The sequence below is a fragment of the Delphinapterus leucas genome, chromosome 10 (assembly GCF_059928025.1).
Source record: "Delphinapterus leucas isolate spDelLeu-1000000601 "Yukka" chromosome 10, BTC_Dleu_Yukka2, whole genome shotgun sequence".
NCBI classification, from domain to species: Eukaryota; Metazoa; Chordata; class Mammalia; order Artiodactyla; family Monodontidae; genus Delphinapterus; species Delphinapterus leucas.
Genome location: NC_143138.1, coordinates 37,773,585 through 37,890,250, shown reverse-complemented (window position 1 = coordinate 37,890,250; position 116,666 = coordinate 37,773,585). Strand labels below are relative to the sequence as shown.

At 49.7% G+C, this 116,666-nt stretch overlaps 3 protein-coding genes and 1 pseudogene across 15 annotated transcripts; 3 read left to right on the top strand and 1 right to left on the bottom strand.

Annotated features, from left to right (window-relative positions):
• The first annotated feature begins 541 nt into the window (after positions 1 to 541).
• On the top strand, positions 542 to 15,844 carry PI16 (peptidase inhibitor 16). 2 transcript variants are annotated; one of them, XM_022581777.3, is made up of 6 exons: positions 542 to 807; positions 4,758 to 4,979; positions 6,790 to 6,899; positions 7,186 to 7,274; positions 7,908 to 8,585; positions 8,801 to 15,844. In XM_022581777.3, the coding sequence occupies exons 1-6, from the start codon at positions 637 to 639 to the stop codon at positions 8,920 to 8,922; spliced, it is 1,392 nt and encodes a 463-aa protein (XP_022437485.1). In that variant the 5' UTR covers positions 542 to 636; the 3' UTR covers positions 8,923 to 15,844. The 2 variants fall into 2 exon arrangements, with proteins under 2 accessions (XP_022437485.1, XP_089774933.1); XM_089918807.1 differs by lacking the exon at positions 7,186 to 7,274 and having other exon boundaries at positions 704 to 4,979.
• MTCH1 (mitochondrial carrier 1) lies at positions 15,088 to 33,735 on the bottom strand. 4 transcript variants are annotated; one of them, XR_016394626.1, is made up of 13 exons: positions 33,385 to 33,731; positions 29,153 to 29,237; positions 25,947 to 26,053; positions 25,462 to 25,539; positions 25,037 to 25,094; positions 24,659 to 24,710; positions 23,095 to 23,154; positions 20,422 to 20,566; positions 18,302 to 18,349; positions 18,064 to 18,131; positions 17,713 to 17,788; positions 17,228 to 17,405; positions 15,088 to 15,911 (listed from the first exon to the last, which is right to left on the bottom strand). XR_016394626.1 is itself a non-coding variant. In XM_022581785.3 (12 exons), exons 1-12 carry the CDS (start codon positions 33,703 to 33,705, stop codon positions 15,840 to 15,842), a joined length of 1,170 nt encoding a protein of 389 aa, XP_022437493.1. In that variant the 5' UTR covers positions 33,706 to 33,729; the 3' UTR covers positions 15,088 to 15,839. The 4 variants fall into 4 exon arrangements, 3 of the variants coding, with proteins under 3 accessions (XP_022437493.1, XP_022437494.1, XP_089774934.1); XM_022581785.3 differs by lacking the exon at positions 17,228 to 17,405 and having other exon boundaries at positions 33,385 to 33,729; XM_022581786.3 differs by lacking the exon at positions 17,228 to 17,405 and having other exon boundaries at positions 20,473 to 20,566; positions 33,385 to 33,729.
• Positions 33,736 to 33,813: 78 nt separating this feature from the next.
• FGD2 (FYVE, RhoGEF and PH domain containing 2) lies at positions 33,814 to 79,901 on the top strand. Of its 9 annotated transcripts, XM_022581781.3 has the most exons (18): positions 37,737 to 37,845; positions 48,490 to 48,582; positions 48,921 to 49,021; positions 52,000 to 52,231; positions 53,811 to 53,891; positions 54,597 to 54,745; positions 55,897 to 56,053; positions 56,239 to 56,377; positions 56,884 to 56,942; positions 57,186 to 57,332; positions 58,050 to 58,142; positions 63,558 to 63,637; positions 63,724 to 63,757; positions 64,215 to 64,307; positions 71,580 to 71,711; positions 74,455 to 74,697; positions 75,880 to 76,026; positions 76,311 to 79,898. In XM_022581781.3, the coding sequence occupies exons 3-18, from the start codon at positions 48,954 to 48,956 to the stop codon at positions 76,587 to 76,589; spliced, it is 2,133 nt and encodes a 710-aa protein (XP_022437489.1). In that variant the 5' UTR covers positions 37,737 to 37,845; positions 48,490 to 48,582; positions 48,921 to 48,953; the 3' UTR covers positions 76,590 to 79,898. The 9 variants fall into 9 exon arrangements, with proteins under 9 accessions (XP_022437490.1, XP_089774931.1, XP_022437489.1 ...); XM_022581782.2 differs by lacking the exons at positions 48,490 to 48,582; positions 48,921 to 49,021 and adding an exon at positions 33,814 to 33,838 and having other exon boundaries at positions 37,601 to 37,845; positions 76,311 to 79,899; XM_089918805.1 differs by lacking the exons at positions 48,490 to 48,582; positions 48,921 to 49,021; positions 52,000 to 52,231 and adding an exon at positions 33,814 to 33,838 and having other exon boundaries at positions 37,601 to 37,845; positions 76,311 to 79,900.
• A 23,536-nt stretch (positions 79,902 to 103,437) lies between these two features.
• On the top strand, positions 103,438 to 108,950 carry LOC149748203 (lupus La protein homolog pseudogene; annotated as a pseudogene).
• Positions 108,951 to 116,666: the final 7,716 nt, after the last annotated feature.

The window sequence follows — 116,666 nt, the reverse complement described above, 5'->3', positions numbered from 1 at the left end:
GTGCCAGTTACTGTACTGGGTGCTTTTTATACATTTGATCTCATTTAATCCTCCTTCCAGTTCCGTTAGGTAGGTACTATTACTGTCACTGGTTCAGTTGAGAAAACTGCCAAAAACACAGCTAGAAAAGGAACAGAACCAGGATTCAGACTTAGGTTGGCCCAACCTTTGCCAAATACATCTTGTCTTCCTCCATCCTGCCACATGCCGCCTGTTGCTTCCTCACCTCTGGGGGTAGGATCCATGTGACTCCCTTCTTGTTAGCTGTCCTCAGCACCCAGTGGGTGTGACCTGGGGTGCAAGCAGTCGTTGCAGAGGTTACTGTGATTTTGCCCCTGGAGACCTGTCCACAACTCAGGAGGGACTGCGGAACTCACGCAGCTCTTGCCTGAGCCCCTGTTAACAAGCGAAAGGAGGCTTTAGCCAAGGACTCTGAGGGGAGATAAATGCTGGGAGTGGACTCAACTCTGGTCGGGACCCAAGCACCCAGCCCTCCCCGAGACATTGTTTGAACTGGGCCAGGCCACCAGACACAGCCCCTCCCGCCCGCCCCAGCCAGGGTGGTGCTTGTGTGGGAAGGACTTTAACTCCAGCTGCCAGACCCCTGAACGGGAGAGGCAGAGAGGACTGGCCAACATGCACAACTTCCGCAGCCTCCTGGCCCGTCTGCTGCTGCCGCTGCTACTGCTGGGGGCTGCCATGGGCCCTGCCGGAGCCCTCAGTGATGATGAAAGACACGTGATGGTGGAGCTGCACAATCTCTACCGATCCCAGGTGTCCCCACCGGCCGCCAACATGCTGCAAATGGTAAGTGTGGCCAGGGCCCCCACCAACCCCTTTCACGGCGTGAGTGGAAGCTATCTCGGGGATTCATCTCTCCGGCAGGAACAGAGTCCCTGACATTGTAGAATTCACAGGCCCCCATAAGCAGCCTCATTATACAGATGAGGAAACTGAGGCTCAGAGGGACTTGCTGGTCCCTCAGGGGCTTGTATGTCCCATAGCTGGTAGAGCCAGGCCTGAAAGCCCTGCTCTCTGATCCAATGACCCCTTCCCAGCACTTCCTAAAATGCATGTGCCCCTGGGAGGGGGAACACAGGAAGTTCCTAACACCTTGATGAAACGATCTTTCAGATACCTTCCAAGGAGATGAGAAGAAAAAATAGGGCAGCAGGATGAGTCCCAGCACCCAGGGTAGGAGGGATGTACTAAGGAGGTGGGGTGAGAACAGGAACCAGAAGTAGACAGGGCTCTGAATCACACAGATCAAAATCTGTCTCGACCACTCACAAGGCCTGTGATTTGGGGTGAGTCCCTTAACCTAGTAAGGACCCTCAGTTTCCCATCTGTAAAATGATGTCATAATTAGAGCTACATAAATATCAACATGGACAGAATCTCACAGGTATAATATTGAATGGGGGAAAATGAAATCTAAAAGAAGTACACATACATATATTTTTAGTATAGTAGGGTATATTTACATGAAAGAGATAAAGTGAGAAATTCACCCCCTTCCTGCCCTCCCTGAGGCTAGCTACACTGGCCCTTATTCTCCAGTCACCCTTAGGTGAGGGGCAGTGTCCAGGGACCCCCTAGCTGTTGCCTGAGAGCAAGGTTGCACCAGGCATCCAAGACCAGAGTTCTAACAGCTCTGTCCAATCAGCTGAAGTGACTCTGGGTGGACCCTTTACCTTCAAAGGCGTCTGTTTCCTGATCACATGGTACGGGCAGTCCCTGCCCTGAGGGTCAGACAGGATGACCTATGAAAAAGATATAGGAAGGGCTCCACGGATGCACACAGCACCGCCCTTCACAGCCCTGTCGGCCTTGGCAAACAGGAATTGCACACAACAAACTAGGAGCTCCCGATTCTGTTACCAGCTCTGCCAAAAGTTCCCCAGTTGAGGCCTGGAACACATTGTTGGGCCTCAGTTTCCCCATCTGTAGGTCCCTGATGCCCTAGAGTCTTGCTGGCTGAGGCTGGGGGCTACACAGGCTGCAAGCTGCTTTGTAGACAGAGATGGACCTCAGGAGTGGGGCAACATTCTAGGAAGCAGTTCAGATATTGATGGGATATGCTGCTGCCTGGTAGGAAGTGATCTGAGGAGCGGGAGATAAGGCTGGACTGGGACACTAGGATAAATTTGGGACAAGGCGTAGGCTCAGCTTCAGCAGTGGTAAATACAGAGACTCTGGAGTCAGATGGCCTGGGTTCAAATCTTGACTTTGCCATTTACTAGCTATGTGACCTCAGCCAAGTTACTTAACCTCTCTGTGCCCCAACTGTAAATCAGGGATGATAACACTATAATAACTCCCTTGTAGAGTGGTTGAAAGGATGAAATGAGTGACTATGTGTAAAGCATTTAGAACAGGGCCTGGCACACAGTAAGTGCGCAATAAGTGTTTGATAACAAAAGAGGGAATGGATCCAGGGTGAAGCAGGTGGGGGTTATCACAGATTCTTCTCTCTCCCTCAGCCTCCAAGTCTAATCGTCACCACTTTTACCTCCCAGAAGGTTCCATTTTTCTTGAATCCTGTCTCCCCCCCACCCCTCCGCCACCTCTTTGACACAACCCTGGTTCAGTCTTCCATTTCTTTTCCCACGGAATTCTAGAACAGCCTCTACCTGCTTTCTCAGCCTCTGGCTTCTACTACCAGGATGAATGATCCAACACACTGGCCTGACCCTTTTCAAAACCCTTCCATGGCTCGCATTGGCTCCCTGCTGCCTTCAGATAAAGCCCCAGCTCCTGAGAAGCCCCACTCTATGTGTCTGGCCTTGTTTACCTCTCCAGCCTCCTCTCCTTCACACTTTCTCCTAGAGGAACCCGAGCAGCTTATCTTTCCCCCACCAAAACCTTTCCCATCTCCATGCCTTTATTCATGTTTGCCCTCTGTTCAGGATGCCTTTCCCCTCTCCACCTGGCCAATGCCTCATCTTTTAACACTTAGCTTAATGTCTCCTTCTCCATCCTCAGGTTGCACTAAATGACCCTCTTTTGGTGCCCCTATACTACCCATCGCATATCTGTCAGTTACCACATGGTGGCCCAGTTAACAGTTTATGACACTGGGAACTTGGGCTTCTTAGTCCTTGCTGTCACCCCAGGGCTGGCATAGTGCTCAGGACTGTTGAATGAATGAGTGAGTGGATGAATGAATGGACTTGCTTTCAGATGGTGACCAAGTGGCCAGGGAGGGTGGGTACCTTGACTCTTGAACCTCCACAGGGTTCTCTGGACAACTGAGAAGCCTTAAGACTCACAGGAATGACTCTCTAATGGTGGGACTCCAGACATCCAGTCAGGATGGAAATTACAGCCGAGCTCTGTAAGGAGAGACCGCTTTAAGCAGGGCTGTGTCTCAGTCATCAACAGCTGAGAAATGTCTGTTGAGCACCTGCTCTGGGCCAGCACTGTGCCAGACATGCTGAAGGAGCTTACAGTCTAGTCTGGAGCCCCGAAGGTCATCTCAGACACCCTGAGCCTGGTCCCCAGCACCCTGCCCCTTTCCCGCTCCCTATCCTCCACTACTACCAGTTTGAGAGAGCCTCAGGGACCAGTGACTTGGGACAAAAATGCCCACAGAGGGAAAGGGATTCACCTGAGTTTACAGCATTTTACTATCCCAGCCCAATGCTCCCTTCCGTACCCCAGGCAGCTGCTCCTGAGAACCCTGGGAGGGGTGGGTGGGTGTGGCCACACAGCCCCCTCCCCTCAGGGTCACCCAAGCTCTTGGTACTTTATGGGCTGTCTGGCTCCCACAGCTGGCAGGCCCCCAGAGGGTGGAGCAAGAGTTGCTGCCAGGCCATCCATTTCTAGGAGAGGCCAAGGACAGTTTAATGGGATCCAGGCCTCCTTCCTCAATCCCTTGGTCAGATGCCTTGTTAATCTGTCTTCCCACCCACACTGGGCCCATCCTTCCAGCCTGGGACACAGAACCTCAGAGGCCCTCTAACCTGAAATGCCCCCTCCCACCATCTCACCTGAGGTCCTCCCTGGAGAACACTGCCTTTGGGGCCTGACAGCTCTTTGGGCCACCAAGCCTCTGAAAATAGGCCTCTCAGCGAGGGTCACACACACACACTTAATTTTCTTGGGGAAAGGGGTTGTCCAGTTGACAAGACAGCAACTGGGAGGGAAGCCCAGAGCTGGTAAAGCTGGGCTATCCCAAGGGGAGAGTGGGAGGTTAAAGGGGATGCTGGCCCCTCAAGTAAGATTTCTGGTGGGTGGGTAAAGGGAGTGGAGTGGCTGAATAAACAACCCAGCCCCGGAACATCTCACTGGACATCGTGTGTGCTTCACAACAGTTCAGGCAGCCCTGGCAGGGGCATCACCACCCATCTTGCAAATAGAATGACATTAGTATTAATTAATAATTCCATTATCGAAAACATCATCTCATTTTTTCTTCCCAAAGTCCTATGAGAGTTCAGAAAGTTAGGCAATCTGTCTAAAACCACACAGCTGGTGAATGGTCCCAAGTTTGCCTAACTCCATGGCCTGGGATGGCACCCTCCCACCTCCCCACAGAAGCTCCCCATCAGCACAGCTGTGTTCCAGATCATGTCCACGAGTCACCCTGCAAGGAGGGGAGGGTCTTCGGCCTCCAGAGGCCCCCCAGAACACCTTCCACCTTCTTTTCTGATCCTCACCCAATTTGGACATCCTTACCTCCCTCTCCCACCCTCCTTTCCCGCCTCCACTGAGCCCGAGGCGTCCTCACCTCCCCCTCGCAACCTGACCCGCAGAGGTGGGACGAGGAGCTGGCCGCCTTCGCCAAGGCCTATGCGCAGCAGTGCGTGTGGGGCCACAACAAGGAGCGCGGGCGTCGCGGCGAGAACCTGTTCGCCATCACGGACGAGGGCCTGGACGTGCCGCTGGCCATGGAGGAGTGGCACCACGAGCGCGAGCACTACAACCTCAGCGCCGCCACCTGCGCCACAGGCCAGATGTGCGGCCACTACACGCAGGTGCGAAGCTGGACGGGGCGGGGCCACAGGGCAATGGGCGGGGCCGGGAAGGGCCGGGCGGGGCCACCTCTCCAGTCAGAGCCCGGGAGTCCGTAAGCCCCGTTTGCCTCCTTCATAAAAGTCATCTCTCCACAGGAATTCATGTGTTGTCCAGGCCCCCAACGAAGTCTGCTTCTCAGACTGTCTAAACCATTTTCAGTTGTCTCTTTAAAAACCACAATCTTCTGAAAACCTAGGCGGCCCCTCTCGGCCTCCTGGTCCTGAAGAGACCTGAATTAGGTGTCCCAGAGCCTTTTTCCTGGAGGGTAGTTACTGTGCCAGGCGATCCTGATCGAGCTCTAAGCAGTCTTGTCCTCTGGCCAAGGTTACACACGGCTGTTTGCCCCAGCAGTGAAGGGCTTCCCCCTGCCTTCGGTCTTCTCTCTCTCACTGTCCCTCTTGTCATTTCTCAGTGTCTAAGTTGCTGCTTCCAATCTGCCAGGGACTGATAAAGCAAATACACAATTTTTCTTCTGCCTTGAAAAACTACATGCGAAATAAGAGTAAGCTGTCACCAAGTGAACGTTTCAGAGAGCCTTCCGAGAGCATTTCCTGCCTCTTGCTATGTCAGGGTTTTACTGCATTTTGAAAGTTTGAGTTTGCAGACAAGGGGCATAGGGGTGTGTGTAGGGGAGTTAACATTAGTGTTATTGAATTCTTTTTTTTTCCTTCCCAATGCTTATTTGTTGTTCAAACAATAACATGACAAATTTTAAAAAAAGAAAAAGGAAATGAACCAACCATCTTCCCACCCATATCCACCAATTCCATTTTCCAGTGTTTCTTTGGGTGGTATTTTTAGTGCTGATCTTTAGAGAAGGAAATCCTAACATCACCCACCCAGATCAGGAAGTTGTGAGGCCCCAGCCCTCCCTGCCCCCTTCTCTCTCTTCCCTGCCACCTCTCACACTCCCCGTACATACATCCTCCTGCAGGAATTGCTGTCAGTGCCCAGCAGGAGTCGGGCTGCCCCATCTCCACCCCTGTGTTCTCTAAGGCTGAGTGCATGTGCATTCTGGGGTCATTTCTGCCTGGGAGATGCTCGACAGTGGTCCCTCGGGAACTCTCAGCTGATTCAAGCAGCAAGACCCCAATCCTGGGGAGTTGTGCAGAATTAACAGCAAGAGCCAGATCTCACAACAAAAAACGGGCCTCAGTTTGAGTGACTCCTGGGCAGACTGGGCCTAGAAATAGCAAAGGGAAGCTATATTGGCTTGTCTCAGCCAATGGCAGGGCACAAAGTTTGTTTTGACTTTTTAAAGTTTATACTTAAGACAGAACGCCTTCTACCAGTTAGGAGACCCACACTTAGAAATGGCAGGGCAGGTCCCTGCTTACTTGTGATTTGGGGGGAAGTTTTACTTCCAAAATGGCTCCTCCTGTTCCCTTCCTTGGCCTTTGCTTGTTGCTGATGTTTAAGATTCTCCCATTTGAGATTCACTCCTTTGTTATATCCCTTGTTTAAAATGCAAGGGCCTCTAGAAGGAGCCCACAGGAAGAATTCATGAGGGTCTATCAAAGGGGAAGGTTTTCAGAGGAAGAGAGTCCTAGTGAAATAGTGTGTGTGGTTGGTAGAGGAGAGTAGGCTGCTTGGGACAAATTTTCCCCCAAGCCCCCTGTTCAGAGTTTTGTCCTGAAGCTGTGTGTCCTCAGGGACTTGGATCTTACATATAGGGTTCCTCCTCTCCTCACTCATAGAAGGCTGCTGTAGAGAGACACTAGCTAGGAGCCATCTTGCGCAGGCTAAACTGTTGGGTTTTCCCTCCTTCAGGTGGTCTGGGCCAAGACAGAGAGGATTGGCTGTGGTGCCCACTTCTGTGAGAAGCTCCAGGGCGTTGAGGAGACCGATATCCACTTGCTGGTTTGCAACTATGAGCCCCCGTGAGTGGGGAGGGAGCCCTGGGGGAAGGGGGTGGGCAGAGCCAAGGGGAGGGGCTGAGCTGGACACAGTCTAAGGAGGAGGAAGGGGGCCAATCTGGGGTCCATACCCTATACCCTTGGAGGAGCTGCGAGGGCACCCATGGGAGTCTGCTCTTACTGGCCCAGCAAGTTAGTGTAGGGCAAGTAAGACCCAGGGAGCGCTTCCAGACTAGGTGTGTGTATGAGGGATAGGGACAGGGGTTGGCAGGGACCCCCCTCCCCCCAGCATCCTCCTCACCTCCTGCAGGGGGAACGTGAAGGGGCAGAGGCCCTACCAGGAGGGAACTCCATGCTCCCAATGTCCCTTGGGCTACCACTGTGAAAACTCCCTGTGTGGTGAGTCCGGGGTGGGGTGGGGTGGGGTGGGGTGGGGGGAGGCAGGTGAGGCAGGGGACGCCTGCTGGATGGTCTGGTGTCTTCCAAGGCTCCAGAGTGGTGCGTGGGCCAGGGGAGGAACCCTCAGCGGCCCCACCCCATCCGGGTTCCCAAGCCCGCTTTACCTGCTTTGCCCTCCTTGCGCACCACTTTGGCGCCCTGGCATTCCAAGTGAACAGCTTTCTACCCTCCAAGCAGAGGGTAGAGAAGAGTTGGGGGCTCCTGAGCACAGGGGGTGCGGGGGTGGAGGTGGGAGGCGTGGCCAGATGGGTGGTCAGAGGGACTCCAAAGGCCAGGCCTGCAATGCGATGGGTGTTTTAGGAACAGGAATCCAGCGGGAGAAATCCCCTGAAAAAGTGGAAATGCATGTGTAGAGAGGGGAAGACTTGGACAAGGAGGTGGATGGAGGGGCAACTGTCAGTCACAAGAAATAACATGTATTATCAATGAGGGACATATTCGCTGGAGAGGGTGTGTGCATGTGTGTTTGTGTGTCTTCGTAGGACATTTGATCACCTCACCTTGATTGCGGTGGGGTGAGGGATGCGGGGTCCTGCTTGCAGCACTAATGCCAGGCCTTGTCTCTCTTATCAGAACCCATCAGAGGCCCGGAAGAGGCTCAGGATTTGCCTTACCTAGTAACTGAGGCCCCATCTTCCCTGGCAACAGAAGCCTCAGGCTCTAGGAAAGAGGGTATCACTTCTTCCTTAGCAACGGAAACTCCATCCTTCTTGGTAACAGAGGTCTCAGGCTCCCTGGCAACAAACGCTCTACCTGCTGTAGAAACCAAGGCCCCATCTTCCTTAGTAACAGAAGACTCCCCTTCCATGGCAACAGAGGCTCCACCTTCCTTAGCAACTGAGGTCCCTTCCTTTTTGGCAACTCACAGCCTACTCTATTTGGATGAGAGACCGGCTACCCTCCCCAAATCAACCCATGATCCTACCCCCAAATCAGCAGATAAAGAGGCCAGCAGTACAAGAATGCCCTCCAGGAGCCCAGAGAGTTCTCTGCAGCCCAAGATGTCCTTGACGGGGACATGGGAGCCGCTACCCCACTCCCAGGAGGAGGGCGAGGCTGAGGCCGAGTCGCCTCATTCCAGTGAGATCTTGGCCTCAGTTTTTCCAGCGCAGGACAAGCCAGGTGAGCTGCAGGCCACACTGGAGCACAAGGGACACACCTCCTCCAAGTCCCTGTCCAACTCCCCCAGTGCCTCTGCCACCGCTAATGCCATGGGTGGGCGTACCCTGGCCCTGCAGTCCTCCTTGCCAGGTAAGGCCTGTAGCTCCCATCCTACCTTCCCTCCTGGCTCCAGAATGTCAGCACCCTGCCTCTAGTATAGATGATATAGGCACGGCGGGGCATGCACCCTCCGAGTAGGAGCTTCCTCCCTGGCTGCTGGGCCCCACGTGCATGCCTTGGTAGGGTGGGTGGGAGGTCAGGCAGAGCTGTCTCCAGGCTGAGGCAAAGCCTCTCCCTTCCTGCAGGTGCAGAGGGCCCTGAAAAGCATGGCATCAAGTCAGGGTTGAACTCGAGCCCTGGGCACGGCTGGGGCCTCCTCCTGGGACTGCTGCTACTGCCTCCCCTGGTGCTGGCTGGAATCTTCTGAAGGGGTCACCACTCAAAGGCAAGGCCTCATGGGGGGGACCCTAGCCTCATGCCCACTCTGGATTCTTTCTCCAATAAGAGACCACAGCTTCCTGGAAGGTCCTCTCTGTGGCCCAGCAGCCCCCTTCACCCCAGCCAGACTCCAGGCCAGAGGCCTTGTGCCCTCAGGAGGCCTCGACAGGGACGATGCCTCTGCCTTTGGGGAGGTCCACCCCTCAGCCAGCTGCAGGTTGTTCTGAGCAGTGTTCCTGTGGCCTATGCCCACTCTCCAGCTGTCCTGTGGCCACAGTCCTGCTCTTCCAGGGACAGAAGATCGCAGGGCTTCCCAGGAACCCCTCAGCCCCTTCCAGTCCCCTGGCCTCTTCCTTGAGCCATTGGAGTCTAAGGCTGTTCCCAGGAGTGCTTCCTGCCTTCCCAGGGTGAAGAGGTCAGCTGTCCTCCTGCCACCTCCCCCACCCTGTCCCCAGCCCGCCAAACAAGACGTTTCTTGGCTGAAGTCCCTCTGGAAGGGAAAGGCTGCAGGGCATGTGCCTCATCCACAGACATCTTTGGGGGCATGGGGCCTGGCCACTGCGAGCTCAGGTTGCTGCCCGCTGACTGCATGTGTCTGGACCCCTTCTGTTCCTCCCATCTCAGTCTGGGGGCGGCAGTGAGTGAGGACTCTGGGGAGGTCCCTGCCTGCCTGGCCTTGGGTTGTCTGCCTGGGCAAGGTAAAGGTTCTCCCTGAGTATCCGGTCCCCTAACTTTCCTGTTTAGAAGGCAGCGGGTGTCCTAAGGGGCAGATGAAGGACAAACCCCATCTGAGAGGGGTTCTATGGGTGGGGCAGGCAGGGACCAGGGAAGGGAGGCAGCCCCTGACTCCTGAATAAAAGCCTGTGTAAGAGGACCAGTCGCCGTGCTTGTGAGCAACAAACGGGGCAAGGGAGGGCTCTTGGGCGGGGGGCCCTGAGAGGCTCACCTCTTCCCCTACTGACTCATGGCAACTGTTCCTTCTTCACACGCCCTCTCCCCCAAACACTCCATTTAGTTCTTTGAGGCACTTTTCCTTTCCTTCCTAACCCCCGACCCCAAATCTTCAGGTAGCCGGTGGAAAGGGGCTAGGGCCAAGGGTTGGCGAAGGGTGCTGGGCTGACTCTCCCAGCTCTGGGAGTGACTAGTGGAGCCTAGCTGGGTTCGTGACCCAGGATCAAGGAGTGGCACACGACCTCTTCACAGGGGTCCTGCTGCCCACGCCCACCCAGGACACAAGGTCTGAAATGTACCTCAGCATGATTTTGCCAACCCTTGGTGCTTAGAGGAGTCCTGAGAAAGGGCTCTGGAGTCCCAGACACCCTCCAGGGAAGCACAGGATTGTCCCGAAGTGCTGTGGGGCAGGAAAGCACAAGTGTGTGAGTAGGGCTAGCAATGGTAGGTGATGAGGGCAGCCTGGGACCCAGCTGGGGCTGGTGGGGAGGGGCAGCTAAACAGGAAGCATACAAATCAGTCCAGGGCTGAAGGCTGTGTGTGTGTGTATGAGATGATAGAATGTATCTCCATTAAGGTATAACTCATATAACATAAGATTCACTCATTTAAAGTGTACCACTCAGTGGTTTTTAGTATATTCACAGGGTTGTGCAACCATCACCACAATTTGGGAACATTTTTATCACCCCAAACAGAAACCCCACACCCCTCAGCAGTCACTTCCCATTTTCCCTTCACGCCCCCCAGCCCCTGCCCTAAGCAATCACTAATCTATTGTCTCTATGGGTTTGTCTATTCTTTTTTTTTTTTTTTTTGCCGTACGTGGGCCTCTCACTGTCGTGGCCTCTCCCGTTGCGGAGCACAGGCTCCGGATGCGCAGGCTCAGTGGCCATGGCTCACGGGCCCAGCCGCTCCACGACATGTGGGATCTTCCCGGACCAGGGCACGAACCCCTGTCCCCTGCACTGGCAGGCAGACTCTCAACCACTGCGCCACCAGGGAAGCCCTATTCTGACATTTTATATAAATAGAATCATACAATATGTGGCCTTTTGTGTCTGGCTTCTTTCACTTAGCATATTTTCAGGTTCATCCATGTTGTAACATGAGATAGTACTTTATTCCTTTTTACTACCAAGTAATATTCCTTTGTATGGAATATATTTTATTTATCCATTCGTCAATTGTTGGGCACTTGGCTTGTTTCCACATTTTGGCTATTATAAATAATGCTGCTACAAACATTCATGTAAAAGTTTCTGTATGGCAATATGTCTTCATTTCTCTTGGGTACATACTAGGAGTGGTATCATATGGCTACTCTGATCATATAGTAACTCTATGTTTAACTTTTTCAGGAACTGCCAGACTACTTTCCAAAGTGGCTGCACTATTTTACATTCCCACCAGCAATGTACAAGGGTTTCAATTTCTCCACACTACCAACACTTGTTACTGTCTTTTTCAATTATAGTCATTCTAATGAGTGTGAAGTAGTATCTTGCTGTGGTTTTGACGTTCATTTCCCTGATGGCTAATGATGTTGAGCATCTCTCCACGTGCTTAGTGGCCATCTGTATATCTTCTTTGGAGAAATATCTACTCAAGTCTTTTGCCCATTTTTTAATTGGGGCATTTGTCTTTTTATTATTGAGTTGTAGGAATTCTTTACATATTCTAGATACAAGTCCCTTATCAGATATATGATTTGCAAACATTTTCTCTCATTCTGTGGGTTGTCTTTTCAATTTTTCTTGATATCCTTCAAACACAAAAGCAGTTAATTTTGAGGACTTCCGACTTATTTCTTTTGCTGCTTGTGCTTTTGGTGTTACATCTAAGAAACCATTGCCTAATCCAAGGTCACGAAGATTTATACCTGTGTTTTAAAATTTTTACGTTAATTGTGTGAATTAAAGTGTGAATGTTTCTTTCTGGACTCCCAATCATATTCCATTGATTTATGTATCTATCTTTGTGCTAATGCCACACCATCTTGATTACTGTAGCATTGTAGTTAAGTTTTGAAATTGGGAAGTGCAAGTCCTCCAACTTTGTTTTTTTTTCAAGACTGTGAATTTCCAGTCTTTTTTCAAGACCCTTGAATTTCCATACAAATTTTAGGATCAGCTTGTCAAATTTCTGCAAAGAAGTCAGCTGAGATTTTGATAGGGATTATGTAATCCACCATTTTAGCAATGTTAAGGCTTCCGATCCATGAACATGGGATGTCTTTCCACTTATTTAGGTCTTCTTTACTTTCTTTCAACAATGTGTTATAATTTTCAAAATATAAGTTTTGTAATTCTTTTATTAAATTTGTATTTTATTAATTTTTATGCTATTATAAATGAAATTGTTTCACTAATTTCATTTTCACTTTGCAAGTGTATAGAAATACAATTGATTTTTGTACATCAATTTTATATCCTGCAACCTTGGTGAATTCATTTATTAGTTATAACAGTATTTTTAGTGGATTCTTTAGGATTTTCAATATAAGATCATGTTATCTGCAGAGACAGTTTTGCTTCTGCCTTTCTAACACAGATAATATTTCATTTTCTTTCCCAGTTGCCTGGGCTAGACCCTCCAGTACAATGTTGACTAACGGCAAGAGCAGAGCCTTGTCTTGTTCCTGATCTCAGGGGGAAAAACATTAGGTGTTTCACCATTTGGTATAATATTAATTACGAGTTTTTCATAGATGCCATTTACTAGGTTGAGGAAGCTCCCTTCTCTTTTTAGGTTTTTGAATGTTTTCATCATGAAGGGATGTTGAATTTTGTTAAACACTTCTCCTGTGTCTATTGAGATGATTGTGTGGTTTTGTTCCTTCAGTGGACAGAAATGTATTACATTAATTGATTTTCAGATGCTGACCCTGCTTGCCTTCCTGAGGGGGGAAGGGCGTCCCTCCCTTTGTGGGCCTGTCTTTGCAAGCTAGTCCCAAGTTCTATGAGGTGGTCAGGTGAGGTAGCCTCTGGGCAGAGCCAGACTGTGGAGGCCCAAACCCATCTTTCTCAGTTTTGGGGTGGGATGTACCAGCCTCCTGCAAAGCAAGAACACCTGTTTCCAGCACTCAGGTTCCAGCCCAACCTGTCATATGAGAAAACCTACTAAGACCAGCAGCAGGAATCTCTTTGGAAATTTTTTGGGGTAAATAACACAAGCCAAGACATGGTATCCCATAGTAGTCAGGGAGGGGAGGAGAATGGGAGGGCATGTTCAAAAGGAGGGCAGGGGGCTGGCACTCTGAGGCCTCAAGGACCAGAGTAGGGCAGGTCTGCTCCCGCACTCTGCTGTGTGACTCCCAGGCATCTGGGCACTGGCGTAGCAACAAGGGCTACAGTAGGGCCCTGCAAAGACCACCACTGCCACCTCGGGCTTCATCACAGGGGGTCCCAAAAGGCCTGTCAGAGGACATTCCAGCTTTGTCCATTGCAATTAGGTTTTCCAGGAAGGGAGGGAGGTAACTGGGTCCCCACAGGGACATTCCCACTCCTGTCACCCCTCCTTTTGCTGGCAGCTCAGCTCCCCGCACCTACCCCCCAAACCCTCCACCCCCCACACCCCTCCCCCGCCAATTCAACCCAATCTCCTTTCTCAGTTAAGGACCCTGTCACTCTAGTTTCCAGGACTGAGAGGAAACATGCCAGGTGCTAGGGGGGGTTGGGGGAGGGGAGCAGGTGAGGCTTCAGCCCTCAAAGAATGAAAGGTTCAGGAGACAAAGGGAGCACTTACCATACACAACACACGCACCTTAATACTGAACTGAAAATGGTTAGGAATAAAAACCTGTACTTAGCTCAACTAAAAACCGAGACAGAGCATCAAAGGTGATTTTCTTGCTGTTTCTGGGTGGAAGATAACCTGGGAAATGTAGTCAAGACCCTGAAATTCAGAAATCCCAGGGTATTACCTGGGAACAGCACTGCCTCCCCTCAAAGTGACTCGAAAGGCCCACCCAGGCTGGCTCTTTACCTTGGTGGCTTCTCCAGACACCTAGGAGGAGGTGGCTGTCAGAGGGAGGGGCTCTTCAGGACCAGCTCAGCTCAGACCCCTGAATCTGGGGGACCACAGGAAGGAATTGCTGCAAAAACAGGACTTGAGGGTGGAGCAATGGGAAGAAAAGTTACCCCAGGGCAGTGGTCAGTGCCATGGGAAACCACACTGGGCTAGAGAAAGGTCATGTGCCGTGCGGGAGACACACCTCTAAAGGGCCTTCCTCCTCTACAGAACTGGTGCCAGCGAGGCCTGGCCTGCTCACCTTGCCATGTGCTTTCCCTCCCTGCCACTTCAGCTGTCTGAAGTGAGTGTGAGATCTTAGTAACCCCCACCAATGTACATTTACAGGATACCTGCACAGGCATGCTCCTGTGTTCCTGGGGAACAAGGATACGTAAGGTAAACTGGGGTAACTGTTACTAGGCCAATGGGGAAAACCAGTTCTGCAAAAGCATCCCAGGGCCTTCCCTGGGCATGACCCAGCCCATACCTGTGAGGAAGTATGACCAAAGTCCCAAAGTCCAGCTCTCCGAAGCCATCTCCCCTACAGCAAGGGCAGAGAAACATTTGGGGAACCAAGCTGGCCCTCAACTGGTATTAAAACCCCATCAGCTGGAAGCCCACGGTCTCTAGGGGCCAGCAGGTTCCATTTGTAAGTTCTGCCTGTTTATAGGCAAAAGCAAATGTTGGGCAGAAGCAAATGAAGGGAGCTTTGCCTTTTCCAGAGAAGGCCAAGCTCAGTGCTTCAGCTGGGCCTGTGTCCACTCCTTCTGCTGTAACCACAGGACTGCTACACCAACTGACTTGGTAAAACCCCACAATGTCATCTGCAAACAGTCTGAGAGGACAGCTGGGGGTTTGGGTGGAACATTTTCTGAAGCTGGGAGGACCTTTAGAGCTCCTGTCTCCCTGGGAAGAGGTCTAGGCACTAGCTGTTGCTCTGTGAACTGGAGTCTCGGCTTGTCTAATTCAGAAAACCACCCAATGACCTGAGCCTTCGCCCTGCCCCCCCCAACACCCCCCCGGCCTGCCTTCTGGCTGATCTACACCAAGCCCGGGCACTTCTCATGCCCAGGCCAGGCTGCCCCCAGTCCTGTCACTTTACACACAACCCTTCTCACACAACCACAAAGGACTAAGAAAGACCCTGCAGACAGTTAAGCTCATAAAAATAAGAGACTCCCCACAAAGCTCCAAACCACCACCAATGAATTTATTTGAGGGAGAAAGGGTCAAATCTTATTAGGAACTTTAAACTGGATAGGAAAAGACACTGATCTGCCTAACATCTGGGTGTTCACAAGTGCACAGGTAACCATATCCTGCACGTAAGGCATCACCATTAAACCAATGAACATCTGACGAGAAGGACACGTTTTGAGCAGTCACATGATTTCCCTTTCAGAAGGTGCTGTCTCATCAGAAAAGTAGTGTTGAGAAAAACGAAGACAGTCTCCTAGCAAAGGCCTGGGCATGACAGCGGCCTCGTGAAAGGGATCACACCTTATTTACAAAGCAAGAGAGTGACACTCACAGCTGAGCTGCAGGATGAGAGCTGGGGCTGACTCGAGGGGTGTGAATGGGGGTTGGGACCTGACTTCATGAGCCTTTGCCCATCCAACGTGGGCCTCCACAAGCCATTCTTTGGCCCCCTGCACAAGACAGACTCAGGAAATCTGCAAAGTAAGGGGATTCAGCCCCAATTTCCCAGCCCCACCCCACCTCCCCCAGGTCTAACAGTGACCAATCCACTGGACGCAGCCTCACCCCCACCCAACCCCTACTTCTGGACAGACACACGGCATATATGGAAACCGAAGCCCAGCTGTGCTGGAGCACATCTAGGTGCTGCTGGGTTGGCTGTCTTACAGGTGCCCCGAGATCATCAGGCCTCACCCACGGTGGCCAGGCTGAGAGAGCGTGTTTTTTTTTAGGTGATTCAGGTTACTCCAGGGCAAAGCACGATCCTGATGACACCCGGCGGAAAAGCAGGCTGGAGCCTCGAAAGAGCTGGCCCTGGATTGGAAGGAGCAGTAGGGTCAGTGAAAGGGAGGCCATGCTTCTCATCCCACCCCAGAGCCAGGCCAGCAAAAGACAAAGAAGGATCCAGTAGCTCAGAGACCCCAGAGTCGGAGATAGAGGGCCTAGGTTTGCATTCCTGAGGGCAAGGTCAGAATCTGCTCTGTGCTGAAGCACAAGGGAGCAGTTTACTTCATGCCACAGGGTGTCCAATATATATATTTTTTAATTTATTTATTTTTGGCTGTGTTGTGTCTTCGTTGCTGCGCACGGCCTTTTCTCTGGTTGTGGCGAGTGGGGGCTACTCTTCGTTGCGGTGCGCGGGCTTGTCACTGCGGTGGCTCCTCTTGTTGCGGAGCACAGGCTCTAGGCGCACGGGCTTCAGTAGTTGTGGCGCACGGGCTCAGTAGTTGTGGCGCACAGGCTTAGTTGCTCTGCGGCATGTGGGATCTTCCTGGACCAGGGCTCAAACCCGTGTCCCCTGCATTGGCAGGCAGATTCTCAACCACTGCGCCATCAGGGAAGTCCCGGGTGTCCAGTATTCACCGGGCTACTGAGTAGGAAACCCCCAGAGGAGACTCACTGCCCTCTGGCTTCAGAGCCCAAGTGGACTGGGGCTCCTCCAATATTAGAGGATGTGATGCATGTAGGACCAACTGGATTCGCTGGAAGGCCTGCGTCTGTCTCTGGCCTCCCTGCTTTCCTCCTATCTGTCCTTTTCTCAACCTTGAGGCCAGTCAGTGTGCTAGCTCCTCCTGCCCAGGCCACTGCCCCATTTTACTCTGAAGCCAACCAAGGTCAGGAAAAGTCAGGGATCTGTCCTGGGCCAGCCACCTGAATCCTTGACCCAGAGCTCCAGCCAGCAAGAGGGTGCCTGGGCATAGAACACAAAGACTTCAAGACGGGCAGACTCAGGAAATCTGCCAAGTAAGGGGATTCTGCCCCAATTCCCCAGCCCCACCCCACCTTCCCCAAGTCTAACAGTGACCAATCCACTGGACGCAGCCTCACCTCTCAGAAGGTGCTGCCTAGGCACTAGCTGTTGCTCTGTGAACTGGAGTCTCGGCTTGTCTAATTCAGAAAACCACCCAATGACCCAAGCCTTCGCCCTGCCCCGCCCCAACACCCCCCCGGCTTGCCGCCTGGCTGATCTACACCAAGCCCGGGCACTTCTCATGCCCAGGCCAGGCTGCCCCCAGTCCTGTCACTTTGCACACAACCCTTCTCACACAACCACAAAGGACTGAGAAAGACCCTGCAGACAGTTAAGCTCATAAAAATAAGAGACTCCCCAAAAAGCTCGCCAAGCTCACCACATGGCCCAGCTCCACCCTCAGGCTCTCCTGGGCACCTGGGGCATCCTGCGCGGGTGGAGGGAGGGGCCGGCCTCCAACATGCCAGGTGTGTTTTCATCCCAGGTTACTTGAGGTATAAGAAGTTCTTGGGCTTCACCACCTACCCTGTGGGCTCCTTCATACTTGTTCTAAGAGTCTTTGAGAGTTGAAGAAAAGAAGACCTTGTCTGATGTGTAATTCTTAAGTAAATGCAGATCTGACCACCTCAAACCCCTTCTACAGGTTACGGAAAAAAGCCGAATGAACTTTTTGGCCAATCCAATAAAATAAAGTGAAAATTTAATTTAAATGCCTCAAACCAAAAGTCTACATTCTCTTTAACCTCCTTACAACATCGGATTCCATGACAACCCCTTAACTTTCCATGTAATGAAGAGTCCACAAAACCTTTCCATCTGACTGATGTGGAAAGTGAGAAAAACCTCCCTGGAGAGCAGGCTTACCTGCACACTCAGGTACTTCCAGCAGTGGATCCAGGATTTGAACACTGGGGAATAAGGGGGTAGCCCGGCCTGCAGCCTGCGGGGAAGGAGAGCATGTTAGATCCAGAGAACAGTGGGAGACAGATCAGCTAAGGAAAAGGAGCCCTCATGAAGAAATGGCTTGGGGCTGCCACCACCCCCATACCAAACCAGATTCCTCCCAAAGGGGTGCAATGAATCCCAGAGGAAGCCAGGGGCCTAGTGGGCCAAGCCCACACATAGAGCAGGTGGGAGGGGGCAGGGCACTGGACAGGCTCAGCCAGGTCCCCCCAGCAGCCTTGGCAGGGTGCCTGCGGAGGGGCACACACCTACCCGCAGTTATTCACGGCCATGAGATCACCGACCAGCAGGAAGGGGTAGGTCAGCATGCTCACTGCGATCTGCAGGGAGACCTGAGGGTCAGTGAGCCCACCTACCACCAGCCCCCGACCCGGGCTCCAGGAGCAGGCACACCCTAGACCGAGGCCTGCCTCCAGCCATCTCCAGAGCTGGCCTCCGAAGCCCCGCCCAGGCCCCCAGCTCAGTGGGAAGAGCAGCTGGCCAGACTTACCCCCATCACAAATTTAGTGTAGCTCCGGATGGCCAGGGCCTGGCTGAACTGAAAAGACAAAAAGGGAGACTGGTTTGCCCCAGGTACCTCGGGATGCAGACTTCAAACATGCAGGCCCCCGCCCCGCCCGCGCTGCCTGGTCTGCAGCCCCTTCACCTCGCCCTCCGCACTGGCCTCACACCCCCTCTGCACTCAGCTCCTCACATGCCCGCGGCACACGCTGTGCTCCCTTTCAGGGCCTGCCAGCAGCTTCTGTGGCCTAGCAGTCAGAGCCAAGAGAAGATCTGGGAGGTAGAAGTGGGATGTCCAGACTAGAGGGCCTTCTGTGACCCAGCCAGGGATGGTGAGTGGAAGAGACGAGGTAGGTGGGATCATGGGCTGTGGCCTACGTAACCTCATCCCAGCTGTAAGCTGCGGGGGCTGGGCCTTTGTTTGCCTCGATCGGTGCCTGCCCAGGGCTCAGCGAACAGTAAGTGCTTACTGAATGGAAAGTCAGGCACCCATCTGAACTGCACACAGAATCCTGGGTCCTGTAGCATAAGGTGAAGGGCAATCCTGGGCTTACTGCCACCCTACCTCACCAAACTCTCGCCCCCTTCAGGCCCCAACTCCTGAATTCAACTTTGCCCATGAAACAGCCCCGAAGTACAAAGGGTGACTACCTATCCCTCAGCTTCCTGTGACATGGCCATCCCACCCGATGGATGCCCTGCAACCCTGGGCGGAGATTTGCTCAGCCCTCTGCCTGAGTGGCAGCCTCATCTTAGCCTTTAAGCCACACACAGAAAAGCACGTGAAAAATACTTTCAGTGAAGTGTCGACTGCTGTTCTCAGTGAGGTAAGTGCAGTAGCCCCTGGTCAAACACCTGCCCACCTGGACTGCAGGAACCAATCAGCTGTGGGACACCCCTCCCCCTCAAGGCACCCCAGCTGTCCCAGGCTTGTTCTGTATGTGAAGGCAGCAGCTGACCCACCCATAACGCCCTCGAGAAAGGGGCATTGTGCTACTGTAATTGCAGGTGGGAGCTGCTCTCTATGGAGCAACTGTTATCTGCTCACATTAAAAGGCCAGTAAGACTCACCTACCCAATTCAAATGGCCAGTTTCCCTCTGCCCCAGCTGCGAGCTCTCAGAGGCACCGCTCACCACAGACTCTTTCCCAGACCGCCCCCACCCCTGAACTGCCATTCTGGGGCCCAGACACAGACACACGGAGACTATGAACCCCACCCACCCCAACTAAGTGATTCTGGCAGACAGGTCCCCAATCCCTCACCCAGCCTCCAATGGTGGGTGATTCCTACTGTTAGAATGTCTGGCTCCCAGGAACCCCTGCCTATCACTGCTCCCCAACTCTTATCTTGGGTCAGGCCAAACCAGCTGACCTATCAGATCCCCAGAAACCTTTCCTCAACAAGTGCCTTTTAGAAGGACCAAGGCCTCCCCGTGCCTGACCCAATCTGCCGAGAGGTCTGTGCATACCAGGCTGTGTAGACCACTGCTAACAAGAGTGGGGTGCACCTGTATGGTACACTTCCTAGCTGACTGAAGCACCCTCAGCCTGGCCCAGGGAAAGACCTAGTCCCAGCCCTGTCAACTCGCAGGCAAGGGCCCCAGGAGAGCCCTTCAATCTCTGGGTCTCATCTGTCTGTAAAACAGGATGTTATACCTGCTCTGTTCCTTCACAACTGAGGTGCTGTCAGGATCAAATGTCATAATGTTCACTAAAGGGCTTGAAAAACCCTAAAACACTGAGCGGAAGTTCAAGGGTTATTATTAGCTGGTCTACATCCTGATTTACCAGGGATCCCTAGTTTGGTTTGGGTCACTGCCTCAGACTAGCCGTGGATAAGCTAGGGTCTGTTTGACCTAAAGCTGCCCAGGGACGGGCATTCCATAAACCCCTCTACGTCTTGTTAGCGATCTCCTCTCTTGAGGCCGTTCTCCTCGGAGGCAAAGCTGACCCAGGGACAACCAGAGTCTTCTCCTCAGACCCCTCCCCAGAGGCCCTCTCCAGCCCTAGGGGCCCAGTACTCAGAATCCCAGAGTCCTCAAGTCTGCCCCAGACCCTGGGCATCAGCAGTACATGGAAAGATGGACAAGTCCTTGTTCCAACCAACCTGGGAACCTGGATTCTGGTCGTTCCCCAGCCCCCCTGGGGTGTCACTCACGCTGTCATCCACCAGGTAGGCATTGATGAAGTGGGCCAGCAGGTTACAGCCCCACAAGAAAACCACATCTCCCAGGAGGTGAGGGATTAAGCCGCTAAAAGACAAGGTGAGCAAAGATGAGCAGGGGAGGGAAGAGAACATTTCCTGGGGGCTCCACACCCAGGAAGCAGACAAGGATGTTCCAAGCTCAAAACTTCAGCATATCCACCAGCACCACCTCGGGAAGGAAGCCCGCAGGGGCCACATGGGCCAGCAGCTATCCACAGCAGGAAAGCAGTGTTCCTTTCTCCACAGGGAGTGGGAGGTGGTATGTGTGTTATATGCTACATCTGACAGCACAAGTGAATGGTCTCACAAGCGGTGTTCAAACCACAGAAGCTGGGCCTTAAGATGTGAATTGTGCAAAATCCGGGATTTTCCAATGCAGATTATGAAAGAGTACCTACACGTTAGCTGTCTTCTCCTGGCCTTTTTACCCAATCCACTCTCACTAAACACTTTGCTCAGTGCACCTGTATTCACTCCTGGAATGTTCCACTAAAAACATTCCATACAAGCTTTTACACGGAGGTCTGACTTTTAAAGTGATGGCCTTTAGAATGTGCATCTCTACACACTAACGTGAAGCTTCCCTAAAACACAGTGCTGAGGGCAAAAAGCCAGATCGAGACCAGTGGGTCCTGTGTGATACTTGTGGGTTTGGGGTTTTTTTTCTTTTTATTTATTTATTTTTGGCTGCATTGGGTCTTTGTTGCTTTGTGCAAGCTTTTCTCTAGTTGCGGCGAGCAGGGGGGCTGCTCTTCGTTGCAGTGCGTGGGCTTCTCGTTGCGGTGGCTTCTCTTGTTGCGGAGCACGGGCTCTAGGCGCGCGGGCTTCAGTAGTTGTGGTGCACGGGTGTAGTTGCTCTGCGGCATGTGGGATCTTCCCGGAGCAGGGCTCGAACCAGTGTCCCCTGCATTGGCAGGCGGATTCTTAACCACTGTGCCACCAGGGAAGCCCTTGTGGGTTTTTTGTTTTTGAATGTGTTTACTTGCTTGTTTAGATATAGAAGGACGTGGAAAGATCTCCAGGAAAACAGCTATCTCTTGGAGAGAGGACACAGAATTATGATATTTGAACTTTCAAAAATCTTATTTCAAAATATTTGAAAGTTCAAAATACCTGTAACACATCTATGATATGAGAGATATAAATAAAGTGAACCTTCATGAATGCAATTTCCAATCCTGTTGCTTCCACCTGTGCTCAGACTGACTTTTCAGATACACTCAGTGCTTTCTGAGTACGTACATCACCTGTTCTACAAACACGTGAAGAAAAAAAAGAACCCAATGGGTAAGGTATCTGTTGTGTGGGAATCCTACTCACACACCAGAAAAGAATGTATACAATGTGTGAAAAACACCAGAGGTGGTGATATGTAGTGTTTTAGGGTCTGAAGCACCAGTCACACAAGCAAATATTTATTCACACACATATATATGCACACCCATACATATGTGTACATACACATAGACATGAATATACATATGAATATGTGTGTATATAAATCAAGGTTTATCAACCTTGACACTATTGACCTTCAGGTCTGGATGATACTTTGTCATGGGGGCTGACCTCTGCACTGCAGGATGTTTAGAAGCATCCCTGGTCTCCACCCACTAGATCCCAGTTGTGACCATCAAAAGATGTCTCCAGACATTACAGATGTCCCCTGGAGCAAAATCACCTCCTAGTGAGAACCACACACACACACACACACACACACACACGCCTACACACAGAACACCTGGCCAATGATGAACCCACAAGATGAGTTAACAGAGAGCCCCATGTCTAGTGTACTGTGTATTTAACAGCATGTATGTCTTTGCCTAGACCTTAAAAAAGCAAAACAAAAAATACTTGTCAGGCCTGGACTTTGGGTTCTGTTTGTAGTTTACAGTCTTTTCGGTGTGAGCTTTCTTTACAGGTGGAGTAAGATGGGTGTGAGACACCAAGGAGGGCAGGGGGTCCGGGGCCCTCAGGAGATTGTGTGCCCTGAAGACATCTGCTCTGCAGAAACACAGGCCCAGCACAGCCAGGTCTTGACTTTTTAAGAGAAGCCAGAAATAGGGATTGTTTTGTGAAACATCCTAAATGTTGAATATGAAGGACTAATTTCTCAGAAGTGCTATGTCAAACAGGATCCATCAGCTGGAGTCAGCCTGTGAGCTGCCAGGGCTTGACCTTCAGCCCATGTCACAGATTTTCAGTGACTTTTCAGCAGTGAAACCAAGGACGATGGAAGACCTGAAGACCAGCCTCGTGCCCACCCCCAGCCCTGGAGCACATGGACGAGGACAGTGGGGTCGGGGGTGCGGTTTTGGCCACCCCCACCCCCAGCGTGCTGGACAAACAGTACCATTTTTGTGTAAGCCGCAATGTGGACAGAGCTGGACAGCTTTGTTCCCGATGATCCGTAGCTCGCATAGGCCATGGAGCTCTACGGGCCAAGGAACAGCTGCTCAGGCAGGGACAGAGCCCTGTGGTTAGTCTGAGGCCAACAGCTGTGGCCTGAGAATGCGCCTGTTAGTAGAGCCATGCTCCGTGGCCAGTTATGGGGTGTATAAACTCACGTACACAAAGAATCCCAGCAGCCCCTCTTCTTTGAAAATCTTCCCAATGGAGCTCAACACGCCGCTGTGGAGAACACAGGGATACAACGTCACCTGGGCACCTTGGAGAAGCCCATGCCCTGGTGTGGAGCAGAGCCTGCCACCCTTGCTCAGAGCCATCCAGTCCTGGCCGGGATGGAGAGGGGGCATTCTCTGTCACCAGGCAGAACCCAAGTGTAGATGATACAGCTCTGTTGGGGAGTGAGAGGGCGTCTACGCAGTTTATGGAGACTGGGGAAACCCAACCACCCACAGGGGCAGAACCCCAGTTCTCTACTGCTTTTTTCTATGGATCTGGAATGTAGGAATGAACCTTCTAGCCTGGGCTGCTGCAGAGGCGACAGGACCTTCTCCTGCCTGGCTCTAGTGCTTACTTCTGGCTGAACAACCTTCTGGCAAAGAAGCCTGCATGTCCCACAGAGAGAGGAGAGGTGGCGAGTGGAGAGAAGCACCTTCCCAGAGGGCAGAGAAGGAATACAGGGCCCTGCAGCAGGAGGCCCTGTGATCAGACTGCACAGACGCAGCTTGGGAAAAGGCATCTGGCCCTCCCCAGCAGGGAACTCGGGGATGCGCACCCTGCCCACTGCAGCCTGTTAGAGATCACAGGACAGGCTGGGATGTCTTAGGTGTGAAATGCAAAGGAGGCTCAAGTGCAACCTCTGTGACCTGTGACAATGCCAAGTGACCTGTTCTGCACAGAGGCTCTGCGAAGCCAAGAGGGCCAGGGTAGCCTAGGAGAAAGACGGTGGGAGCCAGAGCCCTGCCAGGCCCTGCTACCCTTCCTCTCAGGACAGTAGCTCAGCCCACTGGGTTCTAAGCCCACTGGGGGAATGGGCCAATTTCCCATTAGTGAACTCAAAATGAGGCACCATGGCAGCCAAGCTTCCTGGGGCAGTGGCCCCAAGGACAGCAGCAGAAAACAACTGAACCCAGGAAATAAGAATCTGAGCGAGGAAGGATAACAGATGCATGTACTCCTGCCACGAGCCTCCAGGACCCACCTCCTGTCCTGCACTGAGCCTCAGAGGGGCAGGGAGGGCACAAGTGCCACAGGGAAGGACTGTGTCAACACACCTATGCCCCTACAGATCCAGCTCAGTGTCAGGCATGGCAGGTGCTGGGTAAATATTTGGTAAACAATGGAAGGGCCAAGCCCCAAGGCCATGGGGTGGATGGCTGCTTAGGAGAGGATGAAACAAACTCTAAGCTGGCTTCTGTGACAGCTGGAAAAAGGGCTAGGGCATAACCTAGGGGGTCTAGGAGGGAACCCCGCCAGGACACCTAATCCAACTGGACTCCTATCCCACTCACCCCTCTGCAGGGTATCTAGGCTCATCCAGGGCTGCCCCAGACAAGAGAGGGAGAAAATACCCCTGGACCCAGACTATGGAAGCCACTACCCCATTCCTCTGAAGCTGGCACACAAGAAATAGGGCAGAAAAGGGGCAGCAGCTGACCACAGTATGGCCTGTCCTGGCAGACTCTGAATAGTGACAGGGCCACTCCTGCCAACCCTAAGAATTACCCACCTGTACTTGGCCTCCCGTCCCACAAACTGGACCATGCAGCGCATTGAGATGACTGAGGAAAGAGAAAACACAAACAGGTGACATGGTGGCCAAAGCCCAAGACTCCCCAGCTATGGGTGGGGTGCCCGGCACAGTGGCCACTGCACAACACGGCCCGTGTCAGAGCGCGGGAGGGGAGGAGGGCCCCTGGGATTCCCCATCACACCCCATGACCACGGCATCCCATTTCTTCTGGCTGGGAAGAGCCCCAGCTCCCTTTGGACTGAACTCCCAGCCAATTCCAGTGATACTACTTCCCAGTAATTCTACCGCTGCCCGTCTACAGCCCATGAGGGGTCACCCCACAGCTGAGATGCAGTCTCCAATGGGGCGGCTCACCATGCAGGGGGTGGGCCAGCATGCGGGACACGCACTGCATCATCATCTCATAGGAGGTCTGCAAGAGAGCAGAGGGCGGGGACTTGGTCTGGCCTGTCTCTGGAAGTGGTGCTCACTGGGAGCTATAAGCACTTACATGGGAAAAACTGGGATCCTGCAGCACCCATATGGGGTCGGTCTACCTCAGATGGCCCCCCTTGTCACCCACACAAAATTCCCTCTACCCAGGACTGCTGCCAGGTCCCAGGCCAGGTCCCGTGGCGGCTGAGAGGCTTTCTGTGATTCCCTGCAGTGGCCCTGCTGGGGCTCCTTCCACATCCCACTCCACTGTGCACACAGCAGGCCCCAACTGTGACTCTTCAGTGACCTGCCCAACTGGGCAGTGAGAGATAATCAGGCTCTCCTCTCCAATTCCAGGTACCCACCTCCTTCACCACTTTCTTCAGAGAAGTCTTCATGTCATCTTTGTTGGCAACCTGCTCAATCTCATCTGGAGGGAAAACCTGAGATGCAAAGAACAAAGGTGGATCAAAAGCAAAATACAGGTGCGCCTCTTCGATGTAACTTTGAAGGGATGGAGAGGGCAGGAAACAGCTCCTACTATTTTCTTGGCCATGTCCATTAGCTGGGCCCACCTTGGGTAACCCCCTGGGCCTGGAGCTAGGGGGGAGAAAGTCCCTGCCTAGTGTCACATTTGTAAGAAAGCAGGCAGATGGTGAGGCAGGGGCCTTTCCAATTGAGGAGACTCGGCGTTGGACCACCAGGGCTTGGAGTCTGGCTTTGGTGCTGGGGTGGAGCCCTGACCAGTCTGGGAACCGAGAAGCAGGACCGTGCACATGGCTGCCTCCAGGGGCGGCAGGGGGCTCAAGGGAACCTCGGGCAACCGGTCCTGGCTTCAGCACGGGCTCACCTTCTTCATGCTGCCCCGGGTCACGGTGGAGAGGGCGTTGGACATCAGCCGGGGGCTCAGGCCTCGGAATAGCCCTATCTTCCCATCCACTTGCACAATGTACTTGGCTACAAGAAAGCAGAGGTGGCAGCGTCACGTTCAGCCCAGACGCACCCACTCCTGGGTCACATTCACACCCAGACCAGACGCAGCTTGTCCTTCTTCAGTACCTGCTGACTTCAGTCACGGAATGGAGCACTGTCCAGGACCCCGGAAGCAATCGGGCCTCACCCCCAAACACCTTTTCTAGCCCATTTCTTTTTGTAAAACCTTCAAAACATATTTTTCTGACAAACAAGTTCATACGTTTTTCTTTTTGTAGTTTGGAAAATCTACTTGGCAAACTTAGCTACAGTTTCTCAACTCAGCAACTTAAGTGCTGCAACCTAGGAACCAATTCTGTTGCTTATAAAAAATGTTTTTCTCTGGGAAAAGAAAAAATGGAAAAAGGCAACCACAAGCGATGATGAAGTTTGCAACCTAAGGTAGGGAAAAAGGAAAAGGAAGGGCTCCCAGGGGAAAGGCTCTAGAGTGTCCTTTGAGCGTGCCACGGAGAGGGCCATCCCCACCTTGTCACTGTGCTGCATCCAGGATCCCACCTGGCACCTACTGGCATTTATCAATTACAGGGGGGAAAGCCAGTGGAGAAGTAACTAAAACAGAGGCACCAATGAACTATTCTATAGAAAAAAACTTAAGTGGTCAGGGAAGCTGGACCCTGACCCTGTTTGAGTCAGTGTTTTTTTGTTTGGGTCTTTAAAAGGATACTTTCTTAATGTTTTGCTGTTTTATTCAATATCAACTTTTAAATGATGTTCAAAACATCATGTTATAAACCTGCATACCTGGAAGCTGGCAGAACATTCCCTCAGACAATGTGCTCCCCTTGAGCCAAGACTTTAGCTCTCCAGCACCGCACAGTGGCGGGAACCAGCAAGGGAGGGTGCCGTTCTCTCCTCTGCCACATGTCTGCCAACAGCAATTCCATGTGGCAGCTGTATGGGCTTCCCCTGGTCCCGAGAGCACCTGGTACCTGCATGTTTGGCTTCCTGAGATTGGGGTGGTGCTGGAAAGAGAGGAGTAGGAGGAGAGAGGACACTGGGCGACGTGGCCACGACGCCCTGCTTCATGGAGTGAACAGGCAGAAAGAAGGTTTATTTTGGGGGAGGGGAGTGCCAGTCAGCAGAAGGGAGAGCTGGTGGGATAAAGCCTGAGTGTGGTCTCCAGCAGGACACTTAACCTCTTTCCATCCAATTTCCTAGCCAGAAACAAAGGGAGTGAGGACCCCTATTTCTCCCCATCTCAGAGCTGAATTACGAACAAGTGAGAACAGACAAAGGTATGCAGAAGCGTCTACAGAGGGCTTTGTGGGCCCAAAGGGCCCCCTGGCTGGCAAGGGGCTCCATCATTCCATGGTTTCTCTGTAGTCCCTGAAAACTCTCCAGGAAGTTCCTTCTGGGAGAACACCAAAGAATGTCATGGCAGCTGTGGTGCTTTTCATAGCTGAGGGGGAGGAGTAGACCCCGTCCAGACAGTCGCTAGACAGCCCGACAGCTGAGCCCCTCCCCAACACCAGGAGTCTGCTTACACCATCTGCGCTGAAACAACATTTATATAAACGGCGGGGGGCGGGGGAGCACCTCAGAACTCTGCTCAACTTTGCAAGAGGCAGTAAGGTGATTGTCAAGACCCCTCTGCCCTGAGTCCTTTCGGGAATGACTGTGTGACATGAACAGAGATGATCTGGGTTCCAACCTCTCTATGGCTAGAGCCTGCATAGTGGTGTATGGAGGAATCACACGTAGGGGTTGGCAGCCTGCCATCCCGGCCTCCCGCAAATCCAGCGTCGCTCTGCATACCGGCTTCGTTGCACTACAGTGGGGGGTGCCTCCCTGATTCTGTGACGTCCTCCTTCCCCACGCTGACAACTTTTAAGTGAAACAAATACGAACAGATTTCCCCGCAAAATGACATGTTCCACCTGGCTCTATACTGTACTCAACAATGAGGTGGCAAAACTAGAAGAGAAACATGACATCAGATTCTGCCAGCAGGGTGTGAAGTGAAAAAAAGGTGACAGGAGGCGAGGCCCCAAGTTATTTGGCAGAAAGAAAGATTTTCAGAGAAGATGCTAGACTGACTAAACAGATAAGATGAGCAGAGGTGGAGGAGGCATGAGAGGGTCAGCCTGGCTGTGAACACAGAGAGCAAAGGCACATTTAAAGAAGTCTGGGGAGTTCCCTGGTGGCTAGTGGTTAGGATTCCAGGCTTTCACTGACGTGACCCGGGTTCAATCCCTGGTCGGGGAACTGAGATCCTGCAAGCCATGTGGTGTGACCAAAAAAATAAAAAAAATAAAGAAGTCTGGGAAGGGTGGGGACTGGGAGAGGGACAGGGATGGTGGATCTGAAACGGCCTTGGCCAGCTGGGGGTCAGGGAATGAGCAGCACAGGCAGCTGGTGGGCTTTGCTGGCATCAGGGAAGCTCCACCGTGGTGGGCTTCCTGATGGAGAGACCCTCTGGCAGGCAAGGCTGCAGGGGGCGGAGGGGGCGGGTGCTTGTATGGAGGGCCTGGGCATGAAGAAGCTGTAAGGAGTATGGGGCCAGAGCAGCTAGCAGCCTTCCTGAGCTCGAGCAGCTCAAGAGGGCACAACAGGGGTGAAGCCAAGACCCACCATGTACTGTTCTACACCCAGGGGATGGAGATGCCTGAGTGAGTAGGCACCACTGCCTGAGGAATGCAGGGGAACAGGACAAATGAAAAGAACCCAGGAGGCCCCAATGGGCCTCCTGCTGGAGGAGCAGGAAAGCAAAAGAACTGCTAAAAGGGCAGCCAGACTGCTCAGAAGGCAAAACAACAACAAAAAAAACAAACGGAAATCCGCCCCCTACCCCTGCTTCCAGGCACAGCCTGGATCTGTCTCCCTATCCTGCTGCCTGGGCTGACAGCTGGCAGCTCACACAGAGGAGCTGGACCAAAGCTGTGTTGGTCACCTGCTCCCATCCTGACACCCTGCTGCCTCTGACCCCTCTTCCATGCCAGCTCTGACTCTGGGTGCCCCATGCTGCCCGGTGTGCTCCCCAGGGCCACCTGGGCCTGTTCCCTGTTTGACGTTTCTTTTTTGTCTCTCTCGGTGTGGGCTTTCCTGCCTGGGAAGCACACTCACCGTAGGTGAAGAAGCTCGGCAGGTAGAGGACCTTCCTCCCCAGCACATTGGTCCCAATAGTGGGGGGCATCGGCTCATGACCTACCTTCAGAATCAACAAATACAAAGGGAAAGTCAGATTCTACTGTTGATTCAGTCTCACTACTTCTCACCTTTCCCAGGCCTCTAACTCTTCTCCCACAGAGTCTAATGCTATTTCTGTTGATGTTTTCCCCATCAAAACATACCCAAAATTTCATCAGTGTCTATTACTATCAACATCGTGTAATCTCCCAATGCACAGAAACGTCCAGTCCCAGATACCACCCTTACCATAATCCAAGTCACCCCATCCCTCAACATTCTTACCTTCCAATTCCAGATATTTCCAGTGCAGAACCACCCCCCCATGTTTATATACTTCAAACCCCATGCTCATCTCGGAAAAAACTCTCAGTTAATTCTCATCGCCAGGTTAAAACATCAGTCCAGTCTCAATCTCAAATGTGGCAACACCAAAACACATCACACCCAAATCTCAGCCCCAAACTTCAGATAGCTCATTCACCCCACACTCAAATTTCTTACCGTACCCACTGCAAATGTCGACAAATCTGTCCCTCTCACTCCCAGCCACCTCGAATCCCAGCTGCTCCTCAAACAATTCCTCAACTGTGATCTCATCTTGATCACCCCATATCCCTGTGACAGAATGACCCCCTCATTTCTGCAGGGTTATCATAGTTCTTGCTGTATAGATGCTGGTTATAATTAAGGTATGTGTTAAACTCATGGGTGGGTGAAGGACCAAGCCACCCAAGCCTCTGTGAGGAGGAGAGGTTTCTCCTGAGGGGTGAGGCCATTTGTTATGCTGCCGATTAATGAGAAGATTCTCTGCTGCCAGGCAAGGGCCAAGGTGTCCAGGAGACCAGCGCCTTAGTGGGGTGTGAGAAGGCCCTTCCCTGGCAGGGGACCAGGGCCGTAGCCCTGTCCCTCAGAGCAGGCCAGACAAATCTATGGACCAGAGGAGCTCCTCTTGGATGTGGAAGAGGGTAGAAACAGCAGGGTTGGGAAGCTCTGCCTTAAATAGAACTAGGTATGCTTCCAGCATTTTCTGGGCTCAATTTCCTTTCTTCCTCACCTTAGTCAAGTGTTTTGAAGTTCAGGCTGTCCCTTATGGATGGGATTCTGAGCTACATGACAGATTACTGATCATAAATTAAGAAACTCCCTCCATGATAGAGGACTTCTTAAAAGAAAAACATCTAGCCCAGGGGAGTTGAAGGAAAGGGATGGCCAGGTGAACCAAGCAGTTAGCCCTCCCCTTCCAGACCTTTCCCCTTCTGGGTTAAAATCTCGAAGGTTCTGAGGTTAGTTTTGCTTTGATTTTGTTCTCTCATACAGGCAGCATTCCATTTACACCCTCAACTCCAAGTCTGAGCCAATGTTCTTTTGCTGCCTTATCCATTCCAGTCACAACAACTGGGGAGGCCCATCGATTCCAATTTCACCTTTAAACCTGCTTGTTCCCTTCATCCTGTATCCCCATGGCTCCCAAATCTGTTGAGTCTATTTTCTTAACTTCCACCTGCGTTATCAAAGGCACGCTGACCCTATCTCACTCCTATTCCCTTCACTCTCAAGTTCTAATTATTTGTTCCCAAGTCTACTCACCCAATTTCATCCCCAAATCTGTTAACCCAGTCCTAACCACAGCCAAAGCTGTGGTTCTATACCATATACCAGCAGAGCCAGTCCCTCAAATCTCTAACACCCATGAGCCCTGATCTCAGGCACTGCATTCTTACTCACTTAAGCGGGACAGCCCCCAGATCTGCCAATCCAATCCTGCCATGCACCCCCAAACTGAGATCTTCCTTTTTGCAAGATGTTACCTCTGATTCCCAAGCTATACACATTAACATTTCACCATCAAGGACTTCCCTGGTGGCACAGTGGTTAAGAATCCGCCTGCCAATGCAGGGGACACGGGTTCAATCCCTGGTCCAGGAAGATCCCACATGCTGTGGAGCAACCAAGCCCATGCGCCACAGCTACTGAGCCCGCGCTCCGCAGCAAGAGAAGCCACCGCAGTGAGAAGCCCGCACACCTCAACGAAGAATAGCCCCCGCTCACCACAACTAGAGAAAGCCCGCGTGCAGCGATGAAGACCCAACACAGCCAAAAATAAATTAATTAAAAAAAAAAGACTTCACCCTCAAATATGTTACACTCAGCACCAGCTGCATTCACATGTCACCCCAACTGGGCTCACCCATCAGTATCCACCCCCCATACAGTTCTTCTCACCCTCTGGACTTCCTCATTCCCCAATTCCCTATCCTCCTTCATTCTCCATTCTCTCTCATTCCTCAACTGCCTTTCCAAGTGACCCTTATTTCAATTTTCTTCTCCTGTAAACCAAACCTACCAAGGTCCAAATGATGGAGCCACTTCCAGGTTCCTTCACATGGAGCACCCCCCCCATTCCTTGTACTCCAACATCCTCCATTCCACAGACACTCCTATCAGCCACCCTGAAGTCCCAGCCCTCACCCAATCTCACTCCATCATCCTTGCTTCTCATCTCAAGTACCACCAGTTCCAAAGCCTCAATTTCTCTCCCAAAGCTGGAATCTCTATTGCTGCAAATACAACCTGAATTTTTATAAGTAAAGGAGCCCTCACTCCCAAATCACAACCAAACGCCAGTCTCGACCCTCCCCCATCAGCCATTTCCAAATCTCAGTCACGATTAGATTCTAGTCAGGCACCGTAATGTCCCTGAAGGAATCTCCTCGTTCTTTGTCACGTTCCTTGTCACACTCCAAAATCCACTGCCCCCATTCCTCAGATTTCAATTACTCCTATTCTCAAGTCCCTCTCATTCCAACTGTATCTCCCATTCTCAGTCCATTATCAGGACAGTAAATCTGATACCCATTTGCCTCAACTCAAATCAAATCTCGTTTTGGTTAGGTCTCCATCTCAAACACACACACCCCCGCAACTTAACTGAAAATTCTAGGCTAAATCTTCAGATATTAGTCCAAGCCCAAACCATCCACACCTACATTGTGCTCATCTCAGTCATGCCCACCTAATTCTGCCAAATGCACTCCCTCCACCTCAGCTCGGGCGCCCCCTTCCAGTTCCATTGCTCCCTTTCTCAAGCAGCCCAATTCATCTGTAAGGCACTGCTGGTCCCACCAAATATGCCAAGTGCCCCTGCATGCCTCGATTCCAGAGACTTCCTACCTTGGCCTCATTTTCTGCCAGCCCCTACACATCCTGCTACCCTGTGTTCCAACTGGTCCTTCTGCCCAATTCCACTACGCCCATACCCCTCAGCCCATCCCCCCATACAGCTCCCACCCCCAACCGTGAATTCAATGTTCTCCTCCAAATGCGTCATCCCTTTCCCCCCTAAAAGCCTCCTGGCTCCCCATTCCAGACAAATCACCACTACCCGTCCCCCACTGCGTCGCCCTATCTGTTCCCCTCCCCCAAAGCACGTCATCCTGTCCCCTCCTCCCATCAAATCTGTCGTCGCCATCAAATCCAGAGCCCCATCTCCCGTAAACCGATTCGCCTCCGCCTCTCCCACCAAATTCCGTCACCGTTAAATCCAGTGCCCCGGTCCCCTCCTCCCCGGAGTCTGATGCCCCTTTTTCTTTCCTAAAATTTTGGCCATGACCCCCTGTCCTTTGTCCCCCCCACCCCAAACCGCTTTAAATCCATCTCTATCAAATCCAGAGCTCTTGCTCCCCTTCACCTTAAATATGTGCTCATCTTCTGAATATTCTGCCTTGGCCCCCAATCTTCCTACCCACCCAATCGCCCAAACTTCCCACCCCTCCCCCAATTCTGTTGTTTTTTCTTTCACCCCAAAATGCTGCCACTTCCCTCCCAGTCCAAGTCCATCGCCTCCATTCTTTCGTCTCCCAAACCTACCTCTCCGTTCCATCGCCCCCTCCCCTGCACCCCCAAATCCCTTGTTCCTTCCACCCTCTCCCAAATCTGTCGCTGACCCCTTTGCCCCCTTCTCCTGCATCCCCAAACCCATGCCCCCTGCATCCCCAAATCCCTCACCGTTTTCTTCCTCTCCCGCTCCTTCAGCGCACCAACCCGCCGTCCCCGCCCCTCTCCTCAAATCCGTCGCCATCGACTCCCCCACCCCCATCCTCCTCCAGATCCTGGCCTGTCACCTTCTTATCAGCCCCCACCTCCCTATGGCGCCCCTGGTCCCACACCTGGATGAGCAGCTTCACGTAGAGCAACGGGTGACTGAGCGCCGTCACTCCGGCGCCCAGCGCCACGAAAAGAGCCTCGGTGGTCGGGGCGTTGTCCCCGGAGCCCAGGCCCCCGGATGCGCCGTCCATCCTGCGGGCCGAGGGTTGCGCCGCAGGCCGAGGGTGGCGTGGATGTGCGCGGTGTGCAGGCGGCGGATCGCGAGCCCGGGCCTCGACCCCCGCCGCCGCTCCGCCGCGAGCTCCAGCTCCTGCTCCGGCTCCCGCCATCCCCGCGGCACCGCCGCGAGCCCAGGGCGCCACTTCCGGGTCGGAAGCCCCCATGGCAAGGGGCGGCGAGGTCACTCCCCCGTCACGTGACGGGACGGGCGCCTGCCCCTCGCTGGCGTCAGGGGGCGGGGCCGGGCCGCACCACTCGCGGCCGCGGGGGAGTGCAGGAGTGTAGGCGAGGCGGTCGGTAAGCGACGGATGTGGTCCCCGGGCGGGGTCGGGTCCTGGCTCAGCGCTGGTGTGTGAGCCGGGGGCCAGTGGTCGCGGGCGACCGGACCGTGGGTTCGGAGATTGTGAAGGCGGCCGCAGGCCCGGGCGCTCCCCCGGGATCCCCGGAGAGCGGCAGGGGCGGGGCTCGTAGGTTCTGGAAGCCAGATACCCCCAATATGGTCTGAGGCGCTTCCAATCCCCGACCCAGGCTTCGGGAGTTTTCTCCGCAGTTCTGGGCCCGCCTTTTTGCGGCCCTGTTCCCGGGCCCCGCTGCCTGCGAGGCTTCCCTCTGCAGGCCGAGTCCCTTCGCGTTCGCCAGCCTTGTCTCACCCCTTTGCCCTCCCCACCACACCAAATCCATTTGCACCTCGAAGGTTGTGGTCCTCCTCCTTTGCAGTTGACCATTCGCCAACCTGCCTTAGAGCTCATGGTTAGAAAATGTGTTTTGCCCTATTTACTTCACTGGGTCTGAAGGTTTTATTTAGTCCTTCAGTGTGAGCACACGCAAGCGTTCTGCTAGGCGCCGATAGTCTAGTCGTTAGGTAATAAAAATGAGTAATAACTGGCTCTTAAATCGCACTTATTTGTGCCACCTTTTGAAGTGCTTTGCAGCAAGATAACTAAAGTATGTTCCTCTCAGCAGCCCTGTGAGCAAGGTGTTTATTCCAGCACGTGCCCTGTTCATGTTTGTCACTGTGCCCATCCCCTGCAAGAACACCTAAAGCCTGCTAGTTGTGGAGGTGCTCAATAAAAGTTTCTGTTTCAACGGAAAGAAAGTATCCCAAGAGTCGGCAGGGACACAGCAATGGGTGACCTGATCCCTTTGTCTGTATTTATCCTGTGTTCGTTGTGAGAAAGTTCTTTAGAACAGACATCTGCCTTATGACCCCTTAATCCGGGTTTGAAGTCTGCCCTTCCTGCCTCCCTTCCTGCCTCGCCCCCTGAAAAACCACCTCCCGGCTGGCTACTCCTGACAACAAGTACTCTGTACACTTTCCACATCTCAATCCTGTCAGTCCGCCTTCCTCACTTGCTCTCTGCCCCACGCTGGCCTCTCTAACCCAGGTTTGTTCTGGTCTGAGTCACTGGAAAGCCTCCTAGACCTTTCATGTTACAGTGTTTGCCTCTTCAAACACAGCTTTCATCAAACCTACCTCCCACCCCCAGGAGCACTTTAATTGACTTCCTTTTGCCTGGATTCTGATTTAGCTTCCTTAACAGGGACCTTAAAGTCAGCTTCATCCACAGCCTCATCTAACGTTACAGCGCCTTACTAACTCCACCCGGAAGAGTGGGGTTACCTTCCTTCTGAAACTTCCTCACACAAACCTTCTCCTCCTCTGGGCTTTTCCTCCCCATGTTTCTGTGGCTCTGTTTTTCCTTCTGAACCCCATAGTGTGTCCACCATTAGGCGTCTTACTCTGCCTTACGTAGTCATCTTACTTTTCGTGTGTATTTGGTCCTTTCAAAATGGTTCCCTGTAAAGCAGCTACATTGTGTTGCATTGTTTTGTATCTTTGCACCAACTATGGTGATATACATATAGTAAATGTTCAGTGAATTGTTTTTAAGTAATTGAACAGTTTAGCCCAAGAAATTAAACTAAAACTAGGTCAATTAAAGCTGTTAGATCTCTAGGGAATGAAGTGGAAGCAAATGCAAAACTGCCCTGTAGCTATGTTTCCACAACTCAGGGCTCATAGGGACAAAAAGCGGAAGAAAAAAAAATCCTCACGATAAAAATATTACAAACCACTCAAAAACACATTCCATTACAAGAGTAAATGCGCAAAACAGGAGGATTAATACTCGTGGGAACTTGACGTAATAAGCAATCTGAAAAACTTTAAGGGGAAAACGGTAGTTTTCAAATGAAGGCAAAGATAAAGAATAGAAAGTGCTGAAAAAAAAGAAAAGGACATTGTGAAAAAAGAAGAGGTATATTTGAAAAGGAATCAAATAGCTCATCTAGAAATGAAAAGTATACTCACTGAAATGATTGAAAGAAAATCTTGCTCAGTATTCCCCCTACTGAGCAACCTGGCAGTATGTACTCAGAGCTATGAAGCAGTTAGCTCTGGGCTGGTTAGTGCCTCCCTGTGACTGCCTCCTCACAGGGCTTACCGTGCAGCACTGTGGCTGCCTGCTTTCCTGTCAGTCTCCTCATTAGACTGTAAGTTCTTGGAGTCCAGGGACTATCCTATTCATGGTTGGCACAGTGCCTGGCACGTGGTAGAAGCCCACTAAATATGTGCTAGAAAATGAATGAGCAAATATACTTTTAACAGTTGTACAAAGTTATTTATGGTAGCACCACTTAAAGAATGAAAACTTGGACTTCCCTGGTGGCAGAGTGGTTAAGAATCTGCCTGCCAATGCAGGGGACACGTGTTTGATCCCTGGTCCGGGAAGAACCCACATGCTGCAGAGCAACTGTGCCTGTGCGCCACAACTACTGAGCCTGCGCTCTAGAGCCTGCGAGCCGCAACTACTGAGCCCACTTGCTGCAACTACTGAAGCCCACGTGCCTAGAGCCCGTGCTCCGTAACAGGAGAAGCCACTGCAAGGAGAAGACCGCACACCGCAACGAAGAGTAGCCCCCGGTCACCACAACTAGAGAAAGCCTGCACGCAGCAATGAAGATCCAATGCAACCAAAAATAAATTAAAAAGAAAAAAGGAATGAAAACTTTAGGGGGCTTCCCTGGTGGCGCAGCAGTTAAGGATCCGCCTACCAATGCAGGGGACATGGGTTTGAGCCCCGGTCCGGGAAGATCCCAAATGCCGCGGAGCAACTAAGCCCACGCGCCACAGCTACTGAGCCTGTGCTCTAGAGCCCACGAGCCACAACTACTGAGCCCATGTACCGCAGTTACTGAAGCCCGTGCGCCTAGAGTCCATGCTCTGCAACAAGAGAAGCCACCGCAATGAGAAGCCCGTACACTGCAACGAAGAGTAGCCCCCACTCGCCACAACTAGATAAACCCCGCGCACAGCAACAAAGACCCAACGCAGCCAAAAAAATAAAGAAAGAAAATAAAGAAAAAAAAAAGAATGGGAACTTTAGGAAGACCCATATGCCCCAAAGTAGGATCAAACAAACAGTAGAGAATTAACAAGAAATATTACTCTTGGGAATTCCCTGGCGGTCCAGTGGTTAGGACTTGGTGCTTTCACTGTCGTGGCCCAGGTTCAGTCCCTGGTTGGGGAACTAAGATCCTGCAAGCCTCGCGGTGCAGCCAGGAAAAAAGAAAAAAAAAGAAAAAAACAATACTGTTGAGAATTGCCGGGTATATAGATCACCAGTCCCCGGGATCCTGTGGGGAACTACTGTTACAATGAAAAGAGAGAATACAAAATAGTAAGTACCCATTGTTGCAACTAAGTTGACATCACACAAACCAGGTCAGGAAGGAACTTGAGGTGATGCCAAGGCCAGCATGAGAGTTCAGGCCTCACCTGGGGAAGCGCAGGTGTCAGAATTTATCCTGGTATAAAGAAGATGGGTTTGTCTGGATGCAGGCTCCCTGTTGACTAGTTCTGAGCAAGAACGTTCTGGCTGCTGCCTCTGTTCACCTGCTTGCCTGGGGTAGGGGTGGGGAGCACTGGCCTTCCGTCTGTACTGAATTCCTGGGGTCCCATACTCAACCTTAACTCAGGAATCACCTCTTGTCCTAATTAGGCTAAAAGAAGGTACATTATAACTGTCATCATCTCAGGAATTCTGGCATATCGTGCAGGTCACCAGATGTATTGGCATGCGAGATCACTAAGCCTTCTGGGAGAAACATGGAAGACAGCTAAGGGACCAATAGGTCCCAAGGCCTTGGGATGAAGCCTACAAGAGTGAAGACGGGGAAACGGGGCCTCTACACTCTGGGGAGACATGGTGTGTCACAGTGAGCACAGTACTCACCCCAGTGTCAGAAAGGATGAAATGCCTGGTTGGTGTTCTGCTCTATCGTCCTCCTCTTGGTGGAGAAAGGTGAGTCCATTTAAATCTCTTGTGCCCAATGTCTGTTTATCCTGAGAGGTGGGAAGAAGTTTTCTTCTCCTGCAGTAAAAATCAAACATTAATGGGCCATTACCCCAAGTCTGGGTGACTTTGGGGATTAAGACGATATCAAGACTTTTCATTCAGTGGAAAAATATTTAGCATTGAAAAGACATGAGCTATTGATATGGGCAATGACATGGGTGAGTCTCAAAAACATTATTCTAAGTGAAATAGTCCAGGCAAAAAAGAGCACATGTTGTATGATTCCATTTATATGAAGTTGTAAAACAGGCAAAATTAATCTGTGGGGATAAAAATCAGAACAGTGGTTACCTATGGAAGAATGACTGGAAAGAGGCATGAGGAACTTTCTGGGGGGAATAAAAGCATTCTTCATCTTGACTAGGGTGGTAGTTATGTGAGTACGTACACTAGTAAAAGCTCACCAAACTGTACTCTTAAAATCTGGGCATTTTCTTGTAAGACCATTATTCCTTAATTAAGGAAGAAATATTTCAGGACTAAGATTCTTGTTTCCTTTTAGTGGGTATCTAAGGGTTTTAAAGGGTCAAAATGTCTATTGCACACATTCGTGTGAATTCTTACATAACTAGAAAAACAAAACTATTCCCTTCTCCACTGCTTCCCTATCAGCCTGTGGCAGAGTCTGTATCCTTATGTGCAGTGGTGTGCTGGTAAGTGTTTAATAACTGGCTTTCTAGGAAAAGAAAAGCCCTGATTCGTAGCACTTGCTGATTCACGTAATGTAAATATTCTCACCATGGCTGATTTCATGCTGCTAGTGAGATGTCACTGAGCACAGACTTGGGAAAAAATGGGTACAGTTGACTTTCGCAAGCCAGTAGGAGCCAGCTCCAGCACACCCCTGCGGCAAGCCTTTATTGCAAAGCTTCCGGGGAGTCTTGGCGGAGCTGAGGGAGCAGCTGTTAAGCGGTGTGAGGCTCTGAGGTGAGCAGCCATTTCCTATTAGCTTGAACGTGAAGGATGGCAGGAAGGAAGGGACACTGCTCTCAAGTGGTCGTGTAAATACAACCCCGTTGTGAGAGGGGTCAGCCTTGCAAGATATGGCAGCTCGGCAGCTGTATAACTGGGGTTAGCAATCTGCTGGCAGCATTTGGATTTTCAAGTGAAAATATGGGTTATTTCGTTTAAAATTCCTGAATTCTCTTGGGGAGAACAAAGAGCAAAATCCTGTACCAGGGAGACGCAAGAGGGAAGAGATATGGGAACATATGTATATGTATAACTGATTCACTTTGTTATAAAGCAGAAACTAACACACCATTGTAAAGCAATTATACCCCAATAAAGATGTTAAAAAAAAAAAAAAAATTCAGTACCAGAGGGCCTGCACTCCCTCCTGACAAGAACAGGTTGTAACAGGATAAAAGCTGCCCCCGTGAGAAGGGCATGGATTCTCCACCCATCTCTGCATCTCAACAACACACCTGCTGCAACCAGGGGTTTGCCTACATGGCTCTAGTTGGAATTTGAGTTTCTAAATCCTGGTTTAGATTGTGTAGTCTCTAAGAATTAGTTTGGTTTCTGGTAGAACAGTGTGTGTGTGTGTGTGTGTGTGTGTGTGTGTGTTTGTGTGTAGACTGTTACCTGCTGGGTGAGCTGAAGAATATCCATGCACAGCTACAATCCTCCCAGTTGGAGAAACCAGACTTGGCATCTTAGGGTACTCACGTTCACTCTGGGTGCTCTTGAGACACCAACGGACAACAGAACCTGGCCAGGGCATTTCTTGGACCCCTGATTCCCAATTCTCGCTGAACATTAGAATCACTAAAGGAGTTTAAAAAAAAAAAAAAAACTCAGCCTAGACAGTTGACTAAGAATCTCTGGGGATAGAGTCTGGAAATTAAAATGTTTTAGGGAAGCTCTACAGATGATCCCAATATGTTTTTTGGATTTTTTGTTTTTGTTTTTTTTAATGAAGGCACCAGTTAAAGGTGCTTTTTCCTTGGACCAAAGGAAGAGTCACATGTAGCATCCAGCTTAAGTTCTCTTTCCTCCTCAGGTTGTAGTTCCCAGTCCTTCCTATAAGAAAGGGGCAGGACAGTGAGAGAGGTGTGGCTTGCTCACCCCCACCGCTTCTGGGGACCAGGTAGAAGTTGCATCTCGTTCAGAAGACTAGGGCCAGGGTTCCAGCAGGGACTAGAGGCAGAATGAACTTTGGCTCGCAGTGAAGCTGGGTGCCCTGTGAGAGTTCAGAAGGGACAGAAAGTAAAAATGCCCCTTGAGTCCTTCAACCAATATTTATTGAGCACCTACTATGTGCCAAGCATTGTTGCAGTTACTGGGGATATAGCAGTAAGCAAAATAGACAAAAATGCCTGCTTCATGGAGCTGGCATTCTAATGGGGGAGACAATAAACATGATAAAGAAATCAGTATATGAGAAAGAGATAAGTAAGAAAAATAAAGCAGAGGAGGGGGACTGGAAATATGTAGTGGTATTACAATTCAGGAAGTATATGGGGGTGAGGAAAGCCCTTGGTGAGAAGCTAACACTTAAGCAAAGATTTAAAGGAGGCGAGAGGGTGAGCCAGGCGGGTATATGGCAGAAGAGAGCTCTAGATCGAAGGAATGGCACATGCAAAGACCCTGAGGTGAGAGTTTGTCTGGTAGGTTGGAGGGCAGAGAGGAGGTCAAGTCCCTAGAGCAGAGTGAGGGGGGGATAGTGGTGGAACTGAGGTCAGGGAGTTGGGCCTTGTAGGCCATTGTCTGTGGACTTGGTTATGACACCCAATGACACATAAATTGGAGAGATCCCTAATGTAGACCAGACAAAGGTGGCCCTTGAAAAGTGTGGGGAAACTGAGGCTAGAGTCACGGACATTCAGTCAGCTTTCTTTCTGATTTGCCCTATGGGGGACTGGGACTGTGATGGGGGGCGTCACTGAACCCTGAGATGGGTGGAAAACTGCAGGGTGTATGTATGTGTCACCCTGAGGGGCTGGGGCTTGGGGGAGGAGGCGGGACAGGGCTGGGGCTTGTTGGAACCTGGTCAAGGTGGAGGGCAGACGATGGAGGAAAGAGAACCCTACACTCTTCCACGACCCCTTCCTACATGCTCAGAGTGTCCTACTCCCTATTCAGGAAAGATTTGTGGAGGGCCTGCTATGTGGCAGGCACTGTGCTAACTTCTGGGACACAGAGACACATAAGCCAAGGTCCTGTCCCCTCAGGGTCTTGTAAAGTCTACAGCCTCTGGCAAGATTTTAAGAGTGTCATTTGTCACATTCCCTCACGTTCCTAGCACTGGGGCTGTTTGCTGAAAGGAAGGAATGAAGAGAGAATCCTGGTGGGAAGAAAGAAGGAATCATGCAGCTCTTTGATGGGAGAAATGGATTTTAGTGGTTCGTTATGTAACAGTTCTCCCAGAAGTATGCAAAAAAGGAGCTTTGTGACAGAGAAGATGCGCTGATGGTGGATCTCCGGCGAGTGGAGAATAACTCCTGCTGGCATGTGGGGAGATGGGCAGCAGTAGCTCAGGCGGGGAAGTGCTCATGGGAGAAAGGTCACCGGTGGGCAGGGCAGCTGGCTGTGCGGAAACAAACTGTTCTTTCTCCACTCAAAACCTGTCGATTCTCTCCAAGCTGCTCATGTTTCTCCAGCAGGCCTCAAGAAAGGCCCACAGCTGTTTGAAGATAAAAGGAGCCTGACCTAGGGTGTGAGGCCCCACCTGCTGGCCGTGTGCTCTGAGAAGCCGCCGCCTAGCACCATTCCTGGGCTTGGGCCTTCCCTTGCTGGCTCCCATCTGGCGCCTCCCTGCCCGGTCCCCGTTCCGGGGGTGTGGGCTTAGCTCGGCCTCCTGCGTGTTCCCTGTTAGGCCAGCCCTGCTGCTGCTTCACCCACCTGGCTGGCTCCTCATTCCAGCTTTCCCAGGACACCACCCTAGGTCCCACCTGAGGCCAGCCTCTGGTGACCTTGAGGCCTTCTTGAATAGCAGGACGGGGCCAGGGCCTGCCACAAGGCTGGCCCAACCCCTGAGAGTACCAAGTCTGAAACTAGATCATTCACACGCCGAAGAAGAAGAAAGAGTTGTTTATATTCCTCACTGACGTCCTCCTGGCCACCCACGTCAGGACTGATATGTTTGCTGTCTTGTCTTTCAGGCCTCTGCACCCCTAGAAGGGACCTTCCCCTGGCTCACGTGGAGGGAGGTTGATTTTGCCACCCTGTGTTCCTCAAGGCGCTAATGGGCTCTGAATAATCACACCCCACGGACTGACAGTACAAATTAGGAACACCCAGAGCACAAAGGGGCAGGGGGCACACAGAAGGGGAAATACGGGAAGCTTCCTGGGAAGGTGAACAGCAGGAAGCAGGGCTGCCTGAGCCTGGCACCCAGGCCTGCTGATGGGCAGCTGGCAGCACCAAGCTCTCCCAGAAAATAGGAAGATAAATGCCAGAGGGACTGAACGGGAAAATTCTGGCTGTTTGGAGGAGGGGACAGAGGAGACTAGTCTATGAGGGAGGCGAGCTTTTTTCATCTCTCGTCCTCCAAGCCAGAGACTGCTGAGGAAAGCCCACCCCTCAACTGGCACTGGTGGTGTGGCCTCTGCTCATCGCATGACTACCCAGACAGCCCACACCCCCAACCCCGTCAGGGCCTCCCCAAGCCTCGAGCCTCCTAGGGGCTAGAAGACTGAGGGGGAGGGGGAGGCTGCGAGGGGAGGAGCGGCAAGGGCTGCACCAGACACTGGAGCAGGTTTCAGCCAGCTGCCGGCATCTCCCCTGGATCCGCGTCATCCCTCACTCACAGGCCTGTCACAGGCCATTAAGTTCTTGGCAGGTGCTATGTTTGGCTGAGGCTGCAGGCCGGGTTGGGGGCAAGGGGGTCCTAGGGAACAAGCCAGCCTGTCCTCTCTGGGCCTTGGCTCACTGGGGATACATGCTCCTCTGGGGAGTCCTCACTCTCCCCTGAAAAAGCCACACCCTCACACACCCCTGGAGATCACACATATGTCTCTCTCTCTCTCACACACACACACACACACACAACATCCAGGTCCCAAATGTTGACATTTCCTCCCTGGCAGCCCCCAAATGCCCTCTGCTTCCCCAGGGCTGCCAGTGAGAGGCCCTTTGGGTGCCCCTAGTCTGCACACAAAGCCCCATTTGCATCCCAGGGCAGAGCTTTCTTGCCAGCCAGCCAGCTTGTCTGCCATGTGACTGCCCAGCCCCACAGTTCCTGCTTGGGCATCCCTCCCTCTTTCCCTCTGTCTGGGCTGCAGGAACTGAGCTCTTCCATCCTCCTTAAGGTTTGAAAGCAGAACTAAGAGAAGAGAAAGCATGAGGCTTATCTATGCCAAGGACCTCAAAAGCCCTGAAATGGACGCCCCCACTCAGAGAGAGATGTGTTCACGACCATTGAATCAGGGCCTACTCTGCATAAATAAAATTCAGTTCATGTGAAAGCACCTCAGCTCAGCAGACAAAGCCCGCCAGGGACAGGCTCCTGGGGCCCCCTCAGCCCATGTCCTGCCATTCCCCAGTCCCTAGACACTCCAATGTGCTGGACTCCCTGCCCTTATTCCTAGTCTCTCCCTGGTCTCTCAAGCCCACACCACTTCCTTCTGCTTTGAATGCCTTTTCCCACCTTCTCAACCTGGAGAGTTTACTCATCCTTCATCCTTCAGGCTGCCTCTGCTAGGAAGCCTTCCTTGATAGCACCCTCTGCTCTCTGCAGACTTCAGTGACCCTTCTTTGGGTGTTCACAGCTTCCCTGTTCAAAGCATTTCCCACATTGTATTTCAGTTGTTAACAGGCCCATCTTCCTCCTTAGACTATTAGCTAAGGGGCAGGGGACAGTGTTTAATCCATAACCTCTACCATAGGAGCTGACACATAGTAGATGCTCAAGAAATACTTGCCAACTGAATGCATGACTTAATGAATGGGGCAGAAGAGATCCAAGTAAACAGAGAAGAACACCAGGTCTCTGAGGAGGGAAAGGAATGCCAACGATAGATATCAAGGAAGGCTTCCTGGAGGAAGTAAATAAGCTGTTGACAGGGTGGAGACATTCCAGGCAAAAGGAACTGATTGGTCGGGGTGGGGGGGGTGCAGGAGAGCCATAGAAAAGGTCTTCTGTCAGGAATAACATTCACTGAGCACCTTCTCTGTACCAGGCCTTACTCTAAACCCTTACACATGGTATTATTTAATCTTCACAACAACCATAGGAGATTGGCACTGTAATTATCCCCATTTCACAGATGAAGAAAGTGAAGTTCAGTTACTGGCCCAAGGAGTTTAGGTCAGATTTGATGAGAGAAGCAGAACAACCAGAAGTGATACAGAATATGGGATTTGACCTTATGCAATGGGGCAGCTACTTAAAGAATTGATGCTTCTGAGTCTAAAATCCTCATGGCAGGCAGTGAGGAAGGGAAGATGGATGTGAAATTGGGGAGAACAAGAAGGAACTGAACCATTGAGGAAGGGCTGGGACTCTGGAGGATGAACAGGCAGCCACGCCGAGACAACTTCGGTGACACAAGTGACCTGCAGAAGAAGTTGGCACCCTTTGTCCTGGAGCTAAACACATACCCGGCCTAGGACTAGACAAGCTGAAGGAGGTCGGCAGAGAACCCACAGATCTGCATCAACACGCATGAACTGCAACACCACAGGAGCCCTGCACCAACCACAGGAGCAAGCACGGCTGCTGCGTCCGCCCCTGCCACCATGGTCAGCTTGCAGGAAAGGGAATTCTGGAACTGTGGTTCAGCTTAGCTCAGCTGACACAGCCCAGAGCTACCACTCAAGGTCCCAACCCAGACCTACATGTGTATAAGGAAGAAATGGCTGGGAAGTTGATCAGAGCCAACCAGGGGATCTTGGCAGCACTCCAAGGAATTTGGGATTCCTTCTGTGGGATAACAGTGCTGATTTTCGAGACTGTGTGTTGAGTTGGAAGCGAAGGTGGGACATGCCCCTGGTGATGTCCTGAAGGTGTTGGGCATATTCAGGTTGGGGTGGGAGACAGGAAGAGATGCCTGTGGAACCCTGAGATAGATTCTGAATTGAGTGGAAGAGGCTGTGTGTAAATGAGGGAACCAGAAGCTGAGCCTTGGGTGGTGCCTACAGGCGAGAAGCAAGTCAGGCAGAAAGGCTGGCAGAACTGTGAGGGCCGAGGTCAGGGAGGTGGGAGGACCAGGGAAGCAGAGCCCTGGAAGACATTTTTTGGGTGTGGGCATCTTGGCCCTCCTTCTTGGGCAGATGTAGCTCTGATGGTGCCTGTGCCATGTTTGGAGTTGGGCATTTAGTGTGGCCTCCTGCTGGTACCCCTACCCACTCTCCCCCACCTCTGTGAGGGGCAGGTCCAGATGCTGCTCTGGAAGCCCAAGGCGCTGGCTGCTGAGGGGTGAGATAAGCCTCTGGGCTCAGGGTGTGATGTTTGTCCATCCTGCATGCCTTCTGAGGCCCCACTGGATGCAGGACACTGGGCTTGGCTGGGGCCCAGCCAGGAAGCATGGGCACCTGGGCCCTGCAAGCCGGGAGCTAGCGTACAGTCTGGTGGGAGGCAGAGGAGGAAACTGGGCCCTGCAGTGGAGGAGAGAGGAGCACGAAGGAGGGTGGTCTCCCCAGACTTGGGAAGAATCCAGGAAGAAGTGGCATTTAAAGATGAATCCGATCAAGCCCCTAGATCTAATCACATTGACAGGAAATCCAGGGGCCAGCTCTGCAGTCAGCAGACTGTGGGACCTGTAGGGCCAGGAACCCAGTGTCCTCATAGCCATATTGTGTGGGAAAACAGAAAGAACAAGTTGAACCTGTGGATGAAAAGAGAGTTAATAGACAGAACAGCCCATTGTAACATGTGGACCTTATTTGGATCCTGATTTTTTTTAAAAATGGTGATCGGTTAGTCTGCTCAGGCTGCCATAACAAAATACCATAGACTGGGAAGCTTAAAAACAACAGAAATTTATTTCTCACAGTTCTGGAGGCTTGAAGTCCCTGATCAAGGTGTGGCAGGGTTCTGTTTCTGGTGAGGACTCTCTTCCTAGCTTGTAGACAGCCACTTAGTCTCAGGTGCCCTTCCCTTGGAGTGTGCAGGGCTGTGTGTTGGGGGGTGGTGTGGAGAGAGAGATCTCTTGCCCGTCTTATAAGGCCACCAACCCTATCAGATTAGGGCCTCACTCTTATGACCTCATTTAGCCTTAATTACCTCCTAAAGGCCCTCTTTCCAAATTCAGCCACAATGGAGATTAGGGCTTCAATATGTGAATTTGGAGGGACACAATTCAGTTCATAGCAGATGACATTTATGAAGCATTGGCACTTTGCTGACTGGGTATTTGATTATATTGAGGAATTACTGCTAAACATTTCTTGGGGTATGATAATGGTAAAGTGTTTCACATATATACACATACATGTATATAACATGTATTATATATGTATGCATGTATAGAATAATATTGACATTATATGTACTGTGATATGTACACAGTACATTATATGTACATTATGTGTACATTTTTGCACACAGGAGTATATATATTTCCTTATTTTTTATTTATTTATTTAATTTATTTATTTTTGGCTGCATTGGGTCTCCTTTCCATCCCAGCCTCCAGTTTACACTCAGGAGGGCAATCCTTTTTCCTAGCTCCTATCATATCTTTTTGGAGATATTCTACACACAACACACAAATGTATGTGCAAAACTACCTTCCTTTTTTTTTCTGTAAAATATAAATGGTAGCGTATAATGTTGTTCTGCATCTTATTTCTCTTTTTTCTACTTTATCTTTAAAATCATGTCAGATTAGTGCATAAAATTTCATACTGTGGGGCTTCCCTGGTGGCGCAGTAGTTGAGAGTCCGCCTGCTGATGCAGGGGACACGCGTTCGTGCCCTGGTCCGGGAAGATCCCACATGCCACAGAGCGGCTGAGCCCATGAGCCGTGGCCGCTGAGCCTGCGCGTCCGGAGCCTGTGCTCCGCAACGGGAGAGGCCACAACAGTGAGAGGCCCACGTACCTCCAAAAAAAAAAAAAAAAATTTCATACTGTGTAATGGCTCTACTGTATAAACATACCGTAAATTCATGTAACGTTTAAGTTGCTGCCAATTTATGTGCTATCATAACCAAGGCTACACTGAATACTTTGTAGACCTAACATTTTTGCACAGAGGAAGAAATATATTTGTATAGGCAACAGGAAGAAATGAGAACGCTGGATCAAAGTGCGTGTGCATTTAAAATTTTTTTTAATTAATTAATTTTATTTTTGGCTGCGTTGGGTCTTTGTTGCTGTGCGCGGGCTTTCTTTAGTCGCGGTAAGCGGGAGCTACTCTTCGTTGTGGTGTGCGGGCTTGTCATTGCGGTGGCTTCTCTTGTTGCAGAGCACAGGCTCTAGGCACGCGGGCTTCAGAAGTTGTGGCTCGTGAGCTCTAGAGCACAGGCTCAGTAGTTGTGGCGCACGGACTTAGTTGCTCCGCAGCATGTGGGATCTTCCTGGACCAGGACTTGAACCCATGTCCCCTGCATTGGCAGGCGGATTCTTAACCACTGTGCCACAAGGGAAGCCTCCTTATTTTTTAGATATGCACCAAAATATTTGTGGGTGAAATCATCTGATTTGCTTCAGAATGGTCTGGGAAGGGGAAGTGAATGTGACTATAGATGGAGCCGGGCTGACCATGGTCGATGGTTGTTTGTTGGGTCTGGGTTATGAGTTCATGGGGCTGCATCGTATTATTCTACTTTTGCATATGTTCTAAATTCTCCATAACAAAAAGTATAAACAAAAAGTGAGGAGGATTATTGTGATTTAGGGTTGGGGGGAGAAGCCAGGCATCTGCTAGAAGAAATTGCTCAGGCAGAGCTCTGAGGGAGTGAGGCTTTTGGGTGTGTGAGGCCCCAGTATTTCACAGGCACTGGAGCGTGAAGCTGTGCCAGGTGCTTCGGGTACCAAGATGACTGAGGCTCAGTCCCTACCCTCCAGGACAAAGACCAGTCTCAATGGAGGGCCCTGGCTCAGGGCAAGCGAGACCAGAACCCAGTGGGAGAACCCTGAAGGGCCTGTGAAGCTTGATTAAGGGGAACAGAAGCAGTTATCATTGTTCTGGAAGTGCTGGGAGACCAAGTGGTAAAAGGAGGCATCAGGCAGAGACCACCCAGTGTGCTAGGAATAGGGAAGCCTGAGGATGGAGCATCAAGAATGTGATCATCCAGGCTCCCAACCAAATCTTTGCTGGAATTGTAGGAAACTGACCTTTGCTTTAGAAATCTGACTTCTTTTTGCGTTCTTATTAGGTGACTTTGGGCAAGTTACTTAAACCCTCTGATCCTCAGTTTTTTCTTCTGTAAAATGGGGATCGTAATAGGGCCCACCCCATAAGGTTGCTGTGGTATTAAATGAGAAAATATTTCTAAACCACTGAAAAGAGTTTGTGTTAGTTATTATTATCATCAGAGTTTCAGGGAGGAAGTTGCCTTCCCTTGGGGCAAGAAGGTGGAGACATCAGTTATTAAAATGAGAGAACCCCAGTGGGGAGGTGGGAACACCATATTATCTTCTCTGCCAGCCCCTAATAGGTTTGTGATTTATTTTTAATTAAAAAAGCTGTTTTCTTACAGTGGTGAGCAGGGTCAGATGCAGAAAAGAAGTTGTAGAGAAAGGACCAAATAAAATCCACTGGACCTTGTGAGAAGGTGTGGCTGGCCAGAGTGGTGAGTGTCTCAGGCCAAGAGCCCAGTTCCAGAAACTCCCTCTAGGCCCCCGTTGCCCTCTTGGGGTGGCTTCTGGAACAGGGGGTCTACAGGAGTGAAAGGTCAGGCCCCGTGGGGGTGGGGTGGGGCCCAAGCAGGCTCCTCCCTCTGTAGGGAGCACCCGCCTTTCCCCTTCAAGGCTGTGGCTCTGGGACCACTTCCTCTTTCCTCACTCTGAAGCAGGGAGCAGGCCTGCTGAGGCCTCAGGAAAAACGGGACTCCAGGATGCCTTAGCACACCTGTGACCCCAGGTGGGGGTGGCTGAGTGTGCTGGTTGGAGACCTCTCTCCCTGCTGCAGGGGTAGCTGAGGACCACCTTGGAGGCCAACAGGATGGAGGGGGCGAGTAAGGAGAAGCTGTCATCTGTGTCCAATCTGGTGACTGCGTTTGAGAATAGCAGGTACGGGGTAGTGGAGGTGGGAAGGGTCACCTTGGCCAACTGGCAGTCTCCCTCGAGCTCCTCTGGCCCTTGGGCAGCCCAGACCCTCCCAGTCTCCAGGCTAAGGAGCGGGGCTGGGGCCACCTTGGACCCTCACAGTGAGCAGTTCTCTCTCTGGGCCCTGTCCTGCACACCTCCTCCTGTCTGGGCAGTGCCCACGTCCCTTGGCCATGGGTTCCTTGGAGCATGGGAGAGTGTTGTTGGGGCACCAGGCCTGCGCAGGGGTGAGAGCATGTGTGTTGATATGTTGGGGAGAGTCCAGACGTGTGTGTAATTATGAGTGAGCGTGGGTGGACCAGATGCCGTGTTTGGGCTGCAGAACTCCACCCGTTGTCTCTCCAGCAGAAATAATAGCTAATACTTATCAAGTGCTTACTCCCTATGAGTAGGATAACCATACAATTATCATTCAGACCAGGACACAATGGAAACTGAAAGTGAATGCCATTAAATTTTTTTGGTGGGAGGGAGGGGACAATAGGAAAGGTTGAGACTGTCACAGGCAAACTGGGATGTGTGGTCAGCCTACCTATAGGGCACTGTTCTAAGTGCGTTTGCTACTTATTTCATTTAATCATCTAACAGCCTATTAGGGGTAGGTTCCATCTCTATACCCATCTTACAGATGAGAAAGGGGAGGCACAGAGAGGTGGGGAGGCTTTAAGTGCTTTAAGTTCATGGGCAAGGAGCAATGCAGGGGCTTCCATCTGAAGGGAAAAGCCTGAACCGGATGTGTAGAGGTCATTGTGTGTCTGTATGTGACATTAATCCATTCTGCAGGCATTTCTTAAGCCCAGGACTGTGTTAGGGATTGTGACTGTTGTAAGTAGGGTTCTCTGGAAATAGACTCCGGGGTAGAGACTTGCTTCAGGAAATTTGCTGGGGAGGCTTTTGGGAACAATACCTGTGTGGGTGAGTGAGGCAGCTTTGGGCACAAGGAGAGGTTGAACTGCCGAGCACTTGCCACAGAGGCTGCAGCCCGTCCCAGAGAGCTCTGGAGGTGGAGGCCTTTCAGGCTGTTCCAGATGAGGCAAAGGGCTAGGTCTTTGTACCCCCACATGGACTAGTCATTGGATGTGGACTTGACCTTAGATGAGGTAGCTCTCTTCCGGAGAGGGCAATTCCCAGGGAGGGACCCAGTCAATAACCTGTCAGCCACCGTACCACCAGAAGCTAGGGGAAGAGTGCCTCAGTGCTGAGGGGGTGTGGGTGGCACAGCACAGCATCGCACAGGAACTGTATCAGATGCAGGAGCCTAAAGAATGATCCCTGCCCGGAGGACTCCTGTCTTTGGTGCTAAGCTCATGGAATGACCATGATGCCAGGTCATGGACAATAGATATCCTGGGAGGGGCCTTGACGCTCTGCTGAGTGTACTCAGAGCAGGCAAGGCCTCCTGTGGGCTTCATGGTGGAGGCAGCATAGACGTGGACCTAGAAGGGCAGTTCAGCTTCCTGAGCGGGTGACCTGACCCTGCCTCTCCCAGAGGGCTTTGCCGGGCACGTTCTGTTCAGCACCGAGGACAGCTCTAGGCAGCACCTTCCTGGGCCGCCACCCCACTCAACACGCCAGGCGTGCCCAGTGGAGACCCTCATCTTGTGTGCTCTGCCTAGGCAGCACTTCTAGCAGGAGGAGGCAGCCCTCAGACCAGATGGGGTCAGAGGAGGTCTTGTCGGGAGGATGAGAGTCACCTCTTACTGTGTGAGGGGACCCATGCCAGCTGCCTTGGCCTGAGCTTTCTTGTGAGGCACTTCCTTTCAGTGCCTTAACTGATCTGAAACTGAGGGGTGAAGAGGAAACAGAAGCTGGCCTGGGCACTTGGGGAGAAATGCAGAAGCTGAAACCAAATGTAGAACAGAAAGCCTGAGACTCAGCTAATTCCGTGAGCTGCAGACCAGACCAGTGCGCTGAGGAACCGTGGTGCACTGGAGTGTCAGAGAGGAGCCATGGGGGACTGGGTCCCAATCCTCTCTCTGCCACCAACCAGGGTGTGACGTGGGGCAGGTCATGTTGACTCTCTGCACCCGTTTCTCCTTGACTCACATGCGGAGGGGCAGTTTAAGGCTCAGGCTCGGGAGCCAGCCTGCCTGATCTGAATCCCACCTCTGCCCCTCTCTTGCTGCAAGATCCTCTCTTTTCCTAGCTGCAGAATAGGGGTAATGAGAAACTTTCTCACAGAGTTTTGAAGATTTTGTACCTGTCTGATCCTCCATTCCCCAGCCTGCCTTTCTTATAAGGGTGCCCACCCTGTGCTGTTACCACAAGCCTTTCCACACCAAAGGGAATGGGTCCCAGCCCAAGTCGTTGGATATATTCCTTGATGGTGGCCTCTGTTATCTAAAGAACTTAACTGGCCTACAAATCCAATAGGTAGGATAACAAAGCCACACTACAAAAGCTCATCCCTGGAGGAAGAGGGAAACTGATCCCAGGCTGGCTTTTCCCACCACTAGAGGTGTGGAGGGCGTAGCTCACACTGAAAAGCCCCAGCTTTATCAGCTCTGCCCTCCCTTTAGAGTGTTCCATGGCTCCCACCTTCCCTCTATATATCAGTTACTGGGATTTTAGGGGATTTCCTGCTTACAGAGACTTAAAACCAGGGGTGAGGTCCACAGGCGAGGTGATCTGGGAGGGCACTTAAAACCCTCTATGTGCAAAAAGAAGGGTTCCTAGCTGCATTTTAAACAAGGAAGTGTGTTGTTCCCCGGAAAACAAGACACAGTCTACACTGACTCATTTTGAAGACTGGAGTTCCCTCCAAGAGAGGTGTTGGGGAGGGCAGTAGAAGTCTCAGTGAGTTCTTCCTGTGCACCAGGTACTCAGAGGCCAGTGAACATCTGTGATTCGCATTAATTGCCCCCAAATCCCCACCAGAGAGGTGCTATTCTTCTCCCTACTCTACAGGCTGGAAACCCTCAGGTCTGCTGTCTTCTCCTCAGGACCCCGGGAGCAGCACCCAGAGTCCACGGCCTGGAGGCTGGGCATCACCACCCTGGGTGCAGGCCTCCTTCACCCACAGGGCCATGGGATAAGCCCACCGTGGAGGAGGCCGTGGACTCCGGGCCCAGGACGGTCAGCAGGAGGTATCTGAGCTCCCTGAAGAACAAGCTGTCCAGCAGGGACTGGAGGAAATCTTGCCAGGCTAGGACCTGCCCCGGCCCAGGGACACAGGTGCCCGAGGGGTAGAAGTGGGGAGCTGGGTGGGGGCCCCTCCACTGACCTCCTTCCCACACATTCTCTCCCAGCCAGAGCCAGCACTTCCCCAGGTGGGGTCTTGTGTGACCAGAGATCAGCTGAAAGCTAGATTCACACCCACCCCACCCTTAACGGCCTTTGATTAAATGTCTACTATGCGCCCTGCTGCTGGCATTGTTTCTCATACCCCTCACTATAGGAGTCTTTTAGGCATGGAAATTGAAACTCAGACAGCTTAAGGAACTTGTCCAAGGCCACACAACTTGGAACCTAGTACCTCTCCCCACTGAAGGAGGCAACATTTACCCACTGAAGGAGGCAACAGTGCCAACTAGAAATAGAGGTCAGCGCTAATTCCTGCCCTTAGACTCATCCTGGGCAGGTCACCTCCCTTCTCTGGGTTTCAGTTTTCTTGTCTGTGGAATTTAAGAGCTCGGCTGCACGAGGCTGTGCACCCTGGAGCCGGACTACCAGGGTACACGTCCCAGCTCTTCTGCGTACTATGTGACCTTGGGCAAATCTCTTTAACCCCTTTGTGCTTGTTTCCTCATTTATAAAATGGGGATGGTGATCATAGTAGTACACACTATGTATACTGGTTATCAGTTGCTGCGTAACAAACTACGCCACAATGTAGAGACCAAATAGTTTATTATTTCTGACAGTTCTGTGGGTTGATTGGAATGCTATTGGATGGTTTTTCTGTTGGTCTCACTTGGAGTTTGTCTTAGTCAGCTCAGGATGCCATAGCAAAATACCACAGACTAGGTGACTTAAACAGCAGAAGTGCCTTTTCGCACAGCTCTGCAGACTGGACATCCAAGATCAAGGTGCTGGCAGGGTTGGTTTCTGGTGAGGCTCCCTTCCTGGCTTGTAGATGGCCATCTTCTCACTATGTCCTCACATGACCTTTCCTCTGTTCACATGCTCTCTTGGTGTCCCTCCCTCTTCTTATAAGGACACCAGTCTTAGTGGATTAGGCTCTACCCTTCTATCTCAATTAACTTAATTACTAAAGGCCCTATTTCCAAAATATAGTCACATTGGAGGTTAGGGCTTCAATGTATTGATCTGGGGACACAATTCAGTCCATAACAGGGTCTCTCAAGTGGCTGCAGTCAGATGTTGGCTGGGGTGGGAATGCCCAAGATAGCTCATCTCCCAAGCCTGGTGCCTGGGCAGGGACAGCTGGAAAGCTGTCCTGAGCTGGGATGCTGGCACGGCTGGACCCCTGGCTCCCTCTCATTGTAGTCCCAGGGCCTCTCCTCTCCATGTGGCCTCTCCATCAGGGCAGCTAGACCTCCAGATGTGGTAGTTCGTGGCTCCCAACAGAGCACAAGTGGAAGCTTCCAGGCCTCTTAAGGCTTAGGCCCAGAACTGGCGCAGCCTCACTCTGCCCCATCCTCTCAGTTAAATCGATCCCAGCGCCAGCCCAGATGAGTTGCAGGAGGGCATGAATCCTGGGAGGTATGTTTCACTGGGGCATCTTTGGATACTGCTCCCATCAGAGGAGACCAAAGCTCTCCTTCTCCTTCTCCTCCCAACTCCCCTGCAGGAGCCTGAGGAGAAGAGGATCGTCCAGGAGCTGCTGGAGACAGAGCAGGCCTATGTGGCACGCCTCCACCTGCTAGACCAGGCCAGTGGCCAGGACACCCGCTCCTGAGCCCCAGCACCTGGGTGTCCTCACCTCACCCCTGCTCTCCCTTCTGACCCACCTCACAAGAGCTGAGAGTTAGGACCTCGGGGTTTGATTCTAGGAAGCCTTAGTCTTTTTAACTCCATTGGCTGGAGTTCAGGCAGAAATCGGGATTTAGCTCATTAGCGCCACTCCTGGTTCCACCGTTAGTGCCTGGGCTGGTCTCACAGGAGTGGAGAACACACCAGCCAGTCCTTCCAAGCCCCACACAGCATCCTCATCTGTCATTCCAACTCCCAACATCCTCACCATTGTTAGCCCGTCACACTTTCTTAAGGAGCCCTAAGGCGAGAGGGTTAAATCACTGAACATCAGCAGTGGGATCTTGAGCCTGGCGAAGTCCAAGACTTGACAGACACGAGATAGGCCCATTTCTGACATTCATCAGCTGCCAGCCTTTGGCCAAGTCCCTGTGTCTCTAGGCCTTGGTTTGCGCATCTGTAAAGTGGCCGGAATACCATCTTCCCTGCTTCTCTCTCTTCCCAGGGTTTTTGTGAGATTGATGGGAGATTAAGGAGGTGGAAGCATTCAGCAAGCTGGGGAGGGACCCCAAAGCCCCTGGGACTGTGCTTGTCTCCCCCTGGGCTGTGTTGGGGATGGAGGTCCTTCTCTGCCACAGGCCCAGTGACCCAGCTGCGGCTGTAGGTGTTCTTCCAGGAACTGCTGAAGGAGGCCCGCAGCAGCAAGGCCTTCCCCGAGGATGTGGTCAGGCTCATCTTCTCCAACACCGCCTCCATCTACCAGTTCCATGCACAGTTCTTCCTCCCAGAGCTGCAGCAGCGGCTGGACGACTGGTGAGGTCCAGCAGGAGCCCCTGAGGCCCCCTGACCACAGCCCTGGTCAGGTCCGGTTGCAGCCCCCAGGGAACTGGGTCTGGCCTATTATGCCCCTGCCCTTGCTGTGTGACCATGACTCTCCTCCTCTGGGCTTGCTCTGTCTGCACAGTGAGGGGCTGGGACGAGGCGTGTGTGTGTGTGTGTGTGTGTGTGTGTGTGTCCTGGAGAAGGGGATGGATCAGGTCCTCACTAGGCTGAGTGACTTAGGAGGCAGTGGAAATAACCAGCACTATCTGAGGGTTTCCTACTTGCCCTGCCTTGGGCTTTACACCTATTAACTCGCTTAATCTTCACATCAGCCTGCTGTGTGATGATGGCATCGTGGTTATGCAGGAACCCCTCTCTGTTTTCAGAGATGACTACTAAAGTATTTAGTGCTGAAATTAGTATCTTGCCAAAGAAATGCCATGATGTCTGGGATGTCCTTTAAAATTCTTTGTTAAAAAAGAATCTTAGTAATTGTTAAGTGCAGGGACAGATATATAGGGGTTTGTTATTATATTATTTTTATTTTATGATTGCTTAAATTTTTTGCAATAAATTTTTTTGAAAAAAACAACCCTGTGAGGTTGCCTACCATCATGCCCAGTTTTTTCAGATGGGAAAATTAAGGTATAGAGAGGCTAGGTGACTGGCCCAAGAACACACAGCTAGAGTAAGTGGTGCGGTTGGAAATCAGACTCAGGCGGGCCAGCTCCAGATGGTCAGTCCTTACCGCTCTGCTGTAAAAGTTTCTGGGTCGAATGACCTTTTCTTACCTCTCTGAGCCTGGATTTCCTCCTCTCTAAGATGGGCCATTGACTGTCCCTCCTCCCCCATGCAGGGTTGTGAGAATTAAATGAGATGAGACATGCATGGAATCTTGGGCAGTGCTTGGCATGTGGCCCTTGTTATTGTTACATGAACAAGCATCAGGTGGTTATTGAATGCCTGTTGTGGGCCTGACACTGTACTGGGCTTTTGGGGGAATCCAATCCGTGGGAGAGAGGAGCATCTGCCCTCAGGGGGCTCACAGTCTAAGGGGGAGTGAACTACACACATGTGTGAGGATGACACGCCCCCCATACCTGCACCCAGAAGTGCCGCAGTACCTGGTGCCCCTCCTGCAGGACGACCACCCCCCGCATTGGCGACGTGATCCAGAAGCTGGCCCCCTTCCTGAAGATGTACAGTGAGTATGTCAAGAACTTTGAGCGAGCCGCTGAGCTGCTGGCCACCTGGAGTGACAAGTCTCCACCCTTCCAGGAGGTTATCACCCGCATTCAGGTGAGGTTGGGGTGGGGGCGGGGCAGAGCCTGCACTGCCACCCCAGTGTGCAGTGGCTCAGGTTCCCCAGTGATTTGGGGCACCTCCCTGGCTCAGTTGCTGCGCACTCCCCCGACCCTCAGGGGCAGCCTGACCTACCCCTTCCCCCCTCACCCCCACGTTCTCCCTCCCCCTCCCTCCCCAAGAGCAGCGAGGCCTCGGGCAGCCTGACCCTGCAGCACCACATGCTGGAACCTGTGCAGAGAATCCCACGCTACGAGCTGCTGCTCAAGGAGTATGTCCAGAAGCTGCCAGCCCAGGCCCCAGACCTGGCTGATGCCCAGAGTGAGGACACCCCCAGGGAATCCAGGGGGTTGGGGAGGTTTGAGCCACTTCCATAATTTATGGAGCGCCTGCTAAAATGGTTATGATGACCATCAGCCATCAACATTGACCGCTGATGCTTCGTAGACATTGTCTATAGCATCAGCCACTTTTTTATAGACATTAAGGCCCAGAGAGGTTAAGTGACTTGCTCAAGATCACACAGCCAAAAAGGAACAGAGCTGGGCTTTGAAACCATGCCTTCACCCTCTGGATCTGGGGGGCATTGAAAGTCACAGAAGCCAACGGCCTCAGCCCTGTCTTTTGGTGGCTTCTAGTCTCTCTACTCTGGGTGGGAAATGGCCCCCATCATCCAAATACCTCATGTGCCAGGCTACAGGGGAAGGCTGCTCCTGGGGGTGCTCATGGCAGGCCCTGAGGCCACTTGATTAAGCCTCAAGGACCTCCTGCCTCAGCCACAAGCCCCGTATTTTCAGGGGGTAACTCTGGCCCTGCCCCCATTTCAGAAGCCCTTGACATGATCTTCTCAGCCGCTCAGCACTCCAACGCAGCCATCACTGAGATGGTGAGCATCCCAGCCCTTGGAATAGAAGCAGCAGGCATCCCCAGGGGCCCTGTCACCTCCTCCCTGCAGCTCTCAGCCTCCCCCAACCCACCCAGGTCTCTGTATCTCCTCATCCCCTGATCCTTCCTCACGACACCTGGCCCACCTCCCCCTCACACCCTGTCCCTGTCCACACAAGGCAAACCTTCCAGAAGCAGGCAGGCCCTGCCTGGCCTCGGCTGAAGGTACACCTCCTGTCCCCAGGAGCGGCTGCAGGAACTGTGGGAAGTGTACCAGCGCCTGGGCCTGGAGGATGACCTAGTAGACCCCTCCAACACCCTGCTGCGCGAGGGCCCTGTCTTCAAGATCTCCTTCCGCCGCGTCGGCCCCATGGAGCGCTACCTTTTCTTGGTAGGGGGATGCTGGGGGGCCTGCCCCACACTGGGGAGGGAAGTCCACGGGCCCTCTGCCCCAGGTTCTGCCTGCCTGGCATCTACCCAGCTGGCACTGCGGGACGAACAGGGACGAGCCTGCTTCTCTATCCTTCTCTACTTTGGCACCCAGGTGACTCGGGACAAGTCACGTGCTACCTCCAGGCCTCAGGAATTTCTAACTGAGGGGGTTCCCAGACTTGCCCTGGGAAGGAACAGAGTCAGAATTTGAACCCAGTCTGTTTGGCTCCAAAGCCTGTGGTATCAATCTATGCTCTAGAGAGTGTACAGCAGGAGGGAATTAGGTTGGCTGCTAGGAAGAACTGCCCTGGTTTGCACTGAAGAAGCCAGGGTGTCTCCTGGAAACTGGTCCCACCTGAAGGTTTTGGGGAGGGAGCTACAATCTCTCATAAGCCCCTGCCACCCTTGGCCCCTGTGAGAAAGGCCTCGTAGGTTTCTGAGGTCTGATGTGGTCCCTTGATGCCCACAGGTAGGGCAGTCCTTCAGTGACCTACCTGTTGGATTGGGGCTAGACAACCACTTCCTTATCACACCTGTGAGGTCCTGTGAGCTGGCCCAGCGGGTGGCGAGAGGGGAGGGAGACCCAGTGGGGCTCAGCCCACGCCCAGGGAAGCCTGCCTGATTGTCCTTCCTGCCCTTGCCACTGTGCACACACTCATGCTTGTGTCTCTTGCAGTTCAACAACATGCTGCTCTACTGTGTGCCCAGGGTCATCCAGGTGGGCGCCCAATTCCAGGTCAGGACCCGTATCGACGTGGCCAGCATGAAGGTAAGAGGCACCCCAACCACCTTCGGGCTTTACCCCAAGGGTGGGACCGAGTATGCGGAGTAGCAGGAGGGGCCAACCTGGGTCTCAGGTCCGGGGCAACATGAAGGTGGAAAAGCTTTGGGGTTAGATCTCTCCCACCTGGCCTCCCAGCCTTCCTGTCCAGGGCCCTTCCCATCTCCCAGCTTTGCTCTGCTTTCCCTACCATCTACCCCAGTATTTTGAAAACTTTAATACATGCATGAATCCCCTGGGAGTCTTGTTAAAATGTGGGTTCTGATTCAGGAGGTCTGGGGAGGGGCCGGAGATTCTGCATTTCTAACCAGCTCCTGGGTGATGCCAGTACTGCAGCTCCCCAGGCCATACTTTGAGTAGGAAGGGTCTCCACTTTCAGCTCAGCTGCTGACTTGGGTGTGTCCCCATCCAGAGATGGCCACAAATGAGCGGAGACAGCACAGCAGTCCATAGTAGTGCCCATCGACTGGGCGGTCACTGTGGGTTGGGTTGGGCCCTAAATCATCCCACTGGATCCTCTTAACAGCCCTGTGATGTAGGGGCTGTTATTATCCCCTGCATTTTTTTGGTTTTTAAAAATCTTTAAAAAATAATAACTTTATTACCTAAAAATATAGATAATACACATTGCCAAATCAAACTATATCAAAAATATATGCAATATATATTGCATATATATACACCCCATCCCCTAGTTCCCCTTCCTGGAGGCAGCCTTTGCTTCTTGTGAGGCCTTCCAGAGGTAGTCTTTGCATACACAAACTAATAATATATTCATTATGGCTTCCTTACTTTTGTTTCACATAAACAGTGAGAGTATTTTTCACATACACTATTCTGCACTTGACTTTTTTAAGTAACTACTAATTCTGGAGGTGCTTGGAAGTCAGTTCATTAGGAGCTTCCTCATCCTTTCGCATAGCTGCATAGCATCCCAGCATGTGGATGTACCGTAATTTGTTCAGCCAATCCTCTACTGACAGACATTTAGATTGTTCTCAGTTGTCAGTGTCTGCAAATGAGACTGCAGTGAATAACTGTGTACAGTATGCCTGTGTGTAAGTATATCTGTAGTTGATCCCACTTTTAAAAGGAAATAAAGTGGTACGTCCAGACAATGGAATATTATTCAGTGATAAAAAGAGATGAGCTATTAAGCCGTGAAGAAACATGGAGGAAATTTAAATGCATATCACTAAGTGAAAGACGCCTATCTGAAAAGGCTACATATATACATACATACTATGTATAATACTATGTGATTCCAATGATATGACATTCTGGAAAAGGCAAAACTATGGAGACAGCAAGAGGATCATTAGTTGGGGGAAGAGAGGGATGAACGTGGAGGATTTTAAGGGCAGTAAAACTATTTTGTATGGTACTATAATGGTAGATAACAGTCATTACACATTTATCCAAACCCACAGAATTTACAACACCAAGAGTGAACCCTGATGTAAACTATGAACCTTGGGTAATAATGATGTGTCAGTGTAGATTCATTGATTCTAATAAATGTACCATTCTGGTGGGGGAATGGTATTAATGGAGGAGGCTGTGCATATGTGGGCTCAGGGAGTATATGGGAAATCTCTGTACCTTCCTCTTAATTATGCTGTGAACCTAAAACTGATCTTAAAAAAAAAAGTCTTTTTTAAAAATAAAAAAACCCCAAGGCCCAGAAAGATTAAGTAACTTGCTTGAGGGTCACACAGCAAATCCTGGTTTGCATGATCAAACTCAGGTGTAACAGAGTCCAGAGCCTCTGTACCTAACCAGCATACTATACAATCTCCTACTAAGGCTTCAACCTGGAAAGATAAAGCATAGGGCGGAATTGAAGGCATAGTGGAGGAAATGGGAGGGGAAACTTCTTGACAGCCCCTCTGATCGCTCCTGAGTCCTGGTGGCTGGGGCTGGAGGAAGCAGAGGTCAGATCTGGCCTATCTTGGTACCCTTCCGTCTCCCCCTTCCCTATCCCTATTGACCCCCCTCCCCCCACCCATCTCCCAGGATCTGCCGCAGGAGAGAGCTGCAGGCAGAACTCGAACCAGGATACTTCCGCCTCTGGAGAACCCCTGAGCCTCTGAGAGCCCCCAGCAGGAGGGCCTTGCCCCCTGCTGCTGACTGGGCTTGCCTGGCGTTTGGGGCTGAATCAAGGGCTTGGGGGTGGGGTGTAGCCTGCGGGTGATGAGGGCTGATGGAGGGACTTGGGCACCTTCTGGGGCTTCACAGCCAGTCCCCCATATCTCAGCTGACTGAGTTCCTCTAGGAATGCAGCCCCCCCACCCTGCGTCATCCAGCTTTCCTAACTGAAGTGGGCAGAATGTCCCAGAGGTTAGGGTGCGTGCAAGCTTGTACGTCTGGGAGCCTTGGTGAGTGAGACTGAGAAAGGCAGGTTATGGAGAGTTAAAGACAGAGAAATGGAGACAGGCAGCCCTGTCTTAGGACTGGCAGAAACCCAGGCATAGAAAAAGAGAGGCAGAGATTGACAGAAAAGCCAAGAAATATGGAGACCACAACAGACTATCGTAAAGAGAAAATACATAGAAATGGGCCTGACAGTGTCAGATGCTCAGGGTATGTGCCGAGGGCTCCCAGGCCCAGTGTGTGCTGGGTTCCTGGCGTCTCCAGTCCCAGTGAACATAGTCCCTACAGGGCGTGTCTGGTGCTCTGGTGTCCGCACAGCGCCCACTCCTGGATGGCACGGGCCTGGCAGGAGCAGAGCTGTCCACCTACCCGCATTTGTGCAGGAATCATTTCCTGAGTCTAAGGTTTGGAGGCGGGTCTGACCTTTGACCACCATGATGGCTCCCACTGGCCGTGACCCCCTGGCCTCCTCCTTCCTGAGTGTCAAGGAGACCTAGTTCTCAGCAGCTGATTCGCCCCCCAGGGTCTGACTTGGTCCTATCGTTGTGCCATCCTGTACAGGGCCAGCCTGGGAAGAAGGAAGGGGTAAGGGTACATATGTACTCAGCGTCTCCTTGGACAACTGTGCAGGTTGTGCACTGTGCAAGCACACCTCAACTAAGATGAGCACACCTCATCCACAGACAACAGCATAGATTGCATATTTACAGTTCTCACTGTCCAGCAGATGGCAGTCAAGTGTCTGGTTCAACAAACCAGACACTTGACTGAATGTTACGCCAGTTTGCCAACAGATGTCAGTAAAGTGTTTTGAGGAAGGGGTGTCTTTCTCTAATTAGCACAAAGGCACTGTGTGGGCTGGCAGGAGCCTGAACCGGCCAAGTCTGGTGGTTGAGCCTAGGTATTGCGGAGCTCAGGGAATTGTCCTCTAGAAACCTTCATCCTGCCCCTCTGCAGAGGTGGTCCCTCAGGTCAGGGACTCTTCCCACTTCCCCTTTTTCTATCAAAAGCATCATGTTTCTTCCTGGCCGTGGACTCCAGACCTTAGATTTCTCCCTTCTTTTCTCGCTCCCCTCTCCTTCACCCAATCAGGCATGGAGTCTTGCCAGATTCCACATACTGTTCCCCAAGTAGAAACCTTTTCTCTCTCCAGACAGGCATGGACCATTCAGGGTATCCCTCCCTAACTGGCCTCTGGGCTGCTGGTTTGTCCTATTTTCCCCAGCCCTTCAACCCTTATAAATAGCTGCTGGAGTGGCTTTCCCAAACACCTGTCTCCACATGAGCTTCTCCATTTATAAACCCTTAGAGCCTCCCCATCGTCAAGGGTATCAAGTGCAAGTCACATCAGGCCCCTTCTAGAGGGAACAGACTGGTTCTGTGGGCCCAAGAGGTAGACTAGGCCTAACATGAGGAAGGATGTTCCCAGAGTCATGCTCTCTGAGGTGTGGTGGGCCGCCTGAAAGTGTGCCAAGGCCTGGTCACCTCGTGGCAGGGAGCCCGCAGAGGGACCCACATGTCAGGTGGATTCAGTGACAACAAAGTTCCTCCATGCTAGGCCCTTGGGCTCTAGGTCTGTATCTTAGCTTCCCTTTGTGACTCTGTCTCCACATTGCCTGGGAGAAGTCTGTGCTTACTGGGCTCTGGGAGTGGGGTGGAAATAGATGTGCTTCTGCTTTACCCTTAGGGACCAAAAACAGTAATTTGAATCTTCATTATGCTCTTTAGATGCTGTGTGACCTCAAGCAGGTCTCTTGCCCTCTCTGATCTTCATTTTCTCATCTCCCAAATGAGGGTGATAATATCTACCTGTCCAGACTGCTGTGAAGATTTTCTTTAACTTTTTATTCTGGACACTTTTAAGCTGAGAAAATGGTACAATGAACCCCCATATACTCATCACCTGGCTAAAACTGGTTTACTCAGCAATCCCCTTCTTAATCCCCTTTTCCAATGGATTATATAAGAGCAAATCTCAGACACATAATCATTTCACCTATAAATACGTCAGTATGTCTCTTTAAGAAATAAGAACTCTTTTTTTTGCCCTAAAAGTTGCCAACAGTACCATTATTACATCTAACAAATTAATGATACTTAGTTAATAACATTAAGATCCCTTGGTTTTCCTTGACTGTCTCATGATTGTCTTCTCACAGCTGATCTGTTTGAATCATTTGTAATATGCTTCTTACATCCCCTTCTATCCATTATACCTCCCTCTCCCAGTTTTTCTCTCATTTATTAGTTGAAGAAATCAGATCATTTCTCTGGTAGAGTTTCTCACAGTCTGGATTTTGCTGACCGCACCCCTGTGGTGTCATTCAGCATGTCCCTCGGTCCCACATAATTCTTGTAAACTGGTAGGTAACCATAGACTCAGCTGTGCCAGGGGACTGTAGCTGTTGACAGGTACTGCCTTCAGGGGCACATGATGGCCATTAAGCATTAGAATTGATTAGTGGCTTCAGCAGTTGTGCTGATTAAATGAGAACATGTGTGGGGTGCTCAGTGGCTGTCGCATAGTAAGTGCTCTGTGACGGGTGGCTTTCATAACGGACTCGGGACCTGTGGAATTCTAGGACAAGGATGGTAAAAGACAGGAAGTGGGGGGGGGGTCTGTTGGATCTGTGAATTGGGTGATCAATTCCTTCATTCACTCTATGGGGTAAAAGGGTCTTGTTCTAGGCCGTACATCTGGTCTTGAAAAAGCTGTGTCCCCAAACCCAATTTGTGATCCAGTTTCCATTTTGGGTGACTCCTTTGTCAGGAGCCATCACCCCTACCTCACACTGGGCCAACTTATCTGCTAAGGTTCCAGGAGCCCTAAGTCCCATTTGCTGTACAGGGTGAGGCCAGATTGCAGGCACATTTGCCTGGCTTGATGGGATTAGGGAGCAGTTGAACAAGCTCCCTATCCTTGTCTCTAATTTGAATTGTCCTTGGGGCACAGTTCACCTACCTCCCTGCCACAGTGCCTGGGGGGCGGGTGGGCGAGTCTGAGCAGTCTCTCCCTCCCATTCCGAGCAGGTGCGGGAGCTGACTGACGCCGAGTTCCCCCACTCCTTCCTGGTGTCCGGGAAGCAGCGCACCCTGGAGCTGCGGGCCCGGTAGGCAGGCAGGCAGGCTGAGGGCCGGGTGAGATGGGAAAACTGGGAGGGGCTGCTCTCCTCAACACCTGTGTTCACTTTCCAAGCAGGTCCCAGGAGGAAATGATCTCCTGGTTGCAGGTATCATAATGCTCCAGGGCCCCTAGGATTCTGACCTCCCCACCCAGGCTGCGGGGGAGAGAGGGATGCTGTGTGTGTGTGTGTGTGTGTGTGTGTGTGTGTGTGTGTGTGTGTGTGTGTGTGTGAGTGCACACCCGCCTGCTTGCTCCCTGTTCTTCCTCAAAGTTGCTCTGTAGTAGTTGGAGTCAGAGCTGGGTTCAAATCTTGCTGCCTCTCACTGCCTAGCTGGGTGGCCTGGGGCGAGTCACTTAATGTCTCTGAGCCTCAGTTTTCACATCTGTAATCTGGGACTAATATTTTCTCCTCCCTTAAATCAGGCAATGTACACTTAGAATCTAACCCCTAGCACCCAGTAGGCTTTTAGCAATGTTTGTGGAATGTGTAGATGGATTCACAGATGAGCAAGCCCTTCCTGCCACCCCCCAACCACCTCCCTGTGCTCTGCCCCTTGCCCCAGGCCTGCCAAGCGGCCATTGACCAAATCGAGAAGCGGAATGAAACCTTCAAAGCTGCGGTCCAGAGCCCTGAGGGAGACACCCAGGAGCAGGAGGTAAATGAAGGCTCTGTATCCCTCCCGGAGCCGCCAGCCTTACACAGGAATGATTCCCTCTCTTTGATCTACCTAGGCCAGCTTGGAGGGCTGGAGAGTGTCACCCACCATGAATGATTTGAAGGGATCAGGGGAAGCTTACACACACCAACATCACCCTACTCAGAAACTCAATGCCAAAGATTCCCCCATTAGCAAAAAATTCCTTTGGGAGGCTTTATGTGCAACTACCGCTAGGAAGGATTTTACATCTATATGTATAACTCGGGCTGTGGGGGTGGTGTGTGTGCAGGTTTGGGTTTTTCTTTTTGCTTTTTTTTTTGCTATCTTTCAAGAGTTCTTTATTTATCTCTATTAATTCATGCTCCAAGGGCAGGGACTGGTCCTCAGTTTGAAAGAATCAGAATTGACTATGTCAGCAAACAAAAGCAAATCAGTCTCTGAATCTTTTATAATGTGCAGTGAGTATGTCTGCCCTATGCTCTAGAGAGACAACACCTATTTTCAAGGCTGATAGCTATAGGAAGATTCTTGAAAAGACAGTCCAGAAAAAAGGAAACACGAGAGACCCTAGGAGAACTGTCTCCCAACATTTATCTTTTTTTTTTTTTTGGAATTTTAAATTTTAATTTTATTCATTTTTTATACAGCAGGTTCTTATTAATCTATTTTATACATATTAGTGTATACACGTCAATCCCAATCTCCTAATTCATCCCACCACCACTCCCCCACCCCCGCCACTTTCCCCCCTTGGTGTCCATACGTTTGTTCTCTACATCTGTGTCTCTATTTCTGCCCTGCAAACCAGTTCATCTGTACCATTTTTCTAGGTTCCACATATATGCGTTAATATACGATACTTGTTTTTCTCTTTCTGATTTACTTCACTCTGTATGACAGTCTCTAGATCCATCCACGTCTCTACAAATGACCCAATTTCGTTCCTTTTTATGGCTGAGCACTATTCCATCGTATATACATACCACATCTTCTTTATCCATTTGTCTGTCAGTGGGCATTTAGGTTGCTTCCATGACCTGGCTATATTGTAAATAGTGCTGCAGTGAACATTGGGGTGCATGCGTCTTTTTGAATTATGGTTTTATCTGGGTATATGCCCAGTAGTGGGATTGCTGGGTCATATGGTAATTCTGTTCTTAGTTCTTTAAGGAACCTCCATACTGTTCTCCATAGTGGCTGTATCAATTTACATTCCCACCAACAGTGCAAGAGGGTTCCCTTTTCTCCACACCCTCTCCAACATTTGCTGTTTGCAGATTTTCTGATGATACCCATTCTAACTGATGTGAGGTGATACCTCATTGTAGTCTTGATTTGCATTTTTCTAACAATTAGTGATGTTGAGCAGCTTTTCATGTGCTTCTTGGCCATCTGTATGTCTTCTTTGGAGAAATGTCTGTTTAGGTCTTCTGCCCATTTTTTGATTGGGTTGTTTGTTTTTTTAATATTGAATGGCATGAGCTGTTTATATATTTTGGAGATTAATCCTTTGTCCATCGATTCATTTGCAAATATTTTCTCCCATTCTGAGGGTTGTCTTTTCATCTTGTTTGTAGTTTCCTTTGCTTTGCAAAAGCTTTTAAGTTTCATTAGGTCCCATTTGTTTATTTTTGGTTTTATTTCCATTACTCTAGGAGGTGGATCAAAGAAGATCTTGCTGTGATTTGTGTCAAACAGTGTTCTTCCTATGTTTTCCTCTAAGAGTTTTATAGTGCCCAGTCTTACATTTAGGTCTCTAATCCATTTTGAGTCTATTTTTGTGTATGGTGTTAGGGAGTGTTCTAATTTCATTCTTTTACATGTAGCTGTCCAGTTTTCCCAGCACCACTTATTGAAGAGACTGTCTTTTCTCCATTGTATATCCTTGCCTCCTTTGTCATAGATTAGTTGACCATAGGTGTGCGGGTTTATCTCTGGGCTTTCTATCCTGTTCCATTGATCTGTATTTCTGTTTTTGTGCCAGTACCATATTGTCTTGATTACTGTAGCTTTGTAGTATAGTCTGAAGTCAGGGAGTCTGATTCCTCCAGCTCTGTTTTTTTCCCTCAAAACTGCTTTGGCTATTCGGGGTCTTCTATGTCTCCATACAAATTTTAAGATTTTTTTTTTCTAGTTCTGTAAAAAATGCCACTGGTAATTTGATAGGAATTGCATTGAATCTGTAGATTGCTTTGGGTACTATAGTCACTTTCACAATATTGATTCTTGCAATCCAAGAACATGGTATATCTCTCCATCTGTTTGTGTCATCTTTGATTTCTTTCATCAGTGTCTTATAGTTTTCTGAGTACAGGTCTTTTACCTCCTTAAGTAGGTTTATTCCTAGGTATTTTATTACTTTTGTTGCAATGGTGAATGGGATTGTTTCCTTAATTTCTCTTTCTGATCTTTCATTGTTAGTATATAGGAATGCAAGAGATTTCTGTGCATTAACTTTGTATCCTGCAGCTTTACTAGATTCATTGATTAGCTCTAGTAGTTTTCTGGTGGCATCTTTAGGATTCTCTATGTATAGTATCATGTCATCTGCAAACAGTGACAGATTTACTTCTTTTCCAATTTGTATTCCTTTTTTTTTTTGTACGTGGGCCTCTCACTATTGTGGCCTCTCCCGTTGCGGAGTACAGGCTCAGCGGCCATGGCTCATGGGCCCAGCCGCTCCGCGGCATGTGGGATCTTCCCGGACCGGGGCACGAACCCATGTCGCCTGCATCAGCAGGCAGACTCTCAACCACTGCGCCACCAGGGAAGCCCTTGTATTCCTTTTATTTCTTTTTCTTCTCTGATTGCCATGGCTAGGACTTCCAAAACTATGTTGAATAATAGTGGCGAGAGTAGACATCCTTGTCTTGTTCCTGATCTCAGAGGAAATGCTTTCAGTTTTTCACCATTGAGAATGATGTTTGCTCTGGGTTTGTCATATATGGCCTTTATTATGTTGAGGTAGTTTCCCTCTGTGCCCACTTTCTGGAGAATTTTTATCATAAATGGGTGTTGAATTTTGTCAAAAGCTTTTTCTGCATCTATTGAGATGATCATATGGTTTTTCTTCTTCAGTGGTGTATCACATTGACTGATTTGCATATATTGAAGAATCCTTGCATCCCTGGTATAAATCCCACTTGATCATGGTGTATGATCCTTTTAATGTGTTGTTGCATTCTGTTTGCTAGTATTTTGTTGAGGAGTTTTGCATCTATATTCATCAGTGATATTGGTCTGTAATTTTCTTTTTTTGTAGTATCTTTGTCTGGTTTTGGTATCAGCATGATGGTGGCCTCATAGAATGAGTTTGGGAGTGTTCCTTCCTCTGCAATATTTTGGAAGAGTTTGAGAAGGATGGGTGTTAGCTCTTCTGTAAATGTTTGATAGAATTCACCTGTGAAGCCATCTGGTCCTGGACTTTTGTTTGTTGGAAGACTTTTAATCACAGTTTCAATTTCATTACTTGTGATTGGTCTGTTCATATTTTCTATTTCTTCCTGGTTTGGTCTTGGCAGGTTATACCTTTCTAAGAATTTGTCCATTTCTTCCAGGTTGTCCATTTTATTGGCATAGAGTTGCCTGTAGTGCTCTCTTGTGATGCTTTTGTATTTCTGCGCTGTCCGTTGTAACTTCCCCTTTTTCATTTCTAATTTTATTGATTTGAGTCCTCTCCCTCTTTTTCTTGATGAGTCTGGCTAAAGGTTTATCAATTTTGTTCATCTTCTCAAAGAACCAGCTTTTAGTTTTATTGATCTTTGCTATTATTTTCTTTGTTTCTATTTCATTTATTTCTGCTCTGATCATTATGATTTCTTTCCTTCTACTAATTTTGGGTTTTGTTTGTTCTTCTTTCTCTAGTTCCTTTAGGTGTAAGGTTAGATTGTTTATTTGAGATGTTTCTTGTTTCTTGAGGTAGGCTTGTATTGCTATAAACTTCCCTCTTAGAACTGCTTTTGCTGCATCCCATAGGTTTTGGATTGTCATGTTTTCATTGTAATATGTCTCTAGGTATTTTTTTATTTTCTCTTTGATTTCTTCAGTGATCTCTTGGTTATTTAATAATGTATTGTTTAGCCTCCATGTGTTTGTGTTTTTTACGGTTTTTTCCCTGTAACTGTTTTCTAATCTCATAGTGTTGTGGACAGAAAAGATGCTTGATATGATTTCAATTTTATTAAATTTACCGAGGCTTGATTTGTGACCCAAGATGTGATCTATCCTGGAGAATGTTCCGTGTGTACTGTGTACTTGAGAAGAAAGTGTAATCTGCTGTCTTCGAATGGAATGTCCTATAAATATCAATTAAATCTATCTGGTCTATTGTGTCATTTAAAGCTTGTGTTTCCTTATTAATTTTCTGTTTGGATGATCTGTCCACTGGTGTAAGTGAGGTGTTAAAGTGCCCCACTATTATTGTGTTACTGTCGGTTTCCTCTTTTATAGCTGTTAGCAGTTGCCTTATGTATTGAGGTGCTCCTATGTTGGGTGCGTATATATTTATAATTGCTTTAGCTTCTTCTTGGATTGATCCCTTGATCATTATGTAGTATCCTTCCTTGTCTCTTGTAACATTCTTTATTTTATTTTATTTTATTTTATTTATTTATTTATTTTGCAGTACGCAGGCCTCTCACTGCTGTGGCCTCTCCCATTGCGGAGCACAGGCTCCGGACGCGCAGGCTCAGCAGCCATGGCTCACGGGCCCAGCCGCTCCGCGGCACGTGGGATCTTCCCACACCAGGGCACGAACCCGTGTCCCCTGCATCAGCAGACGGACTCTCAACCACTGCGCCACCAGGGAAGCCCAACATTCTTTATTTTAAAGTCTATTTTATCTGATATGAGTATTGCTACTCCAGTTTTCTTTTGATTTCCATTTGCATGGAGCATCTTTTTCCATCCCCTCACTTTCAGTCTGTACGTGTCCCTAGGTCTGAAGTGGGTCTCTTGTAGGCAAGATATATATGGGTATTGTTTTTGTATCCATTCAGCAAGCCTGTGTCTTTTGGTTGGAGCATTTAATCCATTCACGTTTAAGGTAATTATCGATATGTATGTTCCTATTACCATTTTCTTAATTGTTTTGGGTTTGTTTTTGTAGGCCCTTTTCTTCTCTTGTGTTTCCCACTTAGAGAAGTTCCTTTAGCATTTGTTGTAGAACAGGTTTGGTGGTGCTGAATTCTCTTAGCTTTTGCTTGTCTGTAAAGCTTTTGATTTCTGCATTCAATCTGAATGAGATCCTTGCCAGGTAGAGTAATCTTGGTTGTAGGTTCTTCCCTTTCATCACTTTAAATATATCATGCCACTCCCTTCTGGCTTGCAGAGTTTCTGCTGAGAAATCAGCTATTAACATTATGGGAGTTCCCTTGTATGTTGTCATTTTTCCCTTGTTGCTTTCAGTAATTTTTCTTTGTCTTTAATTTTTGTCATTTTGATTACTATGTATCTTGGCGTGTTTCTGCTTGTGTTTTTCCTGCCTGGGATTCTCTGTGCTTCCTGGACTTGGGTGGCTATTTCCTTTCCCATGTTAGGGAAGTTTTTGACTATAATCTCTTCAAATATTTTCTCAGGACCTTTCTCTCTCTCTTCTCCTTCTGGGACCCCTATAATGCAAATGTTGTTGAGTTTAATGTTGTCCCAGAGGTCTCTTAGGCTGTCTTCATTTCTTTTCATTCTTTTCTCTTTATTTTGTTCTGCAGCAGTGAATTCCACCATTCTGTCTTCCAGGTCACTCATCCGTTCTTCTGCCTCAGTTATTCTGCTATTGATTCCTTCTAGTGTATTTTTCATTTCAGTTATTGTATTGTTCATCTCTGTTTGTTTGTTCTTTAATTCTTCTAGGTGTTTGTTAATTCTTCTAGGTCTTTGTTAAACATTTCTTGCACCTTCTCGATCTTTGCCTCCATTCTTTTTCTGAGGTCCTGGATCATCTTCACTATCATTATTCTTAATTCTTTTTCTGGAAGGTTGCCTATCTGCCCTTCATTTAGTTGTTTTTCTGGGGTTTTATCTTGTTCCTTCATCTGGTACATAGCACTCTGCCTTTTCATTTTGTCTATCTTTCTGTGAATGTGGTTTTCGTTCCACAGGCTGCAGGATTGTAGTTCTTCTTGCTTCTGCTATCTGCCCTCTGGTGGATGAGGCTATCTAAGAGACTTGTGCAAGCTTCCTGATGGGAGGGACTGGTGGTGGGTAGAGCTAGGTATTGCTCTGGTGGGCAGAGCTCAGTAAAACTTTAATTCACTTGTCTACTGATGGGTGGGGCTGGGTTCCCTCCCTGTTGGTTGTTTGGCCTGAGGCGACCCAATACTGGAGCCTACCCAGCTCTTTGGTGGGGCTAATGGCAGACCCTGGGAGGACTCATGCCAAGGAGTTCTTCCCAGAACTTCTGCTGCCAGTGTCCTTGTCCTCATGGTGAGCTATAGCCACCCCCCACCTCTGCAGGAGACCCTCCAACACTAGCAGGTAGGCCTGGTTCAGTCTCCTATGGGGTCACTGCTCCTTCCCCGTGGTCCCGATGCACACACTACTTGGTGTGTGCCCTCCAAGAGTGGAGTCTCTGTTTCCCCCTGTCCTGTCGAAGTCCTGCAATCAAATCCCGCTAGCCTTCAAAGTCTGATTCTCTAGGATTTCCTCCTCCTGTTGCTGGATCCCCAGGTTGGGAAGCCTGACATGGGGCTCAGAACCTTCACTCCAGTGGGTGGGCTTCTGTGGTATAAGTGTTCTCCAGTTTGTGAGTCACCCACCCAGCAGTTATGGGATTTGATTTTAATTGTGATTGTGCCCCTCCTACTGTCTCATTGCGGCTTCTCCTTTGTCTTTGGATGTGGGGTATCTTTTTTGGCGAGTTCTATTGTCTTCCTGTGGATGATTGTTAAGCAGTTAGTCGTGATTCCGTTGTTCTCGCGAGAGGGAGTGAGCACATGCCCAGGTTTGGGTTTTGAAAGTGCCTGAAAAATGTGAGACCAAGGGAAGGTGGAAGGCAGGTGGGGTGGTAGTTATGGAGAGCGTCTGTGACTTGATTTCAGATCTGAGCTCTGAACTCTGGCCTGCTGGGCGTCTTTGCTGAGTCCCTTGACCTCTCTGGGGCTCAGTTTCCTCACCTGTAAAATAGGGCTCATAGTAACTGACCTCCCCTTTACGTGGTCTTTATTCGTCCAGTCCGCTTCACATGGAAGCCACTGGGAAACATAGCACACATAATCTCTGCCACAAGCAGGTGGGTACAGGGGGTCCTGAAGTACCCACCCTGCCACCCCACAGCTGCAGTCCGAGGAGCTGGGCCTCCGGGCGCCACAGTGGGTCCGTGACAAGATGGTGACCATGTGTATGCGCTGCCAGGAGCCCTTCAACGCCCTGATGCGCCGCCGCCACCACTGCCGGGCCTGCGGCTACGTGAGTACCCACCTCAGCCTCTGCCTTCCCAGCTCAGGCCCTGCCCTCCCATCCCTGCCAACCCTGCCCGCTTCAACCAGTACAGCCAGAAGTGCTGGGCGCTAACTGTGCCAGGTGTGTGAGTTACCTGTTTTTGGGGCCTCATGGTGCCCACGTGTGAAGCAGGTCAGCTGTTTGCCCCATTCTGCAGGTAGGACGCAAGGCTCAGACAGGTTAAGTGACCTGTTCAAGACACTCCCCAAAGCTGACCCTATTCATTCATCTGCTTCCTCACCACCATTTCCCAAGACCCCCAGGGCCCAGCACCAGGAAATGGTCTCCAGTTCCTGGGTGGGGGCACCCAAATCCTTCAGCCCCTGTCGGGCCTTTCATCCACCACCTCTTCAGCCCCACACCTGTTACTCAGCCACCCCTCACCGTCCTCTTTTCTTGACCGACCTCAGCTAACTGTCCCCTCCTCTTCTTGGCAAACCCTCAGCACTCCAGCACCTGCTCGGTTCTGCTGCTAACTCTGCCCACCAGGTTCAAGCCTCAGCTTCCTCACCTGTACAATGGGGATTAGTAACACCTACCTCCAGGGTGGTAGTGAGGACTCAACAAAAGAAGGTTCACCCCCTTCCCTCTCCTTGTCCCCCTTTCCTTCCCCCTCCTTAATCACTTGGGCAGCCTCACTCAGAGGAACAGCCACCAGCTGATTGAGGAAGGAACCACTCCTCCCTCTTGTCAACTCAGGCCCAGTTATCAGAGGCAGATCTTGCTTTGCTTTTTAAGCACTTGCTGTACTTGAGCTGTTCTCTGTTGACATTACAACCCTCTCCATTTACTCTGCAAACAGAGAAGCCCTTTAATGACCTCCGTCTTTAATGACCTCGGGGGACAGGAAGAGACCAGCTGGGCAGGTTGGGGCCAGTCAGCGAGGCGTCCCCAAATGTGTTAAACTGCAATCAGGACACAAAGTAAATTTCTAGGACTGGGACACACCTATGTTCGAGTAAGTGAGTTTCATATCAGAGCCAAATAGAAAGGATCTGGGGATTAGCTTCCATTTTCGGTGAGTCACATCAGTAAACAAGAGTTGAGTCTACTCACGCTTGTAACTTTGTAAGTAGTTTCTAAAAAATTATTTTAAATAGTTAAGAAATACAAAGAGGCACAAAGAACAATATAACAACACTCATGTACCTGCCTTCCAGGTACAAAAAAGAAATAAAATATTCTGAGAACTAAATGAAATGTATGATCCTTGATATTGAATCCTGGATGGGAAAAACAGAACCAGAAACAGAAGTCATTACTGGGACCATTGGGGGAAATTTGATTATGAAGCATATATAGGTAACAATATTGTATCAATGTTAAATTTCCTGTGTGTGATCATGACATTGTAGGTAGGGAGGAGAATGCCCTTGTTCTTAGGAGACACCAGCTACATATTTAAGGGTGATGTGACATGATGACTGTAATTTAAACTCAAATGGTTCAGAAAAAATATATATGTGTGTGTGTGTGTGTGTGTGTGTGTGTGTGTGTGTATATATAGAGAGAAAGAGAGAAAGGGAGAGAGGGAGAAATCAAAAGTGGCAAAAATGTTCACAATTCGTGAATTTGGTGGTGGGGGTATCACTGTATTATTTCAACTTGTCTTCAGGTTTGAAATTTTTCAAAATAAAAAGTTGGTAGAGGAGAGGAGAAAATAAATACGTGCTAATTGTATTTAAAAATTTTTAATCTCAATAAAAAACAAAATAAAATATTCTCAAGGTAGCTGAAGCCCTGTGTGTGGGGCTGTGTGAGGCACCCGATTCTGGGGTTTCTCCTGCCCGTGCGAACGTTTGTACTCCGTGAGTCATCCTTTCGTGGTTGGGTGCCCAGTTTCTGCCTCCCCGCCTGCCAGACAGGAATCCTGGTGATGGTGGGGCAAGCCCAGGCCTTCCCCTGTGGCTCCCTCCCAGTCCACGTGCTGTGCTGGGCACACAGACCGGCTACCTGATGAATAACCCTTCGTCCAAGTCTCTATCTCTTGCCCCCATTTCCAATCCCACATCCTGGACTCACTGTGACACTCCAGTCTTCCTGGAAGTCACATCCTGCAGTGCCTGTGTTTCTCCCCAGGTTTTCTCATGCCTCTTTCACCCGATCTCCCCAGCCTGATCTGTGATGGCCTTCTTGGGGACGTCTCCGTGGTGGGCTGGGGGCCGGGCGCCACTCCACAGACTCCACATGGCGGGTCTTCCTGGCAAAAACAGCCAGCCCATCATTTTTGTATCAGAACACGTTTGACCCTAGGATTGGGTGGACTGCAAAATCTGCATGACTCTTAATGCTAAACTGTAGAACCTTCTGTTTGAGGAGGGCCAGTTGCTGCCAGAGAGCTCTGTGGCCTTCATCAAGTCACTGTCCCCTCGTTGCAGGTGAGAGTAAAAGTCCCAGGGCTGGTCACCTGGTGGGGTTGCTGCGAGTCGTGTGAGATGACAGAGGGCAGAGAGTGCGCTCAGAGAAGTGATCAGATGCAAGGGGTGTGCACAGGTCAAGCCCCCGGGATCAGTAGCTGCCCTCACAATGGGGAACATGAAGGGAGAGAGGTTGAGCTCCTGCAGTGGGGGCCAGGCCTCAAGCCCCCAGCTGCGGGCCCTCTCCCCCTGCACTGCAGCCTCCAGGTGGCTGGGCCTCTGCCAGCGCAGGGGATGCCCAGCTCTGCCTCCATCCCTCTCCTGAAGCTTTCTTTTTCTTCCTCTGGTCTCAGATTGCTCTCACGTCCCCACCTCCTGAGCCAAGGCACGAACGGGGACCTCCATGCCTCACCTCAGCCCCCAAGCCCCTCCTGCCTGTTCTCCCCCAGGTGGTGTGTGCCAGGTGCTCCGACTACCGGGCTGAGCTCAAATACGATGACAACAGGCCCAGCCGAGTCTGTTTAGACTGCTACACGTTCCTCACCGGAAATGTGCTCCCCGAGGACAAGGAGGACAAGAGGCGTGGCATCCTGGAGGTGAGGGCCGGTTTCCTCTACTAGGCAAATGTGTGCACTGCCTCACCAAGTGCTGGCACTGTCCTCGGTGCTGAGGAACAAGCCTGCCGTGGTCACACTCCCCGTCCTCTCTCTGCCCACAGACAGCCCCCCCGACGGAACACCCCCCTACCCCGGCCCGGCCCTGGCCAAATAAAACAGAGCTGCGCCTGTCACCAAATAGAAGCAACTTTTGGCTCCAGGCTGTGGCCCAGGCTCTCCACCTTTCCTCTGCATCCTCATCCGATAATCGCACAGCCCCTCTGGACCACTCCTGTTCATATCCCCATGCCCTGCCCTAGCAGTCCCAGGAGGTGAAAAGAGCTGGTGCGGCTGATTCCATTTTACAGATGGGGATACTGAGGCTGCAGGTCAGAGTCCCACTGCAGGGAAGAGGCAGCCTGGAGACTCCATTGTAATTGGAAGGGACTTCAGGGGCCAGCTGGTTGGAGACCCAGGCCCAGAGAAGTGACCAAGGTCACACAGAGAGTTAGGAACCAGCTCTCTGATCTCTACCACAGATGCTCTCTGCTGTCCTTGGGGCTGAGCCACTCCCCACCCCCAGCCCCAGGCACTCTCAGGCTGCTCCCACTGCCAATCAGCACCTCTGGGGCACTGGCACCCAGCCTAGACACTGGTTACCCCCGCCCCTCTGCCACTCCCTCATTAAAGCCAGGTTGACATCCCACTGTCCTTGGGAGGTGGGAGAAGATCCCAGCCTATTCCAACTGAACTCAGCTCCCAGGTTCAAGTTGGTTCCTTTCCACTGACATCTGCCCACTTTCCAATCCTCCCTCATTCTTTTAGGCCCCGGCCCTGCCCATGCCCTCCCCAATCACTAGACCATACCACACAGCTTTTGCTCCTGGAGAGAGAGAATGGTCTGCCCCTTTTCAGGCTCCAATTCTGTTCCCTGGGGCAGCTCTCAGGGGATAAGCCCTCCGAGCACCTGCGCAGAGGTCAGGCTGGCTGAGGTTTGACTGCAGCTCTGCCACTGGCCAGCTCTGTGACTGCAAGTCCCTGATGGGACCTCTCTGAGCCTCAGGGACAAATAACACCTCCTTGCACGGTTGCCGAAAGGTTTAGAAAGAGTGATTTCTAATGAGCGACATCTGTCAGGTAGTGGGTGCTCTGTTCCCTGACAGTCCCTCTCTCTGGTTTCAGAAAGGAGCTGCAGCGGGGTCCGAGCAGAGCCTAATGTGCAGCTTCCTACAGCTCCTTGGGGACAAGTGGGGCAAGAGCGGGTCCCGGGGCTGGTGCGTGATCCCCCGGGATGACCCCCTCGTGCTCTATGTCTACGCTGCCCCCCAGGTAATGCCACGCCCCGCCCCTCCTCACAGTATGTGTGTGTGTCAGGGGTGGCAGTGGGGGTGAGTACTGTTGGCCCCATAAGTCAGATGAGGCTCAATGAGGACCTGGTTCCCTCAAGTCACAGGGTTACTGGCATTCAGAGCTGGGCCCAGACTCCAGGTCATGACTGCTTTGCCCTCAGGGGGTGACCAGTCCTTTTCCTCAATGCCCTCCTGCCACCCCACCCCACTTCATGGGTTTTTGCGGGGCAAGAGGCAGGTGTGTGCCTGGTACCTTCCAAACAGCCGTCTGAGGCAGTGGCGCCGAATGGGAGGACAGCAGCCCACAGCTCTGCCCTCCCCTCCCAGGACATGCGGGCCCACACCTCCATCCCCCTGCTGGGCTACCAAGTGACCGCTGGGCCCCAGGCGGACCCCCGGGTCTTCCAGCTGCAACAGTCAGGCCAGCTCTACACCTTCAAGGCCGAAACCGAGGAGCTGAAGGATCGCTGGGTGAAGGCCATGGAGCGGGCAGCCAGCGGCTTGAGCCCTGGGGGGCCCAACGACAGGGACCTGTCTGACTAAGCTACAGCGGGGCCCTCTCCCCATCAGAGCCCTGCTCCTGCCATGCACGGGCTGACACTTCAGCTGACCCACCACCCCAAGCTGAGCTTTCAAAGAATTGATTTCCAGTCGTCTGTGTTCAGAGCGTGTGTCCTGATTTGAGATTCAGAAAACATGGGTTCATTCCTTTGGGGAGGGGATGACGAAGCATCCCAGTTTGCCCAGGGCCGAGGGGATTCCTAGAACATGGGACTTTCCGTGCTAAAACTAAGAAAGTCCCAGGTAACCCAGGACTGTTGATCACCAATGTGGTTCACAGGCTGGCTGCACATATGTATCACCTGGAAAGCTTTAAAAGATACCAGCAAATAAATATAAAAATAAACTAAAAATTCAAACAATACAAGGCCTGGATCCATCACCAAAGATTTCTGATTTGACTGGTCTGCGATGGGGAGGCGTGGGTATGTTTCAGGAGTACCCATAGGAGTCTGATGTGCAGCCTGGGTTATCCAGATGAAGAACAAAGCAAGCAAACTACCAAGTGCTAGGCATGAGATTAATAATAATAACAAATATCAGACATCTACTGAGGCAGGCACTGTTCTAAGTGTTTTACATGGATTATCTTCTTTTACCTTCAGGACTTATAATCCCCATTTTCCAGATGAGGACACTGAGTCTTAGAGAGGTTTAGTCATTGGCTCAAGGTCACACAGCTGGTGGATGCCAGAGCCAGGTTTTAACCTAGTGCACTAAGGTGAAGGCTCTGTCCATCAGGTAGCAGAGCAATTGGCTGAGCAGAAAAGGAGAGGAAAGAGGGAAGGAAATGGGGAAAGACAGGAGGGGAAAGGTAGGAGCAGGAGGAGAGGGCAGGAGCATCTCTGGCTGGTGGGTAAGGCTGCTTTTTCATAAGAGACCACCAGGGGGTGGCAATGACCAGCAGGCCACATCCAGGGACCCCAGCCGGGGCCCTGACACCCGAAGCCACTTCCATCAGGCCCAGCTGCTGCTGGGCTGCTCTGCCCCTGATGAAGGTGAGGCAGACCAGTCATAGATCTTTGTCCCCTTCTAGGCCCAGCAGTTTGCCTACCCCCACCCCCCAACCTGAGGCCACCTCCCTTCCGTAGGGTATTTTTTTTTTCTTTTTTTTTTTTGCGGTACACGGGCCTGTCACTGTTGTGGCCTCTCTCGTTGTGGAGCACAGGCTCCGGACGCACAGGCTCAGCGGCCATGGCTCACGGGCCCAGCCGCTCCGCAGCATGTGGGATCTTCCCGGACCGGGGCACGAACCCGCGTCCCCTGCATCGGCAGGCGGACTCTCAACCACTGCGCCACCAGGGAAGCCCTGTAGGGTATTTTTTAAAGCCCAAGAAAACCTAATTGTTATGATCTCTCTGGGGACCAGGCTGACCTGGCCATAAGTTCATTCCTTAATTCAACAAATATTTGTTGAGCATCTTCTTTGAGCCAAATGCAGTACCTATACTGGGGGTACAGCAGTGAAGGAGACAGACAACATTTCTGCCTTCATGGAGCTTATATTCTTATTCAACAAAATAAATGCATAAAAGGTAGAACATATCAGATGTGATGAGTGCTCAAATAGAGTGACAAACCATCCAGACTTTCCTAGTTTTAAAAGTAAAAGTCTTAAGTCTCAAGAAACCCCTCAGTTCCAGGCAAACCAGGATGGTTCATCACTCTAGTGGAAGAAAAAAAAGCAAGAAAGGGAGCAGAGGGGGAATAGGATGTGTGTGTGAAAAACACACATGTTTGAAAAACAACATCAAGGAAAGAAGAAAGGGAGGGAAACACACATATCTGGGAGAAGAGCATTCCAGGTGGAGGGAACAGCAAGTGCAAAGGTCCTGAGGTGGGAGCCTGCCTGGTACATGCAAAGAACAGTGAGGAGGTCAGTGTGGCTGAAGTGGAGTGGGCAGGAAGGAGATCAGAGGAGAAGGCATCAAATCATCACTAAACTAAGGGTGGGGGGTCAGTAGAGGCAGGGCTGAATGAGATGGGGAGTCTTGGGGGGAATCTGATTTGTTTTAACAGACTCCCTCCTGCCGCTTGTTGAAATGGACTGAAAGGAATGAAGGTAGAAGCAGTTGAGAGGCTGCCACTACCATCAAGTGAGAGAGAAGGAGGCTTATATCAGGGTTGGAGCAGTGAAGGTGGTGAGAAGGGCTAGGATTCTGGGTATATTTTGAAGGTAGAGTGGAGGAGACTCCCCTATACAATGAATGTGGTGGGAGATAAAGAGGGAGCCAAAGGTGACTCTAAGGCCTCTGACCTGAGAACAAGGTGGTGGGGTGCAGCTGCCACTAACTGAGATGAGGAGACCATGGAAGGGGCAGTTTGGGGGATAGTGACACACCAGGAGCTCTCACATGGACGAGTTATAGCTGAGGTGCCCCCTCACGGCCTCGGCCAGTAGTCAGGTATCTGAGCTCAGGCACCAGGTCTAGGCTGGGGCTGTAAACATGAGAGCTGTCATCCAGAGACGGGGTTTAAAGCGTGTGTGTGAAACAGAAGGAAGGGGTCCAAGGACCGAGCCCCGTGCACCCCAACATTTGAACTGTGCACATGCCCAAATTCTAGGTGTTAGCACCCTGACATTCTAGCTGCACACACCCCAACATTCTAACCCTTTGACCTGCAGTTACAATTCTGAGAATTTACCCCAAGGAGACAAATCAGTGTGACAAGACTCACGCACATTATTTACAATAGTCCCCCAAACTGGAAACTACGTAAATATCCATCCAAAGGAGACTCAGCAACTAAACTCACGCCCATGGAGAGGGAACTTGTGGCAAACTGCTGCGCACACACAGGGGAGAACCGTGCTGCTGTTCAATGAGAAGGCTTCAATCTTAATGAACTCACCTAGGAAGACGCCCGTGAGGTGTTAAGTGGGCGATAACTACAGAAGGAGCTAACATTTTAAAACACTCGCTCTGTATCAAGCACTGAATTAAGGCCTTGGTGGAGATTATTGCACTTAATTCATAATAACATTAGAAGTAGACACTATACCAAATCCTCATTTTACAGATGAGGAAACCAAAGCAACGATGGTTGAGTAAAACTTGCTTGTGGTCACATAACATGGGGTAGAAGAGGTAGCATTCCAACCCACTGGGCTGTAGATGAAGATACTTTACATCTGCACCAACTAAAGGGATACACGACGCATTTTACAAGTGGCTGTTTTGCTTTCTTCTTTACATGCTTGTGGTATTTGAATTTTTTTTCAATATGAGGTATTATTCTATAATCACAAGAACAAAAGTGCCTTTCCTGTGTTAAGGGAACAATTAAAGAAGGACCAGGGGCTTCCCTGGTGGCGCAGTGGTTGGGAGTCCGCCTGCCGATGCAGGGGACACCAGTTCGTGCCCCGGTCCGGGAGGATCCCACATGCTGTGGGGCGGCTGGGCCCGTGAGCCATGGCCGCTGAGCCTGCGTGTCCGGAGCCTGTGCTCCGCAACGAGAGGCCACAACAGTGAGAGGCCCACGTACCGCAAAAAAAAAAAAAAAAGGACCAAAGGAAAACTCACCCACCCTGCCCTCCTTCCCGGGATCCTGAGCTGCCACCACGTGGGATCACTAGGCATCAGTGCCAGAGCCGAGAGGCTGGGTACCCCAGCGGCCGCTGGGAAATGCAACCTGGAAGCACTGGCTGGAATGGAGTGCTTATTCCATGAATGAGTGTGACGATGTGGAAACATGCAGTGACCAGAGGGTAGAGCAGAGCCTGGACCTGGCAGAACTCAGGGTCCCACCAGAAAGCCATGGACACCAAGAGGGTGCCATCCTCAAGGCTTCTCTCCTGGGAGTTCAAAGAGGCCCGTGTGACCTGGGGGAGTCTCTGACCTTCCCTGGCTGCATCTCACCCTGGCTTTGCTCACACAATGACCCTGTTTGTCCCAGGCTCATGGTCTACATCAGGAAGGGAAGACTCTAAGGGGTTCAAATTTTCACTCCTGAAGCTCCTTACATCTAAAAGGCTGGAGGCTCCCCTAGCAGTCTGGTGGCTCTGGTGCCCACGTGCCCTGACCCTGAAAGGGGAGCTGGGGGTGGGGGGAGGGAAGGCTGGCAGATGCCAGGGTGGGGGCATCTCTGGAGGGCCTCGTGGACCCCGCGTCAGCGGAAGACCTTGCCCCTCCCTGCCTTCCCTCCTGGTCCTGGGGCTTCAGGAATGGCATTCACTCATTCATTCACTCATTTCTTCCTACATTCATTATTGCTAGAATTATTGAGTATTTACTATGCAGTCAGCACTGGGCACACGTCATCTCATTCGTTCAGTAACAGCCTTTTGGCATTGGTTCGACTGTCCACATTTTACATACAGATGAGGAAGGTAAAACCAGTCAAGGCTAAATAACTTGTCCATGGTCAACCAGGCTGTAGGTAATGAACCCAGATTCAAACCCTGGCCCATCTTATTCCAAAGTCCACCCGTAGGCAGCTCTGGGGGGGCAGTATCCCCAGTGGTTAGTGGGTCCAGGCCTCCACACAGCTCTGCCACTTACTGGCTATATTGTCTTGGGTGAGACTTCATTACTCTGGGCTGGGGTTTCCTCACCTGGCAAAGGGGGTTAACCATGGTCCTACCTTCCCGGGGACTGCGGGGGAGGGGGTCCAGCACTCAGAGCAGTGGTGGCCATACGATTATTACAGGCGTTCACCGTTTCACTCTGTACTGTCTGCCTCTATGCACTGCAATGCACATATTTATGGAGTATCTGGGAATACAAAGTGGAGTAAATCATAGGCCCTGCTCTTAGGGAGCTCAGTGTCTAGGTCATTTAAATCACCTGGGAAGCTTTTGAAAGACTCCCAATGCTCAGGCTGCACCCCAAGGCCATTAAATCAGAACCCCTCATTTGGCTGGGCTGTAACATCAGCATTTTAAAGCTCACCAGTGGTTCTGATGAACAGTCCCTTCAGAAAGGGCAGGACCAGTTCTTGAGCTTGGGAACCCTGGCTCAGGTCCCCAGGGGTTCCCTAGCAATGGTTAGTCTGAGTGGGGAATGGGGGAAGTGGCCTTACTATGGCACTAAATGAGTTAGGATTTATTGACGTATAATTTACATACAGTAGAATCCACCATTTATAAAATAGTTGTATGAGTTTTGGCCAAAGGTACAGTCACGCAACCACCACCACAATCAAGACATAGAACAGCTCTATCACCCCAAGAAGTTTCCCTGTGCTGCCCCTTTGTAGTCATCCTCTCCCCTCAGCCTCTGGTCCCTGGCACCCACTGCTCTGTTCTCTGACCTATCGTTTTGTCTCTTCCAGAATGTCATATATTTGGAATCATACAGTACGGAGACTTTTGGGTCTGGCTCCTTTTACTCAGCCTCATGTATTTGAGACTCGTCCACGTTGTTCATGGACCAGTACTTTGTTCCTTTCCATTGCTGAGTAGTATCCCTTAAGTGGGTATACCGTGGTTTGTTTACCCTTTACCAGCTGAAGGACCTTTGGGTTATCTGTGGTTTGGGGCAATTATGAATAGTGCTGCTATGAACTATAAACATTCATGTTCAGGTTTTTTTTGTGGTCATGCATTTTCATTTCTCTAAGGTAAATACCTAAAATTGGATCACTGGGTCATATGGTAAGTGTATGATTACCTCTCTCAGAAACCGCCAAGCTGTCTTCCAGGGTGACTGTACCATTTTGCATTCCCATCATCAGCGATCAGAGTTGCCCATTGTGCACATCTTTGCCAGCATTTGGCACAGGCAGGGTTTTTGTTTGTTTGTTAAAACATTTATTTATTTATTTATTTAATTGGCTGCCCCAGGTCTTAGTTGCGGCATGCGGGATCTTTAGTTGAGGCGTGTGCACTCTTAGTTGTGGCGTGTAGGATCTAGTTCCCTGTCCAGGGATCAAACCCGGGCCCCCTGCATTGGGAGCATGGAGTCTCAGCCACTGGACCAACAGGGAAGTCCCTGTTTGTTTTAAATTTTAGCCATTCTGGTGGGTGTGTAGTGCTTACAAATTTTTAAGCTTATGAATGTATCAAAAATATCATGTTGTACATCTTTAATCTATACAATTTTTATTTGTCAATTATACCTCAGTAAAGCTGGCGGGAGTTTATGAATGTAATGAAATAAGGGCCTGTAATAGTAAATATTTTGCAAACATAATCATTTAAGGCCCTATTATGTGCCAGACAGTATCCTAATCCTTCCAAAATCCTAGGGGCAGCTGGTATCATGGGGAGGGCACCCATGACAGTCTAAAAGGCTCAAATCCCAACTCTGTGGTGGGCTTGCTGTGGGACGTTGGGCACATCACTCAGTGTCTCTGAGCCTCCATTTATTTATTGTAAATAGATTGAGCAATGCCCCCTTGCATGCTTGGTGTGAAAACCAAAGGAGATAATGCAGGGAAAGCTCCTGGCCCACAGGAGGGGCTCAACAGCTGGGAGTTGTTATTAGCTACGCTCTTTATGTAGCAACATTCCTGGGATAATTTGTTCCAGCAGCAAGTCTAGTTGCTTCTGCCTTCAGGATATATTCCAGATGGAGCCTCCTCGCACCCCACACCTCTCACACAGCCACCTCTCTGGTCCAGACCACCATGCCCTCTCTCAGTCGACTGATTGCAAGAGCTGCTCTCCGGCTCCTGCACTCATACACTCACCCCCTGGTGGTCGTACTCCAAACAGCAGACACAGGGGTTCTTTTCCATCTGAAACTCCCATCCAGGGTCCTGGTCCCAACCCTCCCGAGGCATCACGGTAAGAAGTCCATCTGATGCCTCCCTCCTACAATCCACCAGGCTTTCTGTGATCTGGCCCCTGGCTGCCTCTCAGAGCTCGTTTATTCATCTCTGTATCCCAGAACTTAGCACATAGTAAGTGCTCGAAAAACACCTTCTGGCCTGGATTCACACTAGCGCTGTCAGGCCACCAACATGGCAGGCATTATTTCTCTTCCATTGAGGTGACTGGAAGTCAGAGAGGTGCGAATGATGTGTGCAAGGTCATACGGCACTTCTGTGCACTCTCTCAGGGACCAGGACAAGGGTCTCCTAACAATGGCTGTGGCCTCATACCTTTGCCTTTTCCTTCTGGCTGCCTGTCTCTGCCCCATGACTGGACCCCAGGGCCCTGCTTCTTCCTGAAATTGGCCATGGTGGGAGTGTTCCTGCCATGGAAATTGGCAAATCAGCTCCCCTCTTATCCCTCATCCCCCAACAGAGGTCTGATTGTTACTTTTTGCCAGCACAACACTGTCCACGAAGTCTGGCGTCCTGAGGTAACTGAGTGAAGCCACCTTGCTCACCTGTCCACGTCTTGAGCTTGCAACCCTCAAGGTGACCCAGGTGCCTTTTCCATCTCTTCTCTCCTCTGCCTGGCCTCAGGCTTTATTCTGGGCCAGTTGCTAGCTGGCCTTCGGCCTATACACAGTGAACTTCTGCAAGTCAAAGGCCAAGGTGGAGGTGAGGGCACCTTCCTACTGGTGCTTCTGGCCTGACCCTGGCCTCTACCCGGTCACATCCTTTTTGTTCCAACTCCCTGAGCCACTGATATGCTGGAGCCATTTCTGCCTCTGATTTCTTCTCCTTACCCTCTTCTCTCCATGATTCTCTCATTTCTCATCTTTGGCATTTTAACTGTGTCTCTCTTTACCTCTGCGAATAAAAACAAGAGATAATTTTTTTTTTTCTGGCAGTGCACCACAGCATGTGGGATATTAGTTCCCTGACCGGGGATCAAACCTGTGGCCCCTGCATTGGAAGCGCAGAGTCTTAACCACTGGACTGCCAGGGAAGTCCCAAGAGCTAACTTTTTTTTTTTTTTTTTTTTTTTGCGGTACGTGAGCCTCTCACTGTTGTGGCCTCTCCCGTTGCGGAGCACAGGCTCCGGACGCGCAGGCTCAGCGGCCATGACTCACGGGCCCAGCCATTCCGCGGCATGTGGGACCTTCCCGGACCGGGGCACGAACCCACGTCCCCTGCATCGGCAGGCGGACTCTCAACCATCTGCGCCACCAGGGAAGCCCTCAAGAGCTAACTTTTAATGAACACTTACTGTGTGCTTTCAGTGTATCGGTGCATTTAATCTACAAACCAGCTCCATTGTACAGATGCGAATAGGGAGGCAGAGAGAGATTCAGCAACTCACCGCAAATCACACTTCCGGTAAGTGGGGAAGCCAGAACTGACCCCGGATGCTCTGTGACCTTTCTGGGAAGCGGCAATAATCACATCGGACTTAGAATTTTAAAACACGGGTTTGAGTTCTGACTCTGTTACCTCCATGTGACTTCGCTCTCTGTGCCTCAGCTTCCTTCCTCATTCATAAAATGGGATGAACAACACGTGCCCTGTCCATTCATGGGATTGTTTTGGGGTCAAATGAACTAATGGGTGTAAAAGGGCTTTGAAAATGTTAAAATGCTGAGCATATGAGTGGATTAATGTATATGGTTCTGTTTTCCAATTTTTATTTTCTCTCTTGCCTTTCAGAAGGGTTCTTTGTCTGCCTTGGTTATGCCAGTGTGTGCAGGGCCCAGACACAGAGGCGCTCCGTAAGTAACTTTTTTCCTCTGTTCTCTGCTGGGCTCCCCTTTCTCAGGCCTTTCAGGGAGACTCATCACCTTTCCCCTCTCTCACTATCATCAAGCCCAGACTCAGAGGGCAGGAGGGTTCACCCCAGCAGGGTTCCAATGCTCAGATCAAGACCAGCACTGGATGAAGTCCACAACTGCTTCTTAGACATTATCATGGAAGCCAACTGAAAATTATGCTTCGCTTTATACAAACTGGCTTAAGTAAACTTTAAGTAAACTTTTCAGAAACACATCTACTTTTGTGGAGCAAGGCAAGGTCTGACTTTATTTTTTGGCAGCCCGCCTAGTCTGACTTTATTTTTCTTCTTGAAAAATTATTTTTGGGACTTCCCTGGCGGTCCAGTGGTTAAGACTCCATGTTTCTACTGTAGGGGGCACAGGTTTGATCCCTGGCCGGGGAACTAAGATCACACATGCCATACGGCGCCCCCCCTCCCCCCAAAAAACAACAAAAACCAACAAAATAAAAAATTATTTTAATATATTTAATTTTTTCATTGAAAGTCACCACTTTCTTGGAAGTATAACTTATAATAAAGTGCATAGATTTTAAGTATATGGAATGATAACTTTTCACATGTATTCACCCACTTAACCATCACTCAGACCAAGGCCCAGAACATTTCCAGCACCCTGGAGAACTCCCTCATGCCCCTCCCAGGTGATACCTGTTCCCACAATTTTGATTTATTTTGGTACGAAAATTCAAAAGGAACAAAGGATAAACTGACAAATCTTCCTCCCACCCTGCTGTCAGACACCGATTTTTTTCTCCTAAGAGTCAATATTACTGGTTTCTTTCTTTTTTTCTTTTGGTCTAGCGGCATGTGGGATCTTAGCTCCCCAACCAGGAATCGAACACGTACCCCCTGCAGTGGAAGCGTGGAGCTTTAACCACTGGACTGCCAGGGAAGTCTCAATATTACTGGTTTCTTATAGATATTTCCAAAGAAAGGAGATACATAGACACACACACATATTATATCATATTATGTTTTATGTTTTGTTATGTTGTATAGATTCTCCCATTTTCACCCTAAAGGTACTTGACTGTGCAATTGTTGTACACCTTGTTTTTTACTTAACAATACATCTTAAAACACTAGAATTATTTTAATAATTAGCAAATTAATATCTTTACCAAAAGACTTCTCCTTACAAAACATTTGGTTTATAAAAAAATCTAAAATTTTATTACTAAATAATTCTGTGCTCTGCCTTATAGCCTTCTGAGGGTCCTTAGGCAGCAAGCTACTACATCAAAAAATACGATTCAATTAGGAAAATGTGATTCATGTTAACTTTTCGGCCCACCCATCTTATTGGTATTATCTTTTCCTTTTATAGCTCTTATCAAATAACAGTGTCATTGGTTTATATTCTCAGTAACTCATGAGTTCTAAAGGACATGTATGACAGACCAAGAAAAAAGCGGGGGGGACTAAAATTTGGAGCATAAATTGTAGAATTTCTCAAAGGTCTGAATTACTGGAGCTTATTAGGTTGGGGTGAATAAAAGGGGAAAGACATATATCGTACTTTCAGATGTATTAGGAAGTTTTCCTGAGAAATTGGTCAAGAAGAATCCACTGGTGTTGTATGAACTTTCCCAGGGGGAGGGCAGACCAGGCCCTGCCAGAGGGCAGCTGAGGGGGTGGGGCTGTGAGTTCCAGGAAGCAGAGTAGGGGCCACCCAAGAGCGGGAAGACTGGCAGGTAATCTGAATCAAAGTCCTCACATGCATCAGCAAGGCCAAAGGGCATAAACAGGGCCCCGTACCGGAGGCACAGCCAATGGGCAGAGCTTCTGAGCTGGACTGGGTGAGAAGGGAGTTAGGAACAAGCTGGGAGGCGCCAGGTTGTTGTCAAGAGTGAGGCTAAAGTTCATCGGTCTCTGGGTGCATGTGTGGGGCATGCTGACCCAGTGTAGGAACTTTGTGCACCATCCCTATGGAGTATTGTTACAATAATGGCCCTGGAGAGAATTACCCCCACCCCTGTGTTCATGTCTCTTTGCAACATGATTTTGCTGCTTCTACTACCACAAGGTGGAATTATTTCACCTCCTCTTTTTTTTTTAGCTTGCAGGATATTAGTTCCCCAACCAGGGATTGAACCCATGCCCCCTGCAGTGGAAGCTCGAGTCTTAACCACTGGCCCACCAGGGAATTCCCAATTTCACCTCCTCCTGAATCTGGGTTGACCTGGTGACTTGCTTCGACCCATAAGATGTGGCAGAAGTGATGTTCTGGCAGCTCTGTGGAGAGCTCCATGTGGAAAGGACTGGGGCACTCAGCCTACAGACAGCACCAACTCGCCAGCTATGTGAGTGAGTAACCTTAGAAATGATCCTCCAGCCCCAGTTGAGTCTTCAGATGACTGTGGCCTCAGCCAACATCTGACTGTAGTCTCATGACAGACCCAAGTGAGAACTGCCCAGCTGGGTCCTTCTCAAATTTCTTTTTTTTTTCTTTTTCTTTTTTGGTTGTGTTGGGTCTTTGTTGCTGTGCATAGGCTTTCTCTGTGGCCAGCAGGGGCTACTCTTCGCTGCGATGCGTGGGCTTCTCATTGTGGTGGCTTCTCTTGTTGCGGAGCACAGGCTCTAGGTGCACAGGCTCAGTAGTTGTGGCTTGCGGGCTCTAGAGCGCAGGCTCAGCAGTGGTGTACGGGCTTAGTTGCTCCGCGGCATGTGGGATCTTCCAGGACCAGGGCTCGAACCCGTGTCCCCTGCATTGGCAGGCAGATTCTTAATCACTGCACCAAGAGGGAAGTCCCCTTCTCAAATTTCTGACCAAGAGAAACCGTAAGAAAAAATAAATTATTGTGGTTTTTGTCATTATATTTTGGGGTAATTTGTTATATAGTCATATATAATTAGTAAACAACCTCTATGTCCATCAACAGAGAACTATTTAAGTATATTACAATACATACATATAATGAAATACCATGCAGCTGCTTAAAGAAAAATGAGGAAGTTCTTTACGTACTGACATGGACAGCCCTCCAAGATGATTTAAGTGATAAATGCAAAGTGTAAAAATAGTATATAGCGGGGAATTCCCTGGCGGTACAGTGGATAGGACTCCGCGCTTCCACTGCAGGGGGCACAGGTTCGATCCCTGGTCAGGGAACTAAGATCCCACAAGCTGCGTGATGCGGTCTAAAAATAAATTAAAAATAAAAAAATTTGGGCTTCTCTGGTGGCGCAGTGGTTAAGAATCTGCCTGCCAATGCAAGGGACACGGGTTCGAGCTCTGGCCCGGGAAGATCCCGCATGCCGTGGAGCAACTAAGCTCGTGCGCCACAACTACTGAGCCTGAGCTCTAGAGTCCGCAAGCCACAACTACTGAAGCCTGTGTGCCTAGAGCCCGTGCTCCGCAACAAGAGAAGCCACGACAATGAGAAGCCCACGCACCTCAACGAAGAGTAGCCCCCGCTCATTTCAACTAGAGAAAGCCCGCACACAGCAATGAAGACCCAACACAGCCAAAAATAAATAAATTTATTTTTTAAAAGAAAATAGTATATAGAGGATACTATCATTTGTGAAAAAAATTATGTATATACATATATGTATATATAGAGAGATATATGTACATATGCATATATTTTATATGTGTGTATATATACATACACACATACTATGTACATGTATATATTATATATGTACATAAAATATCTCTGGGAAGAAAATAAGACATTGGTAACAGCAATTGCCTCTGGGGAGGGGAACTAGCTGACTTCACAACAGAGGTGGGGAGATGCCTTTTAAATTTTGAACCTCGTGAATATACTATCTATTCAAAAATAAAGTTAAAAATTTTTAAATAGTGCTTTCTCTTTAGCTCAGAAATTTCACCTCTAGTAATTTACCCTTAGTAAATAATCATGGCAAAGATTTAACTATGAAGATGCTGTCACAGCTCCATTTAATATCATAAAACTGGTAAAACAACCCAATTATTCAACAGTAGGAAATTTGTTGAGTAGCTTATGGTGCGTATCTGCCACCATCGAAAGTGGCATCATAGAAAACAATTCAATGCCCAGTGACGTGATCATGATATAGTAATGGATAAGAAGTTATGAAATGGTAAGGTTAATCTTGTCTTTAAATTAAATTCAACTATATAAATGTAGATGAAGATGGAGATTAAGACACATAGATAGATACAGATAGATATAGAAACCCAAATGTTAATGGTGATTATCTCTGGGAGGTCCAATTACTGATTATCGTTAATTTTTTCTTCTTTTTCATCTGTTTTCAACGATAAACATGTACTCCTTTTGTAAAAACACAAATGCTGAAAGTTTGTCTCTCTTTTTTTAGAGACTCATAAATGATCCTATAAATAGCAGCTCCCAGTAGATAATTTGAAACTTTGTTTTTAAAGACCACATTTTTTCAAGCACAAAGATTACCAGACCTTTATCACTGGGTGGAGAGAGCTGCCCACCCTATTCTACGTCCCAGCATTTTGGTCACAATATTGACCCCCTCCCAGCCCACTGGCCAGTGGGGGCCACGTACAGAGGCTGCATCCCCAAACTACCCCTGATCAAAACTGGTAGGCAGGGGAGTTTCCAGAATGTCTAGAGAAAGGTGGTCATCTCTGAGGAGTGGTCTTGAGACCAGTCTTCAACCTGCATTTCCAAAACCAGCATGCTGTTTTTATCTCCAATTTTAAGTTAAAAATCACCAAGTGTTATTGGCTGAATTGTGTCCTCCCCTAATTTTATGTGTTGAAGTTCTAATCCCCCAGTACCTCAGAATATGACTGTATTTGGGGATAGGGTCTTTAAAGAGGTAATTAAGGTAAAATGAGGTCAACAGGTGAGCCCTAATCTGATATGACTGGTGTCCTTATAAAAAGAGGAGATTAGGGGGCTTCCCTGGTGGTACAGTGATTGAGAGTCCGCCTGCCGATGCAGGGGACATGGGTTCGTGCCCCAGTCCGGGAAGATCCCACGTGCCGTGGAGCGGCTGGGCCCGCGAGCCATGGCCGCTGAGCCTGCGCGTCCGGAGCCTGTGCTCCGCAACGGGAGAGGCCACAACAGTGAGAGGCCCAAGTACAGCAAAAAAAAAAAAAAAAAAAAAGAGGAGATTAGGACCTAGGCACGGGGAAGGCCACATGAAGACAAAGAGGAGAAGAGGGGCCTCAGAAGAAATTAACTCTGCCAACACCCCTGAGCAAACTAATTCACCAAGTTTCCTAAAGATACACTTTTATGCAAGATTGAGAAAATGTGCATTGTTCACAGCAAAGACTGTTACCTTCTGGTGGTGACTCTGAGGTATGGAGCTGATGGTGACCATGGGGGCCCTGGGCACACCCAGTGCTTTAGGTGCCACCACTGCAGCCTACATGTGAACATCCCTGGCCTTTATAGCAGGCGAAGGTTGGGAAGTAATCCCAGCACCCATCAGCCTGAGAAGCACCCAGGGCTTGCCTTGTGATGTGGACTCTAGTTCCCTGTCAAGACTGCAGCCCTACGTGGAGACTGGCCCTGAGGCCCCTGCCGGGTCTCACCAGTCCCCCTCCAGGGACCACTTGGGATCCACTTAGAGGGGCCTTCCCTGACTCCCAGACCCGCCCTTCCCTCATCTCTATCTCCAGAGAGTCACCTCCACACCGCCATCAGACCGCGGAATATGGTTGGTGGAGGAATTCACTGTCTGCACATCTACGGGACCGCTCTTTGTGGGGCTTCAAAGCCCTGGGCATCTTACTCTCAGAGGCCACATCCCTCAAATGTACTCAAATGGACCCACATGCCACAGCACATATAAGTTACATAAACTATGGGAGCTGAGTTACAATCGTCTAGTTAACATTTTGAAGCCATTTAGCCATTTCATCCTTACAATATATTTTTCTAATTTTGAAGCTAGCAATGATCCCAGCTGTGGCTCAGGTGTTTCCATGGGTGTTTGAAAAGCTGGATGGCCTGACCCCAGAGGAGCCCTCCAAGTAACCAGGGTCCAGTCGCAATGCCCCAATCCCCTTTGGGTGCTGTAGGGTAGGAGGGATGGCACTTTTTCAAGCAGAGCTGTCTCTTCCTTCTCTCCTCCTTGGCTACCTCCTACCTTCTCTTACTTCTAGCAGATTTTCAATGAGGCCAGAAAAGCCAAGGGCTAGGAGGTCCTTAGCCATCATAGAGTCCAAACCTCCTACCCATGACAGAGATGAGAAAACTGAGACCCAGGAGCAGGAAGGTCTTCTTCAGGAACACCATGCATTTTTCCAGAATTTGCACTCGGAAATCTGCCCCGGGTTGAGAGTGAGATTTTGAGATTGCTCAGGAGGAACCCTTGAAGCAGTGTTTCCATCTTTCTCTGACCAAACTCCTAGGTTTGTTTTCATCCCAGGTGAGTGGTTTTCTCCCAGTTTTGCTTGCCTCTTACTCTTGACAGCTCCCCACCGAAACTTGGGGAAGGCTGGAGCTTTGCCCCAGGTGCTGAGTGTCTTGGGTTGCCAAGTACAAAACAGGATGCCCAGTTAAATTTGAATTTCAGATAAACAACACTGTTTTTTGTTTTTTGTTTTTTTTAGTATCAGGGCATCCCAAATGTTGCTGTTGATCTGAAATTCAGATTTAACTGGGTGTCCTGTATTTTTATTTACTAAACTGCCCACCCTCCACCCTGCAGCTGTGAGTTTTCTTGCCACCTCAGCAGCATGAGTCACACAGCTGTGGACCTCTAGGCAAATGTTTTTGAACGGAACAGCATCACGGTTTTGGGGGGAATCCCCCCATTGTCCCATAACGCATGTGGACATAATGCAGAAACCCTAAAACAGTGCCCGTGGGAGGAAAATAGAAGAGTCAACAGGAGTGTGTAAGGCACTGGGGAGAACCCCAGCCGTGGCAGTGCTGCAAGCAGGCTTTAACTAGATCGCTTGCTCTTCACCTCTCAGAGCTTACTTTGAGACTCTTGGTGATACTGGAGATCACACCTTCCCAGCCAGCTACTTTGAAGGCCTGATAGTCGTTCTTCCCCGCCTTTCTGAGAAGAGGTCTACTGGGAAGAATGGGCTTGTGGGCTGTGTGAGTTGGACAGGTTGCTTGACTTCAGGGATAATGATTGTGTCCTCGTCATGCGATCGCCGGGGGGATTGGGTTATAGGAGGAAATTAATGTAAAATGCTGGCACACGGTAAGTGCTTAACCTCAATGACGGCTATTGTTATCATCACATCAGGACTTTTGCTTTACCGCCAAGCCAGGTCTTCTTAAAAAGGTGGGTTCTTGGGGTTCCCACACTGTGTCCTCAAGAAGCTTTGGGTCTCCAAAATGGGCACATTTCCTGGCCCAGAGTCAGCGAGAAGCTGATGTCACCTGTTGGCTCTTGGTTTAGGTTAGATGTTCAGTTGCCCAGCAGAGCCCGGAGGAAGCAGGGCTCAGAAGAAGTTGGCTTTGAGGGTTGAGGAAACAAGTTTCCACCTGGGATGTCCCTGAGGGAGGGCAGGCAGCATTCTGTGCACGTGCCCTGTTGGTGGGGGCTGGGAGGGAGTGCAGGGGGTGTGTCCCTGGAGGAGGAAGAGAGGAGGGGGCATGGGAAAGGACCTGCAAAACACAGGTCTTGTTTCCTCTTCTGCAATGTCCACCCCGGGGCCCCAACAAATGAGCTGCGTGTGGAACTGAGGTGGGAAAGCCCCCGACGTGGAACCTCTCTCCTTTTAACACCTGGCTCTGCACAGGGCCCTGGGGTTGGGACACTCCGGCTTCTTAGAAAGAAACTGAAAGCCCTTAGGAGAAACTCCACCACTTCCCCTTCCTTAAGAGGAACTTGGAGTTGCTCTGACAGGAAAGTCTTGGTGGGGCTTCTCGGAAGCTGCCACCGCTGCTCTACTGAGGAAAACCGCAGGCCGCGGGCCAGGCCAGGGGCCAGGCTGGTGGAGAGCTGGCCATTGACAAAGTCACGGCCAAGTTGAATTGGGAAGCTGCCAAGGTTTTCTCTTCAGCTCCACCTGCCACCTCCTCTTTGGGGGGTCCTCATGCTGCTCCCCTGTCTCTCAGCCACCCAGGGTCCCCTCCCCGCCGTCCTGCAGGGCTCTAACCCAGACTGTGCTCGTGTCAGTGCTCCAACCTCCCCTACTGTATTCACCACCCATCATGACTCATCCATCCCGCAGACAGGCACCGACCCTCTAGTAGGGGGAACTGGGGGACCTAGTGGGCACAGGGAGCTACGTTTTGGAATAGGTCACACCCTCTGAGCTGTCTCGGATGGCCTGGTGAGTTGAAAAAAGGGCATATACTGGGCACACAGGGACGCCTGCCTTAACGGTGGCTGCTGTTTGCTTCGTTCATTTCTAGACCGGACACAAGCTTCCCTCTGGGGGCTGGGGGGTGCCTCTCCCCTTCCCAGACTCATCCAAGGGCAGCTGCTGCAGCAGGAGGAGACAGTACACAGGGACAAATCACATGCAAGGCCCAGCCACAAAAGGGGCGAAGAGACCCTCAGGGCCTAAGTGTTAGTCCCAATGTGTCAGTAGGTTTGGCACCAGAACCTGGCCATGCCATTCCCCTGCTGAAAACTTTCCATGGCTCCCCACTGCCTGTGGGGACAGAGTCCAGACTCTGTGGCCCGTGTGTAAGGCCCTTTGCTGAGGCTCCCAACTCTCCTCTCCAGCTCCTCCCCTGGGCTTTGCTCTGTTTAGCCTCTGTTTTCTTCCCCCACCCAGCCATCTCCTGCTCACGTGCTCAGACCTAGCAGGGCATGGATTTCCTGGGGAAGTTGTCCCTGCCCCTAACTCAAGTCTAGATGGGTTAGGGGCTGCCTCTGTGACCTCACTGGGCACATTCCTCCCAAGACTTTATCCACATCACCTAGTGAGTGCCCAGTCTCTTGATCATCAACCAGCCAGAGCTGTGGGCTTGGCGTATCTCAACAAACATTTGGTGAGGGAAGAAATGAACAAATGAGTGGATTTAATGCTATCTGCCAGGCCGTGTGGCTGAGAGCCCCACGTGCCCACAGGTCCAGACATCCATGTGTGGATGTGTCCATCCAAGTGCAGTGGGAGGAGACACGTGCTTGCTTGTTACGGTGTCCCTGAGTGTGTGTGGGTCCCTGTGTTTATCAGCCAGCATCGCTGATGATGTGCTGCGGGCCAGCAGGTGGCACTGCGCCCCTCTACTGAGGTGTTTGTCCATCCTGACTGCCGCTGGCTGTCCTCACTGGAGGGGCCTCAGCAGGCACACAGAGCCTGCCTCCCTCAGCGCACAGGAGGCCGGGCTGACTGGGTCTCATGCGGAATCACTTTGGTCTTCCGACTGAGCAGCCAGGGCTCTGATGCCGCAGTGTGCAAACTCCCGTTCAACCCATGTCCGTGGCACTGTGTATGCCCAGAGCCAAGCCCCACAAGGGAGCCTGAAGTCCAGGCAGCCGCAGAGCACAAAGGTTAAAATAAAAGTATGGGCTCAGAGTACCAGCTCTGCATCTGACTGGCTGTGTGACCTTGGCCAAGTCCCTTAACCTCTCTGAGCTTGTTTTTTTTGTTAAGTGGAAATCATGGCAATATGTAAAATCAAATCATCGATGTAAAACAAGGACCACAGTGGGGCTGTATCATAAGGCAGTGGCTCTCAAACTGTAGCCCTAAAGGGCTTGTTAAAACACAGATTGCTGGGCTCTACCACCAGAGTTTCAGATTCAGTGGGTCTGGGGTGGGACCTGTGAATTTGCACGTCTAACGAGTTCCTGGGTGGTGCTGACGCTGCTAGTCTGAGGACCACATTTTGAGAACCCCTGGGTACAGGATACTCATCGTCAGTCGAGACACAAGGTTATAAACACAGCACAAAAGCAGCAGGTTTCTGGTGAGATATAATGGAAGCAGAGGAGATGGAGGGGCAAACTCCAAGGGCTATAGGGGCCCAAGGAAAAGGGACGTAACCCTGCGGCCTGAGCTGTAGGAAGGGGAGGAAGAGTGGCCTCTGGACCTGGCTCTGCTCTCTCCCGCCACTATTCTCAGCTCAGCCTCTGGGCAGTTATGCTGGAGGAAGTGAGCCCAGGGGCCGGCTGTCCGGCTGGCGGGGCACCAGGCCTGCCTTTCTCCACGTGGCTGCTGCCTTTCCCTGAAAGGGATGGGTCAGTTGGTTTTCTGCTCCTGGCTTGGCCTCTGCTGTGCTTCCTCAGCTTCTGGGAACTCACATTTCCTTTCTCTTTCTATTTTGAATAGTGCTTTTTAATCAAATTATCATGAAGGCAAAGCATGTCCATTTTAGAACATCAGTACAAAGCAGAAAAGTGCAAAGAAGAAAATGAAAATAGCGATCGAAGTTCCACTCAGTGGTAATCACTGTCTATTTCCTTCCTTGTATATGTGTCTCATGCACAATATTGTATCCACTTGACATTGTAGCATAAATGTTATCCTTTGACATTAAAACCCTTAGGAAACGTGAATTTAAGGGCAGCATGAGAGCCTAAGTGAAGCTCTTGATGCGTTAACTGCTGTCAGCGTTTCAGGTGACTTCTCCAGGGGAACCTCCTAGAAAGGGACTCACTGGGTCCAAGGGCATAACAAGTTGGGTTTTTGTTTGTTTGTTTGTTTGTTTGTTTTTTTATGCAGTACACGGGCCTCTCACTGTTGTGGCCTCTCCCGTTGTGGAGCACAGGCTCCGGACGCACAGGCTCAGTGGCCATGGCTCACGGGCCCAGCCACTCCGCGGCATGTGGGATCCTCCCGGACTGGGGCACGAACCTGGGTCCCCTGCATCGGCAGGCGGACTCTCAACCACTGCGCCACCAGGGAAGCCCCATGACAAGTTTTAAGACTCTTGATACATATGGACAAAATGCTTTCCAGAAACATTGTGCAGGTTGATGGTCCCATCCAGGGTAGGAGGGGAGTGGCAGCTGCTGGGCCCAGTTCACAGCGTTTGAAATGAAACGAGGAGGCCATGCAGCCGCAAGGTGGGAGGGACGAAGGGCCCAGCACTGTCCAGCCTCAACATCCTCCCGGGCAGTGCCATGCCCCATGCCATGCTCCAGGCGAAGGATGTGCCATCTTTGGTTGGACCTGGCCTGGGCAGAGCTGCCCTCCTGCTCCTGGAGCCAGGGTCGCTCTCGACCTTGTCACTTTCTTGCATACCTCCTGTCCAGTCTGCAAATGCTGTTGGGACTAGTTTCAGAACATCCCGAGGTGACCACTTCTTCCCACTCCACCATCACCAACCTAGCCCATCTCTACCTGGATGGCCTCAGCAGCCCCCCGTTATCTCCCTGTCCTCTTCCATCCCTTGCCCCATTAGAGTCTGTCTCCACAGCATCCAGAAAGATCCTTTTGAAACCTAAGTCTAGCCAGGTCACTCTTCAGCTCAAAACCCTCCAATGGCTCCCACCTCACTCAGGGTTAAAAGCAAAGACCTCAGTATGACCTACAAGCCTTTAGGATCTGTACCTCCCCCACTCCCATTACCTCCCTGACCTCACTTCCTACCACTCCCCCACTTACCTACTCAGCTCCCTGATGCTCCTCAAAACACCCAAGCACACTCCTGCCTCAAGGCCTTTGCACTGCTGTTTCCTCTGCCTGGCACACTTCCTCGGCTATCCACAGGCGTCCTCCACTCAAATGCCTTCTCAGAAACAACCACAAGCTAATATGACTTATTCTGGAAAGGCCCTCCCTGACCACTGTGTTCTTTCCTTTACTCTGTGTGATGCTCCTTCAGGGCACTGCCCACTTACTTGATTGTCTGTTTTCCTGTTGGAAGAAAACCTCCACAAGGGCAGTCCTCTTTGCCTATTTCGTTCACTGATGTATCCCCAGCACCTGATGCACAGTAGGTGTTCAGTGAACCTGTTGAATGGAAAACTGAATGAAAGATTTCAGCATCTGGGTATATGTGTGGTTTCTCCTCTAGACCCTACCTTGCCACCTCTAAGTCGCCAGCTTATGGACAGCGCCCAGCACATGCCAAGCACCCGTGTAGTGTTTGCCATAAAAACAAACACGTGAGGGGAAGAAGGAACTTGAGGCAGGGCATGGGAGACTGCTGCATGGAGATTGGGAAACTGGGATTCCAGATGAGCCCCTGCCACTCACTATCACGGATGCCTTGGGCAAGTCCCCTCACCTCTTTGAACCTTGGTTTTGTCATCCATAAAATGGGTATGATGATACCTGTGCTGGCAGCATCACAAGGCTGTGGTGAGGATTAAATGGCAAAGGTAGGTCAGCAAAGCACAAGGACAGCCCTGTCCAAGCTGCAGCTCCTCTATGAGGCTCTGCCCAACACCCGCCTCACCCCACCGACCACTCCTGCTCTGAGTACCCAAGGAGCCCTGCTGGTGTTTTCACATGCGGTGTATTTACAAGACTGTGCACCCTTGAGACGGGGCCAGGCCTCACCATCTCTGCATCCATCACCGGGCACTGTGCCTGGCAGCTGGGCAGTGCCCCTTGGACATCTGATAACTGGCCAACAAAAACATTCACTGAAAGCGATAGACGTGTTACTGTGATACAAATAGATAAGGATGGGGATTTCAGACCCAGACAGAGGGCTGCAGTGAGGCAACCCAGCTGGGGGCTTTTTGGGTTCTGGGTAGGAGGGCCTGCTGGGACTCCAAGTGCCCCAACTGAGAGGAAGGGAGAGAGGTACTGATGGACCGGTCTCGTTGACTCTGGGACAGGGCCTGGCCAGCTTCCTCCCCAGGCATCTGCCACATTGGCCACATCTTCTGGGCTGTGGGGCAGAGGCCTGGCTGCCCACCTGTATTCCTTGCTCTGTGTACCCATGATCTCATGCTGGCCCGCAGCCGCCCACGGGACAGGAGGCTTTGCCCCACTCCACAGATGAGGAAATGGAGGCTCACAGAAGTCAATGCCCCGACTTGGGTGGTCATCTTGCCTGGGCTTGGGCAGGCACCCTGGGGGACCAAGGCTCCAATGGGCAGGTGGAATGTGGTCAGGGAGACCCCTTTACACTGTTCAGTCAGGTTTTAGAAACCCCATTGATCCTATACTCCCACTTAATAAACTCTGGTCAACTGGTCGACTGACTCTCCTTAGGGCTTCCCAGAGGGGTCCTGGGGTTTTCCAGGCCCAGCTGCCTTCCCTCTGCAGACTCGGTGACCCAGACAGGGCTAGCTGACAAGCAGGCCCTGCCCAGGAGGGTTGTGGGATGCAGCGAGCGAAACTCCTTTTAGGAAGGAAATCATCTCAAAGCCAAGGTTGAGAAACCAGTGTCTCGCCAAGGCCTGGGGGTGGGGGAGCCCAGGTGAGCCGACTCAGTCCTCAGGAATGGGTGAGGTCTCGAGGGGAGGCGGGCAGTTCCTCCTGCCCCAGCCCAGGGTCCTGTTCAATCCTTACTGAGGAGTTTCCTGGCGACAGGCAGTTACCTGTCGGCCGCCCGTGTGGGAAGCAGTTTGGCGTGGCCCTCACCATTTCATTAGCAGTGATTCACCCAGGACTCACCTGGCTGTCAGGGACCTGTCCCACTGCCCGCCAGAACCAGCTTGGCTGGCACCCTTGGAGAGGCAGAGACCCTTTTCCTCCTGCTTTCCAGCTTCCGTGGCATCTAGGGCAGAGACTGCCTGGCACACAGTCAGACCTCAGAATTCATTCATTCAACCGACAAATATTTATTGCACACCTACTGTACGCCAGGCAGTGTTGCTAGGTGCTAAGGATACAGAGTGAACCAGGCAGACCCAAATCCCTGCCCTCCTGGAACTCACTTTTCACGGGGAAAGACAGACAGTAAACAAACAAGTATGTGAATCATACGAGCTCTTGAAGATGGTGAGTGCTGTGGGGAAAAAGCAGGGAAGAGCGTGAGATAGGGGTTGCAGTTTTAAGTAGAGTATTAGGGTGTACCTCTCTGAGAGGTGATATTTGAGGAAAATCTGATGAAGATGAAGGTGTAAAATAAGGGAGGGAAAAGGTGCACTAGAAGCAGCAGGTGCAAAGGACCTGGGGTAAGAATGCAGAGTGGGGACCATATTTAAGGACCGTCAAGGAGACCAGTGTAGCTGAAGCAGAGCAGGCGAAGAGGAGAGCAGTGGAAAACAGGGTCCAAGGCTGGGGGCGGGTTGTCCAGACTGTGCAGGGTCTTATGAGCCTTTGTAAGAACTTTGGCTTTTACTCAGCTGAATTCTGTCAAAATTCTCCAAAATCCCCCACACTGAACCCAAGACAAGTTTCCCAGGCTTCTGCCTGGCTCAGAAGCCAGAGAGTGAAGTCAAGGGTCAGGGATGGCTTCACAGAGGAGGGTCTGGAAGGACGAGTTTGATGAGCAGAGGGGTTGCTACCTGTGGAGGATGGGTGCAGAAGATGTCAGTTTGAGAAACAAGTACCTACTAGAGAGGGATGTTGTGGGGAGAGGAAGAGAAGAGAGCAGAGGCTGAAAAGCAAAGAGCCCAGCCACCCCAAGCCTGTCCTTCTAGACTCAGCGGGGACACACCCACCCTCTGCTCCAGCCTCTCTCTCAACTCTGGGCCTTTGCACATGTTGTTCCCTCTGCCTGGGAATCCTCGCTGTTCTTTGCCTGGTGAACTCCATTCAACCTCCACAAAGGGGTCCCTGAGTCCCCAGAGCAGGTGCTTCTCCCACCAGCTCAGCACTCTACCGCACCCCACCTTTGAAGCATTTTCACACTGGGTCATATCTGCCCCCTGAGGGGTCTCGCTTCTCCGTGGGATGGTGGCTGTGGACCACATGGGGGTTTGCTCACCTTTCCATGCTCTGGGCCTGACGCAGAGTAGGTGCTGAAACAGCTGAATGAATGAGGAGTCGCTTGCTAGGATTTGGATCCCTCAGAGGTTTCAGAACAGTAACAAGACCAGATTCACATTTTAAGAAGATGACTCTGGGTCATTATGCATGGAGATGGAGGGGGAGGGAATTGGAGGAGGGTGACAGCTAAGAGGCTACTGCAATAATCCAAGCAGGGGCAAGAGAGTGTCAAGGAAGAACAGAACCAGGGTGCCAGCTGCTGGGAGTGAGAGGAGCAGCAAGATCGGGAGCAGTTTTTAGAAGGGACATCCACACTGGCCCTGGGGACGATGAGGAAGAGGGAGCAGAGGGTGGGGTCCAACTTTTCCTCTTGTGTTTTGCCTCCTTCCCTCTGTCCTCCCCATGGATAGACAGAAACCACTTCTCAGACACAATACAGCACAGTGGTTACAAGCCCAGGCTTTGAAACCTGACTCTAGGTTCGAGTTCCATTTCCACCACATATTCGCTGTGTGACTTCAGGCAGCTTTACTCAGCCTCTCTGTTCTTCAGTTTACCCATCTGTAAGGCAAGGATGACAACTGAGAATCGGTTACTGGATTTCATTGATTCTAACATTCCTGTTTTAACATTTCTGAAATCTGAGTGAGTCTTAAAATCAATGGCATGTCATGGATTAATTGGCAGCATTCTTTAGTGATACATCATATGTGGAATATCTGAATATTGATGGAGCCTCAGATTTGACAAAACACAAAAATATATGGAGAGACCAGTACCTGGCATGCCATAAGGGCTGAATAAATGTTAGCCATTATTACTGTCATTATTTGCTTTCTGGAGTGCTGTTTGTCATACAAGGTAACAGATGCCCCATCAGAATAAAGAGACGAGTATAATCCGGAGCTAAAAGAGAAAAGGAGCTAATTCATAAATAGCTATAAAGGTGAAAGAAATCTTAGTAATTTCCCCCCCCCCCAAAAAAAACACCCATAGTGTAATGCTTCCTGTGAAAGAGCCCATAGAATTCTGCCAAAGTTCCAGAGAAAACTTCAGAAATTCCTCCTTTACAATGGAGACCAGAAACTCCTGGCTCCCTGACCGGCAGGGGGAACCAGGGCATGTCCCCAGATGACTTCGATGGTGTTCCCTGTGTCCTTTCGAATTTCCCTGAGTCACCATTACTCACTGCCCACAATCAGGGCTCAGCTACCTTCCAACCAGGAGACCGATGCCCTGGGATCAAGGGGCATCCTCAAACAAAAGTGTGATTATGGAGTGTTCAGCACGGGTTGTAAACTGTCTCCAGCTCAGGAGAGCAGGGTGACCCTCGCCGCTGTCTTATTTTTGGCCTCTCGGGTTGTGTTCCTGCCTACTGACTTGGCAAATCCTGGGCGACTCGCCTTGTTTTCTCTCCTTACTTAAATACATGTCTGGAAAAAGCCTCCACCCCCAGACCCTGCTGTGTGTGGAAATGGTGACAGGCCTGGAGGAGGAGGAACTAGTCGGCTGGTTCTCGGAGCCTTCCCCTGGATGAGGGGGAGAAGAGCTGGCCCAGGCAGGCGCTCTTAGGCCCAGCTGCTCAGGTCAGCGCCGCTCCCAGGGGCCGGTCCTGAGTCCCTTCAGGCTCAGCCAGGGCCCCCACCCACCCCAGCTCTTATTCTCTCCTGCTCTGTCTGTGTTGACGAGAGACCATCTCGGCTCCCTTTGCTGTGTCAGCCTCACAGAAAAGTCTCTGGTGACAGGGACCGGTTTGCGCCTGGGATTGGAGGGCAGTGAGGCTGAAAACTCAGGAATCCGACCACGCACAGGCAGCATGCACATGCTGGATGGCAAGGGGGTGGATGGAGGGAGCTCTGTAGCCGGCAGCCAGGGCCAGCTCTCAACAAGGATGGAGGCAGAACAAGTGTGCCCCGGACGCTCTCCCGGGGAGAATGAGGGACTGAGCAGTCAGCACTGGGTCTCTTGGGAGACCCACCCTTTGAACAGGACAACTGCCCTCTCTCCTGGCCCCCAGACGTCAGGCCAGCATTCTTCCAGTGCCCCAGTCTGATGGCATCTTCATTCCAGAACATGCAATCTCCTGCAGATCTTTCCAATCACGAGTTCCACTGAGTCTCTTCTCTGGGCTGCGGTAAACACCAGGATGGTTTCAAAGCCTCGGGACACCCCATCCCACCCCTCCCATTTGCACGGGGAAGATGGAAGTGACAAAGACGTGTTATGAATGCTTGAAGGAAAGCACTGCATGATACCTGGGGAGACAGGTATTATCATTCCCATTTATCATCCCCATTTTAAAGACGAGCAGGCTGAGGCGCTGGGAGGTTAACAGCCCTGTCTGGGGTCCTACAGTTAACAAGTAGCAGGTTTGGGCTTTTCACCAATGTCTGTCAGTCACCAAGAGCCTTCACACTTGACCTCTGTTATCACACTGCATGCTTAGCAGGTGCTTGACAAAGCCCCTGGCACACCCGGTGGTGGGGGGAGGAGTGCTTAATAAACAGTAGCTAGGACCTCCCTGGAGGTCCAGTGGTTAAGACTCTGTGCTCCCAATGCAGGGGGCACGGGTTCGATCCCTGATCGGAAAACTAAGATCCTGCATGCCTCATGGTGCAGCCAAAAAAACAGAAAACAACCAAACAAACAAAAAACAGTAGCTACTGTGATAAACAGTACTGATACTGATCTCATAATAACTCACAGAGGTTGCATTTTTGTTCGCATTTTAAAGGCAGGGCTTCCCTGGTGGCGCAGTGGTCGAGAGTCCGCCTGCCGATGCAGGGGACACGGGTTCGTGCCCCGGTCCGGGAAGATCCCACATGCCGCGGAGCAGCTGGGCCCGTGAGCCATGGCCGCTGAGCCTGCGCGTCCGGAGCCTGTGCTCCGCAACGGGAGAGGCCACAACGGTGAGAGGCCCACGTACCACAAAAAAAAAAAAAGATGCAGCTGAGGCTCAGAGAGGCTTCATAACTTGCCCAAGACCACACAGTAAGTGGTGGAGCCGGGTCAGATTTGAACCCCAGTCTCTTCTGACTTCACAAGCCATGGTCTAACCACTGCACTCACTGTCTCTTTGGGGAAGCACCACTGGCCCTGCTCAGCTGCACCCCTCATAGATTAAGATTCTCTCTCTGCAGGGCCCCATATCTGGAATTTTCTCTTGCTCATCTCTCTCTCCTGGGCAGCACATGAGCTTTTGATGCAGCTTCCCAACTGCAGGGACCTCTACCAGCTGTGCAGCACCCCATGCAAGCCACCTCTTTACTTGGTCTCCATAGTGCCTCAAGGCCCCACCCCCAGAGTCCTTCAACAGAGCCCCAAAGCCCTGGCTTTGAACTTCTCAACAAGAATTTCTTCACCAAAGGTAATCTCAGGAGACATGTCAGGAGCAAGATAACAGTGGGGAGAGGTCACTGAGAAGGATGAGAAGGGCTGCATGGGGCGGGGGGCAGGGGGGAATCTGCCCCCCCGCCCCCCCCGCCCCCCTCCCCCAGCAGCAGTTCCCTTGTTTCCTTTGTGGGATCTTTGGAGCCAAAGCAAATATAGTAGCAGACTTGGCCAACCTTAGCAGCTCGTGTGTGTGCCTCCCCATTTGCAGGCCACAGTGGACAGCTCTCAGCAGGTTGAAAGCCCTGGCATCCCTGTCCAACTTGGCTTGATTCTCCAAGGATCACAGACAAAACACACTCCTTTGACCAAATGCTGGGTCAATCCTGCAATCGGACTCATTTGCAGCATTTCTGGAGTGGTGAGAAGAAATGATAATAGTTCTGCAAAAAAAGATCCTGTTTACTTCACACATTAAGATGGCTACTTAAAAAAAACAAAAAAAGAAGATAACAGGTGTTGACAAGGATGTGGAGAAATTGGAAGCAGTGTGCACCATCAGTGGGATTTTGAAATGATGCATCTGCTATGCAAAACAGTATGGAGCTTCCTCAAAAAATAAAATAGAACTAGCCATATGATCCAGCAGTCCTACTTCTGGATGTATACACATCCAAAAGAATTGAATGCAGGGTCTCAAAGAGATACTTGTGCACCTTTGTTCATTGCAGTGTTATCCACAATTCCACAAAGAGGTGGAAGCAATCCAATGTCCACTGAGGAAAAATGGATAAACAAAATGTGGTATATTCATACCATGGAATATTACTCAACTTTAAAAAAGAAGGAACTCCTGTCACATGCTACAACATGGATGACCCTTGAGTACATTTTGCAAAGTAAAATAAGCCAGGCACAAAAGGACAAAAAGTGCATAATTCTACTTATGGGAGGTATTTAAAGTGGTCAAGTTCATAGAAACAGAAAGTAGAATGGTGCTTACCAGGCACAAGGGGGAGGAGAAAATGGGGAATTTTTGTTTAATGGATATAGTTTCAGTTTTGCAAGATTAAAATGTTCTAGAGATTGCACAACATGTGGATATACTTATCACTACTGAACTATATGATTTAAAATGATTAAGATGGTAAATTTTATGTGTTTTTTTACCATAATTAAAATAACATTTTAGGCTAGGGATTGGAGACGTTGCTGTCACTGTTAGTGACCCTGTGGCGTGTCTCTGTGGGACTGGGAACTTAAAGATAGCCAGGATGGCAGAAAATGGTGATAATGAAAAAATGGCTGCTCTGGAGGCCAAAATCTGTCATCAAATCGAGTATTATTTTGGTGACTTCAATTTGCCACGTGACAAATTTTTAAAGGAATAGATCAAACTGGATGAAGTCTGGGTATCTTTGGAGATAATAATAAAATTTAATAGGTTAAACCGTCTAACAACAGACTTTAATGTAATAGTAGAAGCATTGAGCAAATCAAAGGCGGAACTTATGGAAAAAAGTGAAGATAAAACTAAAATTAGAAGATCTCCAAGCAAACCCCTCCCTGAAGTAACTGATGAGTATAAAAATGATGTAAAAAACTGATCTGTTTATATTAAAGGCTTCCCAATTGATGCAACCCTCGATGACATAAAATAATGGTTGGAAGATAAAGGTCAGGTACTAAATATTCAGATGAGAAGAACATTGCACAAAGCATTTAAGGGATCAATATTTGCTGTATTCGATACCATTGAATCTGCTAAGAAGTTTGTTGAGACCCCTGGCCAGAAGTACAAAGACACAGACCTGCTAATACTTTTCAAGGAAGATTACTTTGCAAAAAAAAATGAAGAAAGAAAGCAAAATAAAATCGAAGCTAAATTACGAGCTAAACAAGAGCAAGAAGAAAAACAAAAGTTAGCAGAAAATGCTGAAATGAAATCTCTAGAAGAGAAGATTGGCTGCTTGCTGAAATTCTCGGGGGACTTAGATGATCAGACGTGTAGAGAAGATTTGCATATCCTTTTCTCAAATCATGGTGAAATAAAATGGATAGACTTTGTCAGAGGAGCCAAAGAGGGAATAATTCTGTTTAAAGAAAAAGCTAAGGAAGCACTGGATAAAGCAAAAGACGCAAATAATGGTAACCTACAATTAAGGAACAAAGAGGTCACCTGAGAAGTACTAGAAGGAGATGTGGAAAAAGAAGCATTGAAAAAAATAATAGAAGATCAACAAGAATCCCTAAACAAATGGAAGTCAAAAGGTGTCAGATTTAAAGGAAAAGGAAAGAGAAATAAAGCTGCCCAGATTGCGTCTGCTAAAGGAAAAGTACAGTTTCAGGGCAAGAAATCTAAATTTGACAGTGATGATGAACACGATGAAAATGGTGCATCTAGACCAGTAAAAAGAGCAAGAGAAGAAACAGACAAAGAAGAACCTGCATCAAAACAACAAAAAATGGTGCCGGAGACCAGTAATTTAGTAAACATTTTTTATTCGTTTTAATTAGATTTTGCTGCTTTTGTCTTTGGAGGCTTTTAAAAAGAAAAACGAATTAGGTCCACTTCAATGTCCACCTGTAAGAAAGGAAAATCTTTTTGTTGTTTAACTTGTCTTTTTTTGTTGTTGTTATTGTTATCAAAATCAGTATTTTTTTATGTATAATTCTGTTTGTGTTCTTAGTTATAAAAATTTAAATTAAAAAAAATTTAAAAATAACATTTTAAAAGGGAGGGAGGAATTCCCCGGCAGTCCAGGGGTTAGGACTTATCGCTTTGGGGCTGGATTCATTCCCTGGTCGGGGAACTGAGATCCCTGCAAGCCGCGTGGTGCAGTCAAATAAATAAATGAATAAAAGGGAGGGGGAACCTGTTGATTTCCTCACTTTGGAGGGATTTATAATACTGACCAAGCTAGGCACTTTATACATGTTATCTTCTTTCATTCCCACCATGACTTACTGTGGTAGACGTTGCTATTCCTTGTTTACAGCCTGGGAAATTGAGCCCCAGTGACAGAAACTGACTCACCCACAGTTTCATGGAACTCAGTGAGGGGAAGAGCCCCAATTTGTACTCAGATTTGTCTTCCTCCAAATTAGGAGTCTTGTCCCTGCCCTCATCCCACTGCTGGCTGAGTGTCTCCTGATTCAAGCTCCCAATCACTGACGGAAAGAAAACAAACTTTTAATATGAGTGTTCCATTTCCCCAAATGGAGCCCAAGGTCCTGGGTGAGGACCAATACATCTTCTATTCCTCGACTTGCCAGGGGAATTAAGCCGAGTACTGGGCACACGTAGTTACTGGGTAAAAAACACTTGAGAAGTAGTTGACATTGTTAAACTTCTCCAAGTTGATATTGTTAAAGTTCTCAAAAACTCCAGGAAGCGTTTTTGTACTAGGGGCAGGGTGCATGCGCAGCCCTTGGGGCGTGCGCGCATGCGATCCATTAGCGCAAGACCGTTATCACGTGACCTTTATCGCGGCAGTTAGAGGTCCGGCTTCGCTGACTGTCAGCCTCAAGGTGGTCCTCGAGGCGGAGAGTGCGGTGAGAGGTGAATGGCGGCGTTCTACGCGGGGCCTTCCAGGCCCCTGGCTGATGGTGAGCTGCGAGGCTGGGGACAGGCTGGGGGATGTGTTCTCCAGAGCTCCAGGGCCCTCGCCACAGCCGCCCACTGGCCGGGGCCCAGGCCTTGAGGCAGCAGTGAACCTTTCCCCCATTCCCCGCTCGAGGCTGTTTGGAACAGTTCCAGAGAGCTGTGGTCCACATTCAGTGTCACTTGGGGGTAAGTCGCTCCAGCTTGCACAGGCTGGGAATTCTCTCCACCCCATTTGCGCTGCTTCCCTTGCGGGAAGTGAGCCACTTTGGGCCCATTCGCTTTTGAGAGCTGGGCCACTCTGGTTTTTTTGTTTTGTTTTCAATATTCAGGTATTTTATTTGGTTGCATCAGGTCTTAGCTGCGGCCCGCGGGCTCTTCGTTGTGTGGGCTTCTCTCTAGTTGTGGTGCGCAGGCTCCAGGGCGTGTGGGCTTAGCTGCTCTGCTGCATGTGGGATCTTAGTTCCTGGACCAGGGATCGAACCCGCGTCCCCTGCATTGGAAGGCGGACTCTTGGACCACGAGGGAAGTCCCTTGGTCAACTCTGTTTGGAGGCCTCTGTCTGGGAGTGGAAGTGGAATTTTTTTTTTTTTTTTAATTGAAGTAAAGTTGATTTACAATGTTGTGTCAATCTCTGTGGTACAGAAAAGTGACTCAGTTACACACATATAGACATTCTTTTTCAATATTCTGTTCCATCCATTATGGTTTGTCACAAGGTATTGAATATAGTTCCCTGTGCTATACATTAAGACCTTGTTGTTTATCCGTTATTTTTTTTTATAATTTTTAATTTTATTTTATTTATTTAATTATTTATTTATTTTTGGTTGGGTCTTCATTGCTGTGCACGGGCTTTCTCTAGTTGGACCAAGGATAAAATGCGTGTCCCCTGCATTGGCAGGCAGATTCTTAGCCACTGCGCCACCAGGGAAGTCCCTATCCATTCTAAATGTAATAGTTTGCATCTACCAACCCCAAACTCTCAGTCCATCCCTCTCCCTCCCTCCTCCCCCTTGGCAACCACAAGTCTGTTCTCCATGTCTATGAGTCAGTTTCTGTTATGTAGATTCATTTGTGCCATATTTTAAATTCCACATATAAATGATATCATACAGTATTTGTCTTTCCCTTTCTGACTTATGGAAGTGGAATTTAGACTACAACTCCTCTGATTTTCTGTCTGTGTGATGGTAATTTATCTGTTATGTTTTTGTGTGTATCATTTTGGGGTGAGCCACTCTGGTTTGCTTTTTTTTTTTTTTTTTTTTTTTTTTTTGTGGTACGCAGGCCTCTCACTGTTGTGGCCTCTCCCGTTGCGGAGCACAGGCTCCGGACGCACAGGCTCAGCGGCCATGGCTCACGGGCCCAGCCGCTCCGCGGCATGTGGAATCTTCCTGGACCGGGGCACGAACCTGTGTCCCCTACATTGGCAGGCGGACTCCTAACCACTGCGCCACCAGGGAAGCCCTGGTTTGCTTTTTTTTGTGGGACTTTTGTTTGTGGGACCGTGTTTGTTATGTTGTATGTGTGTGAATCAGTACTTGCACTGGCTAGTTGAGACGTCTTTGGTGAATAATGGAGCTGAGTCTGATGACACCAGGTATCCTTCCCTATTGTGTTGGGATTCGCCTGTGGTGAAGCGATTTTCCCTTTGCAGTGATTGGGAAGCTCCCTTTTTGGTGCTAGGGAACTGTGATCCTGCAAGACCGTTTGGCATTGCATTTGTTTGGTTGATATTTGATAATGCCTGCTGTGATAATCAGAGCTCTTTCCATTTTATAGGCCCCCTAGAGTGTATTTTGCAAAACTGGGAGATTTTTAGTATGCTCCTAGAAAGAGAGAGAAAGTAGTTCGTTTGTTTGTTTTAACACTGCGTGGCCACTATATTCTTTAGACTTAAGAGGAAAATTGGTTATGATGAAACTCCTTTGAAATTCCAAAACTGGTTCTTTTTGCATATGCAGTTAGAGAAAGCTGGCTTGATGGAATACTTTTTTCAGAATCCTGACCCTGAGAAAATAAAAATATTTTTAGGAGAAATCTTGAAGTTAACTAAGTAAATTTAACTTATTTCAACTGTTATTTTTGGTTCTGCATTTGCCAGGTGAATTGCCGTGACACACACAGTCATGATTCCCTGTCTTTCCATTTGCATGTTGTTTGTTGTTAAAAAGAGGGATCCTTGTTTGAAAAAGTTAAGGAAATTGTTGGACTTCACCCTTTTGTTTCTGTCCTGCAGGAATTAGATTTTGTTCTTTGTGTGTATGTTTGCATTTGTCTTGTGCGTTAAGTGTGCCGGCTATGGGAAACTCAAATTTGTTTCCCAAATGCAGCCCCTTGAGGTGCATTCTCCAGAATTGGACCGCTTTCAGTTATAATATTGCTGAATTAACTTGTAAATGAGCTATATTTCATAGACTTAAAAGTAAGCACTTACAAATTAAATACTTCCTAATATTTAGAAAATTGTCCAAGGGTGGGGTGAATTTGGAGATTGAGATTCACAGATTATATCTATGTATAAAATAGGTAACTAATGAGAACGTACTGTACAGCACAGGGAACTCTACTCAATGCTCTGTGGTGACCTAAATGGGAAGGAAATCCAAAAAAGAGGGGATATATGTATACATGTAGCTGATTTACTTTGCTATACAGCAGAAACTAACACAACATTGTAAAGCAACTACACGCCAATAAAAATTAATTTTAAAAGAAAGAAAGAAAGAAAGAAAATTGGCCAAAATGAATTTCAGGTCCTCATGATTTTGGAAATATGCAGTACTGAATTGATATCCGGTACTGAAGCGAGCTTAAGCTTATTGGTTTGTTAAGTGTAATATTTCTGTTGTATCTAGGTATACTAGAGATCAAATAAGACCTTATATCTGTTGCAAATTTGTCAGCAAGGAAAATAACTTGATATGACGAAACTTTAAGTCTATCTAAAATAGCCTTTCCAAAAAAATAAATAAATAAATAAAAAATAAAATAAAATAACCTTTCCAGATTTTGGTAACTTGCAACTGATCTAAGTTAAATGGCAAGAATTTATTGACTATCTGGGTCATTTCAAATAGAATAAGGGAATTCCCTGGCAGTCCAGTGATTAGGACTCCGAGCTTCCACTGCAGGGAGCACGGGGTCAATCCTTGGTCGGGGAAATAAGATCCCGCATGGTGCGCGGTGCGGCCAAAAAAAAACACCCAAAAAACAAAAATCAAATAGGATAAAATATTGGAACATTGGTTGCTGGGCAAATCTAAGTTTACCTGCCTTTGCATTCTGAGGAGAGGAAAACTAAAGCATAAGTTTCCAATCAGAAAATGCTGGTATGAGATTGCCAACAAACACATGAAAGAATGCTCAACATCACTAATCATTAGAGAAATGCAGATCAAAAATACAATGAGGTATCACCTCACACCAGTCAGAATGGCCATCATCAAAAAATCTACAAACGGGCTTCCCTGGTCGCGCAGTGGTTGAGAGTCCGCCTGCCGATGCAGGGCACACGGGTTCGTGCCCCGGTCCGGGAGGATCCCACATGCCGCGGAGCGGCTGGGCCCGTGAGCCATGACCGCTGAGCCTGCGCGTCCGGAGCCTGTGCTGCACAACGGGAGAGGCCACAACAGTGAGAGGCCCGCGTACTGCAAAAAAAAAAAAAAAAAATCTACAAACAATAAATGCTGGAGAGGGTGTGGAGAAAGGGGAGTCCTCTTGCTCTGTTGGTGGGAATGTAAATTGATACAGCCACTATGGAGAACAGTATGGAGGTTCCTTAAAAAACTAAAACTAGAACTACCCTATGACCCAGCAATCCCACTACTGGGCATACACCCTGAGAAAACCATAATTCAAAAAGAGTCATGTACCACAATGCTCATTGCAGCTCTATTTGCGATAGCCAGGACATGGAAGCAACCTGGGTGTCCATCAGCAGATGAATGGATAGGAAAATATGGTGCATATATACAATGGAATATTGCTCAGCCATAAAAAGAAACGAAATCAAGTTATTTGTAGTGAGGTAGATGGACCTAGAGTCTGTCATACAGAGTGAAGTAAGTCAGAAAGAGAAAAACAAATACCGTATGCTAACACATATATATGGAATCTAAAAAAAAAAAAAGGTTATGAAGAACCTAGGGGCAGGACAGGAATAAAGACACAGACATAGAGAATGGACTTGAGGACACGGAGAGGGGGAAGGGTAAGCTGGGACAAAGTGAGAGAGTGGCATGGACTTATATATACTACCAAATGTAAAATAGATAGCTAGTGGGAAGCAGCCGCATAGCACAGGGAGATCAGCTCGGTGCTTTGTGTCCACCTAGAGGGGTGGGATGAGGTGGGGGGAGACGCAAGAGGGAGGAGATGTGGGGATATATGTATATGTATAGCTGATTCACTTTGTTATAAAGCAGAAACTAACACACCATGGTAAAGCAAGTATACTCCAATAAAGATGTTAAAAAAAATGCTGGTATGACAAACAGTTATTATATGTTTTGAGCAAAAAAGGAGTTTTATGCATGGTCAGGCTGAGATTAGATTAAACTTAGTTAGGTAAGTGGAATTTGTTATTAAAAGTAGGGTAGTGCAAGACTAGATTTGGTTCCTCTCTGCTAAGAGAACAAGTTTACTTAGAATGCTGATTTTGATAGCAGATTATATGAACTTCCTTGCCTTTAAGTGATCTGTATTGGCTTTTGAGATCTCTTCTCACTTTGGATAAGAAATAAGTAATGTCTTATAGTGACCTATGATCTTATTTAATGAAATGTTTTGAAACTTTTTGAAAAACTTCCCAAATATCAAATTTTAATTAAAGTTCTTTTGACCTCCAGCTAACTTCGGGATGCTTAAGAGGGCCCCTGAGGCATCTCAGAGAGGAATATTTAACTAGTATTATTTGGTATATTGAATTACATGGGAAGCATTGTCAAATGAGTGATAAATCTTCTCAGATTATACGGTATGGATAAATGTTACTACTATAGATATTCTAGAAATTATATAAAGTTTCTGAAATATAGATATGTCCTGGAATAATCTATCAGCCATAATTCTGGTTATATCAGAACAACTTGATTAAGCTTTTTTGTCAACACATTGTGATCAGATCTTTAACCTTGCCTTTTTAAGTCTTTAATAGACAGTTAATCTGATACTTTGCAAAAGTGCTTCATCTTCAAGAAGATTCATAGGAAGGGTTTTCTGACAAGTACAGGTCTCTAATAAATCTCAGATTATACTGCTGAACTGGGTAAGAAATTTAAAATCCTAATGGAAAACGTGATGGCTTCATAAAAAGTTAACAAAAGGATTGGGTACCTTGTAAACTGGTGAATATGGTTACAATGTTTATGGGTTTTGTCTGGAGTATTACTGATTTTGATCTGTGTTCTCCAGATACAGGGATGCCCTTCCCCTCACGTTACTCCTGACTTAACAACAATTTGGTAAATTTTACCTCTTTGAGTAAAATTGAAATATTTTTCTTTTCTCCCTGGCTGGTCCCTCCAGAAACTGGAGATTCTTGGGTTCTGGGCAGCCTTATCAGGTGAAAGGGAAAGACTGTCTCCTAGCATGTACAGGAATCTTGATATTTTGGGGACCGAGAATTCCACTAAGGCAAAATCTGATGGCAGGCTTTTAGCATTTCCTGGCCTTGAGAGGCCTTTTGGGAATTCATTCTAAGACTCCTGAGGAGTTCCACCAAAGCCAATTTGGAGGAGCCTAGTAGTCAATTGACCGGATTTATTTTACAAACAAATTAGTCTTGATTTGGCATGTTTGTGAAAAACACTGCTTGCTTTAAGTCTGTTGCTGAAAGCACATGTACAATGCTTGTGTGACAACTGGGTATAAGTGACAAAATGTATGGCCTATAAAGTGTTTCTCCATTAACGTACTTCAGAGCCTGTTCACAATATCTGATCACTTTTCCCCAATGTGAATATCTAGGCAAATATAAAGAAGGCCTAGCACTGAGGGGCACGATCTAGACCCAGGGCAAGCAGCTAAATAACTCCAGCATCAAGGGACATGTTTTGGTTCGTTGAAGGATTTGCAATTGAAAAGGGAGATGACAAGGGATTCCCTGGTGGTCCAGTGGTTAGGACTTGGTGCTTTCACTGCGGGAAAGGTTCAGTCCCTGGTTGGGAAACTAAGATCCCACAAGCTGTGTGGTGCCACCAAAGAAAAAATAAATAAATAAAAAAGGAGATGATGCACATATTTTGAGGTATGGGGAAGTTCTGGCTGATACATGATTTAACTTAAACTTTACTGACCAGAGCAGTCTGTTTTGTGGTCTTTTGAACACGCATTGTACATCAGTCTTGGGCATTCAGGAGGGGGATACATTTGAAAGTCAAAAATGGAATAGCTGTGCTTCAGATATTCAAGGTAAAGCTAGGTGGCCATTGTGGATGTGATTTCAGACACATTCCTGTATTGTTGAGGACTTGAATTTTCTGAGCTGTGTCATACTCGGGATTCCCCCAGCCATTCTCAAAGCAGTGTCTGCTGGCAGATGGCAGCTTCAACCTTATAACCTCAAGGTCTCCTCTGTAACTATTAGCAGAAAAAGGAGACATGTAGTGGCCAATAACTCCAGCTATGTATATGTTAATACCACATTAGAGGTTAAAACCTACTTAAATAAAACTATTATACAAGACTTGGATCCAGGACTTGGAACTCAGGACTATTTCCAGCTCGGTATCCATTCCCCAAATAAAGGTAGGACTACAGCCCATTTTAGCAGGAAGTAGCCAGAGTGGTCATTGCCCCATTCCTTGAAAGACTTGGGGAAGGCTAAAACAGGGTTGGAGGCTGAAACTGAGTCCCCCTAAAACTGAGTTCCTCTGCTGAGTTTATGATTAACCTCTCTATCCAAACCATTCTACTCATGTGTCCTCCTCAAGATTGAGGAATATCAAAGAAAAGGGGGGAATTGTAATAGGGGCAGGGTGGGCGTGCAGCTGTTAACATTGGACCGTTAGTGCAAGACCCGTAGTTCTCGACCATCAGCAAGGCGGTTAGAAGTCCCACTCCATCAACAGCCAACCTCACAGTGGTCCTTGCAGCAGGGAGTGTGGTGAGGTAACATCTTCATGGAAAATACCATTTAAGTACTTTTGGCTCACAAAGCATTTTCACGTACGTCAACCTATTTGCTCCTGATGGTGTCCCTGGATAAAAGAGATCACCATCATCTGCACTTTACAGATGAGGGAAGCACAGCCCAGCGGGACGTGTTCAAGGTCCCCCAGCTGGGATTACAACCACTGGAGGCGTGACTGGACAGGTGTCTCAGGACCCTGAAGTCTGTGATGCTTTCACAGGTGGCCTCATAAATTATGGCCAGGCTCTCTCTCTCACTCAGCCTTCTCTGTTGATCTTGTGCTATGCTCACCTGCTGACCAAGAGGGTGAGCCTTGATCTCCAAGGCCAAATAAATTCTGGACAGTCCTCATGAAAGCTGGAGACGCTTTTCTTGAGATGGCAGTTTTAGCATCGAATACCCAGCCAACTACCATGTGCCAGTGAGTGAAATGCTGGGGCATTCCCAGGCCCAGGAAAGGGTTGGTCAAAAGGGGTCGGGCTGGAGTCCAGCTAAGCAGGGAGGCCTGGCAACTGGTACAGGGCAGGGAGGCACAGATGGGGTCAAGCTTGGGCACATAGCTAAGGCCGTGGTGTCAATATGAGCCAACCTGGTCTGCTGCCCAGGGGTTGGAGCTTTGCCCAGAGGGGCCAGAGGGGGCAGAGGAGAGGACGGAGGTTTCTTGCTCTCTGCCCTATCTCCCGCACCCCCATCCCACCACCCCCTGCCAAGTGCGGACAGCTGCAAGCCCGAGGATGCTGGCCCTAGAGTGAGGGTGGTCGTGGCCTGCAGGTGGGGGCAGCAGGATGGCCACCCAGTGGCCAACCACATCTGTTTGGTCCTTTCATTATGACATTTTTTCCTCTGATTACAAAAGTATCTTGTGTTCACAATAAAAAAAAATTGAGGGCTACCAAAAAACCCACAAAAGCACAAAATAAAAAGCACCCATAATGCTCTCTCTTTTTTAACTGTATAAAGGACAAAAGGTAAAAAGTAAACACCCTCATCTCCCCACTCCTCACTCTCCCCTCCCCCACACACCCAGGGGTCATCACTGATGGCAGTTTGATAATGTTTGTTACGGCTCCTCTCTTCTTCTCTCTTCCTGTTGGAGGAAAGAGGGCAGTGATTTCCCAAGAAGTGAAACAAAAACTCAGTCACTGTTTTGACTGACAACGTAAACATTTGATTTTAATTCCTTTTAAATACGTTGGTGACAAAGTGCTCTGTTTGAGAAGTGTCCTGGCTTCATCTACTTTGGACACTTGTACCTCCCCCACCTCTGGCTGCCCTTATCACCTCCCTGTGAGGAAGACCAGGGAAGGAGGCCTCTGGGGGTTGATTTCAAGGCAATTAGGAGGCTTTCTGCTTCCAAACACTTCTCTTTTTTTCAAGACACACTTTATTTATTTATTTATTTTTGGCTGCGTTGTGTCTTCGTTGCTGCGCACAGGCTTCCTCTAGTTGTGGCGAGTGGAGGCTACTCTTCATTGCAACACGCAGGCTTCTCATTGCGGTGGCTTCTCTTGTTGCGGAGCATGGGCTCTAGGCCCACAGGCTTCAGTAGTTGCAGCATGCGGTCTCAGTAGTTGCGGCACGCAGGCCCTAGAGTGCACGGGCTTCGGTAGTTGTGGTACACAGGCTCAGTAGTTGTGGCGCACGGGCTTAGTTGCTCTGCAGCATGTGGGATCTTCCTGGACCAGGGATCGTGTCCCCTGCATTGGCAGGTGGATTCTTAACCACTGTGCCACCAGGGAAGTCCAAACACTTCTCTATTATGTCACTGATGCCAGAAATTCCACTGTTGAGATGTCATACCTTTAACAGAAAACTTCATTTTCCCTGAAAATACAACTCCCTCATGGGAACTGTGAATCCTTTACGAGTATGGAATACAAAATGAGTTTTAAATTTCTTTCCTGAGGACAAGGTTTGTTTTTTTTATTTTTAAAGATATTAATGTTTCTTTTTTTTTTCTCCTCATTATAAAAGTAACACATTTGTTGTGAAAAATGTAGAAAAAGAGAAAAACATAAATGAGAAAATAAAACCAAATTTGCTCACAGAATATTACCCAGAGATAACAAAACTAACATTTTTATGTAAAAATCTTCTGGTCTTTTCAATTTTATTTTATTTTTGGCTGCACCACGCGGCTTGTGGGATCTTAGTTCCCCAACCCAAGGATTGAACCTGTTCCCTCTGCAGTGGAAGCATAGAGCCCCAACCACTGGACCGCCAGGGAATTCCCTTCTGGTCTTTTTTCTATGTGAATTATATATGTGTAGATAAACGTACACAAACGCATTCGCATACACACGTATAAATAATGCCAAATTGGCACTTTCTTTTATTATTATACCATGTCACTAAATATTCTTTGATATCATAACTCTTAACACATACATGTACACTGTCATATAAATATACCCAAATAGGGAACTAGTACCCCCACTGCTGGACAATAAGCTGGTGCTAATTTTTCTCCACGATATCCAATGCTGCAATGAACATTCTTGTGTAGAAATGCTGCAAGCAAGTTTTAATCACGGGATTAGGGAGCACACACTTACATGCCAGTGTCTGAGGGCAGGAGGCCATTGAAAAGAGTGTTGTCTACCAAAAACCCGTGGAACGTGGAGACTGAGGGCACCACAGCCTTCATGGACTCATGGCGTGGCCTGCGGCTAGCCCACCCTGAGTGGCCCGTGAGACATGGCAGGAAGGTGCTGCTTGCT

What these genes read in the sequence shown, in the direction of transcription:
- MTCH1 (XM_022581785.3), bottom strand. Translation starts at nt 33,705, where the DNA reads ATGGGGGCTTCCGACCCGGAAGTGGCGCCCTGGGCTCGCGGCGGTGCC. An exon ending in ACACTAAATTTGTGATGGGG is followed by an intron (nt 18,132 to 18,301) that starts GTAAGTCTGGCC and finishes GTCTCCCTGCAG; the next exon opens with ATCGCAGTGAGCATGCTGAC. An exon ending in ATGGCCGTGAATAACTGCGG is followed by an intron (nt 17,789 to 18,063) that starts GTAGGTGTGTGC and finishes CCTTCCCCGCAG; the next exon opens with GCTGCAGGCCGGGCTACCCC.
- PI16 (XM_022581777.3), top strand. Translation starts at nt 637, where the DNA reads ATGCACAACTTCCGCAGCCTCCTGGCCCGTCTGCTGCTGCCGCTGCTA. An exon ending in GTTTGCAACTATGAGCCCCC is followed by an intron (nt 6,900 to 7,185) that starts GTGAGTGGGGAG and finishes CACCTCCTGCAG; the next exon opens with GGGGAACGTGAAGGGGCAGA. An exon ending in CTGTGAAAACTCCCTGTGTG is followed by an intron (nt 7,275 to 7,907) that starts GTGAGTCCGGGG and finishes CTCTCTTATCAG; the next exon opens with AACCCATCAGAGGCCCGGAA.
- FGD2 (XM_022581781.3), top strand. Translation starts at nt 48,954, where the DNA reads ATGGAGGGGGCGAGTAAGGAGAAGCTGTCATCTGTGTCCAATCTGGTG. An exon ending in ACTGCGTTTGAGAATAGCAG is followed by an intron (nt 49,022 to 51,999) that starts GTACGGGGTAGT and finishes TCTTCTCCTCAG; the next exon opens with GACCCCGGGAGCAGCACCCA. An exon ending in CAGCAGCGGCTGGACGACTG is followed by an intron (nt 54,746 to 55,896) that starts GTGAGGTCCAGC and finishes CCCCTCCTGCAG; the next exon opens with GACGACCACCCCCCGCATTG.